General features: G+C 41.2%; 5 protein-coding genes, 1 long non-coding RNA gene and 2 pseudogenes across 7 annotated transcripts; 4 read left to right on the top strand and 4 right to left on the bottom strand.

Annotated features, from left to right (window-relative positions):
• Positions 1 to 17198: 17198 nt before the first annotated feature.
• On the bottom strand, positions 17199 to 19626 carry LOC117476041. Its single transcript, XM_034122393.1, has 2 exons — positions 18667 to 19626; positions 17199 to 17945 (listed from the first exon to the last, which is right to left on the bottom strand). The coding sequence occupies exons 1-2, from the start codon at positions 19492 to 19494 to the stop codon at positions 17619 to 17621; spliced, it is 1155 nt and encodes a 384-aa protein (XP_033978284.1). The 5' UTR covers positions 19495 to 19626; the 3' UTR covers positions 17199 to 17618.
• Positions 19627 to 20283: 657 nt separating this feature from the next.
• On the top strand, positions 20284 to 20830 carry LOC117476019 (annotated as a pseudogene).
• A 602-nt stretch (positions 20831 to 21432) lies between these two features.
• On the top strand, positions 21433 to 21933 carry LOC117476020 (polyubiquitin-like). Its single transcript, XM_034122375.1, has one exon. The coding sequence runs from the start codon at positions 21433 to 21435 to the stop codon at positions 21931 to 21933; it is 501 nt and encodes a 166-aa protein (XP_033978266.1).
• LOC117476043 (peroxisomal membrane protein 2-like) lies at positions 21909 to 117616 on the bottom strand. Its single transcript, XM_034122395.1, has 5 exons — positions 117488 to 117616; positions 117141 to 117226; positions 116837 to 116999; positions 22970 to 23089; positions 21909 to 22872 (listed from the first exon to the last, which is right to left on the bottom strand). Exons 1-5 carry the CDS (start codon positions 117596 to 117598, stop codon positions 22804 to 22806), a joined length of 549 nt encoding a protein of 182 aa, XP_033978286.1. The 5' UTR covers positions 117599 to 117616; the 3' UTR covers positions 21909 to 22803.
• LOC117476039 (stonustoxin subunit alpha-like) lies at positions 38786 to 43390 on the bottom strand. The gene is made up of 4 exons (XM_034122391.1): positions 43302 to 43390; positions 43013 to 43112; positions 40552 to 42006; positions 38786 to 40456 (listed from the first exon to the last, which is right to left on the bottom strand). Exons 2-4 carry the CDS (start codon positions 43101 to 43103, stop codon positions 39882 to 39884), a joined length of 2121 nt encoding a protein of 706 aa, XP_033978282.1. The 5' UTR covers positions 43104 to 43112; positions 43302 to 43390; the 3' UTR covers positions 38786 to 39881.
• LOC117476040 (neoverrucotoxin subunit beta-like) lies at positions 54807 to 61712 on the top strand. Its single transcript, XM_034122392.1, has 4 exons — positions 54807 to 54906; positions 55096 to 55195; positions 59277 to 60731; positions 60827 to 61712. The coding sequence occupies exons 2-4, from the start codon at positions 55105 to 55107 to the stop codon at positions 61384 to 61386; spliced, it is 2106 nt and encodes a 701-aa protein (XP_033978283.1). The 5' UTR covers positions 54807 to 54906; positions 55096 to 55104; the 3' UTR covers positions 61387 to 61712.
• Positions 78169 to 79870, top strand: LOC117476051. Of its 2 annotated transcripts, XR_004555233.1 has the most exons (4): positions 78169 to 78222; positions 79182 to 79304; positions 79501 to 79647; positions 79808 to 79870. It is a non-coding gene; the product is annotated as an uncharacterized LOC117476051 (long non-coding RNA). The 2 variants fall into 2 exon arrangements; XR_004555232.1 differs by having other exon boundaries at positions 79182 to 79647.
• Positions 95016 to 114590, bottom strand: LOC117476046 (annotated as a pseudogene).
• Positions 117617 to 121073: the final 3457 nt, after the last annotated feature.

The following is a 121073-nucleotide window of genomic DNA, read 5'->3' on the forward strand; positions in this document are numbered from 1 at the left end:
ACCCCTTCCGGGTCCTCCGCTGTGCCCCTGGGCTGTCAGCCCAAACCCGTCCTCCAGACCCCCTCCACCCACGCTGCTGGAATTTTTTGGACTTTTGGGGGTTTTCTTGGGACGTCTGGAATCCGTCCCTTGAGGGGGGGGTTCTGTTACGGTTTTGTATTTATGTTTTCATTTTCCACCTTTTGTTTTGAAATGTTTTCCTCCTTGTGTCTTCTCTGTTCCTTCTTCCTGTGTTTGCCTTCCTGTCATTAGTTTCCCTGGTGTGTCTGATTGTGTTCACCTGTTGCCCTTGTGTTTCTGCCTCTCTTACCCCAGCTGTGTCTTGTCTTGTGATTACCCCTCCCTGTATTTAGTCTTGTCTCTTCCTGTGTTCCCCTGTCGGTTCATTGTTGGTTTTTCCTGTCTTCCTCCATGTCAGTCACGGTTGTCTCTCCTGTCTCCCTCCATGTTGGTCACGGTCAGTTTTTTGTACAACCCATTTGTTTCATGCCTTGTTTTTGATCAGCTTTTAAAATAAAGCTCGCTTTTTGTTACGAGACCTGTTACCCTTTTTGATAGTCTGCATTTGGGTCCTACCCTTCCACGCCATCCTAACAAGTCACACTCGATTTCGCCGATTTTCTTGTTGCCCCAGCTGGTCGACACCTCTTTTAGCAGAAACAAAGGCTACATTAATGTATTAAATCGATGTTAATCCATGTGTGAGGTTGTGGAATTGATGGACGGGACGTTGTGCGATTGCGTTGTCAGGCAACAACTTGGCTTCATGTTAATTTACAAACTCTTCAACTAGAACCGTAGTTATATTTAAAAACATTTTAGAAGGCCTCACGAAATACTTTAATGTAAATGTAAATTTAAATGTGAAGGACTGTGTGTATAACAAAATACATCAATCATAAACAATACCAGGAACAGACGCAGGCAAGATCCTCAACTCGGTGATTGGATGGTTTAGCCGCAATGCATGTTGGGATATGGTGTTTATGCGATGTGAAATTCAAAAACATTTAAAAAAAAATAAAATATTACTTTATTCCGAGTGTGCTTGCTTTTCTCTTTGAAAGTCATCACATAACGGCATTGTAATACACGGTTCGGCTGCATTAAATATGACATATCTGCCATAGTTCTCTATAGAGCCCTGATGAGAAGACTTCTAGACAAACAAGAACTGCCGCCAAAACTGAAAACGTGACGTGGATCATAAATATATCAGCAGTTAAACAACATCTTAGATTTCTTTTCACACAATACGTCTCCTTGCAGTATCAACACTAATTCGGCTGACTTTTATATTTGATCCAATTGGTAGATAGGCTGTATTTACACCATAACGGTGCACAGCTGATAGAAAGGGACACCTAGTGGTTAAAGCACGTTATTGAATTTTGTTATTTGTATTATTAGATATTAATAAGATCCCTATAAAGTATATTCATTACTCGTTATTCTCTACTAATAGTTAATTAAAGACTGTATATAATGACTATTTTGCACATCCCTTTCAAGATTTCAAGATTTTCTAAGGTTTATTGACATATATTATACACAACTACGGTGTAGTTATGCAATGAATGAAAAACTTGGGTCGCAGGTTCCTCAACAGTGCATTACAAGACATCTATCAATATGTGTGTACTTCCACCATTAAACTGTCATATTCTGCACATTTCTTATACTATCTACATACATCTTATAAGAGTATAATACATATTTATAATATCAGTTAAAATAGGTGCTTAAACATAATTAACATAAATACAATTCAAAAATAATAATACAATTCAATAACATGCTTTAACCACTAGGTGTCCCTTTCTATCAGCTGTGCATGTGCAGCATGTGTGTATGTATATGATATGTCAATAAACCTTTGAAAATCTTGAAATCTTGAAAGGGATGTGCAAAATAGCCATTATACAGTTTTTAATTAACTATTAGTAGAGAATAACGAGTAATGAATATACTTTATAGAGATCTGCAGATAAATGTTTAGTCTTCTCAAGCACCAACTATCAAATATCTCTCCTGATTGTTGGCACTTGACAATCACCTTTCCCTGAATTGTACTCAGGTGCAACTAAAGTCTGCTTTAAGGGTTGTTTATATTTCACATCATTAATCAGAATCTGCAAAGTAACTAAAATAAATGTAGTGGAGTAAAAATACCAGGTTAACCTCTGAATTGTAGTGGAGTAGAATTACAAAGTAACAATGAGCTGTCATATATTAATAATGCCCATTATGGACACAAGTGATTTTCACCCATTTATTAATTACATGTTTTAAATTTGTACACACCAATTTGTTTCCTATCGCCTAAACCTCCAGGGCTGTACAGTTTAATACTGGCAACTTCTAATTGGGGGAAAAACGAAAACGTATTTTAAAACTACAATTCCCAGTAGAGACGTGCCATAAAACATGTTGCGAAACACTATAGAGTGGCGAAGTCACGCCCATCTACTTCCGCCCCATGGGACCTTATTTCGGAAAAATAATGTATTGAAGTCAATGGAGAGAGAAAACGTATCTTTCGATCCCGTTTGAATTGTGCCATGAATTACACATATGATGTTTGTCAATCTTAAAAAATAATTTCCATGTAAAAAAAGTCACAGTTTGTCGTAAAACTGTTGAAATATAAGACTATGAAAAATACGCAACTAGAAAGACTACAAATCCCAGAGTCGCGTAAGTGATGTCACAATTGTACAGATACAGATTTCAGTATTTTGAGGCTCTGAGCCCCATTTCTTTTCCTCACAGACGGCAAAAAGTCTGACATTATACAATTTAAAATAAAAACAATAATCGTGGCTTGATATTGAGTAAGAACACGTTTTTATGAACCGCACAGCTTCCGGTCTTCCAAGACCCGGCCGGACAAAAAGACGTGTTGCAGGCACGAAACGTGGTGTATCATATGCACGCAAAATCGGACTTCTGCGTATCTATTGCATGCATTTCCAATGTGTAAAGTCGTGTCATTTGTACGCAGACTGAAGAGAGTGGGTTGTGAAAACTGCACAGAACATCACCAGATGGAGCTGCCATCCATGGAGGACCTTTACTCCCAGCGCCTCAGGAAGAAAGCCCTCAGGATTATAAAAGACCCCCATCACCCCTGCCACAAACTGTTCTGTCTGCTGCCGTCTGGCAGGCGGTACCCAAGCGGCAAACTCTGGGGAAGAGCCGGGACGCCAATACGGAAGTGCCACAAATTGCAGTTCATATATTGGCCGATAGGCGATGACTGCAGAAAGGAGCAATTTCCATAGACCCCCATGTTAAAATGCCCAATTTTACAGCAGAAAAAAACATGTTTCTACCCCTGGATGCAATACATATTATTATAGAGTTAGATTCTACCTTCATGATTATGAATCTGTGAGTGAATTGTTTTCTAACGCGACCCTTTTATTTATATTAGGTCTTAAAGTGTTTGCATAAATTAGGGCGTGGTCACTTTGATGGACAGGTACGTGCCTCACTGTCAGCTAACAGCAACTTGTCCACTCTGCTAGGCTACAACGTTAGTTAGTTGTATTTACTGTACTTGACCCTTTAGCCGTGTTCGTGGTGATTGTGCCTTTTAGGGAATATTGTTACAAATACCAGACAATTAAAATGTCGTGCTGCGCGCTTGAATGTAGTAACAGAACTTCCAAGAAGTCTAAAATGATCATATTATACATGTTAACCCCGTTAGCAGGTGTTTGTGTGCTTGTTAGCTTAGCTTGTTATGTAGCTTATTAGCCAGCTAAGGACGTAACCCTTTATACATGTATACATATATATATATAGTTTCGTTTATGATTCAGCCTGGCGTCCAGCTCCAGCCGGCGTCCCGGAGCCCCCTGCGGCTCCGTTAGCTCCGGGCGGTGGAGTCCTGCGTTATAACTGGAGATCAAGGAATGCAGCGAAACGCGGACTTGGTTCGCCTGCAGCCCGCTGTAGTATTAGCTAAATAAATGATGTTGAACAAGGCTTATTAAGCTGAACATCGCCACAATTGTTCTGCTATGTATCGGTACTTCTTTTATTTTATTAACGTGATGACAAGCATTAAGAATAACAAAAAATAGCTAATTCTCGAGTGTCTCGTTTGATTATGAATGTAACATTTATATAGGGGAACTACACCGACTCCGCCTACTAAGGGCTTCTCTGCAAGTCTGCAGAATCCTATGGGTGACGTCACGGACACTACGTCCATTTATATAAACAGTCTATGGCAGTACCGCAGCATCAGGACTAAAACCACCAGACTCAGGGACAGTTTCATCCCACAGGCAATAAGACTGTTAAAAACCTGAACTGTTGAAACAACATCCATAACATTCATCTGGCTGCCACTTAGAAATGATTTATCTATTTACCTAATATATCATATTCCAATAACTTGCATATAGACTCTTATTGCACAATTGTACTATTTCACTTTTTTAAACTATTTTTCTTTTTCTTTTTGTATTTTGTATTTACTATTTACTTGCACTATATCAGAGATGGAGTACTCGAGTCCTGGACTCGGACTCGAGTGCCGATTTTCGGGACTCGTGACTCGACTCGGACTCCCGCACTGATTGACGCGACTCGGACTTGGACGTTCTTATTATACATCCATGACTTGGACTCGTGAATTCTCGCGCACCGCTTGTCGCACCATGATGACTCGGACTCGACTTGTACATTGAAGCTCCGACTTGGACTCGGACTCGGACTCGAGCAAGTTTTCTATGGAGTCTGATGTCCTCTATCCTGGCGTGTGCACCGGCTGCGAGGCGAGTTCACGTACTGGGCCCCGCTATTCCAGTCTAAAGATGTCTAGAGACACACCCCGCATCGTGCTGTATGCTTTCACACATTCTGCTTCCACATTGGAAAAGAGCAGCGCAAAATGCTCTATGTGGAAACAATATTGAAGAGAAGGCTCCGTAACACATTACTCTAAACATCGAGTTCAGACATATAGGCTGTCTTGAACACTATCATCAGAGTAACGTGATCTAATCAATACATACAGATTCAGCCGATAACACGAAAGCATATGGCTACTTAACATGCAGAATGACGTCATTTTGCATGCTAAGTAGCCATGTGCTTTCTGGGGCTAAATCTTTATCAGTAAACCGATTTAACCGGTAAAAGTTCCTTCAAAATAAGAGTCCCGATCTTATTACTATCAAAATAAAAGTGCAAAACGAAAACTTTACCATAGGAAAATATTGGCATACAAATATAATCACTTCTCTAAAAGGTAACTCATTTTAAACATAGTTTATTTATATATAATAATATTAATATTAGTAATAAGCTTTATATTTGTATAGCACCTATTACAAGAATTGTAGCCAAACTGGCTTCACAGCAGTTCAATAGACGGATTAGTATAACATGACAGGATAAAAGCAATGTAGAGGAGCAGCTACATTTCAACACATATATCCATGAAGATTAATACATGAAGACTTGTGACTCGGACTTGACTTGGACTCTTCTTAGGTGACTCGGACTTGGACTCGGACTCGAACACAGGTAATGATGACTCGGACTCGGACTTGACTCGGGCACTCCTTGGGTGACTCGAACTTGGACTCGGACTCGAACACAGGTAATGATGACTCGGACTCGGACTCGACTCGGACATTCCTTGGGTGACTCGGACTTGGACTCGGACTCGACTACGACTCTCCCTTGGTGACTCGGACTTGGACTCGGACTCGAAGAGTGGTGACTCGAGAGTGACTTGGACTCGTGAATTGGTGACTTGACTACAACACTGCACTATATTTAGCTGTTTATCTGTTTTATTGTGTTGCACTGTTGGACAAGCCTGTGACCTAAGATTTTCATCGTCATAACTACACTGTAGCTATATTCGTATGACAAATTAAAAAAAACTTGAACCTTGAGAAAGGATAGATGGAAACACAACAAGGGGAAGTCTGTCCATGTAATTCATTATCTTTATCTTCACATGTCTGGTTTCACATATCTGATAAGACATTATTGAGACATACATCCTTTCCATCAAACCAAATTATAGCCAATTTAAAATGTTGTATTAATGGTAAGCTTAATAGAGGTAGGTGAGGTAAAGGTGAGGTCTGTCACGGCCACTTAAACAGCAGATCTGTCAACAACTTATTAATTCTGAACATGGACTCCAGCAGACTACTGACATCTAGTGGACATGAATTGCAACAACACCTACTTTAAACTCAGGATTTCTCTTTTAATTGTTATCTTTAAAACATAAAGACATGGAACCGTAAACATTTCCTAATTGGATCTGAAAATTAAAGGCAATTGTTAATTTACTGTTAGCACTCTCATTTTTTTAAAGTAAATAATTCAATTTAAAACACAACCGTAGCCTCAAGACATGCAAAGTGAATTAAGAAGAGCAACTATCTGCAATTGACAACAACAGCTTAATAAGTTTAACTAAAGTTGTCCCAATAGAAGCTCCCGTCACAGTGTACTGACTGATTCTGCAGTCCATTGCTGCTGTCATCAAACATCTCCACACACAGACAACACAATCATATCTGTCTACTGATTTATCAGGGGAAAATAGGACTTCAAAACTCACAAGGTTTATCCCAATATCCATCCTCAACTTGACCCGGAAATCGATCGTTGAAGGACGTCCTAATTCCTTAAACGTGTGCGGAGGAGTCGAGGAGAGAGGAGGGAGGAGGCTTCCAGAGGAGAGGGCATGGGAGAGGGGCGCGAGGAAACGAGTGCAGGCTATGCGGAGGTATCTAATGTAGCGAGAATGAACGCCATTACGAAGCAAGAAACCCAAATAACACAATGCAACAAGTCTCCTTTCACTGCAGCCACACCACACACATCATCTCTAGCAGAAGCTCCAATATTTACTTAATAAAATGACAAGAAAATATTAAAACATGTAAAGAAAAGTCATTAGAGCCTTTACTCACCAATACGTTTGAAGTCCTATTTGAGTTTTCAGTTCCAATAATAAGTCCTGTTCTAACGCCATTGAGGCTCCCCCAAAAGTTTTAAAAAGCACCGCTGCTTGTAAGTTTCCAGCATTGCTTTTGTGTCTCGCCGCTGCCTTGGTTAGACTCAAGTTTGCAAACTTATAAGGCTCCAAACACGGAGTCCATTAGTTGACAATATTAGGCATTTCCAGCAATAGTTTGCAGTATACTCCTCCGAGGCTGTGAGCCAATGGTACCGCTCGTAAGGCAAGGCAAGGCAAGTTTAATTATATAGCACCTTTCAACACAAGGCAATTCAAAGTGCTTTACAAAAATGAAAGACATTAAGAAAATGGCATTTAAAAACAGTCATTAAAAAGCAAAGATAATAAAATAAACATTAAAAGAAAAAATACATGGATAAAAGTTACAGTGCAGTTTAAGATATGAATAGTTCAATTAAAAGCAGCGGCAAAAAGAAAAGTCTTCAGCCTGGATTTAAAAGTAGTAAGAGATGCAGCGGACCGGCAGGTTTCTGGGAGTTTGTTCCAGATATTTGGAGCATAATAACTGAACGCTGCTTTACCATGTTTAGTTCTGACTCTGGGGACAGAAAGCTGACCAGTCCCTGAAGACCTGAGAGTTCTGGATGGTTCATAATTTAGTAGTAGATCAGAAATGTATTTTGGGCCTAAACCATTCAAAGCTTTATAAACCAGCAGCAATATTTTGTAATCTATTCTTTGACACACAGGAAGCCAGTGTAAAGACTTCAGAACTGGAGTGATGTGATCCACTTTCTTAGTGTTAGTGAGGACTCGAGCAGCAGCTTTCTGAATCAGCTGCAGCTTTCTAATAGATGTTTTAGTAAGACCTATTACAGCAGTCGAGTCTACTCAAGATAAAAGCATGGACAAGTTTTTCCAAATCCTGCTGTGACATTAGACTTTTAATCCTAGATATGTTCTTTAGGTGATAGTAGGATGATTTAGTAACTGTTTTAATGTGAATGTTGAAACTCAGGTCAGAGTCCATGACTACACCTAGATTTCTGGCTTTATCTGTTTTTTTAACATTGCACACTCACTCAAAGAAATGATATGTTAGATTTACTTAATCTAGTTATGTCAACCGGCTGCACGTAACAAGGCTAAGTAAATAGGAAACAGACTAGTAAACTAATATTTACTTCTTGCATTTAAGTAAATCTTACCAAAGCATCTTAATTAAATGCTACATCATACAGTTATGTTGTATTTACTTAACACAGTTATGTTGAATTTACTTAAATTGTTGTTTTTACTTAACACAATTATGTTGTATTTACTTAAAGTTTGCACTGATTTACCTAACACAGTTAGGTTGTAATTACTTAACACAAATTAGTTCCATTTATGTTGTAGGATTGTGTTATTTGCACTTAACATCATTTAATCCAAATTGCTCTATCAATATAACTAATTCAAATGACTCCAACTCAGTAATTTGTATTCCGCTCACTTTATTTTAAATGTTCATTTTACACTTATAACATTGCATTTTGCAAACAACCATCTGAATTGCCACAACAATTCAACAACAAAAAAACACTTAACTCCAACAGCCCATTTGTGGTAGGTGCACATATTAGAATTTTAAAGCTCTTTGCGTAAAAAACCCATGACAGCTGCTGAACTTGACAGTGATGAGAAACAAGAGTGACTCAAGAAGTTAACATGTGGGCTGAAAAGCTACAATAATGACTTATTATCTGAACATTTTATAAAATGCAACTTTACTATGAAGTATGGTGTTTTTATGTCTTTCCAAACACTTAGATGAAACGCATCACATAATATTGCTCAAGCACATAATGTGTTACAGTAGATCTTTGCCTCTGTTATACACATGAACATATGTCTTGAACTTTCAAAAGCAGAAATACAATTGTGAGTGTCTGTGTGTGTGGTGTGTCTCTCTGTGTGTGGTGTGTGTCTGTGTTGTCTCTGTGTGTGTGTGTGTGTGTGTCTGTGTGTGTCTCTGTGTTTGTGGTGTCTCTCTGTGTGTGTATGTGTGGTGTGTCTCTGTGTGTGGTGTGTGTCTGTGTGTGTCTCTGTGTTTGTGGTGTCTCTCTGTGTGTGTGTGTGTGTGTGTGTGTGTGTGTGTGTGTGTGTGTGTGTGTGGTGTGGTGTGGTGTGGTGTGTGTGTGTGTGTGAGAGAATGTACCGAGATGGAAATGAACTGGACGTTATCTCTGTCACAGTATTTTGTCCTTGGGATTACTCTTGTAATCTGTTTTTCAGAACCTGCACCTTGGTTGACAGTCTGTTGCCATCCAACCCCATCAATACTTTTTGAATGAATTCAAATGTATGTTTCAGGTCCTTGGGGTAGCTCAGATTGAGGCTGTAAATCAGTCCAAGCAGTACTGCCCATCCATTTGCCAAGTATTTCAGCTCTCGCAGCACTCCAACACCCTCGATGATGACGCCAACATCCGCAAGTGGTTCCCCGGGTTCTGCTCCTTCGTGTTTCACGAGATAGAGTCCCAATACCATTGGCTCCATTTGGGTTGTTGCAAGTTCAACATCCTAAAGTGGGATTAGAACATAGTATTCATGATTATCAGTATGAGAACCCTGACACACAACATTTTATAATATGAAACAAATGAGCAAATCCTTTTATTGGATCCATTGTAAATAAATACATGTAGTTGTAAATGTACATGAACAATATAACCAAAGTAGCAGCAAATACTTTGAATAAAAAACAAATTCTATTATTTTTATTTAAAGAGGACATATTATGCAAATGTTCAGGTTCAAATTAGTATGTAGTGTCTCTACTTTAAAGAGTCCTCTCCTGCTGATGTTCAGGTGTATATCAGTATGTAGTGTCTCTACTTTAAAGAGTCCTCTCCTGCTGATGTTCAGGTGTATATCAGTATGTAGTGTCTCTACTTTAAAGAGTCCTCTCCTGCTGATGTTCAGGTGTATATCAGTATGTAGTGTCTCTACTTTAAAGAGTCCTCTCCTGCTGATGTTCAGGTGTATATCAGTATGTAGTGTCTCTACTTTAAAGAGTCCTCTCCTGATGATGCTCAGGTGTATATCAGTATGTAGTGTCTCTACTTTAAAGAGTCCTCTCCTGCTGATGCTCAGGTGTATATCAGTATGTAGTGTCTCTACTTTAAAGAGTCCTCTCCTGCTGATGTTCAGGAGTATATCAGTATGTAGTGTCTCTACTTTAAAGAGTCCTCTCCTGCTGATGTTCAGGTGTATATATATATATATATATATATATATATATATATATATATCTGTGTTTGGCTATGTTTCAACTTACCAAATATTCCTTTATGAAGCTCTCGGAACTTTCATTCAAGTAGACGCAGAGCGCTTTAAGGACACAGTCCCGTCGTGTTTCAACTGTGGGATCCTGAGGGACAAACACATTTTCAAAATCTTCACACAAGAATACTGATTATGCTTGTGTGCTGATTTTTGGCAAGTCAAAGAAAGGGGGTCAGAGAGGTTAAAATATATTTATATGAGAGGGACAACAAGAGAGAGAGATAAAGAGAATATGGTGTTGCAGTGCCCAAACTACACAATTTATTACAACTACATACCTTGTCCATGGCTGCCATGATCAGGCCCAAATTGCGTCCTGCTGTTCCCCCCTTCTTTTTGAAAACCTTCATCAACTGAGACGAATGGCGATCCAGTTGAGACATGAAGGTAGGCAGCAGCGGAACGGTGGTGATGCGGGTGAATTCTGCGTTTACCTGCAACACATTGTGATACAGGTTCAAATGTTTTGTTTAAAGCTAATAATATCCATCAAGTGTCATAGCAGAAAGGACAGGACATCTACTGGTGTAAACCAAACAAAGAATTTCAGCTGAGGTTCTTTTCTTATACATGTGCATCTATTAAAATAGCTCTGCACTTAATACAGGTAAAGATTCAACATGACATCTACTTAAATGGGTTTTAAGAGCATTCCATGTTTTGAAAGAGCATGGGCATTCATAGTATGTGCATGGATATGGGTGTCTCTGACCAAAATGGCCGTGTTTTAATTTATAGTGCTTCAGTAATTGGTACCTTGTAGATTGAGTCTCAGTACATTGTTTGCATCTCCACATTTAAAACCTAGAGAAAAAGAGAAATGTGTTAATGATCCAAATGTATTGTAAATAACAACTATTATTGCAGCCATTAACATAATTCAGGGTGTGAGGTGCAGGATATAGCAACCCATTACTGGATCTTAAGCAGTGGTGGAAAAAGTACTCAGATCCTGTACTAAAGTAAAAGTATAAATACTCCATTACTTGCTATAGTCCCAAGTTCAAAATAATACTTAAGGTAAAGTTCCAAAGTGTTATTAGCCAAATATAATAAAGTATCAAAAGAAAAAGTACTTTGTGCAGAAAGCCTTTTGTAAAAGGGTTCCATCATAGAATAAAAATGATTGTTCTTATAATAAAAAATCTACATATATACAAGATTTTTTTCATGTTGTGATTTGTTAATATAGAGCATATTTTGGAAAGAACTGAGTAAATTAGTAGTACATGTATATGAATATAAACATTATCTAAAAAGGTAACTACAAGTGTCAAATAAATGTAGTGTTGTAAAAGTACAATATTTCCCACTGAAATGTAATTGAGTAGAATTACAGAGTAGCAGAACATGGAAATACTTTTCCACGATAAATTACTGTTTAAACACAAGCAGTTGCCACGGCAGGTAAGTGGCAACTGCCACACACATTCGCTTGGCTCGGCACCCAGAGTAACACCCCTTCAGCAGCCGCAGTTGTCTCAGCAAATAGTGGCATCTGCGGCTGAAGTACCTGCCACTATTTAATCTTGCTCTCTCTCTCTGATTATTATAAAGAAACACGTTTTCGGGTGAATTACGTGTCTATTTAAGAGCTGTCTTAATGGAAGATGTGCTTGTTGAGTGTGTTCCTGTACATGCTTTAAATAATTCACACTTTGATATTCCTGGCCGACATAATTAACGTAACGACCAGGCACGGCTCCGGCTGACGCAACAGTACAGTGCACAGATGGGATTTTTATTTCTTCCAAATAAGCTTTACAATTGAACAAAAAAACCTTCCTCAGGGCGTTACACTTGATGAAGTTATTTTTAATAGACTTAGAAGACCTTAACCGACTATGACCTTTTTGGCACTGGAGATGTTTGCAACCAGGCTCTCAAATCTTTAAATCAAGCACATTTTAAAAAAAAAAATTTAAAAAAGGAGGGAAAAAACGTGTCCACTTACTTTTGGTAAGAGCTAACATTACTATTATAACCACATCAAGCTAAAATCATTAAATACATAACGATTGACTTATACAGACAAAGCTTGAAATGTCACCTCTTTTGTGAAATATTCTAACACTTTTAAGTGCAAGGGAACATAATTAAAAAGTGACCGTTAAGCTAGCTGTTAGCTAGCTGTTAGCTAGGCTGCACCGCTTTTCAAATCTATCATCAAAGTATACAGTTGGTAGCAGGGAAATCAAAAATACACATCAACTTTTGTATTTCAGGGACCGTTTGTGTTTAATATATGTTAATATTTAAGAAACTTACCATAACATCGCAGGATGGCACAGGAAAGGGAAAAAATGCGGTTCTGTCATCTCACAGTCACAGGATTCAAATGACACATGTCCCCGGTCTTACAGCGCATGTGCTGAGAAAGTACGGCAAGCACTTTGGGACAATCAGTGCGTTTTAAATAACTTTACCATTTAAATACAACACAACATGGTAATGTAATCCCAAAACTTTGAACTTTTACATAAATGCAATTAAAGTCTCTTGATTTAATTGTAAAAAGTACGGAGCCCCCCTGGTGACATTGGTGAGAAAAATATTAATACGTGGCCACGTATTAATAATGCGTGGCCACGAATTAGTTATTATGTTCCCACGAATTAGTAATGCGTTGCCACACAATAATTATTGAGCTCTGTAATGAGGAAACTGAGGTGGCTGTCCATGTTGATCTTGCTATGAATGAAGGTAATTATACTTTATATGCCTATATAAACATTTCTGGGATGGACTTATGCTGTGAAATCTATGCTTGCAACAGCTTAATGTGATTTAAGAAGCACCATTGTTCGGTGTTGTTTGGTGGTATTGTAGAGCACACGCTCGTGAACTGTTGCCGGCCGCTGGAGCCTCGCTGCGGGGTGATCTGCGTGTAGGGGAAGCCCTGATTAGATGTTGCCGATGCTTTTTTACTTAAAATAACATAGGCCTACTGTAATAATGAAACGGATAGGCTAAGTCAGCCCATATAGAGGCTGTCAATGCTCAAACAATCATTCTAAATATAAGTCAGATCCGTAGTGACTAAGTTGCAACCAACTTCAAATCATACGAGAAGAAGCATCACTAAAATGTGTGGGAACATAAAGTGTATTTTAGAAACACATGTCCTAACATCCTACTTATTAGGTAGTTCCCCGCCCTGACCCCTGATAGGCAATACACTCCATCAGCTGCCATGTAGCCATACCTGAGGCCTCCCATGTCTTCATCTCAGGGGAAAGCCTAACTAACAACACCGCAGTTTATATTAATAAAATTCCTATATACAACCAAAGGTCAAACATTTAATTTAAAGTCGGGGTTTTGATCTGTTGCCCTAACATAATTGTAACACTGCAAAATTGTACATGCCAAAGTGCAGCGAGGTGTATAACAACAACAAATCTAGGTCTGCCACTGGTTGAAACCACCAATTTAGCTCATTATATTCCTCTGGAATTACTTAGTGATTCATTCATGTTTCTGAAAACCTACTAGCATCAAGCTGTAAGTGAAACTTTCAACTGGTTGTGAACAAATACTAAACTGCGTTACCTTGTGCAGATCCCCTTGAGGCAATATGTGGACAAGTGTTTTTCGTTTTATTTGGGTTTAATGACATTTCTGCCTTTACATGTGCCAAAATAGCCTATATGATGGAGAGACAGGAGGACCCCTTGTTGCAGTTTCTGCAAGATCGTGGAACTGGAGAAGAAATCCTGAACAAACTCAAAAACGACAAGGTATTCTTCAGAAAATATTCATGAATATCATCTGCACAATGAAGAATCTACTTCAGCATATACAGTGAAAGAGTAGTACATTATCATGCCATAGCCTACAGTACATAATATGGTCACTATTAATCCTCCCAAGATAGAGATATTAGTCAACTAACTAGATGTACAGTACCGCATAGCGGTACAGAATATGACTGCTGCTAATGTTTCACACCTGTCACACACACACACACACACACACACACACACACACACACACACACACACACACACACACACACACACACACACACACACACATATATACACAGAAACAGTGCATACATATTTGTGTTTTATTTGGCCTGTAACTTTCTTGAAATAGAAAGCAAAAATGTTGGTTTCTCAATTAGGTATAAATATGTAAATTTGCAAAATAATTTACGTAGTTTGTGACCCATGACAATTTTAATATGATCCTGTTAACATGTTGTTACTTTTGTTTACATTTGCAGATTGATTCGTCAGTAATTGCACTGATGTCTGAAGAAGATCTGGCAAAGTACATCCCACATTACGGAGACAGATTGGCAGCTGTAGCCTTCTGCCGCAACAGTCATTGTGGAGATTCAGTAGCATCTAGACGAGGTCAACTGGAAAGAATAAGGGCAAAGTGTTGTGCTCCAGACAGCAAGACAGTTAAAAGACAGCTGAATTGGGATAAATTAAAAGGAAACAAAAATGCAAAGAGACAGGCAAAGAGATTAGAAATTGGGTGGATGAATTTCAGTGAAGACGACAATGCTTTCAAACAGGTGCGAACTGTAAAAGGCGGTGGGACCCGGCATGTCTGCGTGGACAGGCAGACAAAACTCCGAGAAATCCAAGAAATGGCTGAGTCCCTTTTTTTCCCAAATGGTCTCTGCAAGTCTCTAAAACTGACAGACCATGTCCGCAGGATCCGTGACTTTGCACAAAACGAGATTGACCCAGATTGTACAGTTGAGGATCTGTATGAAAAAAACAAAGTTAAATTACTCAGATTGTACCTTTGCACCAAGAGAGATGTTCAAGAGGCGAACAGCTTTACTGATTCTTCACCAGGAACACCCTCAGACGTCATAAGAAACCCTTCACAGGATGTCAAACAAAGTCAAGTATCAGAACCAGAAGTCATAATCGACTTATCTTCAATGTCGGACGCAGATGTGATAAACCTCTTAATTCCACATGCAGAGCTACTGACGTATGAAGAATCATCAAATGTGGAGTTCATCAGTGACAACAATGAGGAAGGAAGAAGACAAGACCAAGGAACTCTAGAAATGACAACAGAAATATTTAGGATTGAGGAAGAAGAAGACCAAGGTACAGTACAGGAGTATCACATGCTTTGCCTGAAGCCCATGATGCAGCAATGCAGCGCAACACCTACACTGATGATGAAGTAACCGTTGGCCCGTCATTTAGTCATTCTGTTGATCTGGATGATACTTTGCCTTGGGAGGGATCAAAGCCAAAGGTCATTATTGTGGTGCGTAGGGGGAACTGCCTTGCTGACCTCCTAGCAGCCTTTATTGACCCTGATATGATGAACAGAGATGTGCACATTAAAAGGAAGCTTCCTAATGGAGAGCTGGAAGAAGGTGAAGGCTCAGGTGTGCTACGTGACTGCCTAACAGAATTCTGGGGGGAATTCTATAGTAAATGCACATTAGGTACCAATGTTAAGACACCCTACCTTAGGCATGAGTATCAAGTTCAAGAATGGCAAGCCATCGCTAGGATCCTTGTGACTGGCTGGACAAAGGTCAGATATTTCCCACTGCTTCTCTCACTTCCGTTCTTGGAAGAATGTCTGTATGAAACCAATTATAGCAGTGTGACAGAGAGCTTCTTGCAGTATGTCTCGACACAAGAGAGGGAAATTCTTGAGCTGGCTTTAAAATCATTTAACTCTGTTGAGAAAGATGACCTACTGGATGTGTTAGATGCACATGACTGCCACCTGCTTGCCACTGAAGGTAACATTGCTGGACTAGTGTCACAGTTGGGTCACAAGAGCCTAATCCAGACACCAATGTTTGTAATTGACTGTTGGAAGCCAATCTTAAAAACCTTGGCAGATACTTTGTATCCACAGAGGCTTGTTGAAATAGTGGAAGAACGAATCCCAACTCCAAAGCGTGTAAAAGACCTTCTGGAATATCCAAAAGAGATGACAGCCCCTCAAAACACTGTGGCAAGGCATTTGCGGAAGTACATCGGTGAATCTAACAACACCACTCTGAAGGCTTTCCTCCGGTTCTGCACAGGGGCTGATATGCTGTTGGGACACAGCATCACAGTTCAATTTATAGAGACTTCCACATTCCAGTGTCGACCCCAGGCACATACATGTGGGTGCTATCTGATGTTACCAGTCAACTACCAAAACTACCCAGACCTCCGTAATGACTTTGATCTTATTCTAAGAAGCTCAGTCTGGGTAATGGACATCATCTAAGTCACGAGCCTAAGAGCACATGCACACAATGGCTAGGTCGGATGTGCTAATGTGCTTTTAATTTATTTTATATTCATTTTAGTTATATCTTACCCAGTATCTGAAAAAGCTGAGTGACTTTGTTATCTGACAATTGCTATGGACCCACACAACAGACTTGTAACCTTAGTCTTTCCAGTTTTCCACATTGCCATTATTATGTGGGGTCACAAATGGCTTGTTAAAGCATTTTTGAAATGTTATCAGAATTATAGTTGAAACTACTAAATTCACTTTAGTCAAATCAGTCTTAACAATTATCTACCTAATTCACTTAAGGTAAATCAGACTGTCAGATACAATGTTTGATATGTTTTCTGTTACACTTAATATGCATACCAGTATGAAAATTGGTTAGTTAAGGTTTATCTGCATCATCCTTGGTGAGAAATGTTGGTAAGTAGGCATTAGGTTAAGCTTGTTTCTGCTTTATAATGGGCCTACCACTATTCAAATACCAATTCATTTTGATAATGTCAACATGAATAAACAGTTTAAGAATATCATGTTGTTTGTATTTATCTCATGCATTGCAGGCCGACACTATAGTTGCTGGTATACTTTAAACAGAGATTTGTCACATTGTTACCTGCAGCCCAAACCTTAGCAAACATAAATATGAATGAAACCAAAACTTGAACAAAATAATTACCACATTTTATTGTACATGTGCATCCATGAAGCCACTGAAAATACATGGGAAATGTTGTACCACTAAGGTGACATTTAACAGCGGTGTTATATGTTAATTAATTACTAGTTGCTAAAAAATGGAATTAAATACATTGAATAAATACCTAATGTATAGACATGGTTAACCACAAGAGCTTTTGAAAGCTCAATCTCATACACATATGCTGCTGGATAGGCATACATGTTAACTCAATATAGGATAAGATATTGACACTATCATTGATTAATAAAAAATGTACAGTGCTTGTAACTGAGAAAAACGCCAACAGGAACAGTAAGGAAGCACAATTAATAAACAAAAGTGGTAATACTATTCGATTCAATGGTAATGAATTAAGCTGTCATATTTGCGAATTGATCAGGCAACTCAGTTAAAGATGAGGGAGCGAAGAGCCTCACGGATTGTCAAATAAAAATCTTGAGCTTGTGGTATGTTTGTGGGGAAAGTAAGGCCTGACTCTAACATGATCATATTACAGAGGTCAAATACGTCTTCGTCGCAAGGGATGGTTGAAAGGAACTTGCATGTCTGTTTACAGGCACCGAGGTTGCTGTGTGGAACAACACAATCCTCAGAGCCCCACAGCTGTGGCACAGTATACATCACGTCAGGGATGCCACTTGGTACATTGCAATTCTTTGTTGGCCGGATTCTATGGGTATTCCACACTGCCTTGATCTTGTCCAGGTGTTCCTGTTAAAAAAATTAGAAAGGTCAAGAGTTTCAAACAGATATAAATGAGTTTAAGTTTCAATGAGATTATGTTTTTATTGACTAGTGAGCATAGACTGTATATAAAGCTAGTGAGTGATTGCAAAACATTTTAACCGCAATGTGGCCTTCCACAGAGCATACAATGTGTCAAGATAAAGCCCCTTGTACCTGCAGGGTCATGCCTATATTCACATGGTCTTTTGTTCCCAGGGTCCTATGTTCCTAGCTCTATAGCACATAATGGGAACCTGAAACAGATGTTCCCCAGCTCTATGATCACTGAATATGACATACATGGGCTATTATCGTGAAGCCTTCTTTGAAAAGAAAATGATATTCAATATGTTAACCAAACTAATTAACCCAACCAGTTGCCTCACAGCAAACATCTCAGGTGTATTCATTCCGTTTTGTCTGTCTCTGCTTGGATAAGTGACTAGATTTTTGCAGTGACAGTACTTTCCCTCAACTTGAAGATAAAGATAATTAAGCCATTAAGATGCAGACATTTAACTGAGCTACGAACATGTTTATTGTCTGAATTTAAGTCCATATTTTAAACACAGATGCAAACAAATAGGTGGAAGATACTGTCATAGGGCTTTTAAAAAATCCCAGAAGCATCTTTGTGGGGGAAAAAATGTTTTAAAGTGGGGATAGTTCACATATAGGCTAAGCCACAGGATTTCTTCAAACTCACCTGAATAACGTTCCGAAAACTCAGCTGTACAAGAGATTTGTCCAGGAAGTCACCAACAAACAGACCTTCGTCTTTCATTTCGCCCAAGAATTGTATCCAGTACTCCATTCCTTCCTTGCGCAGGATCCCCCACCAACTCTCAATTCTCTGATTTGAAGTACTGGTTCCAGCAATATAGCTCCTATCACCTGATCTGTTGTCATTGTCATGGCGACGGAGGAAGGTTTGGATGTCTCGTACAACCACATTTTCAGTTCCCAGATCTGTCCGGATGATCTGAGGACAACCACCAGTCTGCTCCACAGCCTCTACAAAGTAGCCTCCTATGACATGTGGGTCATTGCTTGTGTATGCCGCTTTCAACCAGATGATTTTTCGGGAAAACCCATCTATGCATCCATTTATGCAAATGCCATAGGGCTTTAATTTGTCATAGGAATCAACGTGCCAAATGTAGTTTGGCCCTTGCGCAAAATACCGTCTGCGGATTAGTCTCCGGGCTCGACGCATAGCTGAGAAGTTTGGATCCAGATTTGCAAGGATTAAACGAACATCTTCCTTTTTTGCATTGATCCCACTTTGCAGGCATTTTGCATGCATCCACCTGTAGCCATGAAGTCTCCCCGGTCCTTCTAGCTCCTGCTTAATGAAGTCGACGACTTGCCCAATGTCCGCATATTGTTTACGTTTCAAACCGTGCATTTTCAGCAGCCGAATCAAGTGCCTTTTGCTAATGATGACACTGTGCTTAACTGCAAGGGATTGCAGAATATCATTATAATTCATACCCAAATGAAAATAAAATGAAATCAAATCAAAATGATCCATGCTTCGCGATAATAGCCGTATAGCCTACGGTACAGAGCTAGTGTTGTCACTCAGTCATCAGTTTCAGACTATCTAGATTTAGTTATTGCGTGGCCACGTAATAATTAATTCGTGGCCACGCATTAATAATGCGTGGGAACATAATAACTAATTCGTGGCCACGCATTATTAACTCGTGGGAACATAATAACTAATTCGTGGCCACGCATTATTAACTCGTGGCCACGCATTATTAATTAGTGGCCACGCATTATTAATACGTGGCCACGTATTAATATTTTTCTCACCAATGTCACCAGGGGGGCTCCGTAAAAAAGTGCATTTACTTAGTAGTTTTAATATAAAAAAAGCAATTAATGCAAACAACATCCATATTTCATTTCTAAGAGTGCTGAAGCTCAGCGCTCATCTTTATACGTTCTGCCTTGGCTCCAAAAACCTGCTTCAAACTGAGCTGAAACTCAGAGAGCTGGTCTCATTAAACACACTCAAAGCAACTTTAAATGACCTTGAATCTGTGTCTGTAAATGCTTTGGCTAAACTTGGTGTATGACTGTGTTGTGATTGTGTGCTTTTTAATTGTCTGTAACTGTAAAACTGTCTGAAACTGTGCTGTTACCATTCTTGGGCCAGGACTCTCTTGAAAAAGAGATGTTTAATCTCAATGAGACCTATCCTGGTTAAATAAAGGTAAAATTAAAATTAAATACATTACAAAACTTCAGAGATTACCAGAGGTGGAGTTATTGGGTTTGAGTCATGGCAGTGTGTGCTGATTAGAAATGATTAATGGAGGCAATTGCTTTATTCAATGGTTACTAACATAAAGACATTCTTAAAATGTTGGGGAAAGAATGTGTCATGCATACATTTCTTACGCAACACACTTTTAATTGACAGCCTGTGCATATCCCTGCCGACCTGGTGGACCAACTGGAGCGACTGGCGCTGGTGGATTTGGTGGACCAAACAGGGACTGGCCTGTTTGGAGAAAGCCATCAGATTTGCAGATCAGCTTCATGCTGTTGACACTTCAGGGGTGGAACCAATGGATTCAGTTCTGGAGGACAGGTAAGGTTCAACCAGTTATGAAAACAAGTATATTTGTATGTTGGCCTCCTCATCCCAGCTATATCAAATGAGCCCCAACTGTAGCACAGTTTTAAACTGAGCCGATTGCATGAATATTGTTATGTCTCATCCATGCTCATTCAGGTCATTAAACCTTAGGGAGGATGCAGTGACGGAAGGGGACTGTGCTGAAGAACTGCTTCAGCTCTCCAAACACACCGTTGAGGAATATTTTGTGGCACCACCAGGTGAGAAAAAAACCTGAATACATGTATTTTTAAGCAATAGAGGGGATTGAATCATTGGTTTTAAAGGTCACCTATTATGCAAAATCCACGTTTTCATGTCTTTTATACATAAACATGTGTCCCCTCTGTGTAAAGAGATTCTTAAAGTTTCAGGAAAAAAGATTCTCTCACTTTTTGTCCTGATCCATATAAAAACCTGTCTGAAAATGAGCTGATCAGATTTTGGCCACTTTGGCTTGTGTAACCATTAGCCAATAACCAACCAAGGTAACCCCCCCCCCCCCACCTTATCACCTGAATCTCCTCCTAGAGCACCATTGTGTTCTTTTTAACCAAATATCTCTCAGAGGGGCGTGGGGAGTGGCTCCTTATTTCTCAAGTAACAGACAGAGAATCAGCACTTTTGAAACAGGGCTGAAACAGAGGGGATTATGGGATGCTACAATGATCTGTTTGGTATTCAGAGACATGTTTTGTATATATCTGAGACCTATAATATATTGATGAAAAAGAGTATAATAGGGGACCTTTAAATAATTAAGAGTATATGGGAATGAAATTGAACAAGCCCTCATTGGTTGCTGATGTACTTCTGCCTCTCTACACTTGCCTGCACTATATGCTCTTCCCATACATTTGTACTACTGGCTCCCACGTCCTGAGCGTGCGCCCGCATGACACAGTGAGCGCTCTGAAAATACTCATCCAGCAGAAACTAGGGTTTTCATGTGAGTCCCAGAAGCTGGTCTTTGAGAACGGCTGCAGCACAACTCTCAACAACGACTCTGCGACCCTCGAGTCCTACGGCCTGCACTCCGGGGCCAGGGTGAACCTGCTGGTGACCACACCAGCCATAATCCAGGTGTTCCTCAAAAACGACAAGGGGGTAAGCAGCACGTATGACATCAAACCGGATGAGACGGTGAGCCACTTCAAGAGCAGGGTGGAGGAGAGAGAGCGGGTCCCGGTGAGCCAGCAGAGTCTCGTCCACGAGGGCAAAGTGATGAACGAGGGGAAACTCTCCGACTACAACGTCCGAGCGCATAGCACCATCTCCCTGAACCTGCGCCTGAGAGGAGGCTGTGGACACTGGAGATTCCTTTATTTCATCTTAAAATGAAGATCATTTAGCTTGTATTTTATTTATTTAAATTTAAATTGCACTCATTAATACATTCCTCGATTAGAAATCATTCCAAAAAGAAAACTTTCTTTGTTTTGGCTTTACAAATATGTTATAAACACATCTTCATGTTATAGTTTTAATTATGAGCAAATTGGTTCCACTGCATGTTTTTAAAGCTCGGATAAGTGCAATGATACTTGATACTGCTGGTACTTGTCAATGTCGCTAGGTATGTAAATGTAGTCCTGTAAATATGATGTCCTTTATTGTTTTCTGTTGTTTTATGTTTCATGTTGTAACATACTTGCTGCCATGTTGGGCAGGTCTCCCTTGAAAAAGAGATCGATGATCTCAATGGGACCACCTGGTTAAATAAAGGTTTGAATGAATGACACTTCAAAATCTGACTACATCAAATGTACACTGTTAAAAAATAATAAAGATTTTAATCTTGCATGTCTGTTCTCATTTCCTGTTCTTTGCTGAATCTTCAGCTCAGGGTTGAGCTGCACTCTGTACAGACCACAACCATACGAAGTAACCAGAAAGGCACACTTTAGCATTGGATTAAAATTGACATTATGATCAAAATCATAATCAATGTTCACTACAGTATCACATTTCTGTAAGCAGTGCTCTGTAAAAAAAACACTTACATGTATTATGTTGTCATTACAAATGTACTAACATACCAAAGCAGTATGTTATAAAGGCTTAAACTCATTGTACAGGTTTCTTAGGTGTATCCAAATAACTGTATGTGAGAATTAGTGTCCATCTTAGAAACAGGTCAAAAGGTAGTAGAGGAAACAGCCCAATGTTAAAGCCACAGCTTCCGGTTCAGTGAGGTTAGCTCGGGAAGCTTTATTTCCTCACAGATGCAAGGTAGGCGTACCAAAATAAGGCGACCATGTTGGCAAACAGCACTCGGAACTGAAAGCAAAAACAGAGACAGGAAGGGAAGGGGGAAACCATTACAAGTGATTCATCTTTTGTTTGATGACAGGATGCCAATGAATGAAGGGCATACCTCAACAGGCACAAAGTTGATATTGACGAACTGAAAGGGAGTCCACACTTTACAGTTCATTTTCAAGGCAGTCCAGTAACTTCCTCTCATCTTGCTTTCAAAGTCTCTCCATCCTTTTGCCTGGGAAAAAGATGGGATGGTCATTTAATTTATTTTTCATTTGTCTATATGACAACTATATAGCATGTATTTACTACACAATTAACATGAAGACACTGGACCAAATACTGTGGTCAAAATGTAGGTTGAAGCATTGCATGAGTGTTTTAATCATATGTTAAAAGGGGCAGTTTGCCATTTTAAGATATCAGATTAGTAATGGGAAAAGAACTGCGTGCATAGCAATGATCTGTTTTGCATAGCAGAGGTATGTTGTATAGAAAAACAGACAGAAGAATGCAGTTGACAATCAGAATCAAGTATTCACAAATCTGTTCACTAATAAATATAATTTTATCTGAGATAATGATCGGTTTGGCCATGTTTTATCAAATTTAGCAAGAGAAGAACAGGTGGGTTCAATGTCAGTTTTGCATGAGTCTGGAGCACAGGTTTTCAATAAAAGGCGGGTTTGATCCGGATCTAGGAAGGTCATTTCAGGGGCTTTTAAAATCTCTGATTTTTAAAACTGTAAAGACCTTTAATAGGCAGTTCTATTAAACCTGTATAATGCAAACAAATTTGAACAAAAAAACTGTTGTGACTAACTGGGTTATTGAAAATATGCTTTCATGTTGCATGACAGGAAGTGTATCCTCCATTTTTTTTACTTCAACCATACTAAAACCAATTGCTCCCTCTGCTGCTGCAATTGTGTAGTTCCCACAACTTAAATAATAATACAGACTAAAACGTTTTTTTACACCACTTAAAATTCAGGCCTCACACCCTCCCTGTAAAGCTCAGGTGATCAGAGCCTTAAGGCACATGATGATTCACAGATTAGATCATGTGTTGACAGGTCTGTTTAGTTTTTAAAAGGAAAGGGAGAATCCTTTCATCAGATAAAATCTATATAACACGTCAGAGTCTATTTTTAGCCACACACAGTAAACCTAAAACAAACAAAACGAAAAGATAGAAAATATTTTTTATTACCAAAGTTAAACAACACTTGAATAAAAAAAAAACAGGACGCATGACAATCACTGTCACCATGTCTCTTTTTCTTCCTGGGTACAGTGACGTGACCATACCCAAATGGACCAATCCGTGGAGCTCCTCACACACACACACTCTCTCAGCGGCGAAACTGTGACACGCTGGGGGGGGGGTGCTAGTGGAGCCTCGTAGCCGCAAAACTGTTGCGCGCTTACGGCCCCTACACACGGCGTCATGCATTGACGCTTCAACGCTTCTGCCCATTCATGGGGTGGTCACGATTCGCCGAACTGCATTCTGGGAGCAAAGCGTAGCTTTTCTCGCGGTGCTCGCTGCAAAAGTAGAGCAATGTTCTACTTTTGAAGCTGAGGCGGAGGTGTCAGCCAATCAAATCCCGCGTATGCAAATCTGCCAGTACAAGCGCTAGCCAATCAAACCGCGTGTATGCTGAGAGAGCCAGACCGCAGTTCATTTCCTCATATGCCAAAAAATGGAGGAGAAAATAATCGTAGCGGTTGGGAATCACCCGGTGCTTTCAGTCCCTGTTCACCTACCAGGATACAAACCGGAGGAGCCAGGCATGGAGGGAGGTGGCAGAGACAGTGGGTGTAACTGGTAGGTTTTCGCCTGTTTGGGGAGTTTATATCCAGTGTACTTCGTTTGAATGGACAGCAGGCATAGACAGTATATTTAGCCACCATGCAATGTTGCATAAAATAGCACCATAGACATTAATTAAAAATCGCTTTTTAGACATTAATGTCTATGGTGAGATTCATACACGGGAGCCTTTTTAAAGCCTTTTTACCCCGCTGCAAACAGAAACCCCCCCCCCCTTCCCATCACAAACTTTACACAGACCCCCCCTTCCAATTATCAACTCCTGTCTTGTTTCCGCAAACTCTTGTGTCCTGCAGCAGCTACAAGTTTTGCAAGCCCCCGTTCGTTTAGTACCTAAAATAATAGACATCGCTTTTTCCAGCTGACAAACCCGACTTTCTGGTCACTTCTTCAATTTTCCAGCCCTTGGGGAGAGACACGGGAGATTCATGTGATTGGTTGTTGCTCGCATTGCTCGCGTAAACTCCCCAAGCTCAAGACACGCCCACCGCCAAGCGGCAACGCACGCCGCCGTGTGTAGGCTGCGTTACCCCTAGATTCCACCGGGTCCGTCTGCGCCGCGTTGCGGTTTTGGTCCGGCCTCCTCCGGCGTCATACCCTACCAGGCGCGTTTCAGAATAGAGATGGCAAATCCTGATCCTTTTACGGACTCAGGGTCTTCTGAGTCAGTCATTGAAGAGATCCGGATCATACGAGTCATTTGAGTCATATGAGTCAGCATCACCAAGACCGTAGAAATCCTATCGGTGAAACCGAAAAGTTGTTGCATTTCACGAGCATATTATTATTCCATATATTTTGAATATATATATATATATTTGTATATATATATATATATAATATCTGCATGTATATTTTCTATTTCGACATGTATATTTTATATTTTATATTTTATTTTATTTTTCTTTCTATTCTTGTATATTTTGTAGTTTTGTTTTATTGTAAAATGCCTTTTATGCTGCTGTAACAACAACAATTTCCCAATTTGGGATCAATAAAGTACTATCTATCTATCTATCTATTAAACTGACGTTATATTAACCTCCGCGACACTTTTTTGCTTTAATAAAAAATGTTGATCACAAAAAAAAGGGTTATTTTGCGATTTGGCGAATCTGAGTCTGCTGTTGACTCGTGCATGAGGACGAGTCTGCTGGATCTCTGGATCTGCTGCTATATACGGCTCCGAGTCCGCACGAGTCTGCTCTGCTGTGTGTTGCACAGTAAGTCAGGATTTGCGAATCTGAGTCTGCTGTTGACTCGTGCATGACGACGAGTCTGCTGGATCTCTGGATCTGCTGCTATACGGTTACGGCTCCGAGTCCGCACGAGTCTGCTCTGCTGTGTGTTGCACAGCGAGTCAGGATTTGCGAATCTGCGAATCTGCGAATCTGCGAGTCTGCTGTTGACTCGTGCATAATATAGCGCGGGAGCCGGGTGCTGGAGGAGGGGCTTTGCTCGTGCACATGACGAGTATGGATCGCTGGATCTGCTATGCTATTACGGTTAGGAGCCGTCGGCTCCTCTGAGTCCCCACGAGTCTGCAGGAAGTTTCACTGATCCGCGTCCCCTCCCCTGAGCCAAACGATAACTTCTGGCAGGCAGCTATCCTGTATACTTGCTAAAGGGTAGGCAGATGGACTGGGGTATGTTGTAATGTGATTTTACATGTTATAAAGAGAGTAGCGAGTGACGCAATTTATAGTTTTAATTTGTACGTCACACCAAGTGTGGGACTCAAGGACTCGGGTTAATGGAGAGGGGAGACTCGTCACGACCAGCTCATTTCTAGGATCCGGGTTAATGATCCGGATGAATCAGGACTCGCCCATCTCTATTTCAGAAGCATTTCAGAAGCGGAGCGTCTTGCCTGCCGGCTCGCAGTTTTTGTTGATATGGGCATATTTCCTGGACAGGCTACTTTGTACAGACAAAGTTAATAATAACTGTAATATTCCAGTTATAAACGACTTGAATCAAAGATGTGTTGCTGTATTTTAGTGGTAAAAAAATGCATTCATCATCATAATTATTCTATATATATAATTTACACAGTGCCTGTAAACCGGAGGAGAACGCTGGCATTTCTCCTACTACTTGAAAGACTACGGAGGGATAGGGTCTGCAAAATTAGTTTGTGTGCGTGTATATATAGCTCTGAACGTTCCACTTCCTGCCTGCCCGACCTTACATTACGGCTGCGCCGTGACAAAAATAGGATTCGATCCCTGGAGCCCTGCGCCGAGCCGCTTCTGGGACGCTTCTGAGCCGTAACGCGCCGCGTGTGGTGGAATAGCACCCATTGACTAGAGTGGCCGCGATCGCCGTGAGCACCGCGGCGCAGCCGTAACGCGCCCGTAACGCGCCCGTAACGCGCCCGTAACGCGCCGCAGACGGACCCGGTGGAATCTAGGGGTTACACTGTAGGTGCGCCGCGTTTGGGGGTGGGGGTGCGGGTGCTAGTGGAGCCTCGCCGATGGGGGCAAGGGTGTAACTTTGGTTTGAGAAGTGGGGGGGACACACAACAGGGGGTTCTCCGCAATTAAACATTGTTCTCGATTTAATTCCATTTCCTGCCTTTCTACAAATATATATTAGGGACTAAGCAAGATGACGTGACGTGATTCAAGATGGCGCCTGTGTCGGCTCGCCGCTCGCTAAGCTCTCTAACTTTAGCTGTCCTGTTTTTGTTTTATGTTTGTCAGAATGTCTCTGCTCTGCTAGTTTATGATCGCCAAGCTCTCCTCCACCTCAGACCCTCACTGGAGTTGATATTGCTGCCCAAACCGACATCTGGCAACCATAAATCGTCTCCCCCCCCCTCTACTGTCGGATATCCCCACCTACCTGCGCAGGTTGCCCTGCATCCTGCCTCGCCGAAAGCGCTTTCGACGACGGGGAAAGCGTGGTGGTGCACTGGTCCATCTGAAGGCATACCTGACGGCTTCTTCCGTGAATTATCCACGCCTCGGATGTCACGGCCCTCCTGCTGCACGCCAAGTGAGGGATCGGTGGATTCGCCCCGTTTTTCCGGAGCTCCGGACTCTGAGGGGCCCGCTGGCAGCTCCTCCTGCCCGACTGACTGCTCCCAGCCCGCGCGGCGTTCAACATGCACATCTTCGTCAGCTGAGACGCACTACACCTTCGGCTAGCCCGGAGCGAAAACTTTGCATGGCTTTGCTAAATGCTAGGTCGATAGCAAACAAAACGTTCCTGCTAAAGGACTTCTTCACCTCTCGTAAACTGGATTTTATGTTCCTGACGGAGACCTGGGTCCACGCTGGCGAGTATACACCGTTCTCTGAACTTCTTCCTCCTGACTGTACATTCTTCAGCTCCCCCCGTGCCACTGGCCATGGTGGGGGCATAGCATCAGTGTTTAGAGCTAACCTCCAATGCCGAATGCTTCACCCTGTATCTAGCTATGCCAGCTTTGAGTTGCAGCTCTTTGAACTGAACCCGGCCTCGCCTATACTCTGCGCAGTCGTGTATCGTCCGCCAAAGTGTAATAAGGATTTCATAAATGACTTTTCTGACTTTCTGTCCGGGATCATGGTGAAATATGATCGTGTTTTGATTTCCGGAGACTTCAATGTCCATGTGTGTTGCGAGTCCAAACCTCTGGTTAGGGACTTTTTAAATCTCCTTGATTCCTTTGGTCTCGTTCAGTCCGTGGCTGGCCCAACACACGAAAAAGGTCACACTTTGGACTTAGTATTATCGTTTGGACTGTCTGTATCTGTGGATGAAATATGTGCAGCAACGCGTATCTCAGACCATTTACCGGTTCTGTTTACAACCACCATCCCTTCCGCAGGAGTCGAATCACGTGCCCCGCCGCGTCGTCTGCGTTCGATTAACCCCTTGACTGCCTCACAGTTCTCTGATGCTTTTAATGCTTCTCCGATCTGTAAATTAGATGTGAACTGTGCTTTTAATGCTGATGAGCTTATCTCCATGTTTGATTCGACATGTACACTAATACTGGATTCTGTTGCTCCTTTTACGCTTAGACGCGCCAAAGTTCTATCAGAGCCGTGGCTCAATGACTGTACTCGTGATCTTAGACGCGCTTGCAGGCGTGCAGAGAGAAAATGGAAAAAGGATAAACTCCATGTCTCCCTAGAAATCCTTCGTGCTTGCCTTTCCGACTACCAGACGGCAGTCAAAGCAGCCAAAACAGAGCACATTTCTCTGTTAATCTCCAAAAACAGCCATAAACCTCAGGTTCTTTTTAATGTCCTCAACTCTATCATTAATCCCTGTGATGTTTCTTCTATTGTCCCATCGACTACTCTCTGTGATAAGTTTCTTAAATTTTTTATTGAAAAGGTATCTGCTCTTAGGCTAGCCCACACTAGTGCTACCCCAGATCCTGCTCCTTTTCTGTGCCCTGCTGTCCTCGACCACTTTGACCCTGTATCCCTCTCTTCTCTCTCGGATGTAGTCAAGCACCTGCGGCCGACAAACTGCACCTCAGACAGCATTCCCTCTCGCCTTCTCAGAGATGTTTTAGAATCAGTTGGAGCAAGTATTTTATTACTTTTAAACACCTCTCTTACCTCAGGATGTGTCCCAGCTGCCTTCAAACACGCCGTGGTTAAGCCACTCCTTAAAAAGAAAAATCTCGACCCCTCCATTCTCGCAAATTTTAGGCCCATCTCCCAGCTGCCTTTTTTATCAAAAGCCCTGGAGCGAGTAGTCTACGCCCAGCTGCAGTCTTTTTTAACCACGCATGGAATCCATGAAAAGTTTCAGTCTGGCTTTAAACCCATGCACAGCACTGAAACAGCCCTTTTAAGAGTTTTTAATGATCTGCTCCTAGCCGCCGACTCAGGCAGCCCAGCTGTCTTGGTGCTGTTAGACCTGACAGCTGCCTTTGACACTGTGGACCATAGCATCCTGTTGTCACGGCTTGAACAGTCCGCTGGCATCACAGGCTCCGCCCTTGCATGGTTCAGGTCCTACCTGACAGACCGTAGCTTCTCGGTACAGCTAGGTGCCTTCTCCTCTGCCAAAGCCCCTCTTACCTGTGGGGTTCCCCAAGGCTCGATTCTGGGCCCCATCCTTTTCCTACTGTACATACTGCCCCTAGGTTCAATACTCACAAAACATAACATTCCCTTCCACTGCTACGCCGACGATGTACAGATATATCTGCCTCTAAAAGCAAATGTCACACACTCACTACAGCAGCTGATGGACTGCTTAACAGAGATAAAATCCTGGCTGAGCAAAAACTTCCTCAACCTCAACGAGAGCAAGACTGAGGTCATCTTTTTTGGACCGCAACCTCCAGCCTCTCCGGTTGATATTCTGGGCTCTCTCAAAAAAAACATCCTCCCCTCGGTCATGAACCTTGGAGTGACATTCACCAGCACTTTTAAATTTGACAAGCAGGTTAGCACCGTAGTAAAATCCTGCTTTTTTAAAATAAGACTATTGGCCAAAACCAAGTCGTATTTATCTTTTAAAGACTTGGAAAGGGTTATCAACGCCTTTGTAACCTCGAGACTGGACTATTGTAACGCTCTGTATGTGGGTATGGACCAGGCCTCAATTAAACGCTTACAGCTAGTCCAAAACGCGGCTGCACGTTTACTGACTGGTCACAAAAAGCGCGACCACATCACCCCTATTCTGGCCTCATTACACTGGCTTCCAGTTCGGTTCAGAATTGATTTTAAAGTCCTTTTATTTGTTTTTAAAGCCCTAAATGGGCTGGCTCCGGCCTATATAACTGAACTGCTCCAGCGCTACACCCCAGCCAGAGCTTTAAGGTCTGCTGACCAGCTGCTGCTGGTAGTGCCCAAGACCAGGCTAAAAACCAGAGGGCACCGAGCCTTTGCAGCAGCTGGCCCCAGGCTCTGGAACACTTTGCCCCTCCATGTGAGGTCGGCCCAGACCCTAGGGGTTTTTAAATCCACATTAAAAACACACTTCTTCTCTCTGGCCTTCTAATTAGAGCGGAGCATGACTCCTGACTTTTCCGTGTGTTTTATATCTGTTATAGTTATATCTGTTGTAATTTATTGTTGTTTATTGTGTTTTGTAGTAATGTGTTTTTTATTACATGTACAGCACTTTGGCTCGACCAAAAATCGCTTTTAAAATGTGCTTTATAAATAAAACCTGATTTGATTTGATTTGATGGTGTTAACTAATCCAAGAAAAACGTGTGTATATAATGAGTGCGCACATTTATCTAGTATCCTATCCATGTGAACCTGTTTTATTTGTGATGACCTCACATCCTATAGGGGGGTCCGGGGGCATGCACCCCCGGGAAGATGTTTTTCTTTAAATTTAAGTTAAAGGCATCAATCTGGTGCACAAATTAAGAGATTTATGGATACAGCTCTCAACACTCATATGAAACAGAACTGTATATATTTCAATACTCCAAAAACCATTAGAATACGCTCACAACCAATAACAAATCATTGATATACTCCTCTCTCCTATCTTTATCTTACCTAGTCTGCATTCTTTCTTTTTATTTATGCATATTTGAATCACTCCCCTTTTAAACTGTGTTTTTTATTTTTTACTGACATTGGAATTATTTGTTAACTTATTTTGAACAACTATATTAAATAGATGGAAATATTTGTTTACATAGACTGTAAAAAATGGCTGTGAAATCCACAGTTATTTACAGTGTTGGTGTACAGTAAATTACTGTATACCATTTTAGAGTATAATACCGTGTTTCCAACCAGAAATTACAGCAACTCTGGAGTTACTGTAGAAATAGCAGTAGTAACGTCCCAACTGTATAAAATCACAGTAACCAACAATGTACTGTATAAAATCACAGTAACCAACAATGTACTGTAGATAATCACAGTAACCAACAATGTACTGTAGATAATCACAGTAACCAACAATGTACTGTAGATAATCACAGTAACCAACAATGTACTGTAGATAATCACAGTAACCAACAATGTACTGTAGATAATCACAGTAACCAACAATGTACTGTAGATGATCACAGTAACCAACAATGTACTGTAGATAATCACAGTAACCAACAATGTACTGTAGAAGATCACAGTAATCAAAAAAGAAAGAACCAACCGAAAAACCCCATTTCTAGAATAGCTAAAATATGTAAAATATCTTAAATAAACCAACATATTTTTCTTAATATACATAATCTTGATGCAGTGTAATTACTAGTTTGGCTATACTAGATATTGTATATACTTAGTAGATATATATTTTTAATACCGTATGTCTTTGCAAACCGGAAGAACTACAAATGTGATGCTGATTCATACAAAGAATGTGTCTTGGCATTGCACCTTAAAAACGCAACACAGAGGAATACAAATAGACAAAAGTAAGGTAATAATCATCAATTTTATTATTATTGTGGCGGCTCAATTCCCAGTCCAGTTTGAGTCGCAGAGAGGCTAAGTTTGGCTATAGGCTGTGACGCGTTTTCAAAGAGAACGTCCACATCGAAGTAATATAGTCTGACAATATTTAATAAACAAAAACTAACGACAAACTATAGGGACAAAAACGGTCAACAGAATAAAATAGGCTTGTTTGAGATGAGCTGCGGCTCGCCTCCAAAGTAGACGAGAATAGCCGATTGCAGCTGGGGGAGGTCTCAAAAAGCTCGCCTGAAGTCGGACAGCTCGGAGTCGGCTTGACTCGGTTTGCAATGGCGGAAATTGCGTTGGCTTTCTTCGTTGCAGATGAAGTGGATGCAATAGAAATCCCACAATTATTATATCACTACAAATGAATGACTCAAGTGTCTGTTCATTTTAAAACAAATCAATACAAGGGGGGTTGAATCCTACATGTAAAAGACAGAACCACTTATTACTTTTCAAAACTACTTCCGTCAGTGGTCTTGACCAGTTTGCATTTATAAAGAATGCACAAATGTGTTTAATCGTTAATGTCAGATATGTACTAAGTAAATACATTTGTTCCTGCTCAAGATTAGATTCAACTTTATTGTTATTGCACATATTACAGGTACTGAGATAACGAAATGCAGTTTAGCTTCTAACCCGGAGTGCAAAAAGCAGTAAAGTGAAAAGTAATGTACACAATAAAATATAGAATTAATTGAATGATGAATAAACTGTGAGGGGTATGAACAACAGGACACAGGAATTGGTTTAACCTGTTAAGCCCTGAGCCTGTTTTTCAGGTCTCAGGCTCGAAAATGACATTCCCAGAACAAATGACCATATCTTCCCTTCTAAAAGGGTTAAATTAATAATCTTTTTTCTCAAAGTAATGATAAACCTGTGAGTTGGATGTAGAAAAGTCAGAATCAATATAGATGTTTTTTATTTTAAAGAAAATTCAGATTTTACATAGTAAAAAACTGTAAATTATAGTGTCCGTCCAAATATTATTTTTTACTTATAGTGAAAACTACCCTTGGATGATGGTAAGGTAGACTAAAAGCTTTAGGAATCCAAAGTACAACATATAATAAGTACCCCTGTATATGATGCAAAACAAGTGACATTTGACCTTTTTAGAGAGATTTAGCAACAAAAAAACACTTCTGGGGTCATTTGGGTGGATTTTCCATATCTCTGGCCCCCCTTGCTCGATTTTGATGGTTGACACCTCTTTCTGACCGTTAGAGCCAATAGAATCGAGGGGGGAGTCCCCCACACACACTCATTGTGAAACAAAAAGGTGGGGGCTTTGCACATGTAATTTTGCATTAGAGTGAAGCTACACTCTAGCTCTGATATCTAGAAACGGAAAAACATGGATTATCAATCTCATTGCTCATGGATTATCAGAAATCATTTCAAAGGGACACAGACACATTGGATTAACCTATGGATTAACTTCAGCAGCGTTATTATCATTTTAATGCCATTGAAGACCACTTTGGAGAGACTACAGAGCCAAGGTAACCTTGTTAGCATTTTTAGCTACCTAGCGTCAAATGTTTTGATGTCTGTTTTTGCTTATAACGTCGCGATTTCCACCAGAGAATCGCCCACTTTCAACCTGAGCCGAGGTCTAATGGACTAGAAAGAGCCATATACAGATATTAATTAACATTATTGACCATTTTTGCACAGCCTTTCACTTTGTGGTATTTAGCCGGATAATTAAAGGTCTACTCGATAAGTGAATCACATTTTTTTCTGAAAATAAAAGCAATTCATTTCCCACACTTAAAAACAAGTCACGCAGGAAATCATTATTTGTGCAGCTAACGACATCAGTTTCATGCTTAGAGGAAAAAACGGAAAACATTTCTTTATGTTCTGTCAATTATTATAATAGTAACACAAATGTTGCTTATGAGCGTAAATCCTGAGCCACACGCAGCTCTCTGGTAAATTAGGAAAGATACCATTTTCACATCATGTCCACCTGACCTATTTTAATGTGTTTCAGCTAAATCACCTTCACTGTAGAGGGCAGGGACCTGCTGGTGCCCTGCAGATTAGACTTCCTAATGAATGCTTGGGTTATAAAGAAGAAAACCCCCACTACAGAACCACACACCTTTCTCTGGTATGCACTGCAAGGCACACACCTTCATATTTCAAACGATGCTCCAAGCGAATTTAGGGTATTTTATTCCATACTTTCGATACAGTTGATTTAAGCATTTAAGGTATTAAAGGAGAATTTACAGCACTAAGTATAATGGTGCTTGTAAAAATGTTAAACTGCAGGTTCAGTGGAGGGAATAGCAATCCTTACTGACATTACTTACATGTATCATTGGCCAATTCTGAATTATAACGTTCACACACAGTTTTCTTTCCAGTGTATCTGAACTAATCGCAGCGACATCTGAGGTTCAGAAAGGTTGCAAAATAAAAAACACGACAGACAACTTCACTTTAGGCATCCTACACTCTGACTTCTCTTCAGAGGACACAAGAGAGAATAGATAAAGAAGTATATCTTTATTTCCATCTTTATCAGTGATTCTGCAGAGTGTAAAGTGGGGGAAAGCAAGATACGGTAATAAGGGTTTTAACAGTTTTTGGGTCACACATGGGCCATATTGCACTGCAATATTCCGATACAGAAAAAATACTGTACGTACATTTGATATATTTTAGTAGAAGAATACTCAACCTTCTAACCTGTTAAGCACCGCCCCCCGATACCGGGGGAAAAACGCGTCATCTGAGGAAACAGTGTCTGAGGGCATCTTAATATTTAATAAACTATGAATGTACATATATCCATGTAACGGGAAAAACTCATCTAACTGATCATTTTTATTTATTTTTCAAAATAAAACCCACAATGCTAACGCTGAGCCTCTGAATTAGCAACGAGCGAAAAATGCTAACAGATTACTGCACCGAAATTCACTCACAAAACCTTATTATTTATCTTTTCTGCACATCCAACACATCGTTTCACATCGTGAGATGACATAGAATCGAAGGGTACATACATTATCACTCAATTATACGAACTCGCGACTTTATAAACAAAAACAGACATCAAAACATGTGGCGCTAGGTAGCTAAAAACGCTAACATGGCTTACCTGTGTCCTAGTCTGGTCAAAAGTGGTCTTCAATGGCATTAAAACGATAAAAACGCTGCTGAAGTTAATCCATAGGTTAATCCAATGTGTCTGTGTCCCTTTGAAATGATTTCTGATAATCCAAAAGCAATAAACCTGCTTTTCCGTTTCCAGATATCAGAGCTAGAGTATAGGTTCGCTCTGATGCAAAACTGCATGCGCGAAGCCCCCACCTTTTTGTTTTACAATGTGTGTGAGTGGGGAGATTCCCCTTCGATTCTATTGGCTCTAACGGTCAGAAAGAGATTTCATTCGTCAAAATCGACAAACGGGGGCCAGAGATATGGAAAAACCCCCATTTCCACCCAAATCACCTCAGAGGTGGAGTTTCTTTTGCTAAACCTCTCTAAAAAGGTCAAATGTCACTTGTTTTGCATCAATCTTGATACAGGGTACTTATTATATGTTGTAATTTGGATTCCTAAAGCTGTTAGTCTACCATACCATCATCCAAGGGTAGTAAAAAAGAATTTTTGGAAGGACACTATAATTTACAGTTTTTTACATTACATTACATTACATTACATTACATTACATTACATTGCATTTAGCTGACCCTAACCCTTTTATCCAAAGCAACTTACAATAAGTACATTCGACCAGGAAGATACAAACTTGAAGAAAACAGAATCATATAAGTACATCAGGTTTCATAGAGCCAAAACATTTCAAGTGCTACTCAACTGGCTTTAGATAAGCCAGTCCTTTATTAGTATATAAGTGCTCTGTTAGCAGTTCTTTGTTTGTTAGTTTTACTATGTTCAATCTGAATTTTCTTTAAAATAAAAAACATCTATATTGATTCTGACTTGTGTACATCCAACTCACAGGTTTATCATTACTTTGAGAAAAAATATTATTAATTTTCCCCTTTTAGAAGTGTAGTTATGGTCATTTGTTCTGGAAATGTCATTTTCGAACCTGAGACCTGAACAACAGGGATGGGGTTCAACAGGTTAACCATTATCTGAAGTCTGCTGCTGTTTTGACCATTTGCATAGGAGTTACAACATCGTGCTTTATGGCGAGGGATGCGTTTCCATGGAAACGGCATACGGTGAGATCTCAGATTTGGCGTAGAGCTGTTGAGGCATGGACCGGTGATATACCGGTGAAGATTGGGGGACGATTGGACCGTGCCCATTGGAGTTACAGCGACATCGTGTTTTATAGCGAGGGATACGTTGCCATAGTAACACCACATTACGTAACACCAGATTTGATGTAGAGCTGTTCAGGGCCACAGTGTTAACCATCATGTGATGTTTGGTGGCGTTCTGAGCATGTCAGTTGGAGTTATGACATCATCATGTCATATCTCCAACACACAGGTGTTTGTGTTTGAGCTAACGACGTTATGAAACACCTGTGCTTGAGCCCAGAGATCAAAGGTTTCCATGGTGATCTGAATGAGAGATAAACCTCTTACATGTGAACGTTTGGTTGAAGAACCGTAACAGATATCGGTGAAATTTCAACGCGTGAAGCATGTCAAGGACCCTGAGCTTCTGAAGTGTGCTTTTTGTGTACTTTGGGGTCAATGATGTGGCCTTTTTGGCAGATTAACTAAAGATGTGCGGCTGCTGTGAGGAAAGATCAGGCTGAATTTACAATAGGCCTTAATGGAGACATGTTGAACGTTTTTGTCCCTTCATGCCCTCAAGAGGCATTTTGTTTGATTTTTTTGCTTCATTTTTTATAATTTTTCAAGCTAAGAGATGTTTTCCTACGTTTTTCATAAAAAATGATGTCCAAGGAGTGTAGGGTTTGGGAATTATGGCAGGTTTAAAAAAATATATATGAAGGCACATTTCAAGCTCTCCTCCACTCTAGCTGTGACATCACGCACTCTAGCCTTAACGAGCTGCGCAATACACACTAATGTTCAAATCTGAAGAAAGCCTCTTTACCAAGGTCTGAACAATGTTTAATATTTCCTACTAAACTATAGCTTGGAATTTGAGGTGAATGCAACCGATAACCCTCATTTGTCCCTGGTCAAGAGGCATAAACTAAAGGGACATTTACTAGAATACAATGAATATGAAGGAATTGCCACAATTCTTTAATTTAACACCATTAATCCGAATATAATGGATGTGACACCACTTCCAATACTACAAGACATAACAACAACTGGCCCACAGTGTAAAGTCAGGTCTCAACTTTATTTAATATTTTGCTCAAGAACAGAGTGAACATATACAGATGTTGAAGTGTTACAGGAATCTGATATTGCTTCATCTTTATAACCATCAGCAATATTTCCAACAAAATGGTGTTAACAGTGACTCTCAAACAAAACAAGTTTTACATTTTTTTTTTCATGAGCTATGAGTTCTGCACAAAGAAGGAAATAAACAAATGCTGAACAAAGCAATAGGATATTCCCAACATAATCAAAATGATACATTTAACAAAACAGATATTCTTTGTCTTTTACTTAACCTGTTCCACTCTGAGCCTGTTTTTCAGATCTCAGGCTCGAAAATGACATTCCCAGAACAAATGACCATATCTTCCCTTCTAAAAGGGTTAAATTAATAATCTTTGTTCTCAAAGTAATGATAAACCTGTGAGTTGGATGTAGAAGTGTCAGAATCAATATAAATGTTTTTTATTTTAAAGAAAATTCAGATTTTACATAGTAAAAAACTGTAAATTATAGTGTCCGTCCAAAAATTATTTTTTTCAGATAGTGAAAACTACCCTTGGATGATGGGTTAGTAGACTAAAAGCTTTAGGAATCCAAAGTACAACATGTAATAAGTACCCTGTATCAAGATTGATGCAAAACAAGTGAAATTTGACCTTTTTAGAGAGATTTAGCCAAAAACCCCCACTTTTGGGGTCATTTGGGTGGATTTGACCTATCTCTGGCCCCCCTTGGTCGATTTGGTTGGTTGACATACCCTTGTGACCGTTAGAGCCAATAGAATCGAAGGGGGAGGCCCACTCACACACACGTTGTAAAGAAAAAATGTGGGCGCTTCGCGTGTGGAAAACGAAACCAAAGTGGAGGAATGTCTCCTTCTGGAGTTTGGAAACTAAAACGCAGTTGTATTGCTTATGGATTATCAGAAATAATTTCAAAGAAGGCACAGACACATAGGATGAACCTATGGATTAACTGCAGCATCGTTTTTTTATCGTTTTAATGCCATTGAAGACCACTTTTGACCAAGGTAAGCCATATTTACGTTTGTTAGCTACTTAGCTCCACATGTGATGATGTACGCTTTCGTTTATAGCGTCGCGAATGTTTATCACTGAGTGTTGAGGTTTTTTACACAGATTCAGTGTCTCCAGGACACCAAAAACGAGTGGTTGGCTGTGCATCTAGGATAAGTAATAAGGGAGTTATGAGTGAGTTTAAGTGCCTTTGTAGGTTCCGTTTTTTCGATCGAGGCTAATTCAGAGGCTGAGTGCTAGCATTGTGGGTTTTTTTTGAAAAAAAAAATTAAAAAGATCAGTTAGCTGAGTTTCTTCCCGTTACATGGATATAACACATTCATAGTTTTATTCAATATTAAGATTCCTTAGACGTTGTTTCCTGCAAATTACGCGTTTATCCGCCCGGTACCGGGGGGATGGTGTGAAACAGGTTAAACTATGATTTCATATTTCATCATTATAATGTTGATAAAGCATGTCTAATCTTGTCCTAAACAGAAAAACCCACCCCGCACCGGTTTCATAAGAAAAAAGACTCCTCTTGTATTCTCTAAATATAACTCGCTTTAAAATACTGTTTAAAAAAAAGACAAAGCAAAAGCAATTGGCACTTGAAGTACCTTTTGTCCTAAAATAATGAACATAAATTCAACAAAATAAGCAACTATTTTTTCCCCCATTATGTTTATATGTGTTGTATTTCAACATAAGTTTTGACAGAGCAATTGCCGTGTATATAATGCTTGAGTATATGTTACTACAATAGAAAGTTCCAATAAAGACATATTGTTCAACTGTTCGTAAAGCAGCGGCTTTAAACAGTTTGAGAAAAGGATGAAATCAACATTTACTGATAAACAAAAGTCACTTTTTTATATCGTAATTCTTTCTGGTCCCTCTGGGTTTGAATGCATTTTTTATTCTGTGTGGCACGTTAAAGTTAAAATGGGATGTTAGGTTGCCATTTAAAACTTTAGACCGACCAAGAAGCTAAGAGTTCTTCATCATTGCCTTAGTGGGAGAAGTTGGGAGAAGTTGGGAAAAGTTGACCTCTCAGGTGTTCAACAGGTTTACCCGCTTCATACCAGACAATTACTGTACACAAAGTTAATGAATGGGAACTCTAACCAGAATACAGTGAAGACCGCTCCCCAGAATATACTTAATCATAAAAGCTACATTGTTTAAAGCAATAATAAAACAGTCCCCTGTCCCTCTAGGTTTGAATGCATTTTTCATTTTGTGAAGCAAGTTAACGTCAAAATGTGATTTTAGGACGCAATTTTAAACTTTAGGCAGACCATGAATGGCCGACTGTGTGTAGATGTGTGTGAACGTTAGGCTACTGAGCAGGTGTTTGACAGCCTCTGCCTCTATGAATGTGTGTGAACTGCCAATGTAAAAGCGCTTTGATGGGTCGTAAAGACTGGAAAGGCGCTGTATAAATCCAGTTCATTTACAATTCAACTGGACACAGGTAGGCATAGTTGGAAGTATGATAAGCCCAGAGGCCTGGAACAAGAGGCCCAGTGAATGTGGTGTGAAAGGTGGTCAGGTGACTCAGTGTGTTAAGGTGACTCAGTGTGTTAGAGGAGACTCTGTAGAAGGACAAAGTGCCAGCAGGCCAGTCCAGATACACCCCGAATCTACTGAATAAACCAGAGGGATTTGGTACTTTCCACACCCTCTCATTGGCATGGTATGCCTTAAGAGAGTGGTCTAAGAACCACAAATCTCTGCCAAAACACCATGTTTTTGAATTACAGCCGAACTTGCTCGCATGTCCGTCATTTCTGTCAGCTCCCTTGTATGCAACAGCAGCATAAACAGACTGCCAGCCACTGGTACTCCACTCTACCTCCCAGTAATGGCACCCAGTTAACTCCTCTTTGCACAACACCTGTGAGTACTCAAACCTCTCTGGGTTAGAAGGATAATTCTGCCATGGTCCACATGTTGCCTTTTTGTTTCCGTCAGACAGAGTGAGATAGCCGTTGGCAGTGTTTGGGTCCAGGTTGAGATCACAGGCATCTGATGGAGAAAACATAACAAAATATCTTATCAGTAACTTTGATGGTCAAACTGCATGATAATTCATGTTTTTAACTAAAAAAAGCATGACTTACACCAGATCAGATCTCTCTTGTCTGTGATGGTCTCCACAGAAGAAGGCTTTTGAGGATGAAAGTCTTTATTGACATGCTTGCCTTTCTTGTAGTGATGGATGCTTGCTCCTTTGTAGATGGGATCGGTTTTGGCCGTTATGAGGAAACGGAATTTGCTGTTGTGCTTCAGCGCGTTGGAAGCACCCTGGAAAAATGTGGCTTTTTCTCTCATTGTTTTAAGAACTTCTTTGGAGTAGTACCACTTGTCTTCATGGGTACTTCCTAACTTGGTTGATTTAAAGTAGTCAGCCATCTCATCAAGGTAGCTATCACCCCTTGACATGGAGGTGAAAACAAAGCACAGAACATCCTCTACGCCTGGAGCAAGGACCTCTTTGTCCACCTCGGTCTGGTTCTGGACGATCTTTACTCCCTCCATGGTGTCGACACAGGACCCGATGATGTTGATTTCTATCTCTTTGTGATCCAGCCACTTGTTTAGTTCTTCATGGCTGAATGGTGACTTGTGCCTGTCTTCAAAGACTTTTTCCAGTGAGCTCTCATCTTCCTTTCCTGCTCGGATGGAGGGAAGTATCTTTGCCATGGCTTGCTGGATGTTGGTTTTATAATAACCACACAGTTTTTGGAAAGTGCTTAGGTCTTTTCGGATCTTTGGGAAGTCCTCTCCCTCTTTGTCGTCCAGAGAATTGTTGCTTCTCATTTCTACTTCCTTTAAATCTTCCAGAGCATCTTGGGCTTTCCTCACTAGTCCAATACTGATCCCTGTCATCAGCTCAGGAGCTTTGGGATCGAAACTCTTCAGTGGCATCAGCCAGACCTTCACTGGGACCGAATTCTCCCCATTTTTTCCCAGTAGCTGTGGAAGGTCTACATAGCGCTGTACCGCCGCACAAAATGTTGCTGGGTTGCTTTTAAGAATGAAGTCTCCGTAGAATTTGCAGGAGAATTTCTCAGTCAGGGCTTTCTCTTCATGAGTCAGCTTGATGTCAACCTTCCCCTTAACATCAAAAAAAGGAATCTTCTTTATCAAAGCTTGCATGCTGCCCTCTATCTTCTGAACCTGAGTGGCTTCTAACTTCTCACTATCAAACACAAAGAAAGCATTTGCCCCATACAGGATGCCTGTGACTACATGTGTGGCCAAGCCCTTCTCAATAATCTTCATCTGTTCGGCGCCCAGGGTAACTTGATCAATTGACAACTGCTTGAAGTTGGTGGTAGCTTTGTACTGCAAAGTCACTCTGCTCTGATTCTTGAATTGTTTCTGATCCTTCAGATATTTGGCAGATCCGCCAACTTCTATCAGTCCACTCATGAAACTGGCCTGCAGAGAAGCTTCAATATCCATCATGGTGGACTTTGATTCAATGGTGTCACATTTAGAAATCGCAAAATTACTGTACTGCTGAGGGGTTTCAGTTGTTTTTAGAGTTTCAGCATTCCCTAATTTGAGACCTAAATAAACATAAACAAAGACATAATTAAACATGAAAGAACAAGTTTTTCGGATCAGTTCAGGGCAAAAACTTTTGTTTATATAAATTCACATAAAACATATATTTTCAAAGTTTTTCAGGTTGCAGCTTCATATCCTGTGAGAGGTTTTAATAAGCAAAGTTTGTGTGTGTGAAATAAATTCAGACTTCTGAGAAAGAATTCAGAGTCTTTATTTGAGTTCTAAGATTAAAGTTATTCTAAGAAAAATATTTTATTTTTTATTAGAATTCTAAATTTAAGCTCAGTATTCTAAAACTAAAGATTTCTTGAAAAAAAAATGTTCGTAATAAGATTAAAGTTATTCTGAGAAAAATCAGAAAATCTCAGTAACTGACTTTTTTCTTAAAATTCTTGGTTTAATCACAGAACCCAAAAAAAACTCACTTATGGTCAGATCTTCTGAGAAAAAAGAGACCTCTTCAGAGTATGGAGGAGATCTTACCAAAAGTGATATTTCTTTTTTGTTGTGAGTTTAAAGATGTACTAAATGTACTTATATACTAATGTATAAAAAGTACTATTAGAATTGTCACTTTTTTATTAAAATCCTGAATTAACTGGTGCAGCCCTAATCCTCTCAAGCATTCTTTAAATTAAGAAAAAAATATTTTAAAAAAAGTTCAAGATTCTGATCTTTTATTCTAACTTTGGTCAGATGTTAAACATTTTCAAATATAGCCCTAATTCTCGTTTGTTCTGGAGTCAGTCAGAAAGGCATACTTGTCCCTGGGCAGGCAATATTTAAAAACACAGATTTAAGATAAAATGCATAGAAAATACAATCAATGGACAAAAGCAGTGAAAAATATCCAGATATACACAGGTGCCCGACAAAGAGACAAAAGAAACATCTCTCACAACACACTCAATTTAAAATGGCATTACAACAAAATAATATTAGGCCTGGTGAATTGTTGTTGTAGACTGACTATGATGAAAGCTTTATGACAATGTGAAGTCTTACCTGGGACCAGTTCATCACTCCGAGCATCATAGAGCATCCCTAGGGTGAAAGCTCGTCCCAGAGCAGCAACGTTCATGAGATCTGAGGTCATTTCTACAACCTGTTGAGAAGAAACAGCACAGAATTCAGAACCTGATTCAAACGTCTGTTAAGGAGTAGGAGATTTGAGAGTTAATAACACTTGGAGTCTGACTGTCAACTTTGCTTAGTAATGCAGTATTTCCCTACAGACACTAATCAAGCAGCTGTAGTTTTTATTATAAATCTGTGTTTGTCTGTTAGTCCTCACCTGGTGAAGTTGTGTAGAGCAGCAGAGTTGTGTGAGAGTCTTCTGACTTCCAGCAGGAGCTTCAAGTCTGATGAAATGTGGTGTTGTGAGGTGACTTATATACTGTCAGATACTCTCCTCACCTGACATCCTATCACACATCTAAACACATCTGTCAAAACAGTTCTTAGTGTGACAGGCCTTGGCAAGATAACACCTTCCTGATGTGATAAACAGAAAAACAAAAAGTCCCTTGTACCTAGGAATGCAGAGACACTTCCCTGACACTGATTGATAGTCTTTTCTGTCGACTTCTTACCCCTAGATTCCACCGGGTCCGTCTGCGGTGCGTTACGGGCGCGTTACGGCTTCGCCGCGGTGCTCACGGCTATCGCGGCCACTCTAGTCAATGGGTGTTATTCCACCACACGCGGCGCGTTACGGCTCAGAAGCGGCCCATAAGCGGCTCGGCGCAGGGCTCCTCTAAAATTAGGATCGAATCCTATTTTTGTCGCGGCGCAGCCGTAACGTAAGGTCGGGCAGGCAGGAAGTGGAACTTTCAGAGCATATATAGCATATATATAGATATATACACACACACAAACTAATTTTGCAGACCCTATCCCTCCGTAGTCTTTCAAGTAGGAGGAGAAATGCCAGCGTTCTCCTCCGGTTTACAGGCACTGTGTAAATTATATATATAGAATAATTATGATGATGAATGCATTTTTTTACCACTAAAATACAGCAACACGTCTTTGATTCATGTCGTTTATAACTGGAATATTACAGTTATTATTAACTTTGTCTGTACAAAGTAGCCTGTCCAGGAAATATGCCCAAATCAACAAAAACTGCGAGCCGGCAGGCAAGACGCTCCGCTTCTGAAATGCTTCTGAAACGCACCTGGTAGGGTATGACGCCGGAGGAGGCCGGACCAAAACCGCAACGCGGCGCAGACGGACCCGGTGGAATCTAGGGGTTACATAACATGCTTACAGAAATGACCTTATTTAAAGGTGACATGTGTCCAAGCCATCTGCTCCAAAGAAATACGGGGAAAGCTCTGTTAATAGTTCCATACATACAATCATTTATATATACAAACCCCAATTCAACGAAGTTGGGACATTGTGTAAAACAGAAAAAAAACAGAATACAATGATTTGAAAAGAAAAAAAGAAAAAAATATATTTTAAGATGTTTTGATATTCACTCTTTGAATTTGAAGCCTGCAACACCTTGACTGTACGTTCGTGTGAATGTCAGTGGGCAACATTAGCATGTCATTTTTTTACATTCATTAACGCTGTGGTTCTAGATACGGTGAACCCCCTACAGATGAGTGGACGTCATGCTGAACAAGCTTTTCTCACCATAGGCAGCTAGCCAAAATAAAACCTTTTATCCCCAGACAGCAGTTTGAGACAGTAATCCACGCCTTCGTCACCACTCGGCTGGTGTGACGAAGGTAACTTCGTCACTGTGGACTGACGGCTTCGGGCCTGGTAACTCAGCACTTTAGTGAACAGTTTGCACTTTATTAGCGTGATTGCACAGTACAGTTTGGCATTACATATTTGCACATTTTACATAATTTATACTAATTATTGAGGTAGTATTTATTAACTGATTGGACCGTGTTGATTGGAATGTCGTCTGGCCGGTACTGGTCGGGCCCTCGGCTCCGCCTGAGAAGATGGGGGAGTTGGCGAGAGCGCAGAGAGTATTTGTGCTGGGGTAGAAATGACAGCGGTTGAGAGTAATCAGGGTGCAAATAATATGTTGAGGGTGTATGGGTCATGACTAGAGATGTCCCGATCCGATCACGTGATCGGGGATCGGAGCCGATCACGTGATTTTCAAAAGATCGGAATTGGGAGAAAAAAATCGGGGATCGGAATCTTTTTTCTTTTTTTTTTTTAATCAAATATTTTTTTTATTTTATTTAATGTTACAAAACAAAAATGACCATGTTCACATCTTAAAGTCATCCTGAGGCCTTAGTTTTGGTTTAAAATTACACAACATCATGTATGTGTTGCTTCTTTTGGGCTTGTTTTCATAGACCTGGTTGCTTATTTCTCTCAAATCTGGCAACAGAGTGGGCAGGGCGCAGTGTCTAATAGTAGCAGTAAGCTAACGAGAGGCTACGTTCAGCTGGTGACTCGGGACAGAGAAAATGTCAGGAGTTTGGAAGTATTATAAAATTGAAAGCGAAGGCAGTGTAACAGCCAGATGCAATGTTTGCAAGGCGGAGGTTCCGCGTGGTGGAAAGAACAGAGCTACGTTCAACACGACCAATCTAATACGCCACCTGAGAAACAAACACCAACAACAACACAACGAGTACACAGCGGCCATTCAGGTAACGGCACTGAAACAACCAACACTTTCAGTGTGGATGACCAGCCGTTATCTGTGGTGGAGAACGTGGGGTTTAAGGGACAACTTGAATGCTTTTCTCCTTTTTTTTCTCTTAATGCATTGCATAAAGATTGGATCGGGAAAAATCGGTATCGGCAGATTGTCAAAATCAAATGATCGGAATCGGATCGGGAGCAAAAAAAGGTGATCGGGACATCCCTAGTCATGACGTTGGGTTGCATTGATTGTACGAGTTGCCACTGTGTGGAGTTGACATGTCACTCCCCCATGTCTGTTGCTGCTGATTGTGTGCACCTGGTGCCCTGTGTTGTCTCCTCCCCCCTCACCTGTGTTTAATTGCTCCACCCTCACCTGTGTCTTGTTGATTAATTAGTGTGTGTGTATTTAGGCTCTGTGTTTCCTGTTTGTAATGTGGTGTGAGATCCTTGTGGCTGGTGACTGTGCTCACGGGAACAGCAAGATTGAGGCTGTGTCCTGTGACCGAATTTAATAAATGCCCACACCGGGTTATATTTTTGGACGTTCTGCCTCTGCCTCCTTGCTTGGTCGGGCCGCTCAACGGTCAGTCTCACAGCTGGATTACTGTAACTCTCTTTACATGGGGGTTAGTGGGTCCTTTCTTGCTCATCTGCAGCTGGTGCAAAATGCAGCAGCAAGGCTTTTAACTGGCACATAGAAATATGACCACATTTTCACAATTTTGGCTTCGCTCCATTGGCTGCCAATACATCATAGGATTCATTTTAAAATAGTTGTATTTACTTTTAAATCCCTCAATGGCATGACCCCATCTTTCTGAGCTGCTACACCCTTACACGCCCAACCGCCCTCTCAGGTCAGCGGATCAACTGCTCCTGAATGTGCCCAGAACCAGGTCTAAGCTCAGAGGGGACCATTGCTTCTCTCTAGCAGCTCCCACACTGTGGAACGATCTGCCCATGCACATCAGACAGGCCGCCACACTGCCTGCTTTTAAATCGCTTCTGAAAACCCACCTCTTCTCCTTAGCGTATTGACATCTTTTAGATTGTTGCTTTTATTGCATTTAAAATTGTCTATTGTTTGTACTTGTACTTGTTTTATGGCGTGTGAGCTGAGCTGTGTGATTTTTTGTATGTTTGTTTTTTTATTTGACTGTACAGACCAATACTTTGGTCTGTATTGTATTGTATGCTGGCCCTGGCACTTCACTCTACACCTGAATCTGAAATAGCAGAAAACTGGTTGACATGTTATTTCTGGATTACAGTTACATTTCAACACAATCAAGCCAATGAAGCTGATTGTGAAGCTGGCAGGCCTTTCAGACATACCATGGGTGGTAAGAATCAGAATTAGGTGCTATTTATCACTGCTTCCCCATGCCAAGTATGGCACAATGCACTATACGCACCTGGATGGTGCTCTCAATAAGAACACAACAAGTTAGATGTGGAATACTGGACACTTCTCAAAAACGATATGGTTGCTAGCTAGTTAACAGCTAGTAGTAGATCGGAGCAGAGCAGGTATGTCAGATCCGAGCCAAGGCCACGCAATCGATATCCACACTCTGCAATTTCTTATAATGCAACTCTGATGAATTAATTAATGTTTGTTGGAGACTCAAATGTATTAAACTTGACCAACCAATGTGTGAATTTACTAAATTAACGTGTTCCCTCATTTTTTATCTCAACATTAAATTAAAAAGGCATTAAAGTAAAGATCAAAAACAAACTCAAGGAACAAGGAAGGAGGAAGTGAACAAAAACAGAAAACAAAGAAGGGCCTTTCCCTTCTGATGCTGACACAAGGTCATTTAAATGGTTTCCTCAGACGCCAGGTGTGCGTTGTTAGGAATGCAGCATACCTGCAGAGCTGCTGCAGAGGGAGGGAGGCAGAAACACATTCAGCTGGAACAAAGACATTCAGACCATTTCTGGGAAACAAATACATACTTTTTTTTTTCTGAGTAACTTCTCAAACTGCAGATCATCAAAGAAGATATTTTACAGATCAGCATTCATACATTTTACACAAATAACTTAATTATACAATGAATGTAGCGTTTGTAACCCCATCCCACTATTGCAACTGTAATATCAGATAAAGCATATTTCATAAATGTTAGTAATCTCACAGTATTTTTTATTTATTATTTATTTATTTAGGGTTATTTCACTTTATTTATTAGTTTCTTAGCGAAATCTACTAAAACAAAGTACTTCATTATCTAGTGTTCAGCTTTTATCCACAAAAATGTATCTTTCAGTAACTTTCTGAGAGAATTAAGCATTAATCTGTCAAATGTTCAAAACGGCCTGAAATAGCCTCAAAATCACAATCTGCCATTAGAGTCACATTCTTAAAGGTAGGGTAGGTAAGTTTGAGAAACCGTCTCGAGATCGCTAAAATTTGAAAATACACAACCGGAGAAAATCTGCCACTTCCTTATAGAGCCCCTCCTCCAACACACACGAACGCGCACATGACCAATGAGGGCACGAGATAAGTTTGTGCACAGATGGAAGGCTGACAGGCAGGTAGGCCATCCAGTTATTTTAGCCGGGCCGGCTAAAATGATTGGTCGTGCTTTTTACAGTATTACGGCTTCCACAGATGACATTTTTTTATGGATTTTTTGTCAAAGCACTTAAGATATTCATTGCTATCGGGATGTTAAGAGCATTCCATGGAATACAACAAAAAGTGTATCTCGAGCCCGTTTCTCAAACTTACCTACCCAACCTTTAACAAAAATCTACTAACACAAAGTACTTTATTTTCTAGTTTTCATCTTTTATGCACAAAAGAGTATATTTCAGTATCTTTCAGTAACTTTTTGAGAGAATTAAGAATAAATCTGTCAAATGTTCAAAACGGCCTGAAATAGCCTCAAAATAACAATCTGCCATTAAGAGTCACATTCTTAACGAAATCTACTAAAACAAAGTACTTCATTATCTAGTGTTCAGCTTTTATCCACAAAAGTGTATCTTTCAGTAACTTTCTGAGATAATTAAGCATTAATCTGTCAAATGTTCAAAACGGCATTTTTTCACTGAAATAGCGTCAAAATCGCAAACTGCCATTAATGATCCGGCCCTCAACAGCTCTACGTCAATTATGGGGTTTCATATATGCCGTTTCCATGGCCATAAAACTCCTATGAAAATGGTCAAAACACCAGACTTCAGATGGTGGTTAATGGTCCAGCCCTCAACATGTGTGCCATTAGTGAGTTTTCCTCAAAAGCTGTTCAAAAAGTGCTCAAACTTCACATGTGTGCTAACAGTCCAGCCGTGAAGACATCTACGTGACAGTTTTGAGATTTCTTCAAATGCTGTTGCCTTGGCAACATAACGCTCGCTATGAAACTAGGTTTTCTCATAACTTCAGTGAAAATGCTCCAAACGGCCCAAAACTTCACAGGTTTGGGAACGATGCAGCCATCAACACATCTAAGCGTATTATGGGGTGTCATCAAATACCGTTGCCATGGCGACAGATCATTCGTCATCAAGTTAGTTAAAAAGTTTGCAGTTCAAATATTCTGCTGCTTTTCCAAGCCTTTTTACTTTCTTTTCTTCTCTTATCACACATTCAAGCCCCCAGTGTTTATGTATCATTTCAATTTCAATTCTTCACTTTCTTCTTACACATTACATTTCAGCATAGCAGTTCAGCGTCATCTCTTCAGCATAAAGCATTCCCACTAGCAATTTCTTCAGGAATTGCATTCTCTAGTTTTAGAACATTCTACAACAGATGGAGACCAAGCAGTTTCAATGTGATGTAGTTTTCTCTGTATGAATACTTGAGGTTGGCCATCATGTATGGACAGCTTTATCACAGAAACATTATCTTTATGGCTGCATTGTTTTTTACTGTGAGAAAGTCTTGCTAGAAAGCCTTATAGTTTGGGGTTGGCTGACCAGGCCTTGATATTAGCACACAATGCATTTGAGAAGGAAGTGTTTAAAACATTCTGTGCCAGCAGCAGAAGGGAAAGACCTAGATCTGTTTTTTGTATCTTTATTTACATCCTCCTTCCTTCCTTGAATTTCTTTTTGCCATGATCCTCTGTAGCAGCTCTGCAGGTATGCTGTTTTGCTAAACAAGGTGCAACTGTCGTCTGAAGGAAGTGTTTAAACTATTTTGTGCCAGCAGCAAAATAACTAGGTCCTTCTTTGTTTTCTGTAATGTAGCAAATTTACGAAGGCACAGGGTTATTCACATCATGTTGTTGTCACAGAAAATATAAACTAAATATATAGCTTAAAAAAGGAATAAATAAAGTGAAATAACCCTTTGGTTAGCCTTAGTAAAAAAATACTGTGAGATTACTTACATTTATGAAATGTGCTTTATCTGATATTACAGTTGCAATAGTGGGGTGGGGCTACAAATGCTACATTCATTTTATAATTAAGTTAATTGTGTAAAATGTATGAATTCTGATCTGTAAAATATCTTCTTTGATGATCTGCAGTTTGAGAAGTTACTCAGAAAAAAAAAGATTTATGCATTTGTTTCACAGAAACGGTCTGAATGTCTTTTGTTCCAGCTGGATGTGTTTCTGCCTCCCTCCCTCCTAACAACGCACACCTGGAGTCTGAGGAAACCATTTAAATTACCTTGTGTCATCATCAGAAGGGAAAGGCCCTTCTTTATTTCTGGCTTTGTTCACTTCCTCCTTCCTTGTTCCTTGAGTTTGTTTTTTACCTTTCATTGAATGTTTTTATACAAATTAGGTTAATCAGAGGTTAACTAGATTAACCATCTACAGGTTGGTTGGTCAAGTTTAATACATTAGAGTCTCCAACAAACATGAATTAATTGATCAGAGTTGCATTATAAGAAATTGCAGAGTGTGGATATCGATTGCATGGCCTTGGATCGGATCTGACATACCTGCTCTGCTCCGATCTACTACTAGCTGTTAACTAGCTAGCAACCATATTGTTTTTGAGAAGTGTCCAGTGTTCCACATCTAACTTGTTGTGTTCTTATTGAGAACACCATCCAGGTGCGTATAGTGCATTGTGCCATACTTGGCATGGGGAAGCCAGAGGTGGGAGTAAGTCCTACATGTGCAAGTCATGAGCAAGTCTCAAGTCTTGACCTACAAGTATCAAGCAAGTCCCAAGTCACTGTGGTGAGAGTCAAGCAAGTCAAGTCAAGTCATTGCTCAGGTCAAGCAAGTCAAGTCAAGTCATACGAAATTCTGATGAATAAGCCCAGTTTCCGCATTTAAATCAGTTAAAAGACAGTGGTTATGAAAATGGATCTAACCCACACTATGATCTTCATTACATACACAGTTAATCATTTGAAATCTAATTTAGACCGATGACAATCATATTAGATTCATATTAACCCTAGAACTGCAGACAATATAGCTAGGACTCAATCAAAAAGTCTGTTCAAAAAGGTAGAATTCCAGGTAAGAAAATCGTATATGGCATTTGCAATTACACATATTTAATTTAAATTTCTGTTAACACTAGAACCGCCAACAGCGTCAGCACCTACATAGATATCATTTTCAAATCATTTAATTTGTTCCTCTTCATAATTTCCTTATAAACTAAGTAGGACGATTTAAAACTCACTTAATTGGGTTAATTTAGAAATTGCTTCAGTTTATCATCATAACAGATCAAAAAGTTCAGATTCATTTTACAATAAATCAAGGAATGATGCACTTCTACAAACAAAAACAACATAATTAAAACATTTAAACAAACTACTAAAAGTAGATGAACTACATTATTCAACAGTTTACAGTAACTTCTGATAATAACACAGGGGAAATAAACGAGGCATCTCTTTTCCTCTCTCTCTCTCCCTCTCCTGACAGCCCGTCAGTATCGGGGTTAGTCAAAATGAATCCCTCGGCGGTTCTAGTGTTCATTTACGTTTTGTCTTCTCTTTGCAATGCTTAATCGATTTGAAACCAAGTCGAACGTAGCTTAAACTTAACGTTAGCTTTCTAGCTAACACAACACATTCACGCACCTTTCTCTGTGGGTTTTTTTGTAGTGACGAATGAAGTTGGATGTTTTGGTGGTCGTGTCACTGATCTTTATGCTGCAGACCCTGCATACCGCTGTTCTCTTCTTATTAGTGTCATCCACAACATAATCCTTGAATCCAAACTTCACTATTTTTGGAGTAACACTAGCCGCTGCCATGTTAACTGACACTCCTGCCGTCTAGTGGGTTGCCAGGTTTGTGCGCATGGCGCTATAATCACCCAATCACGTTTCTCGAAAAAACTAAACGTAATATCTCAATACAAAAACAAACGCAAATATTTAATTTTAAACAGTCAAGTCCTTTCAAGTCATCTGTCTCAAGCTTAAGTCAAGTCTCAAGTCATGAATACCAAGTCAAAGTCAAGTCAAGTCTTTTATCAATGTTAGTCAAGCAAGTCTCAAGTCAAAAAATATGCGACTCGAGTCTGACTCGAGTCAAGTCATGTGACTCGAGTCCCCACCTCTGGGGGAAGCAGTGATAAATAGCACCTAATTCTGATTATTACCACCCATGGTATGTCTGAAAGGCCTGCCAGCTTCACAATCAGCTTCATTGGCTTGATTGTGTTGAAATTGAATTAGAGCTGGTTCAAAGCCTGGAATGGATGAACTTTTAAAGCTCCCATGTCATGCTTTTCCGGTTATTACCCGCCCCCTTGTGTGTTATGAAGGTTTTTATGCATGTAAACGGTGTGCAGAGTCAAAACCCTCAAAGTACACCCTGTAGCGAGTAAAACTCTAACACAGAAAATACCTCCCCAAAACGCCTCGTTGGAGATACGTCACTGCCCATTTGAGTCTTCCATTTAGTTCCGGGTACCGCCTGATGTCATGCGGTACCCGGAACGAAATGGACCAATCCCGAAGAGCTATGGCCACACCAGCAGCGTCGTGTTCCTCCTCCAGAGGTTCGAAGAACCGGCATTTCACAGACGAAAGCTTCCAAAACATTGCCCAGTTTGAGGCCGGATATGCACAGCTTGTTTGGACCGTTTGGAGCAGGGGAAGATCTGGGTATACAACCTGTAAGTTTGCATTGTTATTTGTGTATTTATCAAACAAGACTGTTTAAATGTGTAAACTGTGTTGGACTGCTAAGCCATTGACACAGTGCTAACTAAGTTGCTAGAGTTTCCATATATCAACTCTAATATCAGCAGATGGCCTTGCATACATGTATCTCATAGCAGGAGAATGTCTGCATTCACACACAAAATACCTATTGACAGTATACTCCGGGTGATTTGCCGGTCAGTCGCGAAACGTAATTACATTATAGCTGGCGTAGCGATCTAACACACGGAGCTAGAGCTAGTTTCGGTCAGAAAAACATTTTTGTGATGCTACGTTGCTAGCGTTTAAATATATCAACTACAATGTCAGCAGATGGCCTTACATGTTTGTCATGGCAGGAGAATGTCTGCAGTCACACACACGGAATACTCATACAGTATACTGTACTGTGATTTACCGTACATTGTGACCGTACATATACTGCATGTAGCTAACGAGGCTAGCTGTATGCTAGCGCAAAACAATGTATTCATGCAAGTTACATTGTATGACCGAACGTAGCAGAATACCCGTATACGATTGCAATTATAAACACGTTATTGCTAGCCTAATATGAACCACTAGCTTTTGTTCATAGTAGTTTTATTACACTGCATTATAGTTGCCTTTCCTCCAAGCTAACGTTCATATCGTGTTAGCTACCAAGGTAAACAAAGCTAGGTTAGCATATTAGCAGGCAAGCTGTTCATTACACAACTACTACTAACGAATCTAAAACAACTAAGTTTCTCTAATATTTTGTGATTTGCATTTGATTTCGTCCAGCCAGATCCTGGCGGACAATCCATGACGGGGAAGGGATTCTACTACTACTGAGGGTGCTAAAAGGCACCGCACCGCACCGACTGTGCGCAGGCAAGATGCGAGGAGGAGGAATGGATGATATACCGTGTATATATGTATATTTATGTTCATTTTGTACATTTCTAAAAATAAAGTTTAATGGAAATACTTAGTAGGCCTATCCTTTCTTCCCTGAATTCATATATAGCAAACCATGATTTGATTTCTCATCAAACAGTAGTAGTTTATAACGGGTAAAAATAACTTACTCTTTGTTATGAGAGTAGCTCGTAGGCCACAACGGAAAGACAAGGAGACATACACGAGTTTACAAAACCACGGCACATTTATTGTAGTAAATGCAGAGACAGGTGGTCGAGGGGAGAGGGTCGCTCAGTTCGTCCTTCTGCAGCCGCTTTGGAGAGAGACTCCGGGCCGCTGGGATTAATAGCACCGGCTACGGAGGTGTCCGTGATCGCGCTGATTACCCTCTTCAGCTCCACCCCACCGTAAGACAAAGGCCCTGGGGCCGTCACACTCTTCTATAACAACAGTTAAAAATATATATGTATATAAAATATACCGCTGTACCGACGCCATGATAAGACTGATGTTACGCTGAGAGCAGCCGGGAAAAGCACTGACATGGGCGCAGCCTCTCTGGTGGTTGACTAATCAGAACGAGTGGCCGAGCTGACCAATCGGAGCACACTAGGCTCACAGGGGGGGGGGGGGCAAGAGCTCCAACGAGTCGTTTAGTGGAGAAAGTGAATACTGCTGAATACACATGCTTGACAGAGATGCTGTATGCGAAACCAATGTGAGTTTGGAAAATTGCACAGTATAAATCTATTTTAGTATACCTCAACAATGTAATTATGATCAGTGGAAATGGCCATGACATGGGCCCTTTAACACAACGTCCCAACTTCATTGGAATTGGGGTTTGTATATATAAATGATTGTATGTATGGAACTATTCATTTCTCTGTAGTTCTTTGGAGCAGATGGCTTGGACACATTTCACCTTTAAATAAGGTCATTTCTGTAAGCATGTTATGTAAGAAGTTAGCAGAAAAGACTATCAATCAGTGTCAGGGAAGTGTCTCTGCATTCCTAGGTACAAGGGACTTTTTGTTTTTCTGTTTATCACATCAGGAAGGTGTTATCTTGTCAAGGCCTGTCACACTAAGAACTGTTTTGACAGATGTGTTTATATGTGTGATAGGAGGTCAGGTGAGGAGAGTATCTGACAGTATATAAGTCACCTCACAACACCACATTTCATCAGACTTGAAGCTCCTGCTGGAAGTCAGAAGACTCTCACACAACTCTGCTGCTCTACACAACTTCACCAGGTGAGGACTAACAGACAAACACAGATTTATAATAAAAACTACAGCTGCTTGATTAGTGTCTGTAGGGAAATACTACATTACTAAGCACAGTTGACAATCAGACTCCAAATGTTATTAACTCTCAACACTCCTACTCCTTAACAGACGTTTAAATCAGTTACTGAAGTCTGTGTTGTTTCTTCTCAACAGGTTAGAGAAATGGCCACAGATAAAATGACCGTTGCTGCTCTGGGACGATCTTTCACCCTAGGGATGCTCTATGATGCTTGGAGTGATGAACTGGTCCCAGGTAAGACTTCACATATGGCGCGTTTCCACTACAGCGCGGAGCACGGTTTAAGAGGGCTGTGACGTCAGCGGCCCGTCTTTGGTTGCGTTTCCACTTGGCCTAGTACCGGCCGGCGGGTCCTAATTCACAGTTTTTCTGGCCTCATAAAATCGTGGGTCTAGGGCCAGAGACAACGAGGCTGAGTCGGGCTGAGTATGCTAAACTAGAGAGAGCATCGCTGGCAAGGGGGCTACAACTACAACAAGATGGACATATTTGACCGTGATTTAATTGTAATACACGTTTCAAAATGATGCCGAAGTAACAACATACTGATACCGGTTAGTAAAAACCATGAATTAATGCTTTGTCAAGTCTGCAGACAGACGGCAGGCGAAAAACCTTTTAAAATGCGTGTTTTCTAAATGGAGATTGGCTAAGCTAACGCAGCATATGCTCCGACCGTCCACACTCACAACAACGGCCTATACAGACATAAATAAAGCAGCGACTGTATTCGCCATGACACAGGCAGTCTGTGGTTTGTACTTGTTTAACTTTTGTCTAGTTTCTGAACATATATGAGGAACTGTGAGCTCTGAGTGCTAACAGCTAACGGCTGTGTTGTTTTTCTGGGGTCCTCTGAAGATCACGTCACGGCTCCGCCTACACTGCGTTACTATAGATACTGCCCCAGTTCCTAAACTGTAATGGAAATGCGCCATAAAGTGAGCCAGTCCTAACGAGGCCTAGCCATACCGAGCGAGGCCGAGCGAGGCCGTGTAGTGGAAACGCGCCATTAGTCACAAAGCTTTCATCATAGTAACTCTACAACAACAATTCACCAGGCCTGACATTATTTTGTTGTCATGCCATTGTAAATTGAGGATCTTAGGAGAGTTGTTTCTTTTGTCTCTTTGTCGTGCATCTGGGTATACAGATGTAGCACGTCATTTCGCACGCCCCTACCCATGTGGGTCCGTGATCTGCACGGGGCCGGCCCTCGCTGAAAGGAAAACACCCCGCATTACTTGATATGCCCCCTTGATAAATACATTTAATTATAATGAAACCAGCTGCAATGGATCATGGATCCACCAGGGGGAGGAGTGATTAAAAAGCTGCCACACTGGAACTCATGTGGAATAAAAAATAAACAGCTGATAGATCTACAGTACAGGTATCTGATATAGCGGATATTTGTTAAGATCCATATGTCACGGATAGGATCACATTCTGTGCTAAATAAGAGACATGTAATCATTTACAAAACATCACCATGTTTTGATTTAACAAAAAAATGTTGTTTAATCCACGTTGGCGTAAATACAAAACCATCGCTATGTTTTTTCATCAGGAAATGCAGACCGGCTCATAGATTTTTAATCATCATCCTCACGATCATTTAGTGTATCATATGTTCGCCGAATTTACATGAAAGTACTAATAAATGTAGTTTAATCCACGTGAGTTTACAACTACAAAAATAATCAGTTTGTTTTTATATCACATCCGACGGGAGGAAATGCAGCACGGCTCTCACTACCGATTTTTAATCATATTTTAATCATCATCTTCACCACGATCATTTATGTTTATGTTCGCTGAATTGACATGAAAGCACTGACAAATATGAATATACTGTAGTCAACTTCATTAAAACGTTATTAACTTGCCCCAACTCAGTAATTCACTAAAAATAGGTTTATTTTTAATGAAGCCTCGTTATCTCACCATGGGCAAACGGGCTATAATATTATACTATTGTTAATAGTTTACTGTATTATTATTGTTTAATATTACTGCTATAACAATCACACATTGAGTTCATTGTTGTGCAATGTTAAAATCAGACCATTTTTTTTTTTTAAATAGTAGACGGCAATAGAAACGGCAGCTTCAGGTGATCAGCTGTGTGTTTACACACCTAATGGCCCATCAGTAGCTGTCAGACCGGACCATGGCTGTAAAGGAGTGTCTAGTTCCCCCCCCCCCCCCCCTCGACACATCTGATCCTTTGTTTTTGTCCATGTCTGTAAGCTGGTGTGGTGGCTTTATCTGAAAACTGACAGCATAATTGCATTTATGGTCCGGGACACACATTTATTTAGATATGTTTTAAACAAGTTTAAATAAAAGGCTGGAGTGTTTCTTGCTCTGCCAAACTGTAGATTCCCCACAGCAGCAGACGCACATTCATGACGTCCGCTGGCACATCATCAATACGTCGATAGTGTAAGTGCAGTCGGATTCTCAAAGCACTGCAGTCTCTTCTCCTAAATCCTTTTGAATTCTCCTATCCACTATTCATGAACCCTGAAACGGTGTGACAAAGCCCCCCATCCCCCCTCTGTTAACAAGAGATACTGTAGTAGCCTATGTTGCGGACTCTTTGTTTAAAACTAATTGCCCATCGGAATGTGTGGAGGAAGTCTCCCAAGGGAGATGGGACATTTCTTACATGCAGGGCAGCATTGCCGGTCTGAAAGGGTCTCTGGAAATATGAAACATTTAATTAAAGTTTTAAAAACAGTGACAGGTTAAAATCAGAGGTGGAAGAAGTATTCCGATTATATACCTAGGTAAAAAGATGTGTTAGCCATGTGTATCATCTTGAATCATTATGTTATTAGTATTAAATACATATAATTTGTACAATTTATATTTAGAAATACTCCGTTGTAATTATTGATGCATAAATGTGTTAATGTATGAGTTGATTTACTTCGATCTACTGTACTGTGTAAAAAGACCACAACAATATTACAAAAAATATACTGCATAAAGCAAACTATTGTAAAGGTAAAAGTATGAGCATAAAAAATAAAGAAGTGTAAACATTTACATTATTATTATGATTATTTAATATATAAAGACTATATATTATTGAATTACAATTAAGATAATAAGATTAGATAAACTTTATTTGATCTAAAATATTGATGTTTTTTCGTTATAGTAGCCTGTGAAAACCATAACAAATAAGTGATTAAATGCTCTTCAGCAAACACAACTGCAGAGCTGCAAACATTGCAAAACAGACTAAGTTCTACTACTGTATTTGTGAATGAAGCGCCATCTCATGGTTAAATCCTGTAATTGAACAAATGGGGAAATTTGGCAACGCCCTCTAGCAATTTGGCAACGCCCCCAGTCACTGGAATCCGCTGGGTTTTTGGTTGGAATCCGCTGGGTGGAGTCCTACCTGGAGTGCTACATCTGTATCTGGATATGTTTTCACTGCTTTTGTCCGTTGATTGTATTTTCTATGCATTTTATCTTAAATCTGTGTTTTTAAATATTGCCTGCCCAGGGACAAGTATGCCTTTCTGACTGACTCTAGAACAAACGAGAATTAGGGCTATATTTGAAAATGTTTAACATCTGACCAAAGTTAGAACTTTTTTTTATTTTTGTATTTCTTAATTTAAAGAATGCTTGAGAGGATTAGGGCTACACCAGTTTACAGTCAGGATTTTAATAAAAAAGTAACAATTCTAATAGTTGTATTTTTCGCAGAAGATCTTTAAACTCAGAACAAAAAAGAAATATCGCTTTAGGTTAGATCTCCTCCATACTTTAAGGAGGTCTCTTCAGGATTAAGATTTTTTTCTCAGAATTCTAAATTTAAAGAATGCTAGAGTACGTTGAGATCTGACCAAAAGTGAGGTTGTTTTGGGTTCTGTGATTAAACCAAGAATTTTAACAAAAAAGTCAGTTACTGAGATTTTCGGATTTTTCTCTGAATAACTTTAATCTCAGCACGAAAAACAAATCCTCCGTACTCTGGAATTCTTTAGTTTTAGAATACTGAGCTTAAATTCAGAATTATAATATAAAATAAAAAAATTATTTTCTATTTCTTAGAATAACTTTAATCTTAGAACTCAAATAAAAACTCTGTATTCTTTCTCAGAAGTCTGAATTTATTTCACAGACACAAACTTTGCTTATTAAAACCTCTCACAGGATATGAAGCTGCAACCTGAAAAACTTTGAAATTATATATTTTATGTGAATATTGCCCTAAGTGTTTGCCCTGAACTGATCCGAAAAACTTGTGCTTTCATGTTTAATTATGTCTTTGTTTATGTTTATTTAGGTGTCAAATTATGGAATGCTGAAACTCTAAAAACAACTGAAACCCCTCAGCAGTACAGTAATTTTGCGATTTCTAAATCTGACACCATTGAATCAAAGTCCACCATGATGGATATTGAAGCTTCTCTGCAGGCCAGTTTCATGAGTGGACTGATAGAAGTTGGAGGATCTGCCAAATATCTGAATGATGAGCAGAAATTCAAGAATCAGAGCAGAGTGACCTTTCAGTACAAAGCTACCACCAACTTCAAGGAGTTGTCAATTGATAATTTGACCCTGGACACCAAACAGATGAAGATTATTGAGAAGGGCTTGGCCACACATGTAGTCACAGGCATCCTGTATGGGGCAAATGCTTTCTTTGTGTTTGACAGTGAGAAGTTAGAAGCCACTCAGGTTCAGAAGATAGAAGGCAGCATGCAAGCTGTGATAAAGAAGATTCCTAAATTTGATGTTAAGGGGAAGGTTGACATCAATCTAACTGATGAAGAGAAAGAACTGACTGAGAAATTCTCCTGCAAATTCTGGGGAGACTTCATTCTTAAAAGCAACCCAGCAACATTTTGTGCAGCAGTACAGCGCTATGTAGACCTTCCACAGCTACTGGGAAAAAATGGAGAGCATTCGGTCCCAGTGAAGGTCTGGCTGATGCCACTGAAGAGTTTTGATCCCAAAGCTCCTGAGCTGAAGACAGGGATCAGCATTGGACTAATGAGGACAGCCCAAGATGCTCTGGAAGATTTAAAGGAAGTAGAAATGAGAAGCAATGATTCTCTGGACGACAAAGTGGGAGAGGACTTCCCACAGATCAGAAAATACCTAAGCACTTTCCAAAAACTGTGTGGTTATTATAAAACCAACATCCAGCAAGCCATGGCAGAGAAACTTCCCTCCATCCGAGCAGGAAAGGAAGATGAGAGCTCACTGGAAAAAGTATTTGAAGACAGGCACAAGTCACCATTCAGCCATGAAGAACTAAACAAGTGGCTGGATCACAAAGAGAGAGAAATCAACGTCATCGGGTCCTGTGTCGACACCATGGACGGAGTAAAGATCGTCCAGAACCAGACCGAGGTGGACAAAGAGGTCCTTGCTCCAGGTGTAGAGGATGTTCTGTGCTTTGTTTTCACCTCCATGCCAAAGGGTGATAGCTACCTTGATGAGATGGCTGACTACTTTAAATCAACCAACTTAGAAAGTAGCCATGAGGAGGAGTGGTACTACTCCAAAGAAGTTCTTAAAACAATGAGAGAAAAAGCCACATTTTTCCAGGGTGCTTCCAAAGCGCTGAAGAACAACAGCCAATTTCGTTTCCTCATAACGGCCAAAACCAATGACAACTACAAAGGAGCAAGCATCCATCACTACAAGAAAGGCCAGCTGGTCACTGAAGACTTTCATCCTCAAAAGCCTTCTTCTGTGGAGACCATCACAGACAAGAGAGATCTGATCTGGTGTAAGTTGTGCTTTTATGAGTTAAATATATGAATTATCATGCAGTTTGATCATCAAAGTTACTGATAAGATATTTTGTTATGTTTTCTCCATCAGATGCCTGTGATCTCAACCTGGACCCAAACACTGCCAACTACAATCTCATTCTGTCACAAGGAAACAAAAAGGCAACAAATGGAGCAGCGCAGGCCTATCATCCTAACCTAGAGAGGTATGGATGGTGCCCACAGGTGTTGTGCAAAGAGGAGTTATCTGGGTGCCATTACTGGGAGGTAGAGTGGAGTAGTAGTGGCTGGCAGTCTGTTTATGCTGCTGTTGCATACAAGGGAGCTGACAGAAATGACGGAAATGGGAGTCATTTTGGCAATAATTCAAAGACCTGGTGTTTTGGCAAAAATATGTGGTACTTCCAACAGTCTCTTAGGGCATTCCATGCCAATGAGAGGGTGTGCAATGTACCTTATCCCTCTGGTGACTTCAGTAGATTCGGGGTGTATCTGGATCATCCTGCTGGCACTTTGTCCTTCTACAGAGTCTCCGCCAACACACTGACTCACCTGTACACCTTTCGCACCACATTCACTGATCCTCTTCTCCCAGGCCTCTGGGCTTGTCATAAGTCCAACTATGCCTACCTGTGTCCAGTTGAATGGTAAATTATCTGGATTTATCCAGCGCCTTTCCAGTCTTTACGACCCATCAAAGCGCTTTTACATTGGCACCCATTCACACACATTCATAGAGGCAGAGGCTGTCAAAGACCTGCTCAGTAGCATAACGTTCACACACATCGACACACAGTCGGCCATTCTTGGTCTGCATAAAGTTTAAAATGGCAACCTAACATCCCATTTTAACTTTAACGTGCTATTCAAAATCAAAAATGCAGTCAAACCCAGAGGGACGGGGAAAATGTTTTATTATTGCTTTCTACAATTTAGCTTTTTTATTAAAGGGGACCTATCATGCAAAATGCACTTTTGTACGTCTTTTATACATGAATATGTGTCCCCGGTGTGTCAGGGAACTCACCAAGTGTCAGAAAACACAACCCTCTCTCTTTTCCTCCATACCCAAATCTCTAAAAACGGGCTGCAACAGATCTGATACAGACTGATACAGACGTTAATTTTTCTGACGTCAGAAAAGGGGTGCTCCGCCTATATGGGCAACTCTCCACCTATCAGGAGGAGACAGCCACAGCCATTGCCTGGAGACCCTGTAGTACATATGTCAGGCCTGTAGGTGGCGCTGTAGTCTGCCGCAAAAGCAGCGAAGAAGACTTCTCACAGAATCAGCCCTTGCAAAAACAGGGCAAAAAAACGAGCAAATAGAGCGAAATGAGGCATGGCTAAAATGCATGATCTGTTTGGTATTTTGAAAAAAAAACTTGACAGACATGTTTTATATAGGTATGGCCCTACAATATATTATTCAAATATAGCATGATAGGTCCACTTTAAGTATTCTGGGGAGTGGGGTTCAATGTATTCTGCTTTATGAACAGTTGAACAATATTTCTTTATTGGAACTTTCTATTGTAGTAACAACTCAAGCATTATATATCCGGCAATGGCTCTGTCAAAACTTATGTTGAAATACAACACATATAAACATAATGGGGGAAAAAATAGTTGCTTATTTTGTTGAATTTATGTTCATTATTTTAGGAGAAAAAAGGTACTTCAAGTGCCAATTGCTTTTGCTTTGTCTTTTTTTAAACAGTATTTTAAAGCGAGTTATATTTAGAGAATACAAGAGGAGTCTTTTTTCTTATGAAACCGGTGCGGGGTGGGTTTTTCTGTTTAGGACAAGATTAGACATGCTTTATCAACATTATAATGATGAAATATCAAATCATAGTTTAAGTAAAAGACAAGGAATATCTGTTTTGTTAAATGTATCATTTTGATTATGTTGGGAATATCCTATCGCTTATTTCAGCATTTGTTTATTTTCTTCTTTGTGCAGAACTCATAACTCGTGAACAAAAAAGAAGTAAAACTTGTTTTGTTTGAGAGTCACTGTTAGCACCATTTTGTTGGAAATATTGCTGATGGTTATAAAGATGAAGCAATATCAGATTCCTGTAACACTTCAACATCTGTATATGTTCACTCTGTTCTTGAGCAAAATAGTGAATAAAGTTGAGACCTGACTTTACACTGTGGGCCAGTTGTTGTTATGTCTTGTAGTCTTGGAAGTGTTGTCATATCCATTATTTTCTGATTAATGGTGTTTAATTAAAGAATTGTGGTGAAAAGGAATCTAACTTAGATACAACCAATGTTAACCCAGCTAGCGGGGAACGTTCTCACAACTTTGGCTAACGTTACCTACAGGTTCTGATAATGTTTTAAAGAAACGTTTTAATCTGATGTTCAAAGAACCTTTTTAGGATGTTTATTATTTTAAATAATGTTCCTATAAGGTTTAAGGTTAACTAAGACATAACGTTTTAACTGCAACATTCAGAGGATGTTTTGAGGATGTTATTAAGGCCTGAGATGACAGAACGTTTTTTTATAAAACGTTCCTTTAATGTGATATGTTAACAAAGGTGGAACGTTTTGCCTGCAACATTCTAAGGATGTGTTTTGGACGTTGTTGGGGTAACACATTAAAGATGTTCTTTATAAAACGTTCCCTCAATGTTACATGATAACAAATGAAGAACATTCTCCAAGAAACATTCTGAAAATGTTTTCAGGATGTTATTCTTTTTTTATTAAACGTTCCTGTGATGGCAAATATTAACACGGTCATGGTCAACCTCAGATTTATTTCTAGTGCGCTTTAAAAAACAAACTTGTTGCATTTGTTTGAAAAGGATGTTTAAACCTGTTAAGCCCTGAGCCTGTTTTTCAGGTCTCAGGCTCAAAAATGACATTCCCAGAACAAATGACCATATCTTCCCTTCTAAAAGGGTTAAATTAATAATCTTTTTTCTCAAAGTAATGATAAACCTGTGAGTTGGATGTAGAAAAGTCAGAATCAATATAGATGTTTTTTATTTTAAAGAAAATTCAGATTTTATATAGTAAAAAACTGTAAATTATAGTGTCTGTCCAAAAATTATTTTTTATTTATAGTGAAAACTACCCTTGGATGATGGTAAGGTAGACTAAAAGCTTTAGGAATCCAAAGTACAACATATAATAAGTACCCTGTATCAAGATTGATGCAAAACAAGTGGCATTTGACCTTTTTAGAGAGATTTAGCAAAAATAAACCACTTCTGGGGTCATTTGGGTGGATTTTCCATATCTCTGGCCCCCCTTGCTCGATTTTGATGGTTGACACCTCTTTCTGACCAGAGCCAATATAATCGAAGAGGGAGTCCCCCACACACACTCATTGTGAAAAAAAAAGGTGGAGGCTTCGCGCATGCAGTTTTGCATCAGAGCGAACCTATCTCTAGCTCTGACATCTGGAAACGGAAAAGCAGTTTTATTGCTTATGGATTATCAGAAATCATTTCAAAGGGACACAGACACATTGGATTAACCTATGGATTAACTTCAGCAGCGTTTTTATCGTTTTAATGCCATTGAAGACCACTTTGGAGAGACTACAGAGCAATGGTGAAAATGTTAGCATTTTTAGCTACCTAGCGTCACCTGTTTTGATGTCTGTTTTTGTTTATAACGTCGCAAATTCATATAATTCAGTGATAATGAGGGTACCCATCGATTCTGTGTCACCTCACAATGTGAATCGATGTCATGGATGTGGAGAAGAGATAAATAATAAGGTTTTGTGAGTGATTTTCGGTGCAGTAATCTGTTAGCATTTTTTGCTCGTTGCTAATTCAGAGGCTCAGTGTTAGCATTGTGGGTTTTCTTTTGAAAAAAAAAAAATGATCAGTTGGATGAGTTTCTTCCCGTTACATGGATATAAAACATTCATAGTTTATTAAATGAACATGCCCTCAGACACTGTTTCCTGCAAGATGTTGCGGCAGTGCCCCGGTACCGGGTTCTCTCAGGCTTAACAGGTTAAAAAGAAATCTGATGGCACCATATTTTCCTTTTGGAAAAAACAAACAAGCACGTAATTCATGATAAGTTGTAAGCAGATATTGCATGTTTGCGGTGGCATGTGTGAGTTCCCAGCTAGAAATGTTTGTTACCATTCGTTGTTCTAGGAATGTTTTCAGCGGGACGTTTTATTTTGGTTCCCAGAATGTTCTTCTGAAAGTAAGGGTTACGACCCACCCGCTGTGAAATGAACTTATTTTCCATATTTGCCATACACTTGTGTTTACGGAAGTTGAGATATTGGCAGATTCGGATTTCACGGATCAATAACTCATGAACAAGACGTTGTTCAGACACAAATTATGTCTCCTAAGCAGAGATGGGGTCGTAAAAAAAAGTAATATATTACATATTACTTTAAAAAAAAGTAATATATTACACTACTTCGTTACTCTCTACATAAAGTAACTCGTTACTTTACTCGTTACTTTACTCGTTACTTTACTCGCAGGGCTGGCCAGCCCCTCCCTGCAGGCAGATCACGCAGACTGCTAAAGTTTCAAATGTTCTCTTTAGTTCAGTTTCCATTGTCGCATAAGACTGATCCAGATAGCTCTGACCATGGCTGTCCTCTGTCTCCTGCTATCTGTATTTTGCGCAGTATATCTCTGAACGATGCGATGGTGATTCCACTGTGCAAATGGGCAACATTACCTCTACTATGAAGGATGCTACAAGCCTGTCCATCTCTGCTTTGGTCCTCCAAATTCTTGCGGCGGCGCACTCACAACATCCTCACTCTGGGTTCGGGGGTCCTTAGCTATTAGCTTCACCTTAGCATGTGTTCTTTGCAGGTGTTTGTTGAGGTTTGACGTGGTGTTTACAGCAGTGGATAACAGCTTCTGGCCTGGACACAGTTTGCACCTCACCGTCACATTCCTGTCTATTCTTCGGACGAACTCAAAATAATGGGCATACCTCCACCCCTCGAAAGTTATCGCTGACTCAGCCATGTTTATGCAGCACTGCACGCGGAGATGTGGACGTGCAAGTCGCGCAGATTACGTACATATAAACCTGCGGCGGAAACCCCTCTTGTCTGTCAGTGTGATTATGACTGATTTTATAAAAGTAACGAAGTAACGCGTGTCGGGGCAATGTTAGTAACTGTAGTGTGATTACTGAATTATAAAAGTAACGCGTTACACTACTCCGTTACCGACAAAAGAAATATTATTACACCCAACTCTGCTCCTAAGTACCATGGTAAGTGAAGAAACACACTCCTCAATGTCAGTTTCAGTGTTTTAATGACAAAGATGACGACACCCTGAAACAGAGTAATACAGCGAGGTAAGCTGACAAAGTATTACATACATGCATGTCATCATTAACACAACACAAATATATGCTACGACACCACGTATATATACACCAACAATAGTGGGAACAGTCTTACATGTGTGAGTGGATGAACGTCTCGACACGAGGCGGAGTGAATGAACAATGTTTGAACTAAAATGGCTGCTCAGTACTACCGGGTCAGAGCACGGCATATCCTGTGCGACAGCAGTGACACGCTGCCCTCTAGTGGCCGGCGATAAACTCTTCATCCCCCCCAGACCGGAAAGCTATAGGCTGGAATAGATTAACGGTCTAAATCCCGTATCCAGCTGCCGGACTCGGGCTCGTAGCGTGCCGGCGGCTTCCTCACGCGGCCCGGCCGAGTGAGCTGGGGCAGCGCCGGCGGCGACTGCGGCATCGGGAGCGGTGCGCCCAGGAAGGCACCCGTAGGAACGGAGAGGTCAGAGGACGCCTCATCAGCAAGCGCCGGTGGGGAAGCGCCCATAGCCGAGTCGCGGGGACCATCAGCCGGCCGCTGAGAAAGCCCCTGGGGCATCGCCCAGCCCGGGCGGATAGGTGGGGGCTGATGTCCCAGGGCAGCGGGCGGCGGCGACGGCGTGGCCGACTGCTCATGGGCGCAGGGTGTGGCCGGCGTGTAGGCACGGAGGAACCGCCGGTTGCGCAGTGTCAGACGTCCCGAACCGTCAACCCTGATCCGATACTGGTCATGGTCCAGCGACTCCACCACGATCCCTGACCTGTCCCATTTGCGGGGGCTCGGGCCTTGCTGGTTCTGGAGGAATACCCTTTCGCCGAGTGCCAATGGGCGGAGCGGTCTTGAGTGAGTCCCCAGAGACTCGGTGGTACGGGACATACGGGTCCGAAGGGCGTCCTCCTTCGCCGCCCATGCCTCACGCCATAGCGGGCGGATATGCGGGTTCGAGAACTTCTCGAGGCGGTTCACGAAGGAGAGCGAGCCACGAAGGGGGCGGCCGAAGATGATCTGCGCCGGCGACAGAGTTCCCGTTAGAATATTTTTTTGCCGGTCAACATGTCCGTTAAAGTTGAAATCTTCCGGACAAAATTAGATAAGTGCCGGTTAAAGGTCTTCTTTGTTATTTATTGAGCTTTAAAACAAATTGATATGATTCGACATTAAACAAACTAATTATAGTAGATTAACTACATTATTCAAAAGTGTACAGTAATTTACAAAAACGCGGGAATAATAAACGGAGCGCTCTCTCCTTCTCCTGACAGCCCGTCAGTATCATGCAGCTCGCGGATCCAGTAATGAGTGACCCGACAGTAAAACTAAACATATCTATAACTAGTTTAGGTAGTTTGAGAGGTAATTAAAATAGCTACGTGTGATTTTCTAACCTGAAGTGTGTTTTGCTCTGCTCGCCGCTGCAGGGGATCATGCAGAGCTGCGTGTCGACTCGTCAGCAGCAGCCGATCTCTCTCTCCTGTCAGATTAGACTTTACTCGCATTTATGTCCATATCGATCAGATCTAGCTAGTTCTAGCTAATGATATGACTACCTGCTTGTTAAAAGACACCTAAACAATAAGCGTCGCTATGCAACCGGATGAGGCCACAAAGTATAGCGCAGCATTATGCATTTGTTTACATGCCCACCGGAACCCCGAGGCATTACCAACAGATCAACGCACAATCAACCCATACAGGACATCTCTTTCTCCACATTAAGTGTTAGACATTAGAATTGACAATTTTTGTCTGTCACATACTCTTTTGTCTGTCACATACTATTCTTGTCTGTCACATAAGTGGCGCAACTGATGCGGTATTGCGCTAAGGGAAAATTATTTTGACCGGACATTTTGACCGGAGAGATTTAGATTTGCCGGACTTCAGCATATTTTACCGGTCATTGTCCGGTAATTACCGGCTAACGGGAACTCTGGCCGGCGAGAGGTTGCAGTCGGGGTCAGGCGTGTTCCGCAACTGCAGCATAGCACGCAGGAAGCGGTCCTGATCAAGGCTGCCCGACGGGCCGGTGTTGGACATCAGGAGGCGCTTAGCAGTCTTAACCGCAACTTCCGCCCTCCCATTCGACTGCGGAAAGCTAACGGAGGACACACGGTGTTTGACGTGCCATAAGCGGAGGAAGTCCTCAGTGTGGCTCGCCTTGAATTCCGGACCACCGTCGCTCGAGAGCTCCTCCGGTACGCCGAAGGTAGCGAAGAACGAGCGGAGGTGTTGGACCAGGCCAGCTGAGCCCGCCAGGGCAGTACCCGCCGTAGAACTCAGGACCTCTACCCAGCCCGAAAGCCGATCCCCGACAACTAGGTAGTGGCGGCCCCCATAGTCGAAGAAGTCAGCAAACACCGCCTCGAATGGCGTGGACGGGGGTGGTGACGGAAGGGGGGGTGTAGCCGCCTGTGACGGAGCATTGCGGTTGCAGTCTGCACACCCGTCCCTGGTGGCCTGAATGTCCCCGGACATCCCGGGCCAGTAAACTATGGCTCGGGCATGCTGCCCCATCACTGAGGTCCCCTGGTGAGCGGCATGGAGATGCCGAAGGACTCTCCCACGGAGGGATGGGGGGACCACGACGCGGTCCCGATAGAGCAGGACGCCGTCCTGTGCGTAGACGGACTCACAGACCGATGACAGACTCGCCAGGGCAGGGTCGTTAACGTCAATCCCACCCTCCTGCTCGATGAGTTGGAGGAGGTGGCCGAGGCATCCGTCAGCCGCTGTCTCCCGTGCGAGGAGGGGCCAAGAGACGGCTCCGAGCTCCCGTGCGTCGTCGCGGATGGAGGCCATGAGTGCTGACTCCACGGCGTCAGGCCCGCTCGGCAGCCCCAGTGAGAGGCCGTTCGCTGAGCCCGAGGGGGAAGGATGCCTTGACGTGGCATCAGCGGCATAGTTGCTCTTGCCAGGCAGATGCACAATGTCGAAGCGCCATGGGAGGGTGCGCTGCTTGAGTCTAAACAGACGCGAGTTTGTTATCTCATCCAGCATACGGTCACCAAAGATCTTCACCAATGGCTTATGGTCGGTGACCACGACGAGGTTGTCGGACCCCTGCGTGAAGTACCGTGTCTGTTCCAGACCCCAGGCCACAGCTAGGGCCTCTCCCTCGACGGCCGCATAGCGCTGCTCCGCAGGGGACAGGAAACGCGAACCCGCGAGGGTGATCCTCCATCCTCCTGGACAGCAGTCCGGTATGCCCGAGGCACAGTGACAATGTTGCTGGAGCAGGAAGTAGCCAATGCCACGCATGGACCAGTCAGGGCGGAGGCAGGTACGCTTCTGCATGTCGTAGATCTCCACGCCCTCGCGGATGGCCTCCATTATGGCTTGCTTGGACGTCTGGAAGGCCTCCTCCAGAACGGGGGACCATAGGAACACACAGCGCGGGCTGAGGAACGGCTTAAATGGGGCCATCGTGTCACGCAGCTGGGCGTAGTTAGCCACCTGGTTGACGAGGCCAAACCAACTCCTGATGTCCGTCGTGGAGCCTGGGGTGGGGAAGTCCCGGATGGCGTCCAAGTATTTCGGGAGCGGTTCGATGGTAGATTCCGACACCCTGAAGCCGGCGAAGTCAACGCACCTCTCCGCGAACTGAAGCTTGTCCGGGTTCAACACGATGCCCGACCGGCCGACACGCGTCAGGAAGTCGATGGTCCTCCACCAGTGTTGCTCCAGGTCGGTGTCATAGTGGATGGTGTCATCCACACAACGTTCCTTGCGTTCATAGTCCGAAAGGACGGCGTCAAACTGACGGTTGTAGCCATCCCCTGATGACAGGAAACCCTGTGGTGCCCTGGTGTAGCGCCAACGGCCGAAGGGCGTGATGAAGGTAGTGAGGTGGCGATCCGACTCACGCAGGGGGACGCTGTGGTAGCCGTTCCAGGCATCCGTGACGGTCTTCCAGGTGCCCTTCGGGACGCGGCGTGCAAGGTGGAACGGGGACTCAGTGGCGAAGGTCTCACGTTGGCAGAACTTGTTGAGGGGGGAGAGGTCCACGGTCCTGCGGGGGGAACCGTCGTGCTTCCGAGTGACTACCATGCGATGGCACCACGCCACTGGCTCGCCGTATGGTACGCGTTCAATGACCCCGAGGGCTTCGTCCCGCAGGAGGTCATCGTGGACCCTCCGCTGCCAGTGTAGAGGCACTGTAGCCGCGGTGTGGCATGCCTTAGGCGTAGCTGCGGGGTCCACGTGCATCTCGATAGGTGGCCCCTCCATGCATGGTAGTGCCCGATGGGGGCAAGTATTGAATGTCGACGAGGCATATCTCCCGAGCAGCCAACTTTTCATCCGGCTGTTGTTCTCTGGCGTACAAGGGAACGGCAGAGCTGCGGGGCGCGCCGGGGGGACCGTGCGCTGAGGACATGAGCACTGGGCGTCCTGGGGGTCACCTGGCCCCACGCAGCCGCCGTTGGTTGACCTCGTCGCATTGACGGATAAGGGCTGGTCTGGCGTGTCAGCCGTGTCAGGGCCACACCCGTCCTGGGGCCCCCCTGCAATCTCGTCCGACGGGAAGCCCACGGGCAAGAGGCCGAGGTTGAGCAACGACTCGTAGGATAGGTACATGGCCCGGACTGAGCTGCTCACGTATACCATGGAACGGCAGGATGTAACACGCCCCCCGCTGCAGGTCGTCGAGAGCCTGGCGAAGAACGCTCCCTCGATGGCTATAGGGGAGCGGTTGGCGGCCGACAGGCTGAGGCTGACGGGTCGCAAGTCGTCCCGCGCGAAACCGCAGGCCAGGAACTCCTCCAGAGACCAAAGGTCCGACTGCGCGCCAGTGTCCGCGATGGCGGATATCCGAGCTCCGTCGGCCGAGCCCCGGTTGCTGGTGCCATCCCTCAGCCCGACTGGCGAGTCCATCGAGATGGTGATCAATGCTCGGGGGTGGTCTCTCATCCTGGCTCGTCTCCATTCGCCTTTGGAGAAGATGTGGTGCTCGAGTCTGATAGGTGCAGGCTTGTTGAGACAGCCGTGCGACGTAGGGGCGCGGCGTCGGCGATGGCTCCCGTAACGTCGGCCAGGGCGGGCTCCAGCTCGCACCGACGAGACCTGGGAGACCAGCTCCGACCCCATGGCGGCATGTTGACTGTCGGATGACGGCTGTGGACGCCTCTGTCGTCGGCGGGCCCTGTAGCAGCCGATGCACACCAGGTGAGGCTTCGGATTCCACCCGCGAGGCCCCTCCGTGAAGACGTTGAAGACGCTCTTACATTCCGGGCACGAGGCACGTTTAGCCCCGGCCGCAGGGCTCGGGGCGGGGCTCGTCTGTGGAGTCGTCTGCAGGCGCCGGAATGACGACATGGCTGATAGGGAGGACGACGGGAGAGCGTTACGGGCCATCTCTTTGTTCTCGACGAGTGCAATTACATCGTTAACTGGCTTGACCAGGACATCAGATGTCCCCAGCGTCTCGCGGCGTATGTCCGAGTCATAGATGCCATTGAGCAGAACATCACGGATAATGTGGTCGGTATAGTCCACGTCTTTACCACACTCGCATACCGCATTATATGCGCATGTCTCTGCTTTACCCCGCACTCTGGCAGCGAATGCGCGGAATGTCTCGTCGCGTTCCTGGCGTAACTGGAGTAGCTCGGTGCGCAGGACGCATGTAGCGACTGGGATGACAGCTAGGGAACGCATGACGGCGATCAGATCTGGCAAGGGTCCGGAAGCGGCGTCGGGGACGGCTTTCAACAGGCTGTCTCCAAGTACAGGCCCAGCGCACTGAAACAGCTGGAATGGGGCCTGGGCATTCCCTATGCCTGAGCCGGCGCGGAATACATTCCAACGGCGGATGAACACGTTCCATTCCTCTATCGATACGCCCACATCAACTTTGGGCCGATCGAGTCTCGGGCCGTGAGGGGCTGGGGCCTGGGCTGGCGCGGCCATGACAGGCGCTGCGTGCTGGTGGCTAAATCCATGAATCGTCAATAGGGCAATGACGAGTGCTTCAGATACGTCTTCGGATTTGAACTCGCAGCTGGGGGCAGGGCATCCAACAACGACCATGGTGTCGTCATGAAGAAACACACTCCTCAATGTCAGTTTCAGTGTTTTAATGACAAAGATGACGACACCCTGAAACAGAGTAATACAGCGAGGTAAGCTGACAAAGTATTACATACATGCATGTCATCATTAACACAACACAAATATATGCTACGACACCACGTATATATACACCAACAATAGTGGGAACAGTCTTACATGTGTGAGTGGATGAACGTCTCGACACGAGGCGGAGTGAATGAACAATGTTTGAACTAAAATGGCTGCTCAGTACTACCGGGTCAGAGCACGGCATATCCTGTGCGACAGCAGTGACACGCTGCCCTCTAGTGGCCGGCAATAAACTCTTCAGTAGGGTTGACAACGAACTACAATCACATTTTGATCAAAAAAAGCCAATACGTGCCGTCCTCCAAGTTGGACACATTACATTGGTCTCTATCTGCAGCCAGAGAATAAACGAGTGCTCAGGGACCGTCTGCAAAGTGCAACTCCGAAAAAAGAGAATACAATAATATTCAATCACTTCACTATTATACAGTATATTACTACCAAACTCACTACACACATCAATAGTCTCCTGTTGCTCATACTACAGCAAGGAGTTTGGAAAAATATGGTTTTCAATAATTTTGGTGAATATTTATAATGTAAAATCTTCAATAAATATGGCATCATCTTCAATAACCGTACTATTATACAGTATATTTCTACCAAACTCACTACACTATATATTGTACTTGATTGTACTTGTGGTAGTAGTCCAAGTAGTACTCTGTCCAGCAGTACTACTTTCACTGAGAACTTATGGCTAATAATCATTTTATCTCTCATCAAATATAGCAAATACATGAATTATTGTACTAGGGAGGGGAGTTTGACAGAGTATTACCCAAAAAGTACACGATAAAAGTACTTTATTGTACTTGTGGTAGTAGTCCAAGTAGTACTGAGTCCAACAGTACCACTTTCACTGAGAACTTATGGCAAAAAATCATTTTATCTCTCATCAAAGATGGCAGAAAACATACATTATTGTACTCTGGAGGGGAGTTTGACAGGGTATTACTCAAAAAGTACACGATAAAAGTACTTGATTGTACTTGTGGTAGTAGTCCAAGTAGTACTCTGTCCAGCAGTACCAGTTTCACTGAGAACTTATGGCAAAAAATCATTTTATCCCTCATCAAACATAGCAAATACATGAATTATTGTACTCGGGAGGGGAGTTTGATAGAGTATTACTAAAAAGGTACACAGTAAAAGTACTTGATTGTACTTGTGGTAGTAGTCTAACAAGTACTGAGTCCAACAGTACCAATTTTATTAAGAACTTATGGTAAAATATGCATTATTTTATTCGTGTACTAGCGTCAGTGCCGCTTCTCGGCGATTACCGTAAAGACGCTATTAATCGCGCACTCAAAAATGAAGAGCTGCTCATTTGACCAAGCCAATTTGAGAGACGGCTGAGTTGACCGCAGTGTTTAAGCCGCGAGCTGCCTAATAACCGACAGGCTATATGAGGCAGCCGCTTACCCCTAGATTCCACCGGGTCCGTCTGTGCCGCGTTACGGCTGCGCCGCGGTTTTGGTCCGGCCTCCTCCGGCGTCATACCCTACCAGGCCCGTTTCAGAAGCATTTCAGAAGCGGAGCGTCTTGCCTGCCGGCTCGCAGTTTTTGTTGATTTGGGCATATTTCCTGGACAGGCTACTTTGTACAGACAAAGTTAATAATAACTGTAATATTCCAGTTATAAACGACATGAATCAAAGATGTGTTGCTGTATTTTAGTGGTAAAAAAATGCATTCATCATCATAATTATTCTATATATATAATTTACACAGTGCCTGTAAACCGGAGGAGAACGCTGGCATTTCTCCTCCTACTTGAAAGACTACGGAGGGATAGGGTCTGCAAAATTAGTTTGTGTGTGTGTACAACGGAGGCCTTTGTGGGAGCAATATAAAGGTTTCACTATAACTGAATTTTAAAGTTAGACTGACAGTTAAAATAGTTACAAGACAATTCACATATAATCATGTTATGCACCTGATTTGTCTAAAAGCAATAGCATACTACTTTATAAAATACAGCATACTTCATCTTCAGTGGCGACTGGTCATTAGGGGCACAGCCCCACCTAGTGTCAGCAGAAAGTATTACAAATAATGATTACAAAAATGCAAAAAAATAAATAAAAAAATATATAAAATATATTTTAAGATCATGTTTAATCATCTGATTCGTCTGTACATTGCTGTTTTAGTCTGTGTTCTTCTAATTAGTGTGTCTACAGTCACAGTGTGTGCCTATTGAGCTGTTTAGAGCCATGTGGGACAAAACCTGATTATGCCCCTTCCTCTCGCTGTGAAGTCAACGGTGACTGTAAAAACTTCACTGCGCATGCTCAGAGTATTTTGTAATGAAATGTGTGTGGCAAAAAAATAATGACCAGAGGGGCACGGAGCTACCATCCCCACCATACGTCATCTCAAATCATTCAGAGCTGATTGGCTGTAAGTACGTGTGCCGCGAAAAGTGTGGTGTGTGAAGAGGAGACGAGAGAGCTGCAGTGGCGCATCCTAAAACCAGGAAGTAAGCACAAAAAAGCAATGAGATTTCTCCAGAGGATTTTAGAAAATAGCTCGAAATAAGATCTGTGGGAAACGTACCTGTTAGATAAATGCACGTTTTGATTAGCCGGATAACATCCACATGTCTACCCTACTTTTATAATTTTTTTTATCATAAATCTATGGATTAGATTTATGATAGACTTTTGAAACTACAAGAACATAAGGAGGACTTTTACAAAAAAGTAATAGAAATGTTTGTCCAGAAGGATAGGAAAATGGACTTCATCTTCAAGTCAAGGTAAGACCGCCATTTTATTGAAAATGGGATCTTACTAAGAGAGAATAATTCAATATTTAAATGATAAAATTACATTTTTTGGGTATCCTTTTGTTGAACTGTCTGTTTAAAATTAATCGAAGCATCAGACAAAAAAAGCTTTTGAAAATAATATTATATTTTGGTTTAGGTCAAAATATAATATTTGTAAACCTGAAGAGTCAGTGCCAGTGCCTCAGCAGCCATGAACCTCACTGCACGTCACTGCAGAAGCTTATATATAGACATCTAAGTTTTTTGTGCCCCACCACTTTTGTACATATAAAAACGCCACTGTTCATCTTAAAGGTTGCTTGGGGTCTCCGCTTCACTTTTAGTGCCCAAAGTAAAGACAATAGTACCCCTCAAAAAGGGCCACCAAAATGTTGTTGTTCTAGTCTAAGCAAGTCTGGTTAATCATAATTGATAACCTGCAGAATTTTTATATATGTTCTATTATTTATTTATTATTAATTATTATATTTGTATAACTTAAATAACATCAAATCACCTCTTGGGGGCACCACGTTGTATACAAGGAAAATTATAGCCAGTGTATGAAGTTGCATTAAATAGTAACAAGAAGTTTACTAGACTGTAAATAAGGATATCTGATTAATACCTGAATAATTACTGTCAACAGGAAGACCATGTTTATAGCTAGTAAAAGTAAAAGTTACATTTTTGGATAGTAGAAGTTGGCAGAACTCACTCTTTGACAACATTAAAAAAACAGCGTATATATTCTTTCTTCATTTATTAAAGGTAGGGTAGGTAAGTTTGAGAAACCGGCTCGAGATACACTTTTAGTTATATTCCATGGAATGCTCTTAACATCCCGATAGCAATGAATATCTTAAGTGCTTTGACAAAAAATCCATAAAAAAATGTCATCTGTGGAAGCCGTAATACTGTAAAAAGCACGACCAATCATTTTAGCCGGCCCGGCTAAAATAACTGGATGGCCTACCTGCCTGTCAGCCTTCCATCTGTGCACAAACTTATCTCGTTCCCTCATTGGTCATGTGGGCGTTCGTGTGTGTTGGAGGAGGGGCTCTATAAGGAAGTGGCAGATTTTCTCCGGTTGTGTATTTTCAAATTCTAGCGATCTCGAGCCGGTTTCTCAAACTTACCTACCCTACCTTTAAGACTACAAATAAAAAACACACAAAAACTAAACTAAGAAATCCGACACAAATGTATTAATTTAAATAAAATAAATATAAACTAAATAATAATAATAATTTTATTTACCAATGAATTGTTTTAAATTCAGTGTCCTTTATCCACTCATGCAAATAAACCACTATTAGGAACTGTAAATGATTCATTAATAGTGACAATAATTATTACCAAACCATTATTTTTTAATGTGTAAGTTTATTTCAAACACTTTAATGTGTTCTAGAGGATCTCCTCCTTAATCGAAGATATTTCTGTTTACAAAAAATCAAGCAAATGTAAAAGCCTCCTCCCTCCTCTCTCCTCGACTCCTCCGCACGCATTTAAGGAATCATGACGTCCTTCAACGATCGATTTCCGGCTCAAGTTGAGGATGGATATTGGGATAAACCTTGTGAGTTTTGAAGTCCTATCTTTCCCTGATAAATCAGTAGACAGATATCGAGATATGATTGTGTTGTCTGTGTCGGATGGCGCTAGTTGGCGCAGGACCGTCTGCTCCAGAGATGGGCGAGTCCTGATTCATCCGGATCATTAACCCGGATCCTAGAAATGAGCTGGTCGTGACGAGTCTCCCCTCTCCATTAACCCGAGTCCTTGAGTCCCACACTTGGTGTGACGTACAAATTAAAACTATAAATTGCGTCACTCACTACTCTCTTTATAACATGTAAAATCACATTACAACGTACCCCAGTCCATCTACCTACCCTTTAGCAAGTATACAGGATAGCTGCCCGCCAGAAGTTATCGTTTGGCTCAGGGGAGGGGACGCGGATCAGTGAAACTTCCTGCAGACTCGTGGGGACTCAGAGGAGCCGACGGCTCCTAACCGTAATAGCATAGCAGATCCAGCGATCCATACTCGTCATGTGCACGAGCATAGCCCCTCCTCCAGCACCCGGCTCCCACACGAGTCAACAGCAGACTCGCAGATTCGCAGATTCGCAGATTCGCAAATCCTGACTAGCTGCAACACACAGCAGAGCAGACTCGTGCGGACTTGGAGCCGTAACCATATAGCAGCAGATCCAGAGATCCAGCAGACTCGTCGTCATGTACTGTACGAGTCAACAGCAGACTCAGATTCGCAAATCCTGACTCGCTGTGCAACACACAGCAGAGCAGACTCGTGCGGACTCGGAGCCGTAACCATATAGCAGCAGATCCAGAGATCCAGCAGACTCGTCGTCATGTACGAGTCAACAGCAGACTCAGATTCGCAAATCCTGACTCGCTGTGCAACACACAGCAGAGCAGACTCGTGCGGACTCGGAGCCGTATATAGCAGCAGATCCAGAGATCCAGCAGACTCGTCCTCATGCACGAGTCAACAGCAGACTCAGATTCGCCAAATCGCAAAATAACCCTTTTTTTTGTGATCAACATTTTTTATTAAAGCAAAATACACTGTGTAGCGGAGGTTAATATAACGTCAGTTTAATAGATAGATAGATAGATAGTACTTTATTGATCCCAAATTGGGAAATTGTTGTTACAGCAGCATAAAAGGCATTTTACAATAAAACAAAACTACAAAATATACAAGAATAGAAAGAAAAATAAAATAAAATATAAAATATAAAATATACATGTCGAAATAGAAAATATACATGCAGATATTATATATATATATATATATACAAATATATATATATATATTCAAAATATATGGAATAATAATATGCTCGTGAAATGCATCAACTTTTCGGTTTCACCGATAGGATTTCTACGGTCTTGGTGATGCTGACTCATATGACTCAAATGACTCGTATGATCCGGATCTCTTCAATGACTGACTCAGAAGACCCCGAGTCCGTAAAAGGATCCGGATTTGCCATCTCTAGTCTGCTCAAGCTCCAATCTATCACCCAATCATGATACTCGCTGTCCATTGTATTGGACCTAAACCAATCACGACGCGAGTTCACAATGGACGGAGCCAATCACGTCACGGCATCACAATGGACAGAGCCACTCACGGCACGGCTTGTCCCCGAACCCGCCCCCCTCACGCTTTTGGTTGACAGTGGACAAGTCGCGAGGCGCATCAGAGGTATTCAGAGTAAGTAACAACACTACATGTTTCTATTTTCCCGTTTACAGTCATAAAACCTATTTTTACAACCGTCGTTTTGGCGTCAACTTTTACATTACGGTATACAGTCGGCAACTTCAGTCTGCATAAAGGTAGCAAGCCAGCATTGCTAATGCTATCGTGTCTAGGTTAAATACACGTTATTATATTAATCAATGTCAACAGCCATGTGTGATACATCCGATTGACAACAGTAATTTAAATAAGTTGTTAAACGACTCTTGTATGAATGGGCATGTTGTAATTAGTAACTACACTTCTGTGAGCAGTGGTACATTAGTCATACAGCATATATACTGTATACACAGAGGTGGGAAGTAACTAAGAACATTTACTCAAGTACTGTACTTAAGTAGAATTTTGAGATACTTGTACTTCACTTGAGTGTTTCCATATTTTTCTACTGTGTACTTCTACTCCACTCCAATTCAGAGGTAAATGGTGTACTTTTACTCCACTACATGTGTTTAATAGCTTACCTTTAGTTACTTTCCAGATTTGGTTAAGATGCCTATTGGTTACTGGTGGCGTTTTATGAGTTTATGTTTATCAGTTTATTTGGTCATATAGACACCTAAAGTATATCATATATTATATGACATAAATATCTTTATGTGAGATAAGGGATCGTTGCTCAGTATGATATGATAAAGTGTGTTATATGCTCCAGGAAGGATACAGTATATTGTTGAATATATATTAAAGATAGCTATATACTGTATATAACATTACATTAATTGTAATTTAATATACATACATCAATCATTTATGGATAAAAGGATAACTTCACCGTTTATGAACATGATGTGTTTATACATGATTATATGTGTAGATAACCTGTATAAATAATGGTTAACATGGTATCAGTGTTGTTCGCTTTGCAGTGTAGTTCTCTCTAACACTTGCATTGTTATTTTACTTAAAAGTTTAGATGATCACTAAACCTATAAGCCATAAAGAAATGGGAGATGCAGAATGGACGGGCTTTGGCCTTCAGGAGGGATAAACCCGCTCCAAGGAAACGGAAGTGACGTGACCTCTGTCAGAAGGTAAAGTATAGAAACATATGTACCTATTACTTATTATTCACAAATGATAAGTAATTACTGAACATTTACAATTGACTGGTGCAAACATTATCAATCAAATGATTTACACTGAGTGACTCACTCCAGACTAAAACATAATGATGATAGTTTCAGATTAAGAAATGCCTCATGCATACATTTTATATCACACCCCCAGTAGTTACCCCCAGAGCCCAGCCTCCTCCCAAGCAGTCTCTGGGTGCTGTCCATGTACGGCAGGGATATCCTCTCCCACATGGACCATATCAAGGCCAGCATCACCTCCACATTTGGTTCCATCTTAAAGATGGACTCAACCAAAAAGGTCAAATATAACGTGACTGTGTATTTGATTTCCATGTTTGTTAAACTCTCTTATAAACAACAACATTAAAAACTAGTTTTTATTATAAATGTGTTCGGTTATAAAACTGCTATAGATCATTTCTAATAAATGCCTCAACTTCGCTGTTGTCACATTCCAGATCACAAAGCATCAAAGCAAGGTGGAGCAGCTGTTCCCTGCTCCACCCTCTGGCCCTCAGGTGGAGATGTAGCTGTTCCCTGCTCCACCCTCAGGTCCTCAGGTGGTGATGTAGCTGTTCCCACCCTCTGGCCCTCAGGTGGAGATGTAGCTCTTCCCTGCTCCACCCTCTGGCCCTCAGGTGGAGATGTAGCTCTTCCCTGCTCCACCCTCTGGCCCTCAGATGGAGATGTAGCTCTTCCCTGCTCCACCCTCAGGTCCTCAGGTGGTGATGTAGCTGTTCCCACCCTCTGGCCCTCAGGTGGAGATGTAGCTCTTCCCTGCTCCACCCTCTGGCCCTCAGGTGGAGATGTAGCTCTTCCCTGCTCCACCCTCAGGTCCACAGGTGGTGTTGCAGCTCTTCCCTGCTCCACCTTTGGGCTCCATGATATTTACACCAGTGAGCTCACAGGTTCCTGTCCTGGTCGCTGCTCCACAGGCTCTGAATGCCAGCCTCTCTCTGCTTTTTCTGCTCCTAGTCCTGCTCCTAGTCCTGCTCCTAGTCCTGCTCCTAGTCCTGCTCCTAGTCCTGCTCCTGCTCCATACAGCCACAAACTGACCCGCAAAGTACTGCCCAACACGTGTGAAGGTGTGGGAGGTTTGGGACAGCGGACACTGGACACAGCCAGTACAGGGAGTAGTGAACTACATTGTGCCAAACGAGCAGTGGTTGGCGGACATAACAAAATGTATATCCCCCCCACCAGAGGCATGGACACTGATTTATGTATATAGTTCGGTGTATAGTTTGATATTTATTTATATATATGATATGTATATATTTTATTAAGTTTATGATAATGTTTATTTGATGTTAAAACTCATTTAGAGTGTTATTTTGTTATACTGCACCTTACTTACTTTTAAGGGTTGTTTTACATTTTATTAAGTTGAACTACTTTAAAATAAAGGTTTGGTTCTATCAAGTACGTGACTGTCCAATAATTGAGTGGAGTGCTATGTTTAGAATTTCTATAGGTTTTCTCTTTGTTTGTTAAAAGACAGACATTATAACACCAATAGCTTCTTAGTTCATATTAAATGTAATGGTTACATTTCATTATTTTATCCACAGCACACAAACCATGAGCTTCAATACAGGTCCATATTGGTTACTTCAAAACTATCCCTGATAAAGAAAATAATAATAATTGTATGTAATAAACTTGAAAGAAGTAGATACGTTTTACTTAATATTTATTAGAAATATATAATATTGAATAGAAATGTGTTAATAGTTAACTGCATAACACAAGTCAACAAACGCATACTTTGTTGGTCTTTATTAAAGTACTTCTGTATATAAATACTTTTACATGCTGCAGAAGGGAAACAGGGAGCAAGAGAATAGTTTTTTTCTCCTCTTTTTCTCTTTTTCCTCTCTTTTTCCCTCTTTTTTCCTCCTTTTTCTTCTTCCCCCTTCTTCCCCCTTCTTCTCCTTTCTCCCCCCCACTTGCAAGACTATTGTTCCCCAGCTTTGGCGCAGTGGATAGTGTGTTGGTGTTGGGATCAGGGGGTCACAGGTTCAAACCCCACTGCAGTCAGCATGTCGTTGTGTCCCTGGGCAAGACACTTCACCCCAAATTGCTCCTGTGGGGATTGCCCACAGTATTAAGTATGTAAGTCGCTTTGGATAAAAGCGTCTAACAAGTAACATGTAATGTTATGTCTGTGTGTGGAGATGTTTAATGACAGCAGCAATGGACTGTAGAATCAGTCAGTACACTGTGATGGCAGCTTCTATTGGGACAACTTTAGTTAAATTTATTAAGCTGTTGTTGCAGGTAGTTGCTCTTCTTACAGTTTTTCTTGATTGCTAACACACATTTTTTTTTTAATTGCTCAGTTTCTCAGAACACTAAACACAATTCACAAAACCACACACCCAAAGTGCAAAACACCTAATTTCTCCTGCTAAATGAAGAACTGCACTCAAGTCTAAGTGTCCTGATTACAGAGGCAACAGTTAATCGGCTTAGATTAGGCTGAACCCTCTGTCCAGCCTCTCTCATCGTCAAACCATGGTTGATTTCATTTCATTAGAGAGTATTCTTCTTTGTCCACGTCCTCTCCCTCCAGCTCTACAGTACCTCTCATTCTTCCTCCTCTCACTCTCACCCACCTCTTCCTCCTCCTCTCACTCTCAGCCCAGCTCTTACTCTTCCTCTTCCTCTTGCTCTTGCTTCCATGCTGGCTTCTAGGAGGAGATTCATGTGATAAGGGGGAGGGGGGGGGGAATGTATGCATGACACATTCTTCCCACAATCTTTTAAGAATGTCTTTAACTGTTAGTAACCATTGAATAAAGTAATTGCCTCCATTAATCATTTCTAATCAGCACGCACTGCCATGACTCAAGCCCAATAACTCCACCTCTGGTAATCTCTGAAGTTTTGTAATGCTGACAATATTGTGAGATGTTGTCCCTCAAAACTAAAGCCACACCTAAATATTATTTTCATAATCAATTAATCCACTGATTATCTTGTGGATTTATTATGTTCTCTGTAAAATGTCAGAGCTCACCTTTAGGAAATCTTCTGTCTCAGATTTTGGAGGCAAGAAAAAGATCAAGAGTGGAGCCCCGGTCGGTGAGATCGATATGCAACCTTTGGGTGAGACCTTATATGGAAACAAAATTGAGGGTTGATGTCTTAAATAACAGGAAAATACATGTAATGGTTTGTGATTGTGAGCTAAAATGCATCACCAATTGTGGGAAAATTACCTGTCCTCTATGTTCCTGTGTATTTCAGGTTTTTTATCACATGTCCAGTGAGCCATATCTTCTACCAGCTGATGGAGGTGTGGATGCCCACAACAGAACCGCTCTGCATAGTCAAACGTTTGCTACTGGGTCGGCTTATTTTTGCCCCTGGCTTTCTGCTGATTTTCTACTTTGTTATGAACATCCTGGAGGTAGGTCATCTCAGAAACTGTCCCCCTTACCCTCAGATTAAAGGAGCTCTGTAGTGATTTGAAATGCTCCGGCATTACGTTGTGGGAACTACACAATTGCAGCAGCAGAGGGAGCAATTGGTTTTAGTATGGTTGAAGTAAAAAAATGGAGGATACACTTCCTGTCATGCAACGTGAAAGCATATTTTCAATAGCCCAGTTAGTCACAACAGTTTTTTTGATTAAATGTGTTTGCATTATACAGGTTTAATAGAACTTCCTATTAAAGGTCTTTACAGTTTTAAAAAGCCCCTGAAATGACCTTCCTAGATCTGGATCAAACCCGTCTTTTATTGAAAACCTGTGCTCCAGACTCATGCAGAACTGACATTGAACCCACCTGTTCTTCTCTTGCTAAATTTGATAAAACATGGCCAAACCGATCATTATCTCAGATAAAATTATATTTATTAGTGAACAGATTTGTGAATACTTGATTCTGATTGTCAACTGCATTCTTCTGTCTGTTTTTCGATACAACAGACCTCTGCTATGCAAAAAAGATCATTGCTATGCTCGCAGTTCTCTTTCCCATTACTAATCTGATATCTTAAAATGGCAAACTGCCCCTTTTAACATATGATTAAAACACTCATGCAATGCTTCATCCTACATTTTGACCACAGTATTTGTTCCAGTGTCTTCATGTTAATTGTGTAGTAAACACATGCTATATCGTTTTCATATAGACAAATGAAAAATAAATTAAACGACCATCCCATCTTTTTCCCAGGCAAAAGGATGGAGAGAGTTTGAAAGCAAGATGAGAGGAAGTTACTGGACTGCCTTGAAAATGAACTGGAAAGTGTGGACTCCCTTTCAGTTCGTCAATATCAACTTTGTGCCTGTCGAGGTATGCCCTTCATTCATTGGCATCCTGTCATCAAACAAAAGATGAATCACTTGTAATGGTTTCCCCCTTCCCTTCCCTTCCTGTCTCTGTTTTTGCTTTCACTTCCGAGTGCTGTTTGCCAACATGGTCGCCTTATTTTGGTACGCCTACCTTGCATCTGTGAGGAAATAAAGCTTCCCGACCTAACCTCACTGAAGCTGTGGCTTTAACATCGGGCTGTTTCCTCTACTACCTTTTGACCTGTTTCTAAGATGGACACTAATTCTCACATACAGTTATTTGGATACACCTAAGAAACCTGTACAATGAATTTAAGCCTTTATAACATACTGCTTTGGTATGTTAGTACATTTGTAATGACAACATAATACATGTAAGTGTTTTTTTTTACAGAGCACTGCTTACAGAAATGTGATACTGTAGTGAACATTGATTATGATTTTGATCATAATGTCAATTTGAATCCAATGCTAAAGTGTGCCTTTCTGGTTACTTCGTATGGTTGTGGTCTGTACAGAGTGCAGCTCAACCCTGAGCTGAAGATTCAGTAAAGAACAGGAAAAGGACGAAGGGCAGGAGGTTAAGAGCATCTGCACAGCAGGAGTCAGCAGTTTGACATCACTGTTATCAGGAGGCGGCAGACACAAGGATGGTGCTCCATGCTATACATCTTGCAGAGTCATATTCCCGGATCATTGTGAGGTCTGATGACACAGATGTGGAAGTACTGCTCATATATTATGCAAGCAAATACATGTTTGGTTCATCTCTAGTGTACATGCATGCAGGCCATGGAATGAGAGAGAGATATGTCGCCATCAACACCATATGTGAGAAAATTGGAAAAGACATGTCTAACTGTCTAACTGTCTACCAGCATGTCATGCACTCACTGGCTGTGGCACAACCATAGACTGTATATATAAATGGACGTAGGGTCCGTGACGTCACCCATAGGATTCTGCAGAGTTGCCGAGAAGCCCTTAGTAGGCGGAGTCGGCCACTAACGGCTCGACAGTGGCGTCAGAGTTCCACTCCCGCCTGCTCCAAATAAGGGCAAAGAGGCGGAGCCGAGGCGGGACCTGCTGCCTCCGGGCTGGAAGTTACAGAGCTAGCTCAAGCTACCAAGCTAAGCTAACATGCTCACTATCTGCACACTGCCGTCGCATTTTACGTTTCTAATGCTGCGTTCACACCGGACGCGATGCGATGTTTGGGGGCGGCGCGATTACATGTAAAGTCAATGCAGAGACGCGGACAGACGCGAATTCGCTCTGACGGCACGCATGAAGCGGTGGATGCGGTGCGAATCACGCGATTGAGGCGATTGAACGGTGCCGCGTTAAACGCGAGAGTTCAATTTTTTCAACTCGAGCGTCAAATTCACATGACGCGTTCTCGCGGAAGCCAATCAGCGTTGGGATTCCCTCTGACGTCCCTCTGACGTCCTGCTGTTGATCAGTTGAATTAAGATGGAAGAGAAAATCGTTGTTGCTTACCGGAGACATATTGACAGGCGCTCCGCAGCTGAGAGGGAACGCCTGTAGTTTGTGTCCATCCGGGAAATCCTGACACCAACCCGAGCCAGAAGATCATCAAACTGGACACAGGTCATCCTAAAATACCGCTGGAAACGGCAGTCATCCAGGCGCAGTTCCTTGATCAAACAATGATATTCACCAAACTGTGTGCGACGCTTGATTATATTGTGAACCCAGACAGAGCGGCGTTTGTTGCTACGTTTGTAGGACTTCCACAGAAGATACAAAGCAGCAATAGTTGTTGTATCCTCCATAGTCAACGACAGAAATAATCAAAACGATCTTGCATGGAAGTGTAAACAACCTCAACTGTCCGTCAACGGCGCGGCGCGTCAACGGTATGTCTGTTTTGAATGACGCGATAAAACAAACTGCAAGCCGCGGTGAAACTGCAAGCCGCGGTGAAACTTGAGCGATTGGAGCAAAGCGAATATTCGCATCGCGTCCGGTGTGAACGCAGCATAAGGTAAGCGGACATGAGACTATTCAGCAAAACTCGTTTTTAGCATAATACTTCAGAATCTTAAAATCCCTTAACGTTTGTATGCAATTGTGCTAAATTAAACACTGGAATCAAGCAAATATTAATATGTTTGCATGACATTAGTTATTTATATTTTGCCATCACTTAATTATACGTTTAATACATTTAAGTTAAGCTAAGGTGCATGTGATGATAGCTAGTTAGTGCTCTTACCTGTGAGGCCTCCTCCAAACAGCATTATAACCAGACTGTATCATTAAAACTACAAGTACCAGTTCTAGGTCCTTGACTTTAGACAAACAATTCAAAAGACAAAATGCATTAAGACCAATCTTTATTTGAAGGTGGCTCTTAACCTGAGATATTAGTTATACAGTAATAGTATTGACAATCTAAAAAAACTGAGCAACTCAACAGTCAACTTTATATTTCTTATAGTCTAAAGCATTTATTATTTTCATTTTTCCCCTCTCATATTCAGTGTGGATGGATTGAGACAGCGTGGTGTCCAGAGAGCTGCAGAGACTTCAGGGAGAAACCTCCGTGTGATGGACGTCCTGTCTGTTGGTTTGGCCGGAGAGGACTGAGGGTCTTTCCTCTGTGAGGAGGATCAGACCTGATGGAGGAGCCCATGCATAGCTGATACCACCTGATCAGGCCTAGTCTGTCACTTTATTTGACTAAATGTGTTTACTTATACATTTAATAGGTTTACACCTTCTGTCCATATGTGCTTTTTATTTAAAACATGTTTGATTAACTTTTGGTTCACATTTCAATAAATTGAATTTGTATTTGCACTCCTTTTGTCCATTATTCTTACTGAAAATGTTAGATTACACATTCACATCTGACTGAAGATTGGCCCCATTTATTTGCGTTGCAAACTCTGCGGTACAAGGTACATGTTGTGAAGCTCATAAAGTGAGGTAAATAGAAATACGCAGCTGATGGAGTGTAGATGTGGAAATAGGTGCATTCGATCAGCTGACTGTGTTTTCACAATAAAAATAGTTTCTTAGTGAATGTCCCGTACTGCTCTTAACATCAGCTTTTAATTTTCCTCTTGGATGTTCTTCTTGACCCTCAGAGAAAGAGGAGATGCTGAGTCGTGTCTTTCAGGCATGTCCTTTCCTAACAACAAAATTACAGGAAACATAAAACATATTATTGCAGAACAAGTGTGTTATTTATGAAAGAGGTGTGTTTGTGTTTTTAGGGGCTGTAGATATAATTATTTTGTAATTGTAATGTTTTTTTTTATTTCAACAGTGAGCTACAAAGACAATCAGATTATGAATGAACAGTATGAAATTCATCAACATTGAAATATATTTTATTATCAAAATAATATTTAACTGTTATTAAAACAAGCTTGCTCTGTTGTCTCACTGAAAGAATCACGTTTTTACAGAAAATATTGAGAGATAAATAGCAGTTGTCACTATGCGTTAAATATCTTTGCCTTCAATACATTAAATTAGAAAGCTGACAGTCATATTGCTTGTTAACATCTAAATGTAACCCTTTGCATGGAAAAAACCCTCAACTTCACTGATGTGTAGGTGATCTAGTATTTAGTATTGTTTAATGTAATGTATAGCAGTGTATTAAAGTCAATACTTCATTTATTTAAACCAATATCTTTCTTGATTCTTTGTACAGTATGAAAAAAGAGTATTTGTACCTGTGCTGAAGTTCACTGCTGTGAGGAGTCCAGTTCTGTCTCTCACTCTCTGGTCCAGCCTGTCTGCATAACCTGGGCACTTTAAACAAACAGATATATATGTAAAGTACCATGTGTACAAACAATATAACTTATTATCTTCTGTTGAACATGTTGGATTGTGTATTGTCCGAGTCAGGGTCCTTTTTATTTTACTGTAACTTTGGAAGTTGTGTTACCAATGCTTACTATTTATTTGATACCAATTTGGTAATGCAATTAATAAAAACAACAAGGTTTGGGTTCGTTCTTCAGATGACTGTGACGTTAACGTGTAAGCTCAATAATGAACTCCAGCTCAACCAACCATATTGTAATATCTAAGTAATCATCTTGAAATATGACATTAATAATTGTAATATACACACATCTTATTGTGAGGTTGATTTCACATACACTACTTCGACTTTAGCTTGTTTACATACTTGAGCATAGCCAATTTAAATTAACCTTAGCGATGCATACAGTTCCTACCTACATAATAAAATATCTCTCTAAGTTACAAGGATGACCTTATTTTATCAACCTCAAACAGAAGCCGTTTGTTCTACAGTATTATCCCACTTAACGCTTAACACTTGTCTATTTCGTTTTAACCTTTATATATACAGTCTATGGTTTTAAGTTAACTTGGAGGCTAAGATTAGCATCGTTAGCACCGATGTAGCTACCACTCGCTTACACGCTAACCCAAGCCTTAACATTCATTACGTAGCTGATTGAAATCATAAACACATAAATAAAGTACTCGAATTTCACTTACCGCAAAACCGCATTCATGCACCGTCTGTTTTAACCGCAGAGCGAGTCACAATAGTCCGATATATAAGCATGAAGAACAAACAAACACGGCCGGGGTCAAGTTGTGTTCCCTGGATGAACTGAGCATGGAGAGTCCCTGTAGCTTCACGGAGACGGAGCAGCTAGCAGAGAGACAAGAAGCTAACAGCAGCAGTCACTAGACAGAGCTGTCACTCAATGCGACCACGCCCTAATTTATGCAAAAACTTTAAGACCTAATATAAATAAAAGGGTAATGTTAGAAAACAATTCACTCACAGATTCATAATCATGATGGTGGAATCTAACTATATACATAATAATATTTATTGCATCCAGGGCTAGAAACGTTTTTTTTCTGCTGTGAAATTGGGCATTTTAACATGGGGGTCTATGGAAATTGCTCCTTTCTGCAGTCATCGCCTATCGGCCAATATATGAACTGCAGTTTGTGGCACTTCCGTATTGGCGTCCCGGCTCTTCCCCAGAGTTTGCCGCTTGGGCACAACAAGTAGTTTGTACAGAATAGGAAAGACAACAGCATTCACCAAACTCAAGACCCATCTCAGCGAGCTCAAAGATCTGGCCCATTTTGGACTCTCTGCCAGCTTGGAAGGTCTGAAGAGAATTTGCGCTTCTGCTATATGGAAAAAAGGAAAATGGACTGATGTGCACAAACTTGGATGAACTGAGGTTCATAATTGCATCAACAACAGATGCAGCCTCTGCAAATCTGCCGCCAACAGAGGATGCATTTCAACAACATGTACAAAGAGCAATGTTTCAGACAGCGATATGGTGTCACAGCCCGAACCCAAACCCTTGTTATGGAGTCCTATTGGCAAGGGGTGGATTGTCAGAGATGGGGCCATTCAACCAGTGCTATTTACAAAAACCCCAGCACCTACAGAAGTGAGAGACATTACTCACTTGTATTGCAAAGATGCAAAGTGTGGAGAGAGTGGAAAGTGCCAGTGCCTCTCTGTTGGCCTTCCCTGTACTTCCCCTGCACCTGCTGTGCAGAATGTCAAAATGTGTCCCCTAACGTTTCTGAGGAACCTGACATTATATTCTAGTATCTATATACTTGACCTCTCACATAATTATTTGATGATTTGTATACTGTACTTTGAATTAAGGTTCCAGTTTCAATAAAACCTGTACTATTTACACCTATGTTTTAGAGGCTTGCAATTTAGAACTAATACACTTTATTTGATTGGGTTACTCTTATTCAGACTATTTGGTGATGTAGTTCAGCCACCTGGTATTTCCCTCTCCAAATATGATGACCATCAGAGTGAGCATTCTTAACTTATAGGCTATTATGCCACTTATCCCCAAGCCCCCAGGAAGTGCGCCGGACTCTGATGAAAATATTCGTGCTGGCCAAACGGCGGTACTACACTTCCTTTTGGTTGCCAGGCCCGGAAACACTTTTTCCCATTGACTTACATGGGGAAAGAGTGGTCTGTAAATCGTTGGATAATTTTTTTTAAACTAAATAAACTACCCAGTATGAACACTTGTATAGCCCTTATTAAAAACATTCGTTCCTAAAGTTGTAAAAATGTGCTAATAACGTTATTCTGTGAGTTATTGCCCTCTGCATTATGAACGCGCATCTAACCCACGGGACCGCGCCGCCCGGCACGTTCATGTTACGTGTTCAGCACTACATGCGTTTATCTTTACCCATGGATGCACAATAAGAACGGACCCATATCGCCTTACTGCCAGCCCACGGAGCTGTAACAATGGATATATTGCACATGTTTGCTGTAATTCATCATTTGTAAAATATTATACTACATGGGCTGTATGATTAAATCTTGTACCGTAAATGTTGTATTAAATAAAGTTAATATTACCGACGTAGATTAACGTCCCTGTAGCTTCTTATTGCACTAAGAAGCTTATTGCACTGTGTACAGTGGCGGCCGGTCCATAGGGGCGCTAGGGGCGCCGCCCCACCTCTTCCCATATTGAAAAAAAAAATAATAAAAATAATTAATAATTAAAATTAAAATAAAAAAAAAAATATGTTTAAAAAAATATATATGTTTTTATTTTTATTTTTAATGAACAAGGTAAATATTATATAATTGGTATCAGTAAAATGTATAATCTACAATAAAATCTCGTTTAAAATTGTGTTACGATGTCTAAAGTTACTGATAAGTCACATGTTTCCTGCCTGGCCTTGCCCATGCACCTTCTCTCGTCTGGGCGCTAAGAGAGGAGCCTTCAACCAGTGCAGCAGCAGCCACCAGCAGCTGACTGTTGCTATCTGTAACGTGTAAACTATGCCGCGAAAATATAATTTCAGCCAATCAGCGTCGTCAAAGATGACGGTCACCGGGCGCCAATGTCAGCGCCCAGTGCAGTCTGTGAGTAGTTTGGACAGTGACTCGTATCCGGTTGACGCAGTAGTTGATGAGGATGGCTTCGTGTGCAGGTGGAGTCTCCGGACCTCGGTCCCCGGCTAATTCTGTTCAAGAGCTGATCTCCAATCCTTTCGAAAGGAGAAGTTTGGCAGATAAATTGTTGCTTAAAGACCTTGCACCGGACCAACCCGATTTGAATATATCGCAGCAATCTCGTGAAAAAGACAACATTTATACACGAGGCTTCACAAGTAGCTGGTACACAAGAAAGGCTTGGCTAGCTGGATGCAAACAGGTAAATGCTGTCTTTTGTTTCCCATGCTTGGATATCACTTTATATGTAGAGAGGAGGTTTCCCATGGTTGTTAGAAGTTTATTAATAAGTGGGCATTTATCACAGAAGTGATTGTTCTGTCTCCACGTTTGTTGCATTGTCTGTGATGTATTTTCCAACGGTTATAGCTCCTGTTCTGTCCCAGCAACACTACACGGTTTGCAGCTCCACCACATTTTTGGTTTATCTTCGGTGTCGCTTAAAATCTGCTTCCCATCGGACTAAAACCTCCACGTAATCTGAAGACAGATACTTGAAGTTATTTAAACCTTTTGCAAACTTTATGTTCTTTCTTGCTCTAGCCTTGCCAGTTACATTGTACATAACACATATATTATCATTATGCTAACTGGTTGTTCGTGTTAGACGATGTAGCTTTTTCATTTCTGAGTTATTGCTATATGTAAATAAGCCTGTTTGTAAATAATCCTCAGAGAAACAAAGAAAAAACACAATTTATGACATTTTGTGCTGTGGTTATTTTTTTTAAATTGCATTTATTCACAGTTCAGTTTGAAATGCTGTAGTGACTTGTATTGAACCACTTAAATATTTATAATTAATGCTACTGAAAAGATGCTATTAATTTTATATCTCACATGCAGTTCACTGTAAAGCTACTTGGTGAAGGTGTTGGTTCATAAAACATGAACAGTTTTAAGAAAGAAAAAAACAGACCAGTTCTGAGAACACAAATTCCTGGTAAAGTAGTAGATGTTCAGGTTGATAAATAATATTTTCCACACTGAAGATTATGGAGGTATTGATCAGTCTTCTCATATTTTTAAGCCTCGATTTCTCCTTTCCCCCCCCCTCTAACATCACCAGAAGTCATCATTTAAGGGGTCATTTCTCGAAAAAAAAATTCGGGGGGAAACCCCCCGGACCCCCCGGGTAGGTCACTTACGGTACGTCAAGAGCCCCACCAAAAAAAAGACCACCGGCCGCCACTGACTGTGTATATATATATACATATAATTGCAATAATTCTTTCATGCTAAATGAAGCTCTGTTGCTTGGATATCACTAGATCCTGTTACAGCATAATATAAAAGTACATAACGATTGATGTGTAAATTAGCATAATTACTAGCTAACCGCTAGCTGCTAACTGCCGCCTCGTTAATATCAAATCTATCATAACAAACATTACCATGCTGTCATGAACGTGCGGTGCTGTTACGTGTACGCAAATTGACGTGCTTGATGTGAACGAGCATTTTGGGGGGCATGGTTAAAGTTGCGCATGCGCTATGAGCGCACATACGGGTACTTCTCAGGCATGCCGGGTAATCTGTGACGTTTCGCTCTCTCAAAAGTTGGGCCATTTTATCATCATGCGCGAATGAGCAACTCTCATAGGAATGACTGAGGCCCCGCCTCCCACGCTGTATCCAGTTCTTATTATACATCCATGCTTATCCCCCATTCAGAATTTGACTGTATCAGAGAAGAGGTAGGCCTATGTCTAAAGAAATCTCACTTGCAATAGAACTGTACCAGATATTTCCATACAACTACTGGTTAGTGTTCAATAACACCCTAGACAATTCAGTGATGGTATATGTTTTAGGGATTTCTGTTTTTCTGATAAATGAGAGAAAAGTGATGGAGTCCTATGTTCCTATCACCAAAAAGTACAATTTCCATCTAAACTAAAGCTAAGTTTACAGGACTATAATTCAGTATTGTTTTAGTTAAATAATTGTCTGACTATTTGGTGATGTAGGACAGCCACCTGGTTCATACCTCAGCAAATCTGAAGAGGAAAAGAGTGGTCATTCTCAAGTTATGGGCTTTTTTGTCACCTTTCCCATATTCGGCCTGGTCTAATTTGGCTATTTTTCAGGGATTTGGGTAGTTCTAAAGAACAACCCAACATTTTTTTTTTCCTCCAAAATAAAATGTGACAACAATCAATTTCATTAATGGGAGACCCTAAAGATAAGAAAAATCATTGTTGTGTTTTGTTCTACCTCGGGTAGGGGTATCTCGAAAACTAAAGCCTTTTTTGAGGACTTGCTGCTAGACCAGGGGTGGGCAATTATTTTTTCCATGGGGCCACATGAGAAACTGAAAATATTGTGGAGGGCCGGGCCAAAAGGCTGAACTCAATTCTGCATAATATTAATTGTATTTCTTTATAAAAAGCAGTAAATAGCATTGTTTTGACAAGCTGGTAAGAGTATATGTTATAGTTAAGCAATGAAAAAGTGAGGTTGCCTTACAAAAAAATGTCATTTATTAAATCAAATTTCCCAAAACAATGGTAAACAAAATGAACGTTTTTCACCATTTGTGACTCATATTAGTGAACATTTTCAGTCACATTCACTCAAACACATTTTGAGTTTCATTTACTGTTGGAAAGAGGTTCTTAGCATTCTAAAGACATCACAATATTGTCTTTGTACTCCAAATATTAAGCAAGATACAACATATTGAACTGTCACTAAACATCACTGAACTGTGATTTTGAGAAAAAGGCTTCCAAAGAAAGTGTCCCAGTTCACTGCTAGTTGGTGCCTTTACATGCCAACATTTGTAGTCTAACCACCTCATTTGGTGTTTTTAAGTTCTCTTTTCTTGTTCAGTGAGAGAAATCTAGTCTCTGCTGGGCTTTAACGAGTGCATCAAAGTCAGGTTGAATGTCTGAGGTGGAGATGCGAAGCACAGCTGACAGATGATCATCAGTGAGAGAGGATCTATACCTGGATTTCGTAAACTTCATAATTGAAAATGTTTGTTCACATATGTATGCGTGTCCATGCACTCGTTTACCTCCGTGAACAGATCGCTCCCTGTCGTCGTCCCTTTCATCGACCGCATTGCTGCCAGCTCCTCCGTAATCTTGAAGTCCGGTGTTATCCCGCGGACGAATACGAGTAACTGGGCTGTGTCGCGGACATCACAGCTCTCGTCCAAAGCCAAGGAGAAAAAGTCGTAACTTGCCACTTCACGTTGCAGCTGAAGCTCCAGATTCCCCGCAATGTCCTCGATCCTTCTAGTCACGGTTCGCCTGGACAGCGGGACTTGCTCAAATGCGGCTTTTTTTTCAGGGCATATTAGTGCTGCAGAGTCCACCAAGCACTCTTTGACAAACTCCCCCTCCGAGAACGGCTTACTGTTTTTAGCAATTTTGTGGGATATCACAAAGCTGGTCATGGTTGCTGCATCACTGGATGTGTGAAGCTTGGTAAAAAAGCCTTGCTGCTTTTGCAGCTTAGCTAGCAAAGCTTCCGATGTCCGCGCCCTTTCAGCGTCAGTCAAGTTTTTATATTTCTCCGCGTGTTTCGTCTCGTAATGTCGACTCACATTGTACTCCTTAAACACGGCGATCTGCTCCCCGCAAACTAAACACACGGTTTTACCTCCGACTTCAGTAAATAAATACTTAGCAGTCCAATTTTTGTTGAAAACCCTGCATTCAGCATCTACCTTTCTTTTTTTAGCGGACATTTTTTTGAGGGCTAAAGTCGTCTTGTGACAAGGATCCAATAATGTGCACGTCTTGATATACGTATTGCGTCATTATGCACGTGAATAAAAAACAACTTCAAAATAAAAGCAATGCAGCTTTAGTCCATGCATGAGGTAAAGTTAGAAAATATGTTTATTTTGTAATTTCCAATTAGCCTTACACGGGCCGGTCAGAGTCAACCAAAGGGCCGTATGTGGCCCGGGGGCCGTACGATGCCCAGGTCTGTGCTAGACTAAATAGACTGGCAACAACAATGCGCCCAAGCTGCTCCTCCTTAAGAGAGATAGCAGCAATACCCAAGGCCGTAGACCTATGCCATGGGAAAAGAGACAGTAAAGAGAGAAAACGATGAACTGTGTCGAAGGTTGAATACCTAAGCAAATTATTCCCAACAATGACAACATAATACATGTAAGTGGGTTTTTTTACAGAGCACTGCTTACAGAAATGTGATACTGTAGTGAACATTGATTATGATTTTGATCATAATGTCAATTTTAATCCAATGCTAAAGTGTGCCTTTCTGGTTACTTCGTATGGTTGTCTGTACAGAGTGCAGCTCAACCCTGAGCTGAAGATTCAGCAAAGAACAGGAAATGAGAACAGACATGCAAGATTAAAATCTTTATTATTATTTTTTAACAGTGTACATTTGATGTCGTCAGATTTTGAAGTGTCATAATAAAATTATAACATGAAGACGTGTTTATAACATATTTGTTAAGCCAAAACAAAGAAAGTTTTCTTTTTGGAATGATTTCTAATCGAGGAATGTATTAATGAGTGCAATTTAAATTTAAATAAATAAAAATATAAGCTAAATGATCTTCATTTTAAGATGAAATAAAGGAATGTCCAGAAGTTTATATTAACTGGAAGTGTCCTCAGCCTCCTCTCAGGCGCAGGTTCAGGAAGATGGTGCTATTCGCTCGGACGTTGTAGTCGGAGAGTTTCCCCTCGTTCATCACTTTGCCCTCGTGGACGAGACTCTGTTGGCTCACCGCGACCTCCTCGCTGGCCTCCACCTTGCTCTTGAAGTGGCTCACCGTCTCATCCGGTTTGATGTCATATGTGGAGCTTACCCCCTTCTCGTTTTTGAGGAACACCTGGATTTGGGTCGGCGGGGTAGGCGGGGTCGGCAGAGTCATCGGGGTCACCAGCAGGTTTACCCTGGCCCCGGAGTGCAGGCCGTAGGACTCGAGGGTTGCAGAGTCGTCGTTGGGAGTTGTGTTGGAGCCGTTCTCAAATACCAGCTTCTGGGTCTCACATGCAATCGCTAGTTTCTGCTAGATGAGTATTTTCAGAGAGCTCACTGTGTCATGCGGGTGCACCCTCAGGGTGTAGCGTTCCCCATTCAGCAGACTGATGGTTAGATCCATGATGAAAGTGGCCTGAAAGATAGGTAAATACATTTAGAGGTGGAAGAAAAACTTAGAGTGTTTACTTAATTAAAAGTAGAAGTACCAGAGTGTGGGAATACTCTTTTACAAGTAAAAGTTGTGCATTCAAAATGTTACTCAAGTAAAAGTACAAAAGTATTAGCATAAAAATATACTTAACCCTTAGATGCATAAGTGGGTCTTTTTGGACCCGGTGAGGTGGTTTTCTTGAAGTATCTTTGTAATTACATTTTTTTATCATTTCATATTCGAGCTATTCCTCAAAAAACATGTTTTGGATATCATGCCATTCACATTTTAAATTTACATTTTATACATTTTAAGAAATTGTAGTTTTTGTATTACTACCCCAAGCTTCCATAAGTGGGTCTTTTTGGACCCGGTGAGGTGGTTTTCTTGAAGTATCTTTGTAATTAAAAAAATGTATCATTTCATATTCCAGCTATTCCTCAAAAAACATGTTTTGGATATCATGCCATTCACATTTTTAATTTACATTTTAAGAAATTGTAGTTTTTGTATTAGTACCCCAAGCTTCCATAAGTGGGTCAAAACTGACCCGCATGCATTTTCTATGGAATCCTATGGGAAAACGTTTTTTTTTCAAAATGTAAAAGACATTTCTAAAATTATAAATAGTGAAAAATTAAATATAAAATATTTCTAGTGTGAACCAAAATATAATACTAAAGAGATTTTTCTTAACCAAAATGACAAAAATTGCATAAACACATATTATTCTAATACGGGTCCTTTTAGACCCACTTATGGAAGAGTGTAGGGTCCAGTCACTCGTGCATCTAAGGGTTAAAGTAAAAGTACATATTATGCAGATTGGCCTATTTCAGAAAAATACAAGTTACATGTTATGATTATTGTTTTTGATTGATACATTAAAGTGTTATCAAAGCTGGTAAAGGTGCAGCCTATTAAATAAAAGTGAATGCTCTAGAGCAGGGGTCGGCAACAGGCGGACCGCGGTCCGGATCCGGACCCAGACGCCGACCTATACGGACCCGGACCTATAATCAATACATTAATAGAGAAGGGTCTAGCTGCGGCCGCGGCCAGTACACGACACTACACGACACGCCCACTACACGACACGCCCACCTGACACGACACTACGGTGGCTGAGAGACATTACCATACATGGCAGATTAAAAGCGAATTAACGACACTGACGCTGATGCAAGGATATTTAAAGAGACATGAGGTTCAGAGAACAGACAAACAATATGGCGCACCGAGTACAGGTAATTAACGTATTGTGGTTTTAGATATAATTACATACTATTTAGGTTCTCGTTTGTTTGTCGATGTGGCTGTTTAGCGCAGTGTAATTGTGTTTATTTAGCTAATTTGTATTTTAAATATTAAATGTAAAGGAATGGAATACATATAAATATATATATATCTTAGCTCTTAGCTTGACATGCTCGACGTTCAGTTAGCATATATGCTAACTGAACATGCTCGTTCAGTTAGCATGTCAAGCTAAGAGCTAAGATATATGTATATATTTTAGCTTGACAGATGGAACAATGCATGTACTCGCATTTTTACAAGAATCTGATTTTAAATATTCATTGAAGGTGTCTTTCACATTTGAATGTTTTAAAAAAAAAACATGTATTAGCTGCTATACTGACATGCACATATGTATAATTATATTATTATTTTAAGTGTGGTTTAAAGTTAAATGATATATAGTTATTGGGTAGAGCCAAGTAACCCAGGTGGATGCAATCAGGCCTCTGTTTTTAGATGGGGTTTGTGGCCATGCTGTAGGCCTGACATTTAAACCATAGACCGTATATATAAAGATTTAAACTAGCTGAAGGGCTTTCTGTTCGAACCACAGTGACATCTAGAGGTTGTTTTGTGCATAACATGTCAACCAAAAAGGTAGAGCTGGCTGAATCAGATGGAGTTAAACTTTTTTTTTTTTTCAACAAGATATCAAGACACAAAATGTGCTCTACCAAATGGTGGCGCTGGCAGTTAAAGGGTTACCTTCTGAAAGTGAGGAAGTATGACCAGCTTTGTCCCATAGGATTATACAGGCCAGTCCATTGCTGCTTGTTTAAGGAGTTAACTATTTCCAATATTAAAGTCACTGAAATTGTATTCTATTTTATTCACCTATAGACAAACAACACAACACTCCGTGATGGAGCACGCCCAGAGCTCAACAAATTGGACTCGGACACCTTCCAGTGTCCATTTTGTGAAAGGACCGGGTCATACCCTGGTCTGATGGCTCATTTGCAGAGCCACCAGAGGGCACTTGTGAAATATGGAGGTAAGTACATCTATAATTCTATATGATCATTGTATACTTCATCACATTACATTACATGTTACTTGTTAGATGTGTTTAATGCCTCACACATTATGGATACATGTGTTATTTCTGTGCCCCAGGACATCCTTGGTGTAAATTCATTTTGAATTATAAATTGAACATTAAAAATTAGATTTATATTCAGGTTATGAAGTGTTAATAATGCTGGAAAAATATCCTTATTTGGGGTAGGCACAATATGAGCATAATCACACATTCAATCTGCAAAAAATCAGTTTATAGGCAAAAATATTATTGTTGGTGACATGATTATTTATTGCTCTCGCACAAACACCTTGTTTCAAATTGCATATTTACAAGAAATTCATGTTGGTTTGTTTCTAGAATCCTCTAAACCACTTTCTGTCTCTTTTTTTTAGGTTATAATGTTTATAAATGCCATCTCAAATGTGTGGCCAGCAGCCATTATCACTGTGGCTTTTGCCCAAGAATCATTGGGAGAAAGGAGATGTTTATTAGTCACTTTAAAAACTGCTGCACTGAACATCCAACTACGTTGGCGGCGGCCCCAGCAACCACAACGACTCCTCCAGTGATGGCCCCGACGGCCGCTCCAGTGATGGCCCCGACGGCCGCTCCAGTGATGGCCCCGACGGCCGCTCCAGTGATGGCCCCGACGGCCGCTCCAGTGATGGCCCAGACGGCCGCTCCAGTGATGGCTCCGACGGCCGCTCCAGTGATGGCTCCGGCTGCTGCAGCAACATGGCACAATATTTCCACAGCCCCCAACATTTTGATGTCAAAGCGCAAAACCACAACATGTTGTTTTTGTAGCCTACAACTAAAAAGGAACATTTTTCACATGATGTTCTGTTCAATAAATGTTCATTGAGGAAAACGGTATCAGTGTCTTATTGTATATTCATCACAGTGAATGCAGTGCATGCTGAACTTGCCGGACCATATACTGTAGTTGAAAGTACACAATGAAACACTGGCTTGCTTGTATCAAATCAATACAATTCCCACATGCCCTACCCCGGAACCTGCGGTCTTCAGACTCTGGCCCCCCGCACCAACCTGCGATCCTTCGGGGACAGAGCCTTCAGTATGGCAGCCCCCACTCTCTGGAACGCTCTCCCTGCGGAGATCTGCAACATCCCCACGCTTGACGCCTTCAAAAGGGCCCTCAAGTCTGCCAAGGTCTTTGGCCCCAAATCTATTTGTGTTGTCTGTCTAACTGTTCATCTAACTGCCTTTTGTTATGTTTGTTTCTACTCCTGTTCTTTTTAAAGCGACCTTGGGTCTCATGAAAGGCGCTATATAAATCCAAGTTATTATTAATACATCATTGGAACGGTAAGAATCTCAGCTACAACACTGACTAAAGCCTTCCCATCTCCAGTATGCCTACATGACAAGCATTTTTATAATATACAGTAAACATATCTTTGACTTATTAGAGAAGAGACAATCATCAAGCCAGATACCAAGGTATTTACAACAGACAACCACTTCAATTACTTTTCCTTTATGTTATTGTTATTTGGTTTTTATTAGTGCTTTTGTCGTTTTGAAGGAAATTAAAATACTGTATTGAGTTGGTTTCTTCTGTTTTGGAAGCCTTGTATATCTTTTTGGTCTTGTTAGAAATACCCCATGGTAAAACAGTGTTCTAGCAGCAGTTAAAGAAGCTTAGTTTGCTGTCTTAGACTGCCAGTTGTATTAAGATGGTTTGTTCACAATTTACACATAAAACCTAAATGTTCATCTGTTTATTGTTCTTCTTCCTTTATATTCAAAGCATGTTGATTGTCTATTGGCTATATCTTGACATTATGTTAATTTGATCATACTTGCCATACATTTATTTTAATTTATGCGATTCCTTCAAAGGTTTTGTAATAGACCCCTAGTACTTTTAATTTATAAAGTAATAATAATACATGTGAATGATTGAGCTCATTAGTGGCCTGACTGGCCCTCCTAATTTGTTCCTTAATGACCCCATGATGTGATAATGTATATCTTAAAACCTTTAACAACTATATTTAGATGTTCACAAATATCTACATTTATGTATAAAATACATGTGTAGCAGTTAGACAAACATAATCAATAGATCATCTCATTAATACCTATTTTATATATTAAAAAAAAAGTTGACTAAACCACCGTTTGTTGACAAAATGATTTGGGTTGAAAGTTATACTGTTGTGTCTCAAACGGATAGACTAGGTTATTAATTTATTTGCCTAATAGTTGCTTAAAATGCTACAATAACATTTGCAATTCGTTTTTAATCTGCCATGTACGATCTCAATAATAATAAGTGTCGTCAATTCGCTTTTAATCTGCCATGTACGGTAATGTCTCTCAGCCACCGTAGTGTCGTGTCAGGTGGGCGTGTCGTGTAGTGGGCGTATCGTGTAGTGTCGTGTACTGTCCGTGGCCGCCCAAGCCCCCAGGAAGTGCGCCGGACTCTGATGAAAATATTCGTGCTGGCCAAACGGCGGTACTACACTTCCTTTTGGTTGCCAGGCCCGGAAACACTTTTTCCCATTGACTTACATGGGGAAAGAGTGGTCTGTAACTCGTTGGATAATTTTTTTTAAACTAAATAAACTACCCAGTATGAACACTTGTATAGCCCTTATTAAAAACATTCGTTCCTCAAGTTGTAAACATGTGCTAATAACGTTATTCTGAGAGTTATTTCCCTCTGTATTATGAACGCGCATCTAACCCACGGGACCGCGCCGCCCGGCACGTTCATGTGATGTGACGTGTTCAGCACCACATGCGTTTATCTTTACCTTATATATACAGTCTATGATCTTTACCCATGGATAAGAACGGACCCATATCGCCTTACTGCCAGCCCACGGAGCTGTAATAATGGATATATTGCACATGTTTGCTGTAATTCATCATTTGTAAAATATTATACTACATGGGCTGTATGATGTAAATCTTGTATTAAATAAAGTTAATATTACCGACGTAGATTAACGTCCCTGTAGCTTCTTATTGCACTTGCAATATACCATTAAAGGAGTTGAACGTTGCTGTTTGCTATTACTATAATACCACGCAGGGATAAACCAGAGTTTACAACCTTTGCATGTGGGCACAACACGTTTTGACCCAGATTAATTAGCTATACCATGATATCGCCCGAGGAAGTCGTCATACTTATACATATATAAATAAAGATATATGTGTCAAAGCTCTAATCAAATTAACAGTTGTATTAATTATACTTGTATATGTATATATATATATATGTATATAGCCTGTGTTTTATATTTATACACACAAATGAACAACCTTGTGTGTGTCAAATAACAAGTTGTATTGTAGTGTTTATTTTAGTGTTGTGTTATGCTTATCCACATTTTGATTTCAGAGCACAGGAGAATGCTGGGCACAACATAAAGCTCAAAAGTGAAGCTGGCAATGCTGAACAAAACCATCTAGTTATAATATTTATTCAGCTGAAAAAGTCAAAGCTCTACGAAAATGTAATTAAAAATACATAAGCATTTTCAGGTAGAAAATCAGCATTTATATAGAAATTCACAAAAATAAGAAATATATACCTCTTATGGCTGGCATTGTAGAACTAGGTGAAAAAAATAGTGACAACAATAAAGTAAAGTTTGGCTGCAGCTCGGTGATTGGCTGCTGGAGAATGAGGTGAATGTAATAGGTTAAAGAGAACGCCTGTGATGAGCTGATTATAAGCAGCTGCGGAGTGAATGTATACATACCCAGTCTTACTCTTGAGTTACCCACTCTTACTCTTGAGTTGTTTTACTCATCTTCCCCAGCCTCACCAGCCTCACCCAGCTGTGGTGTGTCTGTTCTCTTTCTTCTCAATTTTGGATGTGGCCCAGGAGGAAGCGCAGCCACTTCAAGACACTGGTACGGGCCTACGTGCTGACGACACGACCGTCATCGGCCAGATCACAGACGGCGACGAGACGGCGTACAGAGAGGAGGTCGAAAACCTGACATCTTGGTGCCAGGATAACAACCTCCATCTCAACGTCAGCAAAACCAAGGAGCTGATTGTGGACTACAGGAAGCAGCAGGGAGAGGGACACGCCCCCATCGCCATCAATGGGACTACGGTGGAGAGAGTCAGCAGCTTCAGGTTCCTCTGTGTCCATCACGGACACGGCTGCATCACGGCCTGGTACGGCAGCTGCACCGCCCTTAATCGTAAGGCTTTACAGAGGGTGGTGAAAACTGCACAGAACATCACCAGGACGGAGCTGCCATCCATGGAGGAGCTTTACTCCCAGCGGCTCAGGAAGAAAGCCCTCAGTTTATGTTAATGTTAGAAATGTTTTGGCACATTTGTTCCTATTCTGCTAATGGTATATTGCAGGATATTTAAGTTTCCCATGTACTTTTTAAATTAATAATAGTATGTTCATCTTGATGTTTAACTTGTAATATTGTAATCATCTTAGTTAGAAATGCTGTTTCCACCCCAACCTCTGCTGCTGAATGATTTTATATATTGTTACTGAATGCGCTTGTCTTTGATATTATAATGATTACACCAGAAAGTCACTCTTTGTGAGATTTATTTTTTCACATTTTTCCCAGCCACAAGATGATTTCATTCATTGGAGGCCTCAAAGCTGGGTGAAGGTATTGATGCACGGATCAATGCAATCCTTTACAACAGCATTCCACTATGGTTGGGGATGTCTGTTAAAAAAAGGAGAAATAATCTTAAACAAAACAAGTGTCGCAATATAGGGAAACAAACTGTGACAAAAACATATCAATTAGTTCAGAATCAGAATACATTTACATTATTACAGCAGAAAAGAGCCAAAGACAGCCTAATGTTACTTAAAGTATGCATACAAAAAGTATTAAAGATTAAAAACAAGAAATTATAATAAAAACAGTTACACATTTTACAAAATACACATCCTGTAAGTTTGGAGGATTTAGCAGCCAGGTATATTACAGTTTTAGCGGCATATATATATATATACACATGGTTGGTATTTAACAACAAGGGGTGTTGTACTGTGTGATATAGGTATTTATGGAAACATTTTACACCTTTCCTTCAAGTATTATACGTTTTAGTTACTTGTTGGGTACTTAACATGAATAATCACAGTTACTATCCTTTTACTCCATCACATTTCAAAGAGAAATAGGCTATTGTTATTTTAACTCCACCACAGTAATCCATCATCAGCTTTACTTTTTAGATAAAGATTTAAATCACAATTGATCATAACTCAAAATACATATATTTTTATATATTACCAAGTGGTTTCATGTAGGCTACAACCCACACAAGTTTCATGCTAAATGAAGCTCTGTTGCTTGGATATCACTAGATCCTGTTACATCAGCGTAATATAAAAGTACATAACGACTGATGTGTAAATTAGCATAATTACTAGCTAGCCGCTCGCTGCTAACTGCCGCCTCGTCGTTAATATGAAATCCATCATAACAACCCATTACCATGCTGTCATGAACGCGCGGTGCTGTTACGTGTACGCAAATTGACGTGCTTGATGTGAACGAGCATTTTGGGGGGCATGGTTAAAGTTGCGCATGCGCTATGAGCGCACATACGGGTACTTCTCAGGCATGCCGGGTAATCTGTGACGTTTCGCTCTCTCAAAAGTTGGGCCATTTTGTCATCATGCGCGATTGAGCAACTCTCATAGGAATGAATGAGGCCCCGCCTCCCAGGCTGTATCCAGTTCTTATTATACATCCATGGTGGCCGCAGCTAGACCATATTGCATTAATAGGGGATTTCAATTTTGACGGGGCGATTCTATTTTAACCGCCGCCGACAGGGGGCGAAAGAGACGAGTGAGCGATACAGGGAGAGAAACACAGAAGAAGAGACGAGTGAGCGATACAGGGAGAGAAACACAGAAGAAGAGACGAGAGAGCGGCAGAGAGAAGCGGAGAGGAAAGTGAGTGAAGAGAATAATTAGCGATACAGGGAGAGAAGCGGTGAATGTGAATACATTTTGGAATACTTTTTGGAATTATTGGTGGAAAAGTTTCCTCATAAAATGTAATATTCATTACCAGCAGAACTGTGTGCACACTGCACAGCGCTGCAGCATGTCTGTGAGGCCCCGCGCCCGCACGCAGATCAGAGAGAGAGATCTCTTTTAAAATATATAGAAACGGAGATGGTTCGATAAAATGTGCAAGATAACGTTTATGTAGCATTTCTTTATTGTCGAAATGATGACATTTCATAACGGGATCAAATCAAAGTGAATGGCCTGCTGCTGCTGAATGCATGGGGCAAGTGACTGGAAACAGTTTTAAAAGTTATTACGTCGTTTCAGATAATAAATAATAATAGTAATTCATTCTATTTAGGGGCGCCTTTCAAAGCACCCAAGGACACCTGACAATTCATAACATATTCTAAGGAAAGGTTTAAGAGAGTACAAATAATGCAGTCCTGGTGATGTTTTTTATGTGGGGTGCAGATGAGAGGGAGCTGTCCAGAATGACCCAAAGATGTTGTGTTTGAGTTGTGCTCTTGATAAGCCATTAAAACAGTAAAATAAGTGTCTCCTGTTCACCAAAACATACCCATCTGTTATGGAAAAATAAAGTATTCTAAAAGTAATCTGAATACGTTACTTTTTTAAGACACGTAACTCTAACTGTATTCGGATTACTTTCAGAGCCATGTATTCAGTAACCGATTACATTTACAAAGTAACCCTCCCAACCCTGATTAAAAGTGCCAAAACGCCACTATGAGACAAAACACAAAGTGTTTGACCAAACATTCCCTCTCAAGTCAGAACTGAGGTCACAAAAAATAAGCAGTCTCAGAGCCCAATATGATCAGTCCACCAGGATCAAAATTAAAACTAAATATCGTTCCAGGGCAGGCTAACCGAGGCTAACCAATGAGCACCTGCATGTGTGTATGAGAATGGCCCTGACACCATTTCAGCCCAGATTTAAACTCCTGGCAGGACAAGCTCAAGCTCAATTCTCGCACTGAATTAAAGAAAAGTGAGTGAGGGACTGCAATATAAGAGGGAAAGAAAGAGAAACTTTAAAACTGTTCAATTGTTATGATGTGTATGTTCTATAATCGTCTGAAACTGTTAAGTCATGATGTGAAACGATTAACAAAGCTATTTTATTTATTTCTCTATTTTATTTTTAAATGCAGCCCGAGAGGAACATTACACATATCCACAGTATTTACTGTATATCTGTATAGTTCAATGTTCATTGACAATAAATATTGTTGTTTTTGAATTGTACTTTCTTTATCTGATTGGCAGTCAGTTGTTGATTACATGCAGACGTTGATACAGCTACAGGCTACTTCAATATATATCACACTAATTCATAAAGCAAGTTAGATATTTTGATGTTCCGGACCTTTGCATGGGGACATTTTCTCTAACTGGACCTCGTTGAATTTTAGTTGAATACCCCTGCTCTAGAGTAACTGGTGAATTTAATCCAGGTGTAACTAAAATCTTATTTAAGTGTTGATTATATTTCACACCATTAATGCAAATCTGCGAGGTAACTAAATGTAATAAATAAATGCAGTCGAGTAAAAGTACACTATTTACCTTTGAACTTTCTTCAAAGCAAAACATTTAACCCTTGTGTTGTGTTCGAAAGCTGTTAACGTTCATGGTGTTCGTGGGTCAATTTTGACCCATGATTTATCTCAGTCCAAAACACTCAAAATAATGACTATCATCCAATATTGTTTTAACTACATCATAACTAACTTATTATGCATTCATAACCGTACGATCCTGTTTTATTTTATGGTCCCAAAACACATTGCACCACATATTTAAAGTGGACCTATCATGCTATATTTAAATGATATATTGTAGGGCCATACCTATATAAGGTATATTTATACGTTTCTGTTTTCAAAATACCAAACAGATCATGCATTTTAGCCATGCCTCATTTCGCTCTATGTGCTGTTTGCTGTCTACGGGGCTGATTCTGTGAGCTGCAGCTGACCACGCCCCCCTGCAGGAGAGGGGAGCCGTGCTCTGATCAAGTCAAGAGGGGGAGAAAAAAAGATCTCCGTCCTCCGTGTTTTATTATAGGCCTATAGAGTCGTTATTCATTTGTTTTAAAGCTCAATAAATAACAAATGCGGCTTTCACACCAGCGCTTTTCCCTTTCTAGCTCCTAGCGAGAGCTTTTCTGGTTCAGCTCAGGTTTCCCTTTTCAGCTCCCGCTCTGTTCACACCGCCCAGCTGCCGCTGCTGCGTCATGACGTCACAGTTTACGTCGCTGATTTTCTCCCACAACAACAACGGGCCGGGGACTGCGTCGGGCCGATGATCGTGTTGCTTTTAATCATACGAAGCCAGATTAAATTAAATAACGACTTCTCCAACCTTATACTTTTCTCCAGAGTGCCGTGGTTCATTGTTTATTAATGTGTTTCAGCTGCATTTACCGACCGCTGCAGTGCTGGCTGCTCTTCCACGGAAGTTTATTCTCCCGTTAGCTCCGGGTTAGCTCACACGGCTCTAAAGTATTCACTGTCTGACTGTCACACAAGCAGCTGATACATATCCCCAGTTCCCCTTAAGTGAATGTGTGTCAGTCTGAATTGACGCTGTTTGGCATCACAACGCTGTTATGAAAGTTTCTCTGGTATAATATGGGTGATGTTAGCATAGCAACCGAAGCTAAACTGACTACTTGCTAAGCCGTTTTCTACAGGCACATTTTACCGGCGTATTTTTCATTATGATTCTACTTGTGATAGTCGGACATGACAACCTGTACAGCCCATGTATTAATTCCATCCAATAGCTGCTATAATAACAAACAAAACGTCTGCCTGCTCTCCACAATGATCAATAACAGCGAACGGATGGTCAAAGTAAGGTTTCCTGCACGCCTCGATGTAAGAGAGACGTAAGCGACGCCGCGTCATAGCTCCGAAGCTCTTGCCTCTGGACCGACAATTTTTTGGAGCTGGAAGTGAACCGCATTCCGGAGCTATGACGCGCCGCCGCTGCGGTGTGAACAGGAAAAACCGGCGCTTTTCCAGTTCCAGCTCCGAGCAGGAGCTGGAAAAGCGCCGGTGTGAAAGGGGCAAAAGAAGACCTTTGACTGGCACTTTTCTAATTTTGTCCGGAAGATTTAAACTTTAACGGACATCTTGACCGGCGAAAGAAACTGAAACTGAAACTCTGCCGCACGGTCCCCTCGTTCCTTGGAAGAGGTGGAGAGGTGGGTGTTTGTCATCTGCTGGTGGACTAACCGGAGAGAATTACAGTGCTTGCCTCGACGGGGAGGGATTGCATTGAATTAAAGCAGCGGGAGCAAACGCTTGCCTCGGGGAGGGAGAAAAAAAGCCACAGCGATGGTAACTATGGGCGGGAAGTCTTCTTCGCTGCTTTTGTGGCAGACTACAGCGCCACTTACAGGCCTGGCATATGTACTACAGCGTCTCCAGCGCTTTCGAGCGGCAATGGCCGGCCGTGGCCCAACCCCACATTCCCCTGATAGGTGGAGAGTTGGCCCAATAGCCGTAGCGCCACTTCTGTGACGTAATAGAAGTGTTAAAATCTGGATCAGTTTTTATCAGATCCGTTGCAGCCCCTTTTTTAGAGATTTGGGTATGGAGGAAAATAGAGAGGGTTGTGTTTTCTGACACTTGGTGAGTTCCCTGGAACACCGGGGACACATATTCATGTATAAAAGACGTACAAAAGTGCACTTTGCATGATAGGTCCCCTTTAAGTAAAACATGTGATTAAATTCACTCATTATATTCCCTATAGTGAAAAAAGTGGATAATTATGTTATCTGAATATATTGGCTAATATTAGAATACAATTTCCCCCCAAAAAGTTTTTACAACTTTATATTATTAACTACAGGAACCTCTGTGGTGTTACGGGTACAAATTGACCAATATAGATTCATGCTAGAAAAAGGTAAAAAAAACAAGCTTTTGTTGGTCAACGTTGTTCATGCCACGCCCCCACAAGATGAAGTGTGTGTGTGTGTGTGTGTGTGTGTGTGTGTGTGTGTGTGTGTGTGTGTGTGTGTGTGTGTGTGTGTCTGTGTCTGTCTGAGTCTGAGTGTGAGTGTGTGTGTGTGTGTGTGTGTGTGTGTGTGAATGTGTGCGTGCATGTGTGAGTTCAGGTTCAAGTTTATAGGGAGACCAGGGACAGTTGCAACACGGGTCGGTTGTAACACCTTCAATATCTCCAATCACAAACAAGCTAGAGTGATGACACTCACTCTGCACATGTGCAGTTAGATGGTAAGATCGCTGAGAAAAAAGTGTGTTTCTGAGGTAAAATATTAACAAAAATTATATGATGTATTTTTTGGATACTGTCTTGAGTTCAAATGTCTAGGAATCCAAACTAGTATTATTAGAATCAATACAAAGTGAGCTACAAATATAACTAGCTAAATATGGGTCAAGCTAGCAATCAGGCAGGTTCACAGGGGGTGAAAGCAAGACTGGTGGTCCTGGGACGGTTGTAACATGGCACATTTACAATGATGGCTCATTTGCTTGAATATTCAATTGTTAATTCAAGCATACAGTTGTATTGTTGATTGGTGTGCATTGTCCCTGTAAAAATAAACAGAATAAAATACTGAAGTGTGTGTGTGTGTGTTTACAGTATGCCAAATGTCAGAAAGAGGAAGACAGACATGGAGTATGGGCTCAGAACAGTCTCATAATACACACATGCACACAGAAGGATTCACACTTGTATTTCATGATCCGCAAAAGGATTCACACTTGTATTTCCGGATTCACACTTGTGTTTTTCAATGCACACACAAATGTGTTCCGTTTCATATACATGTAAATAAAATCCAAATACAGAAAAAGGTTTTACATATGTATTTTTGATCCTCACATATTTGTTTTCCGTTTAAATCCCCTGAACCTGCAAACACAAACCGCTTTCTGTGCATGGATCGCTGTGCATTCGTGTGTGGGTTTTTTGAGACTCCCCTGACGGTCACCCGATTCGTACTTGTAATTTTTTCTATCTATAGCCAATCAGATGTCTCCTCAATTCTAAGCCAATCACATGAGCGCGCCCCCACGAGGGTAGATTTCTTGCGTTCATGTCACTTCATATACGCATTTTGCGTAGTCCGGAGCAGGGTTTCCGCGGACAGAATTTAATTTTACCGGACAAATTTGAAACTTACCGGTCATGTTTCAATAATAATAATAATAAGAATTGTGTAGCAGCGTTTCCGTTAGGTAATTACCGGACTATGACCGGATAATAACACGGGAGTAAGGATCATCTCTTTTCCTCTCTCCCTCCCTCTCTCCTGACAGCCCGTCAGTTTCTCATGCAGCTCGCTAAAACTTCACTCGCGTTTATGTCCATATCGATCAGATCCAGCTCTCCTGAACGGCCTTTATAGAGAGCACCGATCAAACTATTAAGAGTGAATATCGGCCGATAATGACCGGCGGGGCTCCCCCCGTTGACAGTTCACTGTCTAGCACTGGCTTCGTAGTGCACTGATCGATTAGGCTAAGCTAACCTGTAGCTGCTCCCTCCACACTCACAACAACTTCATACAGACATAAATAAAGCAGCTGTATTCGCCATACAGGAAACACACATTTAAAACGGTTTTGCCTGCCGTTTTTGTGTACACAAGCATTCATTTATGGTTCGGAAAGTGGCACTGTACCTTAATAATATAAAGGCTTGTATTTGCGTGCATTTCCTGCTCGGAAAGTGGCAATGTACTGAGAGTGGAGGTGTCCTGAGATTAGCGCCTGCAGGCAGAGACCTGTCAGCTCCGGACAGCGCAAAATGCGTACATGAAGCACTACGTCATGAACGCAAGAAATCTACCCTCGTGGGGGCGCGCTCATGTGATTGGCTTAGAATTGAGGAGACATCTGATTGGCTATAGATAGAAAAAATTACAAGTACGAATCGGGTCACCGTCAGGGGAGTCTCAAAAAACCCACACACGAATGCACAGCGATCCATGCACAGAAAGCGGTTTGTGTTTGCAGGTGCAGAGGTTTTAAACGGAAAACAAATATGTGAGGATCAAAAATACATATGTAAAACTTTTTTCTGTATTTGGATTTTATTTACATGTATATGAAACGGAACACATTTGTGTGTGCATTGAAAAACACAAGTGTGGATCCGGAAATACAAGTGTGAATCCTTCTGTGTGCATGTGTGTATTATGAGACTGTTCTGAGCCCATAGGGGAGTGCCACTTGCTCTGCTGCAGAGGGCCTCAAATGAAGTTGAGAAGGGTGAATCATTCAGGGAAGTGGCAAAGTCCCTGGATATATGCCTGTACCGGTTCCATTAATTTCTGCAAAAAAAAAAAAAACCCAACAAGAAGCAGAAGACGCAGGACTCATCTGATGAAGATGAGGCCCAATACTGCATTGTGTGCCTGGAGAGCTACTCCAGGTCCAAGGAGATCTGGCTGCAGTGTTGCTCCTGTAAAGCCTGGGCATACAAGGACTGCACAGATGGAAGTACCTTTTACACCTGCCGCAACTGTGAATCTGATTAATTCTGGTGTTCTGTTTTAAGTTCTGTTCAAGTTCTGTTCATTGTTCATTGTTTGTTGGAGGATGTGTGAAACCCCATTAAAATCTTGTTGCCTTAGAATGTGACAGCTTTCCCTATTTTTTGTCATGTAGTGTGAAAAAAGGTAACCGTTATTAACATGTTACAACCGTGCCTGGCATGTGCTACAACTGTCCCTGCACACAAGGACAGTTGTAACAGTTGAGTTTTAAAAAAAAAAATACATTTTCCAACCTGTACTTATTTCATAAAAACATCTTAAATACATTGTTTCAGTAGATGACATATTGATAATGTATAATATAGCAAAATGGCTATCCTATTGTAAATGTTTTTTTACTTATTGGGGAAAGCCCAAAAAGTGTTGCAACTGTCCCTGGTCTCCGCTTACAGATGGAGCGTCTTATTTTGGACAGTTTAAAACGCGAGGGTCGTGATTGGTTCGTGCACTGTCCGTGATGGCCGGCCGGCCCCCAGTCTGACTTAATACCGCCCCCGTGATAAATAAATTTAATTATTGTGAAGCCAGCTGCAATGGATCATTGATCCACCAGGGGGTGCAGTGGGGTTCATGTGTGGAGTCTTGTACAGTATGTCTGGTACTAATGTATAGCGGATCTTTGTTAAGATCCATATGTCACGGATAGGATCATAGTCTGTGCTAAATAAGACATGTAATCATTTACAAAACATCACCATGTTGTTATTTAACAAAATAATGTTGTTTAGTCGAAAAAAACGAACGAGCCGGCTCTCCCGATTTTTAATCCTAATTTAATCATCATCATTGTTTATGTTCGCCGAATTGACATGAAATCACTGACAAATATGAATATTCTGTATTCAACTTCATTGAAACGATCAGGATGGGTGTTATTTTTCCCGTGTATTACATGGCCACATTCTCAACAAAGTTACGTAACGAAACATTCTGTATTCCTTGCTTACTTCCTTAAACCTTTTCTCCTCCTTATCTCTTTCATGACTTTTTATTTACAGTTGACTGTATTCAACTTCATTAAAATGTTATTAACGTGCCTAAACTCAGTAATTCACAAAAAATTACTGATCCCTCCGCGTCGCGTCGCGGAGGGATCTTGATCCCTGGGTGTTATTTTTCCCCATAATGACGCTGCAAATTATCCCGCTTATTACATGGCCACATTCTCAACAAAGTAACGACATGACTCCCAATATTAATTAAAATGCTTTTATGGATTTACAAAATATTTTTATTGATTTAAAAAATAGTTGTATGTATTGATTTAAATTTACATGCATCCGCTAAGAAAAATATTCCGTTGTTACCGTTTTTTAAACAGTCAGAATGAAACGGCAGCTCTCAGCTGTGTGTTTACACTCCTAATGGCCCATCACAGCTCTCCCCCCCCCCCCCCCCCCCCCCCCCCCCCGATCTTTCTTTTCCAACAGTTAAGTTAACTGTAGGTTACTCTGAGTGACAAGCTTACAGTTAGTGAAGTAACACTTTTTTTTTGTGAGTCACAACCTCGCTGTTTCATTCTAACATAACGCTCCAAATACGACTGTTTCCACTCGGACTTCAATACAGCAACACCATTGTTTGGTTTCCATGGTAGCGTGTCTCTTTAGTAGCGTGCACTCCTTTCCTTTCCTTTAAAACGAATTGGCCATCGGAATGTGTGTGTCCCAACCCCCCCCCCTGTGATATCTCTTCTCCAGCAGCCTGTAGGTTTGTGTTCGCATATTTATGCTGTCGCAGTTCCTCTTGTTTCTATCGCGCATTGCCGGTATGAAAGGGTCTGTGCCGGAAATATCAAGATAACACGGCAGGGTCCGTTACAGTTTGTTTTCATCTGATTTCAAATAAACAAAGTCTTGGCTTTCAGAATATTAAACTTGTTTCGGCAAATTTAGATGATAAATACAACTATGGAGCTTGTAACGGCATAATTACTAATAATTTTAATTTATAAAATAGCACTTTACCCCTGCTTACACCTATATGCCATTTTATATGCTGTGAGCTGATTATCGAGCCTTCATTGTAAGAGCCGCGGGTACACTGTGTATGTGCGTACTCCACTGTAGCGCCCGGTACATTAATGGGAAACCCTAGTTTGTACTTGTTCAATACATTTGTAACACTGTACACATGGACGTTTATTTTTTCGGTTCACCAAAAAAAAAAAATCTCACTCCAAGCTGAACTCAAATGTTGGCAGCCCTGCGTTCACCATCCCCCACCCGCCTACTGTATGTTGCTTTTTGACATGTAAATGGGTAACTACCCCCCTCTGAGTGAATACCTGTTGTACCTGTCCGGGGCTAAGCCCATAGGACGATGCTCTGATGTCATCACCCTCGCACATTTGTCATATGTTTACAAAAAACGATGTTAACACTTTCTCGTTCTTAATATATGCTATATTTAGGGTCGATATGTGTTGAATTTACTTTAAAATAGCAGATCACTGTGATTCGGCTTAGTGAACGTGTGTCTCTTCTCCGCGGCTCCTCCGTGCAGAGAGGCCCCCCCCCCGTTGACAATTCACGAGCGTCTCTCCCCCCCCCCCCCGTCGCACCTTCTAACAGAACCCCCCCCCCCACATATCAAATCCCAATTTAACTGCTCTGGAGCAGAAATGAAAGAGTTTTAAAATGTTTACGTTTTGGTAAGTTTTTAGGGAAATGTTGTAATATTGCAACGTTGGCCTTAGGTGGGAGCAGAATTTCTGTATTTCTACTCACATTGTCTGAATAAATATATTGAACAACTAAGGGTTCATTTGCAGGATTGATTGCTTACTTAGCCCTATATCAGTATATAGCATGAATAATAATCACACATCACTCATATTTGTTATGAATAATCATTTATCAAATAGTAAGTTGCTTTGGATAAAAGCGTCAGCTAAATGCAATTTATGAAAGCCTCACTCAGGATTTTTTTAACAAGTGTTTTTCGACAATGTCAATTTCACTTTCCACTATGTCCACCGTTGTTTTTCACAACCAATGGCAGAACTTTATTGAGGCCTGTAATTAGTCAACTACAGGTCTCTTGGGTCAGTCTTTTCTTCCAAAAAGCTTGTGAAAAGATGTTAAGTTAACAGGTATTCACTCAGAGGGGGGGTCGGTGATTTATTGCTCTTGGGGCATTAAAAACAAGATTTTAACTTTAGTTTTTTATATAATATCTGCATTTTCTCTTGTGAAAAACTAAGTCTTAGTTTGGCCATAGTTATTTAATATATAGCGCCATCTCCTGGTTAAACCCTGAAATTGGAGAATAGTGGGAGGGCTTAACATTCCTGGATACTGGTCTTTGGCAGGTCTTAGGCAGGTAACTGGCTGGCAGTAGGCAGGAAGCTGTATGCTGGCGTCCGAAATAAGATGCCCCATCTGTACATATTATTTGAGTAAGGTCGGGTTCCCGTGGGGGGAGGGGGGCAGAGGGAGGGGAGACCAGGTGCATGTTGCGAGACATTCAGACTTGGCTAAAATTGGCTAAAATTGTCAAAATCAGGTTTGTGTTTATATCTGCTGTTGTGGATGATATCATGAAGCCTTGTTCAGATAAAAAAAACTAGAGCGTAGTTATTATATAATTTTAACTTGAAACGGGTCACGGGAGACCCGAACACAACATATACATAACTACAAGTCCCTCATTAAAAAAAAGTACAGTGAAATATAGCCTACTATAGCCTACTTTACATGACTGAATACATTAATACAAATAAGTCCACTAGAAAAAAAAAAGTTTGCCCCAGAGAATAAAGTATCACGGTACATTTCATGACAGTGCTGAAAACTTCGTACCTTGATAAAACTAGAAAAATCCTCCAGAAATCTTCGCTCTTCTTTAGACAGTGACAGGAACCGATGCTCGGAGCAGCTGACGCAGGCTTCTTCTCTCCTCTGTTTACAGTCTGCCCAGCTGATCGAGCCCGCCCCCTCGCTTAATATTCGTTTTCCCTTCCATGCCTCAATCATTTTCGGTTTCTATTATCCAAAAATGACCTGCAGTGTTTTGGACATTGTAAAATGCACGAGGGCGTAGTCCCGGTCTTTTTCCTTGACGTGAAGTTTTTTTCTGTAATTGAATAAACTGACGACTCATGATAAACTCAAAGTGACTCTTTAGTATTTTTATTTCATAGGTTTAATCCGGGGGTGTCAAAACTACGGCCCGCGGACCATTTTGAATCGGCCCTCAGCAAATTAAAAAAGTATAATGGAACATGGACAAGTGGTTTTATTAACACAGTAGTATTCATGTGTTAATAAGACCACTTTTCAAATAAATTCAGTCAATTAAAGTTGGAAACATTTTCTGGCATATTTTATTGGATAAGAAAAAAGCTCTATGACTTATTTACATAACAAGCTTGAAATACACCCTTCCTATTTCTCCTTATTAGGAAATCTGAGGCTTCTGTTTGAAGGGATGAGCTGCTAACACTCACAAGCATAATTTACCTACATTTGATTGATTTTGCTAACTTATAACTGAACTTATGAGGCAATATACCTCTAGTGAGAGGCCCAGCCCTTCGTATATTTTTCTGCATGTGGCCCTCGGTGAAAGAAGTTTGGAGACCCCTGGTTTAAAGGGGACCTATCATGCAAAATGCACTTTTGTACATCTTTTATACATGAATATGTGTCCCCGGTGTTCCAGGGAACTCACCAAGTGTCAGAAAACACAACCCTCTCTATTTTCCTCCATACCCAAATCTCTAAAAAAGGGGCTGCAACGGATCTGATACAGACTGATCCAGATTTGAACACTTTACTGACGTCAGTCATTTCATTTCAAACCTTTATTTAACCAGATTGGTCCCATTGAGATCATAGATCTCTTTTTCAAGGGAGACCTGCAGCACCCATGCTGGGGTTGGGCCACGGCCGGCCATTGCCGCTCGAAAGCGCTGGAGACGCTGTAGTACATATGCCAGGCCTGTAAGTGGCGCTGTAGTCTGCCACAAAAGCAGCGAAGAAGACTTCCCGCCCATAGTTACCATGGTTACCCTTCTGTTTATTCTCCGCTGTGGCTTTTTTTCTCCCTCCCCGAGGCAAGCGCTTGCTCCCGCTGCTTTAATTCAATGCAATCCCTCCCCGTCGAGGCAAGCACTGTAATTCTCTCCGGTTAGTCCACCAGCAGATGACAAACACCCACCTCTCCGCCTCTTCCAAGGAACGAGGGGACCGTGCGGCAGAGTTTCAGTTTCAGTTTCTTTCGCCGGTCAAGATGGCCGTTAAAGTTTAAATCTTCCAGACAAAATTAGAAAAGTGCCGGTCATAGGTCTTCTTTGTTATTTATTGAGCTTTAAAACAAATGAATAACGACTCTATATAATAATAGGCTATAATAAAACACGGAAGACGGAGATCTATTTTTCTCCCCCTCTTCTGACAGCCTAGCAGCTGTTCAGAGCGTGCTCCCCTCTCCTGCAGGGGGGCGTGGTCAGCTGCAGCTCACAGAATCAGCCCCCTGCAAAAACAGGGCTGGAGAACAGCAAATAGAGCGAAATGAGGCATGGCTTAAAATCATGATCTGTTTGGTATTTTGAAAACAGAAACGTATAAATATACCTTATATAGGTATGGCCCTACAATATATCATTTAAATATAACATGATAGGTGTCCTTTAAACCATAACAATAACAGTGCTGAACTAAGAATAGACTGTACAGTCAACCCAAAAAGTGAACGCGATAACTGTAGGAAGTTTTTCTAAGATAAATTGCATGAAATTAAAGCAGATTATTTTGTGTAATTATTGCATCAGAGATGAGTTTTGCTGGTATTTTTGGAAACTGTTAATAACATTTTTTTTTCTGTATGGTGTATTTGTTTTAACAATTGGAAATAATAAATAGGCTCTTCTCTTTTACTACACATTCAGGGTTTCCTTCTCCCTTACGCTTTGACATTGTTCTGTTATCTCTTTGGTTTTTCTAACTTTATACTTTACTAATGCAGGACGACTGTTCAGCATAGAGGGAAAACTCTGTTCATTAGGTCTTTACTTGGCCCTCCTCCTGTGATAATTAGTTTTTATCTTAATGCCGGAGCATCTCAAATCACTATACAGATCTCCTTTAATCTGATGGTAAGGGGGACAGTTTCTGAGATGACCTACCTCCAGGATGTTCATAACAAAGTAGAACATCAGCAGAAAGCCAGGGGCAAAAATAAGCCGATCCAGTAGCAGACGTTTGACTATGAAGAGTGGGTCTGTCGTGGGCATCCACACCTCCATCAGCTGGTAGAAGATATGGCTCACTGGACATGTGATAAAAAACCTGAAATACACAGGAACATAGAGGACAGGTAATTTTCCCACAATTGGTGATGCATTTCAGCTCACAATCACAAACCATTACATGTATTTTCCTGTTATTTAGCACATCAACCCTCAATTTTGTTTCCATATAAGGTCTCACCCAAAGGTTGCATATCGTGCAGTCGCAGACGGGTCGATCTCACCGACCGGGGCTCCACTCTTGATCTTTTTTCTTGCCTCCAAAATCTGAGACAGAAGATGTCCTAAAGGTGAGCTCTGACATTTTATAGAGAACATAATAAATCTACAAGATAATCAGTGGATGAATTGATTATGAAAATAATATTTAGGTGTGGCTTTAGTTTTGAGGGACAAAATCTCACAATATTGTCAGCATTACAAAACTTCAGAGATTACCAGAGGTATTCAATGGTTACTAACAGTTAAATACATTCTTAAAATGTTGTGGAAAGAATGTGTCATGCATACATTTCTTACGCAACACACTTTTAATTGACAGCCTATGCATATCCCTGCCGACCTGGTGGACCAACTGGAGCGACTGGCGCTGGTGGATTTCCGCACCAAACAGGGACTGGCCTGTTTGGAGAAAGCCATCAGATTTGCAGATCAGCTTCATGCTGTTGACACTTCAGGGGTGGAACCAATGGATTCAGTTCTGGAGGACAGGTAAGGTTCAACCAGTTATGAAAACAAGTGTATTTGTATGTTGGCCTCCTCATCCCTGCTATATCAAATGAGCCCCAACTGCAGCACAGTTTTAAACTGAGCCGATTGCATAAATATAGTTTCATCCATTCAGGTCATTAAACCTTAGGGAGGATGCAGTGACGGAAGGGGACTGTGCTGAAGAACTGCTTCAGCTCTCCAAACACACTGTTGAAGAATATTTTGTGGCACCACCAGGTGAGAATAAACCTGATTACATGTATTTGTAAACATTAGAGCGGATTGTATCATTGGTTTTAAATAATTAAGAGTATATGGGAATGAAATTGAACAAGGCCTCATTGGTTGCTGATGTATTTCTGCCTCTCTACACTTGCCTGCACTATATGCTCTTCCCATACATTTGTACTACTGGCTTCTCTATGGTTGAATAACTAATCAGAGTTTAAAGAATATATTAATATGGACTTGTGCAATATCCAAATCTCACAAGACACAATATTTTATAAGGTTAAATGTGTGTAAAGATACAATTTTCTATCAGGCAGTCTTGTGATTCACAAACCAGATTCTAAAGACTTAAAGGTCCCATGTCATGGCCATTTCTACTGATCATAATTCCATTGTTGAGGTATACTAGAATAGATTTATATTGTGCAATTTTCCAAACTCACATTGGTTTCTCATACAGCATCTCTGTATAGTATGTGCATTCACTCTCTGTCCTAAACGGCTTGTTGGAGCTCCTGCCCCCCCCCCTCCCTGTGAGCCCACTGTGCTCTGATTGGTCAGCTTGCCCACTCTGTTCTGATGAGTCTACCACCGTTACAGCGGAACATCAGTGATTATGTGTTACAATGGCGTTAGCAACCAGAAAATGACACCAGTAATGACAAACAGATGAGAATGCTGCGGGGTCCGGGTGCCGTGTTGGCGGGACGTTGCGCGGCTCGCTGCTGCGAGGAGTGGACAGTGTGAGCTGGGTTCATTTCCTGCTTGCTGCGTGGGATCTGCGAGACAGCGAGACATCGCGAATGGACGCGGGAAGGGGGGGGTGCTGAGGGGGCTGCAGTACCCCCATCTGCGAGGCTCCACTAGCACCCGCACCCCCAAACGCGGCGCACCTACAGCGTTCACTGTACCCAGGAAGAAGAAAGATAAATCTCCAACGAGGCGTTCTGGGGCAGCATAGACAGGTCTTTTCTGTGTTTGGACAACCTGTGTTATGAGGACATTGATAAGGAATGTTGCACAAGGCTTGTGATTTACATGGTGACAGTGATTGTCATGTGTCCTGTTTTTATTCAAGTGTTGTTTAACTTTGGTAATAACAAATATTTTCTACCTTTTCGTTTAGTTTGTTTTAGGTTTACTGTGTGTGGCTAATAATAGACTCTGACGTGTTATTTAGATTTTATCTGATGAAAGGATTCTCCCTTTCCTTTTAAAAACTAAACAGACCTGTCAACACATGATCTAATCTGTGAATCATCATGTGCCTTAAGGCTCTGATCACCTGAGCTTTACAGGGAAGGTGTGAGGCCTGAATTTTAAGTGGTGTAAAAAAACGTTTTAGTCTGTATTATTATTTAAAGTGGACTTATCATGCTATATTTAAATGATATATTGTAGGGCCATACCTATATAAGGTTTATTTATACGTTTCTGTTTTCAAAATACCAAACAGATCATGCATGTTAGCCATGCCTCATTTCGCTCTATTTGCTGTTCTCCAGCCCTGTTTTTGCAGGGGGCTGATTGTGAGCTGCAGCTGACCACGCCCCCCTGCAGGAGAGGGGAGCCGCTCTGATCAAGTCAGAAGAGGGGGAGAAAAATAGATCTACGTCCTCCGTGTTTTATTATATTGTTATATAGAGTCGTTATTCATTTGTTTTAAAGCTCAATAAATAACAAAGAAGACCTTTGACCGGCACTTTTCTAATTTTGTCCGGAAGATTTAAACTTTAACGGACATCTTGACCGGCGAAAGAAAACTGAAACTCTGCCGCACAGTCCCCTCGTTCCTTGGAAGAGGCGGAGAGGTGGGTGTTTGTCATCTGCTGGTGGACTAACCGGAGAGAATTACAGTGCTTGCCTCGACGGGGAGGGATTGCATTGCAGCGGGAGCAAACGCTTGCCTCGGGGAGGGAGAAAAAAAGCCACAGCGGAGAATAAACAGAAGGGTAACCATGGTAACCAGTCTTCTTCACTGCTTTTGTGGCAGACTACAGCGCCACTTACAGGCCTGGCATATGTACTACAGCGTCTCCAGCGCTTTCGAGCGGCAATGGCCGGCCGTGGCCCAACCCCACATTCCCCTGATAGGTGGAGAGTTGGCCCAATAGCCGTAGCGCCACCGTCCTGACGTCAGGACAGTGTTCAAATCTCGATCAGTTTTTATCAGATCCGTTGCAGCACCTTTTTTAGAGATTTGGGTATGGAGGAAAATAGAGAGGGTTGTGTTTTCTGACACTTGGTGAGTTCCCTGGAACACCGGGGACACATATTCATGTATAAAAGACGTACAAAAGTGCATTTTGCATGATAGGTCCCCTTTAAGTTTTGGGAACTACACAATTGCAGCAGCAGAGGGAGCAATTGGTTTTAGTATGGATGAAGGAAAAAAATTGAGGATACACTTCCTATCATGCAACATGAAAGCATATTTTTTTTTGTTCAAATTTGTTTGCATTATACAGGTTTAATAGAACTTCCTATTAAAGGTCTTTACAGTTTTAAAAATCAGAGATTTTAAAAGCCCCTGAAATGACCTTCCTAGATCCGGATCAAACCCGTCTTTTATTGAAAACCTGTGCTCCAGACTCATGCAGAACTGACATTGGACATTGTTCTTCTCTTGCTAAATTTGATAAAACATGGCCAAACCGATCATTATCTCAGATAAAATTATATTTATTAGTGAACAGATTTGTGAATACTTGATTCTGATTGTCAACTGCATTCTTCTGTCTGTTTTTCTATACAACAGACCTCTGCTATGCAAAACAGATCATTGCTATGCTCGCAGTTCTCTTTCCCATTACTAATCTGATATCTTAAAATGGCAAACTGCCCCTTTTAACATATGATTAAAACACTCATGCAATGCTTCAACCTACATTTTGACCACAGTATTTGGTCCAGTGTCTCCATGTTAATTGTGTAGTAAACACATGCTATATAGTTTTCATATAGACAAATGAAAAATAAATTAAATTACCATACCATCTTTTTTCCCAGGCAAAAGGATGGAGAGACTTTGAAAGCAAGATGAGAGGAAGTTACTGGACTGCCTTGAAAATGAACTGGAAAGTGTGGACTCCCTTTCAGTTCGTCAATATCAACTTTGTGCCTTATCGAGGTATGCCCTTCATTCATTGGCATCCTGTCATCAAACAAAAGA

The sequence above is a fragment of the Trematomus bernacchii genome, unplaced genomic scaffold (genome assembly GCF_902827165.1).
Source record: "Trematomus bernacchii unplaced genomic scaffold, fTreBer1.1, whole genome shotgun sequence".
Taxonomy (NCBI): Eukaryota; Metazoa; Chordata; class Actinopteri; order Perciformes; family Nototheniidae; genus Trematomus; species Trematomus bernacchii.

Excerpts from the sequence above, each read along its gene's own strand:
- LOC117476043 (XM_034122395.1), bottom strand. The coding sequence starts at position 117,598 with ATGGCTTTCTCCAAACAGGCCAGTCCCTGTTTGGTGCGGAAATCCACC. Across the intron at positions 117,227-117,487 it reads GCATAGGCTGTCAATTAAAA|ATTTTGGAGGCAAGAAAAAA; the intron begins GTGTGTTGCGTA and ends CTTCTGTCTCAG. Across the intron at positions 23,090-116,836 it reads TTGTTATGAACATCCTGGAG|GCAAAAGGATGGAGAGACTT; the intron begins GTAGGTCATCTC and ends TCTTTTTCCCAG.
- LOC117476020 (XM_034122375.1), top strand. The coding sequence starts at position 21,433 with ATGCTCTTCCCATACATTTGTACTACTGGCTCCCACGTCCTGAGCGTG.
- LOC117476039 (XM_034122391.1), bottom strand. The coding sequence starts at position 43,103 with ATGACCTCAGATCTCATGAACGTTGCTGCTCTGGGACGAGCTTTCACC. Across the intron at positions 42,007-43,012 it reads GAGTGATGAACTGGTCCCAG|GTCTCAAATTAGGGAATGCT; the intron begins GTAAGACTTCAC and ends ATGTTTATTTAG. Across the intron at positions 40,457-40,551 it reads CAAGAGAGATCTGATCTGGT|ATGCCTGTGATCTCAACCTG; the intron begins GTAAGTCATGCT and ends TTTCTCCATCAG.
- LOC117476041 (XM_034122393.1), bottom strand. The coding sequence starts at position 19,494 with ATGGATCATTTTGATTTGATTTCATTTTATTTTCATTTGGGTATGAAT. Across the intron at positions 17,946-18,666 it reads GTTTTCGGAACGTTATTCAG|GAACACCTGGACAAGATCAA; the intron begins GTGAGTTTGAAG and ends TTTTTTTAACAG.
- LOC117476040 (XM_034122392.1), top strand. The coding sequence starts at position 55,105 with ATGGCCACAGATAAAATGACCGTTGCTGCTCTGGGACGATCTTTCACC. Across the intron at positions 55,196-59,276 it reads GAGTGATGAACTGGTCCCAG|GTGTCAAATTATGGAATGCT; the intron begins GTAAGACTTCAC and ends ATGTTTATTTAG. Across the intron at positions 60,732-60,826 it reads CAAGAGAGATCTGATCTGGT|ATGCCTGTGATCTCAACCTG; the intron begins GTAAGTTGTGCT and ends TTTCTCCATCAG.